We start from the raw sequence: 110,683 nt of genomic DNA on the forward strand, positions 1-110,683 counted from the left end.
TAAATTCAATAAATTTAGCTGTAAATTATATATAAAATTATATATATATACAGTATATAATCATTTATTTTATGCAAGAAAGATTTGTATTTGATTTGGAATACATTTTTAATCAGCCAGTAATGCATCACTATATTTTCAAGTTTTGGCAATGACATTTAGCCTAAATATTTTTAATTGTAAATTTCAGCATCATCAGTATCATCAGCATCAGTGCACAAAAACATGTAGGCTATTTTATGCCTGTACTTACAACTGCTAATGTTGTTGTTTAACAAAAAGACATACCATTCTGGCAGAATGTTCTCCCTTCTCATTTTTCAATTGCTCAACAACTTGATTTCTTATGGATTTGAGGAGCACAAATGGGATTTATAGCCAAATGATCCTGTAATCTAAGTCTGGTGTGGAGAAGAAGAGCAAAGCTGGTGTGGGAGGAGCAGTTTTAGATTGGCAGGAGACAAGGGATCCCAGAAGGCTTGAGGAAGATGCGAGCCAGCCAACAGTTTTTCATTCATGAAGATGCAATTCAGCTCTGACACTTGCTGTTTTTTTCGGGAGTAGCCCAGCTGACTGTGTGAATTCAACCAGTGTCACCGAGCGTTATGCACCCAACTATAGACACACTCATGAGTGCAAACTTGTGGGCTTGATCTGAACACAACAGGACACTGTTCAATTCAACTTTCCTAATGGGATTGGTCTGGGCGAGTATGAAGAGCGCTGTCAGAAGCTGGAAGCGGCGGTCAGTGTCTCGATAGGCGTTATAGAAGTGTTCATTCAGAAGGATGCTGGTGGGAAATGCCTGCAGACAGAGAGGATGAGATTTGTGGAAAGGCGCTGGAGCTTCTGTCTGACCTGTGCTCGAGAGGAGAGGTGCACAATGAAAACTGCTTGGAATTCACCTACTATTTTCGCGATCTCGGGAGACCGAGATATTCGGACTCTGGTAAGGACAGTGTTTAATTCTTGTTTGAAACATTTTGTTTTACCGTGCTGACGAGGTGTCGTGTGTCGTAACTAATCGAAACGCCGAAAATCACATTTAAACAGTCGCGTTCAGCTGCTTTTAAACTACATACGAATATTATACTGTCATGGTACTTAACAGTTACAGGTATTTTTTTCTGTCTCTTAAAAGTTATCAGGAAGATTTTCTGGCGACTTTTCGTGTTTAAAATATGCAATTTTTTGTTTAAATGTTCGGCTAATTAGCAGCTAGCATTGATGAAGTGTTTCTTGTCATTAAAGTAACCACACCCATTAGTTACATTAGGCTATATAAAGCAAACAGTAGCCTATTTATTAAGATTAAAAAGGCGTACTTTTGTTGTTGTCGTGCTCTTATTTACTAAGATTATTATTTGATTATTGTTATTTATGTCATTTTTGACTTATGCTTCGTTTAGTTTATTCAGTTTACTAGACTCTTTTTCTTAATATGTCTAACGTTACACTGGTTGTTAAAAACAGACAATGTATATAACTTATAACAAGGAATAAATGTTTTTTTATGCTTTGTTACTATATTTAATTACACACACACACACACACACACACACACATATATATACATATATATATATATATATATATATATATATATATATATATATATATATTATGTATGAATGTATGTATGCATGTATGTGTGTGTGTATATATATATATATATATATATATATATGTGTGTGTGTGTGTGTGTGTGTGTGTGTGTGTATGTGTATATATATGTATGTATAATATGTATATGTTCACTTTATGTATCTTTATATATGCATGTATGTATGTATATATATATATAGGCTATGTATGTAAACAACGTGTAAACATGTTTTTTTTCTAAAGTAAAGTTACATTTACATCATTATCTAATTACTGTACATAAGCTCATAAATGTATATAATTTTTGACAGGTTCTTTGATAAAATTACTAACATTTTTATGTTAACAATGGTATTTGGATTGTTTTTATACATTTTTTATTTAGACTACATTTTACATTATTCTTATTTATTTAGTTTTTGTTTGTTTGCTTTAGTTTTTATTCTCTATATTAATATATCTATTTTACTTCAAGACAACCACACACACACAGACACACACACAAAACAAGCCCTAATCATCAATCCCCACAGTCCAGCATTAATGACCTATTTCGAGCTGTCCTGTATTTTGCCATTTGGAAATGCAGCCTACATTCATTGAGATTTAATGCAGCAGCATGTCAGAGGCAGTGTAATTTTAGCAATAATATTCCTGCACGACCGACAGGAACATTAATACGTTTTTTTTGTTTTTTGTTTTGTATCTTTTTGCCATTCAGAAGTTAAATTAAGCACAACATTTTTACACAGGTATTCAGTGTTCCTGGAAGGCTTCACAGGAAACTTGTGAATCCACAAAACAACCTGTCATTGATGTCATAAATAGAGTTCTGCTTGATTCATTATATGGGCTAAACTAAACATTAGCTTCACTGAACCTTCATTCGTAGATCATGCTCTCCTCAGATCCTTTCGTCCTCATCCTCTGAGACAGAACGGTCGACGGGAAGCCATTAGGATTCCACCCCACCCTGCCACTCTGTACACTTTCTCCTTTGTGATACCCTGCATTGACATCCGTTAACACAAGGCCTTCAGACCCATGGGAGAATGATTCATACAAGTAATTTGGTCCCTCAAGATGGATTGTACAAGAATTTAATGAAAGGAAACATCTTGGTTCAGACATAGGAACCCAGTAAATTTACTCTTAGCCTGATGGGAGTTCACATGCTTCGCTGCAAAGTGCCTGTATGGTGGGAAGTCTTTTGTAATAGAACCCAAGGGAACCTGGCACTTTTGAGAGGTTAATAACACATCACTGTAATAGATGACTTATTGATGGCATGCAGTTCAGATGGCATGTTGTGGACGCATATTGACAGGTCTATGTGTAACTGACGGCCCAAACACAGGAAAGACAGTGTCTCATTCTTACACGGGAAAGTTTATAACACATCCATGAGCAATGCAACAATGATGGGCTATTGACTGTGAAGCTTGTGTACTATTATGTGAGTCATATTTATTCATAGCTACCCTCACCTATAGTTTCTACTACCGTTGACATCTGGACTGTCATAAAATTGTCTTCGATTGGTCAGCCTCTAAACACTTTTCTACCCTTGGGCAGAAAAAAACTTTGTATATTGCCGTTAAATTTGCGAACAGTCTCCCAGCTTCGATCTGATTGGCTAGTAGCTGCTAGCATCTGCACTCTGCCACCTGGATTCACAGAAGCAGAAATAAAAATAGACATTTGTGAGAGGTTGAGCTGGGTGAATATGGTCTTTCGAACTTACCTAAATGCCTTAGCATGCTTATCACGCGTATAAAGAATGATTAAATAGTGTTTTTGTGTTCATAAGTGAACAAATACCCAGATGTAAAAGGTGTCTGGATTTATGTTACACCTGCTAAAGCTCAAGCAGACACCTGCTTAAAAAGATGCATAACAACATGATCCCTGGGAATGTACTGTGTCTAGCTTATTAAAATGAACATGCAAATTTAGAGGCAGTTTTCGGGAAAATCTGGCTGTAATCAATTTTGACACCCTAAATCATGGTTTGCCTTCTCTAAGTGACCTGACCTTTTCTTGTAGACATTCAGGTGTGCTTACCTCAGCAGGTGGCTTCATGTTCCTCTGTTTCTTATGTAAAAGTGGGTTCATCTTTGCTCATAAGGACACAAAAAACTCGGAGGACGAAAAATGCAATCTCTTTTTTGTTTTTTTATTTTGTGGGAGCGGGAAAGTAATGGTAAACAAATTCGCTTTAAGCCTGTGTCATTAATCTTGTTTTGGATAAGTGAATAATGTGATGTCAGAGCTTAGAAATGAGTTTAGTGTCTTGTGGGATTGTGAAATCATTTTGAAACCATGAGACGCAATCTTTAGTTTCCATATTTGTAACCATTACAGATGCAACATGAAGATGTTTCCATAGAGATGCAGTGTTCTTTCTGAGTGCTTGTTGTTAGTGCCTTAAAATGAAGAAACATCCACAATGAGTCAACAACCTCAATTGTTTTTGATCTTTTTAAACTCCCTTTTATGGCAAGTCAGTTCACTCAGAGTCAGCGGCCATCTTGGAAACAAAACTTACAGTTATACAAGTATAGCTCACATTTGAATGGAGAAAGAGCGTAATCTATTAAAATGTTTGTCATTGCTACATTTAAACAGATATTTCACATTAGGAATGAATTGTGCTTTTTAGCTGAAATTACATAAAAAGGCTTGCATTTTTCAAGCTAGTCAGGCTAATGCACATACATGAATTGACAACGCTAATTGTTTTCATTTGTCTAACAAACATGTGATTGGCTGCTTTAACTGTTAGTCAGGGCATTGGCTGAGATCTTGAATGAATACTATGATTTCTTCAACTTTTTATGTTTTAAAGGTACACTATGTGACTTTGGCCCTCTAGCAGTTAAAAAACAAAACTGCATGCATTTTGTGGAAGAACATTGTTTTGGTTGTGCTTCGTCTTTGCGTGACTGTGTGGATGAATATTGTTATCCTACTGCTCATAAAACATTTACTACTAGGTTTAAGTGATATAACCAGTTTAGATGGAAAGGATCTCTAGCTGACTCACTTAAGACATTACTGTAGCTATACCCATTAATAAACACGGTACTTCCTTCAAAATAAATTCCAGCACAGCACTAAAACAACCGTAATGAAGTCAACTCAATGTTGCTTAGTCAATGTTGATTCGGGTTTTATTACGTGCTCTATCGTATCCCATTCTCTTTTTGACTCTCCTCTGTTCTGCGTTTTTTCAAAACCGGGTGATTCCAGGAGGTTTGAGATTTTGCATGCTCCATGTTTATCTTTCTTGCTCGTTGTGACAACTAACTTATGCCACTCACACACCATACACGCGGCGAACCTGGGCAATTTTTCTCTATTTACGGTTATGACGAGACATATATTCTCAATGAAAACCATCCCGCTATATCTAAAATGTCAACACTTATACTAAGCTTAAGCTTATACTGAGATTGTCTCTATAATCCTGTAAAGTAAAATAAATAAGAGGGATTCGGGCCGGAATTTTAGACTGGGCGTGACGTCATGCGCGTTCACGGCACGCTCACATAGCTATGTCTGGCAGGTTTGTGTATTCGCCGGCATTCTCCGTAGAAGATGGATTGTAAGAGACCTGCTTGTAGTTCATTTCAAACACCAACGCAAACTCCACGTAAGATAAAAAAAAAGAAAACTTTTGTCTAGTGAGCGTGCACATCTCTGGCTGCAGTTTCGTTTGCCGCCAGAGGTGGCATAGTTCTGCAAAAACTCAGAATCTTGCGCTATGCACCTTTAAACAGCATATAAATCAAAACTGCCTAATGTTACCGAATGAAATGTCAACCCAGGATGGATTCGATCTTGTCGAATGCATGAAACTGGAATAAAACAAAAAGTTTTTTTGTTTTGTTTAAAAGCAGAGGGTCTGTTCTTTCTTTTGATTTATTGCATGTTTAGATATTCATAAATCCATGAAACTTTTTTGAAAATGATCAAAAATGTTGCCTCTGGCTGGCAACTTTTTTCAAAAACGCTGGTGGGGAAAGAGTTAATTTTGAACAAAAAAAGTTACATAGTGCACCTTTAAATATTTTTAGTCATCTTCAGAATGGCGGTCACTACAAAAACATGTAATAATCAGTAACAAAATCTCACATTTGCTTCATTAGACAGGAGTCACTTCTTTGAGGCATCCCAGGATGTTTATGTTGTGAATTATATAAGTAAATTATATTATATTATAAGTAAATTTCAACAGCACTTTTTCACCGCATTACTTTTTCATCATCTCAGTATTTCTGTTTATTTGGATAAATCTGATTTGCTTAGATTTAGCATTGAAACATGCTCTGATATTTACAGTACACTTAGAAATCTACATTGCATGATCTTCATTTTCAGTTCAGATTTAAGCTTGGTGTCCTTTTTAGCTTACTTTTGGAGTCCCCCACTGAAACAATATGCATGAAATGTTATCGCACTGAATATGTGTCCCAGTGAGGCTGCTAGTCAGAGCATGTTCTCTGTTGCATCATTTATTCATAATGTGTGTCCATATCGTAACTAAGGACACGGTGACTGTAGAGAATGTTATTTTATTTTATATTTTAGCCAACATGCTCTCATGGAAATTCACAACCTGCTGTATTTTACGTTTTGCTGAATTGTTGGCTAATTCGAATAAATTATATATGATCAGAAACCCAGCCTTGGTGAGAAAAAGTGTCGCAAATGCAACGTAATGCATTACTGTTCATAAAAAAGTATTTTTTAGGGAGTAACGCAGTGTTGTAACGCATAACTTTTAAAAGGTAACACTTTATTCTACAGTGTCAGTGTTACATATGTTACATGCAACTAACCCTCAACCAAACCCTAATCTTATAGTAAGTACATGTAGTTGCTTATTATTACTCAGTACTTAAATATATAATTACACTGTAACAATGTCACAATGTTTCCAAATCAAAATGGCCCTCTAATTGTGACGTTTCATGCAGACAGGGATATTGTTGTATCGGAAGTGTGCTGGATGTCATGCACATGGTTTAGTCCACTGTTACGCAAATGAAGCCTGTGGTTAAAGGTCCCGTTGCATGCGATTCCATGTTTCAAACTTTAGTTAGTGTGTAATGTTGCTGTTAGAGCATAAATAATATCTGTAAAATTATAAAGCTCAAAGTTCAATGCCAAGCGAGATATTTTATTTAACAGAAGTTGACTACAAAAAACGGCTCGATTGGACTACACCCCTCTACATCCTGCATTAGTGACATCACCAGAACCGTTTCTTGACTAACCTCCGCCCACAGGAATGCTCCCTCAACTCTACTGGTTACTTGCGCACTTCTTATAACTTAGCCTACTGTGTTTACTCAGCTCTTACGGTGATTTTCTGAAGTAAAACTGACGCTTCATCTTTTGTGTGATGTACAATAAACTTTATTAAACTCATCAGTACATGTTTGATCATCATTCAGACAGCAGACTTGTAGGTTATTAATAAATAATGGATACATAGCCTACAAGCAGATGACAAATACGTTATAATGACCGTAATTAAACTACTAAACCATACCTGTTTCATCTCTATACAGCAATCTGACTCTGTAGGCATTATTGTCCGACTCGAAATGAACGCCGTTACTGAGAGTTTCTGATATTATCATCATTCCGTGAGATGAATTTTTCCTGACAGACTGAGCACGAGCTCATGAAGCTCCGCCCCCTGTGCCGTCCAGCAGCAGCTCATTTGCATTTAAAGGGGACACACTGAAACAGGTCGTTTTTCTGAGCCCCAAAAAATGTCAATTTAAACATGCTGTAAAAAATGATCTGTTGGGTATTTTGAGCTCAAACTTCACATACACACTCTGGGGACATCAGAGACTTATTTTACATCTTGTGAAAAGGGGCATAGAACGGGACCTTTAATTTACTGTGTCATTGGAATCCCACAGAGTCTATTAAAGTCTGTGGAACAGTGCTGAATGCTAATAATACTGATTACACCTTGACAGCATTACAAAAGGAAGAAATGATTAATCCATTCAATTTATGATTTCCCAGTATGAAGCCTGCAGGAGGATCTGTTTTGTCAAATGATATGTGCTCGCTTTTAATGAGCACTCATGAAATTTCAGAACAGCCAAATCAAGAAAATCAAATCAAAGTACTTGATATTTTAGCGCAATGCTATTTTCTCATGATTTATGGAAAGTGTAACTACTTATTATAAAAAAGGAATGACCAAAGATGTATTATATAAATTCTTCACTTTTATAAGCCTCAAATCATTAAAAAAAACTATTATTTTAAAAGTTCATAATACAACACTTGAGCTGTTGAAGTTTTAATGTAATTTTTTCCACAAAAAAAGAAGATTCTGCCATGATTTAAACACCTTCATGTTGTTCCAAACTTGTTTGATTTTCTGCAGAACACAAAAGATGTTTAGCAGAATGTTCACACTGATCTTTTCCATACAGTGAAAGTGAATGGTGGCTTTTATGGTACTTTTTTGTGTTTTTTTGCCATTTTTGGAGCCCTTGATCATTTAATTATATGCAAAAGCACCATTAATATCCTGCCTAACATCTCCTTTTGTGCTCTAGAAATGCATGTTTGGAATGACACGAGGGTGAGTAAATAATGACAGAATTACACCATTTTTGACATCAAGTGCAACCTAAGTCTTCCTGTCTCAGGTATGATAACCTATAAAAGTAGTCTGAACATATATATTTTTACCCCATACAGGGAGAAAAGATTGGAGTGGACAGAATAGTAAGCAGGAGGCAGGGTGGTCTGAAAGGGATTCATTCAGTCCACACTAAAAGCATCTCTGCCTGGGTGGCCTAATTCAGAGAAACCATCTCAAGAGAGAGAAAGAAAGAAAGAAAGAGATAGGGAAGGAGTTAGGAGTGGATCTTATATGTATCTATTACTGTGCAATCAGCAGTTAAGAGTTAAGGTTCAAGTCTAATCCAGATATTAGATGTCTTTTGCAAAATATCTCAATATCTGCATCACAGAAAAGGTTTTGTAAAGTTTTCAGCTTTTATTTTGAAGGTCTGTTTGGACACAAACCTGAATAACTTTAAAGCCTTTATAAAATACTTGAATTATTTGTGAAAATTCACTTTACTGTTCTAAGGATGCGTCATAAACAATTCAGCTCGCCTGTTGAGTCCATTTGTAATGCCTGATCAAACAAAAACATATAAGTTGCATAAATCATATAGTTGAAGGGTAAAGGCTAAGTTAGCAGGCTAATCAGCTAGCAGAACTAATCAAGTCATTTTGAAATTCTTAATTTCTCTTAATGATTCTGTTAATGAAATTTATGTTAATTAGCTTAAGACTATAGGCCCCTTCAAACTAAGAATGATAACTATATTAGCGTTCACACCACGTTCTGTTTATTATAAGAACGCACTGCAGTTTTGTCGCCTGCCGCTTTAAATGCTACAGCACTTCTGATTGGCTGTCGATGTTTTTATCGTTCATCAGCTGGAAAAAAAGTTTTGAACGTTTTTCTAGTGATAACGTTGTGTTTTCATTACAGTTGTGGTGTGGAATTTCCTTAGTCGCATAGAATTAGAATGATTATTAAAACTTTATAGTTATAGTTATCTTCAAGGTGGAGGATGACCAACTTTCTCTCTTGGTCTTTGCTCCAGATGTGTCTGTGAGCCTGTTGTCCCTTTTGGTGACCACATGTGGCCTGGCGCTGTTTGCCGTCTCCCTGTTCGTGTCATGGAAGTTGTTTTGGGTGCCGTACCGAGATCGCTTCTGGCCCGGCCTAAAGGACCAGCAGGGCGAGCAGAAGCCGGTCCTGGCCGAGGTGGAGGGCATGGAGCGGGAATACAGCGAGGACTTCGAGAAGGATCCCATCGGCCCAACGGTGCTCCCAGAGTCAGCCATGAAGATCAGCCACACGTCCCCGGACATCCAGCTGGAGACCCAGTCTAAGGCAAAGGAGCTCAACCACATCCATGTAGCTCGCGTACAGCGACAAGTCACCGAACCGACCTCATCTGTCAGGTGAGTCATGTGTTCCTGACTTCATCAGGCATAATCACTCAGCCACCATTGATATTCATTTAGCAATTCCCAGTTGGCATTTGTCAGACAGTGTGAGCCTCTGTGACCTTCAGCTTTAATTAAAGTTCTTTTCAGTCTCGTTATTTAGATGTCTAGCATAGTGGTGACCAACAGAAATCCGCCCCCCTTTTTCTCTCACTTCAGGCACAACTCCATCCGGAGACAGATGAACGTCTCCAATCACGATTTCAACATGGCCCAGTTCCAGAGACAGGAGTCCATAACAGGTCCGGGCTTGGGGAGCATCAAGCCTGAGCTCTACAAGCAGAGGTCAGTGGATGCGGATGACGTCAGGCGAGCGGACAGCTGCGGACGCCTGCACTTCATCATCAAATACGACTGCGACTTGGAGCAGCTCATCGTGAAGATCCACAAGGCCCAAGACCTACCTGCCAAGGACTTTACGGGAACGTCCGACCCGTACGTGAAGATCTACCTGTTGCCAGAACGCAAAACCAAGCATCAAACCAAGGTCCACCGCAAGACTCTGAACCCCATCTTCGACGAGGTTTTCCTGTTTCCTGTGGAGTACGCCGAGCTTCCAACGCGCAAGCTCCATTTCAGCGTCTACGACTTCGACCGTTTCTCGCGTCACGACGTCATTGGCCAAGTGGTGGTGGACAACTTCCTGGATCTACCTGACTTTCCACAGGAAACCAAGCTCTGCAGGGATATCCTTTATGTTAGTGCGGTAAGTCTTCCACACTGTATGCTATTTATGTCAATATTACTCCTGAATTTGCCCTTAAACATTGTGTGTTCGGTCCTCTCAAGTGATGTTCCTGTGGCAGAATCTCTAAATAGTGAGAAAAGTAACATTCATGAGAGGAAAGAAAGGCTGTTTCATCACCTGGCTTGTGTGAGGTGTTGGTTGAATTAGCTGGCGTATGCAGTGCTGCGACTCTGTGGAGGCTTCAAGTGTGTGACTCAACAAGGTTTTATCCAGGTACGGGAGGCTGCTATTGGAAATCTATGCTGGGAATTTGTACATTGATGATAGTGTCAGTTTAAATTAAACCAAACACAAGAACACTTTGTGTGCGTTTCCCTTGATTTCAGTAATTATAATCATTTTCTATATGTATATATTTTCTCTATATATTTTGTAGTTTATAATTAGTGAAATCAAGGAAAAAACGTTATATTAAAGTTTAGTTAGTAAGATTTAAAAAAAAAAAATACTTTTATTCAGCAAGGATGCATTTTTAAATTATTAAAGATTTTCTTTTTGAATATATGCTGTTCTATTGAACTTTCTATTCATCAAAGAATCCTTGGGGAAAAAACAGTTTCCACAATATATTCCACAAAAATAATGTGACACTGAAGAGTAATGGTGCTGAAAATTCAGCTTTGCATCACAGGAATAAATTACTTTTTATGAATTTGAATTATTAACAAATTGTTAAACAATATTAATGTTTTCACTATATTTTTTTAATAAAAAAAATCATCATTGAAGAGCATTAGAGAATTCTTTCAAAAACATTAAATCATCTCTCTCTCTCTCTCTCTCTCTCTCTATCTCTCTCTCTCTCTCTCTCTCTCTCTCTCTCTCTCTCCAGATTATATTAATGTAAAAAAAAATCCATTATTTATAAAATCAGATTAAGCGTCACACAAATGTGTTGCAATGTGCTAAAATCTCTGACAGATTTGAACACTACTGTACTTTTGGCAAGATTATATTGGTGTTAACAGTTCATTTTAACACCATGAAATATGAATGGAATTGGAAATGGTATTATTAGTCCATTTGTAACCGTTGTGAAGTAAATGCAGTTAATGGTCATACTGAAAGAACAAGTGAAAATATTTGAGGATAGTTTTCTCTCTCCTCCGATCACTTTCATGCTTCAGAGGGAGCAACATAAAAATATACTTTGAGAATTGTGAATATTTCATAAGCACACATGGCACACGTAGGGGTGACCTATATTTGAAATAGCTGGAGAGTTTGCTCTGACATGAATATACGGTGGTTTCAGGTTTATTGTTTTAATTTGAAGGAGCGCAGGATAGATGTCCGATGGGGTGAAATTGGTCCGTCTCATAAGTGGACCTGTGCCAGTTGTCTGGGAGAATTGCCCTCAGCCAATAAAGAAACACTGAGGTTTTTGTGTGCAGGCGGTATGACATACTGTACTTAAAGGAATAGTTCACTCTCTTATAATATTTTGAAACCTGTTTGGCGGATGACTCTCGCAAAAAAAAAAATCTTTTACAATTGGTTTTGAAGCCTTACCTGTAATTTTACATTTTAAATAATCAAAATATTCTCAGCTGTTTGGTGGTGCTGTGCTAAAATACAGGACAAACTGCATTCTGTAGGGATTTAATGTGGATCTCAATTCTGTTCCCTTAAATGAAGTATGGAATGGATTGTATTAAATGGGATGGTTGGATAATCATACTTTCTATTTGAATATTATCCATGCTATAAATGAGTATTCATCATTGTTGACATGTTTATTTTAGTCTAGCAGCAATTTCATGTATTTCACTGGATCTAGAGGTTAGTGTCTAAGGGATAGAGAGCATCACAGGCTGTTTCAGTGCATATAAGTGGGCCATACCTCTAGGGATCGCCTCTTGGTGGAACACAATCCACACGTGCCATCAATGCATGAATCATTTTTGGAGGCTTGATTGTATATCTAACATAACTTATGTAATACTATGGTGTAAGACTTTACATTTCGATAACGTTTGATAACTGTATGTTGATGACTTCAGTGCCACTTAAACAATTATACAGTTGTTTTCTGGTGTTTGGTCGTCATTTGCACACATTCATAAAGCAATTATTTTAAGACGAGTGAATTGCCATTGCAGCCCATTTTGCTTCTGTAATCTGACATATTTCTGATTGCAACAAGATATTTAATTGGAAAAAAAGAAAGAATCTTAACCAAGGATAGTTTCAATGGTGAAAAGTGGGTGTTAAACACAGTATTGGAGCAAATTTTAATGCGAGTTTGCTAAAACAATGGCTAAATAGTTTAGTTAAACAATAGCTAAGTCAATTCAGAGCAGCATTGCCAAGTCTGCGGTTTTCCCGCAATGTTGGGCTATTTTTACACTGTTGTTGTTTAGCCCGCAGTTTGAAGCGAACACCCCTGGGATACTAAATTTTACCCCCTGGAAAACGATTTTTTAGTTTTGGCCTTGATTGGCTGGGTTTTAAATAACAATCAGGCTGGTTTCGTTATGCAAACCTGGCAACCATGATTCAGAGGATTACATAAGCACAGTTCGTGTTTTGAGAAAGTAAATAGGGTCAATCTTTTTATTTTAAGTTGACTTTAAAAGTGGAAATCAGTCTTTTCCCCAACTAATAGAGCTGCAGGACTGACATCAAAACCCGGAAGATTAATTCACCAGTTCCCTCAAGATTTCCCTATTGGTTTTTATGATGGGGGTTAAAACACAAATTGACGATATTTGGATGTTTTGAAAACGTCCAAGTATCGTCAACATATGCTTACCACAGATCTTATTTTACACATAAATGTAAAAACCATTAGGAAAATCTCTGGCGAATTATTCTTTCGGGTTTTGACGTAGGCCTAATCTCTGCAGCACTCTATAAAGGTAAATCATGTTTACGCAAGCACTTGTTGATCTTATTGGATAAAGCCGTCTGTGATTAATAAAGGCAAAAATAAATAAATATATAAAAAAATATAAAATTTGTACCATTTATCTTACTGCTCTCTCTATCTGATTGAATCAGGTTAATTTCTATATAATTGGCATCGATCAGTGTAGCACAGATGTCAGAGTGCTCTCTACCTTCATGCTAACTCTGTATTACTTTAGGGATTCTGAGTAACTTGTTAAAAATGCATGAGAGTTCCAGCAGCACAGGCGGTCTTAGATTGAAATGAAATACAATCCACCATACACGATCATGACATGCGGATACAACTATCCGAATATCACCTCTGAAAAAAAGCAACTTTAACCTTTCAGTTTTTTTTTTTTTTTTTGCAAGCCATTTGCATTTCAATCTGAATGAATGATTATGTTTGCTCAGATCTATTCAAGGTGTAATTCGGCTCTGCCTATAAATAAAACACCAGCTAGTTAATGTACGAAAAGGCCAATCCATTCCACCCAGCTGGAGAGAGAAAGATTGACGCATCTCTAATCCGGAAGAGTAAATAGGTCGATCAGCAGGATTTAGTGCCATTGAATCTCCCGTCAGGATTCACCTCTAACCATGAGACATTTACCTCGGATTGCGACTGAAATGACACTTTTTGTAAACTTGAAACGAAGGCTTTAATCCAGCAGTTCTTGGCTTGGGAATGATTGTGACACGAGATAGTTGCTTGTTTCACATTAGTGTACTTGATGCCACATGGTTTTCAGCATCATTACTCCAGCCTTCAGTGTCACATGATCCTTCAGAAATCATTCTAATGTGCTGATTTGCTGCTCAGGAATCATGTCTTGTTATCATTGTTAAAAAAAGTAGTGCTACATAATATTTTTGTGGAAACAGTGCTATCGTTTCAGCATTCTTTGAATAGAAAGTTCAAAAGAACAGCATTTATTTAAAATAGAAATATTTTTGTTGTAAATTACTTTACTGTCACTTTGGATCAATTTAATGTGTCCCCAAACTTATTTATGATGAAAAGTAGCCTTTAAAGTTAATGTAATCTACAGGGTGGGCCATTTATATGGATACACCGTAATAACATGGGAATGGTTGGTGATATTAAAGTCCTGTTTGTGGCACATTAGTATATGTGAGGGGGCAAACTCCTCAAGATGGGTGGTGACCATGGTGGCCATTTAGAAGTCGGCCATCTTGGATACAACTTTTGTTTTTTCAATAGGAAGAGGGCCATGTGACACATCAAACTTATTGGTAATGTCACAAGAAAAACAATGGTGTGCTTGGTTTCAACGTAACTTTATTCGTTCATGAGTTATTTACAAGTTTCTGACCACTTGTGGTCACAAAATGTGTTCAATGTGCTGCCCATTGTGTTGGATTGTCAATGCAACCCTGTTCTCACACACTGAATGGCCCCCAAGGTCTCCCGATCTGACCCCCTTAGACTTTTATCTTTGGGGTCATCTGAAGGCAATTGTCTATGGTGTGAAGATACGAGATGTGCAGCACCTGAAACTACGGATACTGGATGCCTGTGCTGGCATTTCTCCTGCGGTGTTGCTATCAGTGTGTGAAGAGTGGGAGAACAGGGTTGCATTGACAATCCAACACAATGGGCAGCACATTGAACACATTTTATAAGTGGTCAGAAACTTGTAAATAACTCATGAACGAATAAAGTTACGTTGAAATCAAGCACACCATTGTTTTTCTTGTGACATTACCAATAAGTTTGATGTGTCACATGGTCCTCTTCCTATTGAAAAAACAAAAGTTGTATCCAAGATGGCCGACTTCTAAATTGCCACCATGGTCACCACCCATCTTGAGGAGTTTGCCCCCTCACATATACTAATGTGCCACAAACAGGACTTTAATATCACCAACCATTCCCATGTTATTACGGTGTATCCATATAAATGGCCCACCCTGTACATCATAATCCCATACCACCATTCTACAGCAAGCAATACAACAATCTGACTGAGGTGGAGAGGGTTGTAACAAAGCAAACCCTTATTTTCTTGTTTGTTTGTAAGCATAGACATGAAAGACAGGGGTATTTCAGCAGACATTTTGAAATAGTCGGCACTCGGCAGTCAATGAAGCCATTCACAGATAATATAAAGCTTTATGGCAGTTGAAAGAGAAAGACTACTGTAGGTCTGCATGTAGTAACAGACATCAGGAAAAATTGACAAATTTATGTGCGTTTTTAGGTTAGATACTTTGCTGACAACACTATATGTAACTGTATAAAGGCAATTGTGAGATACAGTTGTAAAAATGAAATTAAGGGACAACTGTGAGAAATAAAGTCGCAATTATGAAAATTAGTTGCAGCTGTTATTAAGATATAGAGACACAATTACAAGAAGTCTCAATTTTGAGATATGAAGGCACAATTGTGAGACATAAAGTTGCAATTAAGGGGAATAAAGTTGTCATTTTGAGACACAAATGAACAATTCTGAGATATAAAGATTCAATTAGGAAAATTAAAGTTGTAATATCTAGATGTAAAATTCACAAGCGTAAGACATACAGTTTACAAAGCTGTCATTTTGAGACAAAAGAACAATTTTGAGATATAAGGAGAAATAAATAATGATAATGAGAAATAAATAATGAAATAGCCCTCTCTGAGTTGAATTCATATGAAATTATAAGGTTTTGTGCCAGTGCTGAGTACAGATTTACTTTCTGCATGTGGTCTTGTCACAAAATGGAAAATCTGTGATTAAGCAAATGTTAACAAGCCTCTTCACTTTGCCCTGACTTTCATCAATGTGTTCATTACGTTCTTTCTTTGTAATGTGGCGAGCAGCCCTTGTTAATAAGCCTTTGAATGAGTGGGGGTGGGTGGGATTGGAGATGGAGAATCACACTAGATAGACTCTCTTCAAGCCATATTCAACCTCTTCGCAACTGCACTATAATTTCATTCACAGTTCGCAAGTGACCATAATTTTACCGCTGACTTGATTTAAGTGCTTATGAGAGCAGAGGCGTCTGTTATCCTATAGTCTACAGATGGAAGGGCGTAATTCAATTACCTCGCCGGAGAGGAATTGGTTTCACGAGGTCCAACCCTTATGTCTCTCACACACAAAAAGTGGGTGTGTTCTGAGCATTAATAGCCGGTTGTCCCACGCCCCTTTCCACCACATCCCGCCCACTTTACCATGACACGTCAGGGACAGAAACACTACAAACTTAAGTACAATAAAAGGGACAGTTAGATTAACCGTCTTATTTTGCTATTTTACTATGATATTTTTACTGTTTGGCTACAAGAAAATCAATTGCATTGCATTATTTACTCACCATCATGTTCTTTTAAAAAAAAAATGTTTAATATCCTTTATTTATTCACTTATTATTTATTTACTTTCCATTTAGAATATTTAAAAAATCCTTGAAGCAACACTGCAGAAGATATTACGAGCTGTTTTCAGAGAATATATTAAAAATATAGATAAATATTAGGAAATATATAAATTAGATTAATATGTATTAGTGTACATTGTGCTGCTTCTCAAGTAAATTTATTTAGTTTTAAGGATTTTTTGATTTTTTTTTCTTGTTTTCCAGTAAAAATCAAGACTTTTTTTATGCAGTGTATCTTAGTATAAATTTACATTTAAATTGTCATTAATTTTATCTCCGCTGTAGTGCTCCAAAACTCATTCACAAAAATGCATGTTCAAAGATGCGTCACACCAGGTTTGACATCATTGACACCATATTTCAATATGAGCATATGTTTATTTGAATACAAGCACAAATGACATTTGAAATCTACATTGGAGAGCAAGATTTTTCTATGGCTTCATATGTTTTTTTGTTTATCACTGTTTAATCTTGAAAAAATAGCAGCATAAACATTCTTTAAAATGTCTTCTTTTGTGTTTCACGGAAGAAACTAAGTCTTAGAGGTTTGGAACAACATGATGATGACTTTTTAGTGAACGAATCCTTTAAACACAAGCCTCTAGCATTTAATGTCTTAATTTTGTGAGCTGCTTGCTTTAAAGGACAAAGCATTTGTCTTTATAATGAAGCAACGAGGATTTGGCTTGATGAGGAGAATCCAATTTAGGATTTAATTTGCAACAAGAGTCAACCTCTCTTACCTCTCTCTTAATGAAGGCTGTGCATCGAATGGATGAGACGAAGGCAATAAGAAGAAACATTACCTTACTCCCTTACCCATACTCCCTTTCCTAGACACTAATTATTATGTGCAAAGAACAACAAACACAAACTGCCTACATTACATCAAACCCACAGGCCATCACATTTATTGATTTTTCTGCATACTTGGCTGTCACGAGGGATATCATCCAGTTTTATTTAAATAAAATTGCCAAAAAACAAAACAAAACAAAAACAGCACAGTTACAATACACAATTGTACACTTGAAAAAAATGAGCTGGAGTTACTGATTAATTGACTATAAAATATATGTTAACACTTTATTTTAGTGTCCTTGTGTTACATGTACTTAACATAGTAATAACAGTAGATTAAGCATAATTACATACAACTAACCCTCAAACAAATCCTAATCCTACCCTAACCCTATAGTAAGTACATGTAGTTGCTTAATATTACCCAGTACTTAAATATATAATTACACTGTAACAATGACACCTTAAAATAAAGTGTAACCAAATATATACACTACTGTTCAAAAGTGTAGGGTAAGTCTCTTATGCTCACCAAGGCTGCATTTATTTGATCGAAAATACAGTAAAAACTGTAATATTGTGAAATATTATTACAATTTAAAATAACTGTTTTCTATTTCAATATATTGTAAAATTACATTTATTTTTTTATGGAAAGGCTGAATTTTCAGTCTTCAGTGTCACATGATCCTTCAGAAATCATTCTGATTTGCTGCGCAAGAAACATTTCTTATTATTATCAATGTTGAAAACAGTCGTTCTGCTTCATATGTTTGTGGAAACTGGACACTTTTTTTTTCAGATCAATAGAAAGTTCGAAATTTGAAATAGAATTTTAACATGTAACATTATAATTATCTTTATCCTCACTTTTAAACAAAATATAATGCCTTCTTGCTAAATAAAATGAATGAACCAAAACTTTCAAATGGTAGATTTTATTTCTTCTGATGAATGCAAAACAATATATGTTCAAAAAAAACTTATTTGACAAAACAAAAAGTTATTTGGACCCAAGTAAAAACCTTCTTTTGTGTTCTGCAGAAGAAAGAAAGTCATCATACAGGTTTGGAACGACATGAGGGAGAGTAAATAAGAACGGAATTAAAATTCTTTAGGTGGACTGTCCATTTAAATAAGCCCACGTTGTTAGGAAAGGTTGTGCTTGCCACTTTTGGTGATAAAGACAGACTGACCTCAAGTCTGACGGTAACCTGATCCTTTACCAATGCTTGAATCCATGTTCCAAAGGCAATTAAAGGTGATAGAGTAGTAGTTTTGACTGTGGAACTGCTTTTGAGTCTGATCTCTGTGAGGCAGTAAAACACCATCCAGTTCCAGTTCATCCCTGTAGAGCATTAATGAACACGACTCTCATCGTAGCCGACAGGACCGGACGTAGTGCTGCGACCTGGCCAGATAATGAGCCAATCTCTGCCGCCTGCCTCCATGACCTTTCTGCTTCACCGTAATAGATGGAGCCTCCTACTGTGCGAGAAGCCCGAGGGCTGTGAACTGCTCCGAGTGGGACTGATCTATCTTAACAGACCCTCTGAGCTCCTCAAATACACACAATCACAGATGATTAGATTTGTCAGGAAGCCTTAGAAGCCCAATGAGGTGTGCTGACCACTCATGCAGTTTCCTTTACAGTGCCCAAAGTCACTTCCAGAAAGGCAGGAAGTCCATGACCAGCATGCACTAGGCATAAACCCATTAGCTAAATCAGTGGATAACATCCTTGAAATAAGTCTCCAGTGTTTAGAGTAGAGTCTAAGTCAAGTGTAAAGCCTTTTAGATGGGGTCTGTCAAATTTCAAGAATTTGAGGTTGAGTCTAAGTCAAGTCTCAGGTGTTTAGGGTAATTTAGTCCAAGTTAAGTATCTATCTCTCTTTTTTTTTTTTTTTACTTTACTTTTAAAAACCTTGTTGAAGAGCAATCCGTGTCATATTTGGAGTCCAAAGTCTAAAGTCAACTTATTTATCACAGTGTTTTCCCATGTGATTAATAAGACTTCATTTCAGATCATCTTGAATTAAGTTTATTTTTCTTACCCCACTGTTACTGTCTTTATTGATTTATAAAATTTGTTTTGAAACAGTGAAAAAATATATAGATTTGCCAACGTCAAAGATATATTCTATAAAGCAAGTCTTAAAATCTAAATTTACTGTTCAAAAGTGTAGGGTCGCTACAATTTTTTTAAATGTTTTTGAAAGAAGTCTCTTATGCTCACCAAGGATGTATTTATTTGATCAAAAATACAGTAAAAAACTGTAATATTGGTAAATATTATAATTTAAAATAACTGTATGTGATTTGTCATCACAGGAATGAATTACATTTTAAATTGTAAAGCTGAATGTTCAGACTTAAGTGTCACACGATCCTTCAGAAATCATTCTAATACGCTCTAAACATTTATTATTATTATCAATGTTGAAAACAGTTGTGCCGCTTAATATTTTTGTGGACACTGCAATACATTTAGATCAAGGATTCTTTGATGAATAGAAAGTTGAAAATGATAGCATTTATTTGATATATAAATATTTTGTAGCATTATAAAGGCTTTTACTGTCACTTCTGATCAACTTAATGCTTCCTTGCTGAAAAAAGTATTAATTTGTAGTGACCTGAAACGATATATATATATATTGCTAAGCAAAACAAAGTTTCTCTTCTAATGCCCACTGATGGGCCTCATGCAACTTTGAGATCATTCTCTTGAATCCTTTGAGGGTAGAAAGATATGAGAGACTAAGTAATGTTAAGAGTTCTTACATGCTCTCAGCAACATTACACACCCATCTGATCCCAGTGCAGAGCGTGTCCATTAACATAGATCAGTTAATAATTGACAGCACGTGAAAGTTCTGGTTGCTGTGGGATCCGCCAGTGCTTGGCTGCTGTGTGCATTAAAGGCCCATTTGGGTTCTGCACACTCTTTGATTCATTACTAATGTATGTCCGTCGTCTTCTCTTCCGTCCTGTTGTGTCATTGCATTAACGCGCTGAAATGAGCCACAGAGCTGCATGTATACATAGAACTACATTACCTAGATCACAGGTTATTTCACGATTGTGCTCTGGGGTAATGCATTTAACCCTAGTTTGCTCCGAGGGGTTTGTCCAAGCAGCTGGTTAGCGTACTCTATCAGTGTCCAGTGACCATTCACAAGTTTATTCTGATGAAATTCCTTTTTAAATAATATATACATTCATCAGCCACTTTATTAGGTACATCTGTTCAACTGCTCGTTAATGCAAATATCTAATCAGCCAATCACGTGGCAGCAGCTCGATGCACTTAGACATGGTAAAGATGATCTGCTGAAGTTCAAACTGAGCATCAGAATGTGTAAAGGTGATTTAAGTGACTTTGAACGTGGTATAGTTGTTGGTGCCAGACGTGCTGGTCTGAGTATTTCAGAAACTGATGATCTACTGGGATTTTCACGCACAAACAGCTACTGGTGGTGTAATGGTGTGTTTGATGTTTTCTTGGCACACTTTGGGCCCCTTAGTACCAATTGAGCATCGTTTAAACACCAAAACCTACCTGAGTATTGTTACTGACCATGTCTTTATGACCACAGTGTGCACATCTTCTGATGGATACTTATAGCAGGATAACTCACCATGTCACAAAGATCACATCATCTCAAACTGGTTTCTTGAACATGACAATGCGTTTACTAAACGCTAATGATCTCCACAGTCACCAGATTTCAATCCAATAGAGCACCTTTGGCATGTGGTGGGACGGGAGATTCTCATCATGGATGTGCAGACGACAAATCTGCAGCAACTGTGTGATGTTATCATGTTAATATGGACTAAAATCTCTGAGGAATGTCTCCAGCACCCTGTTCAATCTATACCACGAACAATTAAAGCAGTTCTGAAGGCACTAGCAAGGTTTAAATAATAAGTGTCTGGTGATCTATATTGTTGGCTCCCACTACACTGAGGCTTATTTTGATGAGATGTTTTTATGGATCGCATTTTTAGTTCATTATACGAACGACTCTAATTTTAAAAAAAGGTGCAAAATGTGTCTATTTTCAGATGTGATAATTAGGCAGCAGGTTTCTGCTCGCTGTTATGAGTGCATGGCAAAGTGGAAGAACAGGATTCCCGTGAGGTGAAATGCTTCTGTTCCCATACATATTTTACCAATTTATTGAGTCCTTACTGTATGTCAGACAAACGTAATAATGTGTTTTATTTCTTAAAGTGGTTATATTGTATGCAGTTTAATAGATTGTATGCTCATTTAATGATTCTTGCCCCAAAAACTGTTGTAATTTAGCTGTACTTGACAGTTTTCTACCCTCTTTCTGACCTTTTGAAATGAGCAGGCTGTCGTTGCATGTGTAATGAGTCGCAGTGTTTACTTGCAGGTTTGCTGTGGGGTCCAACACGACTGGCACTGCTTCATTCTTCAATAACTGCGTCTTTGCCAAGCATGAATTACATTGACACTTTCAACAAACAATATGTGCCTTTCAGCTTTGTGTTTGAAGAAACTCGCAATCCTAAATATTAAAGTGAGTTGTAAAGGCACGTTCACACCAAGGACGATAACTTAGCATGCACACCGAACGTTAACACTTGTTTATTGTAAGCTAGCGCTGCAGGTTTGACGTCTGCCGCTTTAAAAGCTTGAACTCTTTCAAGTCTGGTGGATTCTGATTGGCTATTAATGTTTTTATTGTTCGTCAGCTGAAAAAAAATGTATTCTGAAAGTGATTCCTACACAATATCGTTTCTCTGTGCCATTATCATTATAGTTGTGATGTGGACTCTGCTCTTCTTTAATATTTTGAAAGATTTTTAGAACTATATCTCTATCATTAGCCGTTATAGTTATCGTCCTTAGTGTTAACGGGCCTTAAAGGGATAGTTCACTTTGAAATTAATTTTTGATATGTTTTATGTTACCTCAAGGGCATCCAAGATGTAGGTGTCTTTGTTTCCGCAGTAGTTTCAATTTGGATATTTTTAGGTCAAACCGTTCTTGTCTGTCAGTCATATAATGCAGGTCGATGGTCACTGTCTCAAAACACAAGCACAGAGTCCAAATTAAAACAATTCCCCATCGTCCAAATTAAACAATTCCCCATCGTAAGTACACATGGCCTAAGACACGAAACGAGCGGTTTGTGTGAGAAAACGAACAGTATTTATATCGTTGTTATCTCTTGAAAACAGCACACGTCCAAATGATCTGACGGCGCGGGCGGGTATAGATATATAAATAGATGTCGCCTTGGCTACGGTTTCGTTCCAATAAACTGCAGTAGCCAAGGCGACATCTATGTACATATCTATACCCGCCCGCGCCGTCAGATCATTTGGAGATCAGATCATAAATACTGTTCGTTTTCTCACACAAACCGCTCGTTTCGTGTCTTAGGCCATCAATGTGTACTTACGATGGGGAATTGTTTAATTTGGACGATGGGGAATTGTTTTAATTTGGACTTTGTGCATGCTCTTTGAGACAGTGACCGTAGACCTGCATGAAATGACTGACAGACAAGAACGGTTTGACCTAAAAATATCCAAATTGAAACTACTGCGGAAAAAAAGACACCTACATCTTGGATGCCCTTGAGGTAAGCTAAAACATACCAAAATTTATTTTCAAAGTGAACTATCCCTTTAACTCCACAAATAAACTTCAAATCATGCTGGTTGTTGAGAAAAGGTGTGCTATTGCTTTTCTAAGCAAGGAAAGAAACATGTTTTCCATGGTATGATCCCTAAGTGTGTTTAAAAAGCAATTTCTGTCCATGTTGTGTCCAAGAAAGAGTTATATATAACACTGTACACTGCTATGGAATGACAGTTACAATGACCAGAAGCTTTGTAAATGTAGTTTGATTTGCACTAAATCAGATCATATGATTCTTTCCGTTAATGTATGCTGTTTCTTTATTGCTGTGTCTCTTCTAGGATAATGTGGATCTGGGAGATCTGATGTTTTCTCTTTGTTACTTGCCAACTGCCGGCCGATTGACAATAACGATAATTAAAGCCAGAAATCTTAAAGCCATGGACATCACAGGAGCGTCTGGTAGGCTCCTCAACATCCTCGCCTCTACATGACTAATTGTCTCTGCTGTAATGATTTTTTGGTGCCATCATGACATGTTAAAACAAAGCCGTCCTGGGCTCTCTAAAAGAGCATTGATTTAATCGACTAAACACTTGAGAATGTGGCAGGAGATTTTACATACACAAGTAGTGCTAAGTGGGGTTGGGCAAAATCCAGAATTTCTTTTGTGTTCACTTATGTATGTATGTTTGTATGTATGTATATGTATTTATATATGGAAGCTTGTTTCCGCCACAACTTAAAAGATAATTGCAACTTTTTTTCTCACTTTTTTACATTTTGACTTGTTTTCTCAGAATTGTGAAATATAAACTCATAATTGCAAGTTATAAAGTCCAATTCTGAGGAAAATAAAGACTGTATATATATATATATATATATATATATATATATATATATATATGAGTTATATATCTCGCAATTCCAACTTTATAACTATCAATTGTGCGTTTAAATCTTGCAATTCTGACTTTATAACTCGTAATTGCAAGTTTATAACACATAATTCTGACTTTATAACTCGCATTTGCAACTTTATATCATGAAAATCTGACTTTATAACTCGCAATTGCAAGTTTATATCACAATTCTGACTTTATATCACGAGAGATGTAAACTCGCAATTACCTGTGTGTGTGTGTGCACAAATCATTTTAATTTACTTTCCTAAATTTGAATTGCAATGTCTCAGTCCTGTTTGAACCCCAGTTTAAATAAATTTGAATAATAATTCAAAAAACAACAGGCATTTTTTATTCAAATGAATAAGTGCTGAGCAACTTTTTATGTTCTTTTTCTCTTGTCTTTTTAAGATCCTTACGTAAAGGTTTCTATTATGTGTGACGGCCGGAGGCTGAAGAAAAGGAAAACTTCAACAAAACGGAACACACTCAATCCAGTCTACAATGAAGCCATTGTTTTTGATGTTCCACCTGAGAACATTGACCAAATAAGTCTTTTAATAGCAGTCATGGACTATGACCGGTAAGGTATTAATGTGTCATATTAGCATTATCTTAAAACTAGTGACTAGTATTACATCACTGTTTTACGTCACTGTCACATTTACAGCAGAGCGAACTAAAGCAATAACACATCAGAATGTGTCGCATTGGGAAGTCTAATTCATTTTAGCGAATTGGCCTGTTCAAACGATTCATTTATGTGAACGGATTCACTGATTCATTGGAGTTCTTGCACAGTATTTTACTGATTCTGCAGTTCATCACTATGTTTTTGACCCATTTATATAAATTAGGATGTTTTCGAGTTTTTCATTGTATTTTTAGTTGTAGTTGTATGTCTGTAAATATACTTTTTAACCCCTTACATAGCTTCAATATACCTTTTGTCATTATCTTGTACTACTATTTCTTGTACTACTGTAGCTTAACTGTAGTTCAGCCTGTTGAAAAGACCAACATATGCAAGCAGCAAACGTTCAAACCATCATAAACCAGTCTGGTCTGGTTAGAAAAAACAGTCCTGTCAAAGTCGCTTCCCCAACACTTTTGTTAGTCCTTCAGTTTTAGCAGAGCTAATCTAAAGGTACAGCTAGCAGCGCGGTGGGAGCTAGAGAGCATTCAGTGTCAAATTTGAACTGAAAAGGAGTATCATTTAAATTAAATATGCTTTTAATTTTTGACAAGCGCAGTGCTTAGAGACTATAGAAGTTTATTCTTAGTGCTGGTGGGTGATCTGAGGAACAGCCTGAGCTGTATATTCCCAATGCAGCGAGAGGTTCATATCAGATTTAGATCACTGTCCTGTTTGAGAAGTACGAACCGCAGCATTTCAGTGTCTCATCGCTGCTGCAAAAATAACAGAATAGAGAATGTATTGGATTGAGACTAAGAGTTCATATGTCTTTGTGATGCACACAGAGTGAAAGATATATAAAATATTTTAAGATATATATAAATATTTTGCAAAAATCATCATATTTTTTGCTGAAGGGGTAGATTTGGCACTTTAAAGTTGGAAAAGACGCATTGTTTTTTGGCATCCTGGTTTAGCTGTCACATTTTAAGCATGGATATACTCTTCTCATTCACAGCGTAGGTCACAATGAGGTTATTGGTGTGTGCCATGTGGGAAACAGAGCTCAGAGTTTGGGACGCGATCACTGGAATGAGATGCTCACATACCCACGCAAACCCATCGCCCGCTGGCATCCGCTTGTTGAGGTAATGTTGAGCTTACGACTATCACTTTATTTGAATTTCAACAGCTCCATTTGTTTTTTGAGAAGTGTTTGAACACCTAGATCTATCCATCTATCATTCTATCTATCCATCCATCCATCTAAGCCCTTTGAAGTCATGTAAGCTTCAATTCTATTTTTTTATCTATCTATCTGAAACATGCTAGCAATGCGATATGTACTAGCAACCGCATAGCAGCACCCTAACAACCACCCAGAATACCCTTGCAACCGCATAGCAACACCCTAGCAACCACCCCAAGTACCCTTGAAACCACACAACAGACCCCATTCAGAGTATCCTAGCAGCCACATAGAAACACCTTAGCAACCACTTAGAATACCCTAGCAATTTCATACCAAACAATTTTTCTGAAAGACTTTAAACCTTCAAACTTTGAGCTGAAAACTGATTCAAATTTAAAACTACTTCAATCCTTTGAACTTCAAGCTTTTAAAACTGCTTCAAAATGAAAACCTTCAAACTTCAATCTTTTTAAACTCTTTTTAAAGTCTCTCTCTCTCTCTCTCCCTCTCTCTCTCTCTCTCTCTCTCCCTCTCTCTCTCTCTGTGAAACTGTTTCACACCTCAAGCTTTTACAATTACTTCAATCTTTCAGGCTAGGCTTTCTCAAGCCAACACCAAAGTTTGTGCACAAACTTTATTCATCTAGTTTGTATTACACACTTACATTTTAAATATACATTTTTTTTCATAGTTACATAAAATACATGCACTTTGCCACATTTTAATCTTATTGTTTTTTCTTTTGGGGCTTAGGAATAATAGCATCCTACTTCCTCCTTATTCTCTCACTGTGATGGTGGGCCATAAGTGTCTAAACACCAAATAAGTGTTGTTGGCGTGTAAATGATCATGGTCATATGTTATTTTTTACATTAAATGTTCATATTTATGCATTTGGTGGCAGATGTTTTTATCCAAAATGACCTGCATTGCATTGAAGGTCTACTTCATTAAATGTGGCCATGCATTCCCTTAAAATCAAACCCATGATTTTGCTAATGCCATGTTCTACTGTTTTCTACTATGCAGAGATTTTGGTATTCAGAATTTGAGTTCAGTAGATGATTTTGTTTTCCTTTTAGAAGTGGGAAGCAACTGTTTAGCTCTTAAAGTTACAGTATATTTACTTTTCATAGTACAAAGACTTGATTTCTCATCATATGGTGCCCTTAAAGGGATAGTTCACTTTGAAATTAAATTTTGGTATGTTTTAGCTTACCTCAGATTTACCTGAGATTTTTGTCAAACTGTTCTTGTCTGTCAGTCATATCATGCAGGTCTATGGTCACTTTCTCCAAGAGCATGCACAGAGTCCAAATTAAAACAATTCCCCATCGTCCAAATTAAACAATTCTTCATCGTAAGTACACATTGATGGCCTAAGACACGAAACGAGCGGTTTGTGTGAGAAAACGAACAGTATTTATATCGTTTTTACCTCTTATACACAGCCACGTCCAAGTGATCTGAGTCCAAGTGATCCGTTTTCTCACACAAGTGATCCGTTTTCTCGTGTCTTAGGCCATCAATGTGTACTTACGATAGGGAATTGTTTCATTTGGACGATGGGGAATTGTTTTAATTTGGACTCTGTGCATGCTCTTTGAGACAGTGACCATAGACCTGCATTATACGACTGACAGACAAGAACGGTTTGACCTAAAAATATCAAAATTTAAACTACTGCGGAAAAAAAGACACCTACATCTTGGATGCCCTTGAGGTAAGCTAAAACATACCAAAATTTAATTTCAAAGTGAACTATCCCTTTAATTACATCATGCAAAACTGCAGCGCAGATGTTATTGGAGTCAACTGAACCCACAAAATATGCTGGGGAAAAGTGAAAAGTTATTAAGGGTGATAATATTTTGGCAGAAACCCCAGCTAAAGTCCAGTGTAATGGCTCGTTTGTGTGAATTCCATAAAGACTTTTAAGGCTTTTCTCACATTACGGCACTGAAATCATGTTTGCAAATCTATGACCTCTCAGGAGCCCAGACTACACATCTTTAATAATTCACAATCCCTGTCCTCCTCAACCACGTTATGCTCCCCGAGTCACCGTAATATCAAACAAAAGGGAAAACATCTCATATAGCCTTGGCATAACCAAATCCAAAAATCACATCTCGGAAGACGGAGGACAACATAACGTCAGGCAAAAAATAGTCGTTTTAGGGAAATCTGAGGTCGATGAAAGGGTATCATGAGCTGATTTTTGCAGCCGCGGCACAATCGCAATTGATTTGAAGGCAAGAATGAGCCGTTAAGGCGCTAAGAGGACCATTGTGACAATATGTGCAGCGCTTCAGCCCTTCAGTGTCAGGGAATTGGATTTCGTCTCTTCCCACGATGTGTATTATGTCTGAGCTTTAAATATGATTTTCAGCATCTGATCTGATTTGAGTTCTCCTCAGCTAACCTTAATTTTTCACTCTGGCAGTGGGTCGTTCAGACCACGACGGGCGGTAGCCAAGACTCCTGTAATTCCCTGAGGACACCTCCTTCCCCGTAATGGACGCCGTGAAATTTCAGCCTTGGAGAAACCCGGCAAAGTCCAGTTCACAACTTTAATGAAAAGGAAACCGCGAGAGAGAGGAGAAAAAAAAATATCTCTCGGTTCTGTTAAAGGTCACTTTAAATGTGTGCACACACTCAATGCAGTAAACACGCAGGACACCTTAGACGTAAGATTTCCTGGATAGAAGAAGAGTGTCAAGTCCACTGCATGTGAAGTGACCGTGTGTGAGCAGTATTTGGTTTTAAATCAAGCCTTGAACATTGTTCTGCTTTTGTTGAAAACTTTAGTTGAGAGCCAAGTATTTTTGACATTGTCATGTTTTATGTATCTGTATAACACATTGTAATACACTAATATTGTTTGAAGTGTAGTGCATGGGGTCTATTTTGTGGTATTTTATTGTAAAAACTTACTGTATAAAAATATATAAGAAATGCATTACAGGCTCGAGTCATGATTTCTGGCAAAAGCAAATACTGCCAATAACTTTGAATCGTTTCAAAAAAGTTTGGTCTCTTCTGCTCACCAAAGCTCAACTCACCATCAAAAATACAGTAACAACATATTGTGTAAGATTATTACAATTTAAAATAACTGTTTTCGATTTTAATAGATTTTAAGGTTTAAGGTTTAGTGTCGAACCTCATTTGGTGTTGGAACGCATCAATAAAAATAACTCAAAAATGTATTTACATCCGGTGTTTGCTAACAAGCCGTAAACTGCACTTTAGGAGTGTTATTTTGTGATATTTCTGTCTGTGAATATGAAGTTAAATTTCAGTCAGGCTGCTGCTTTAGAAGGTTTAAGGTTTTTTTGTTGTATGTACAAAGGCAAAAACTGTTTTGCTTTTTTTTTCCTGAATGAGCAGAGCAATGAGAGAGATCAAAGATGAAGGCTGAGCTTTCGCTGTAATTTTCGCTCAAATGATTCCCCTTCTTGCCCTCACTCTTTTTAGTTTCATCGGGCCCGACCACACTTGACTGATGCTCGTCTACTCTGAAATCAGTCGAGGGTAAAAGATCCTATACAGAGCTCCCTGACAAAAGTGAGAAAAATTGCAATCTGCAAGAAAAGATGATTGATGGATCTTTAATCAGTGTCCTGCTGCACTGAGGCTTCCTGACGTGTGGAGCGACCTGGGTTCACATCTGTGCGAGGGGTCTAAACTTTTTAAATGATACTTGTCATGCTGTGCTTTTTACCGGAGTCAGTGGACGAGGACTGATGATAGAAAAGATGCTCCTGCCAGTTATCAGGTGGAGATCACAATTACTGACAGCTGGGAGTGAGAGCTGATTGCTGAAGACACACATAGAGTCAGGAAGATTCAAGAGATGAGAGGCATCTAAGGTTAAGATCTGGAATGCAGCGCTGCATTGGACACATTTATGCCATTTATTTAAAACGCAATTAAAAAAATGATTTTAATAAAGAGGTAATTACCTCTCCTCAACAGCATGCCTGTTACATGTTGTCACTTGGGGCCTCCAAGTTAATATGTCCCTAATTAACGATCCCTGATGGCTGTGGACAATATAAATGACAATGTAAATTTGGGATTTTTTTTTATCATCCACCAGGTAAAAAAAAAAAAAAAAGTCTAATTGTTGGGTTGTCACAATCAGAATTTCAGTAATTGATACTGATACAACTGAAATTCCACAATTCTTAATATTATTTTTTGGTAGTACAGCACACTTTTAAACACACTTATATTTTAAAAAGTTACATTAATATTTATATAAATATAAAAAATTATATTTGGCCTCCTCAATTAAGCAAACAGCTTCATTGTTAAACATTTACATTCATATTTATGACTATTAACAAATTAAATTGTTTTTGGTCTTCAAGCATGTCAATTAAGCAAACAGCTTAATTTTTTATATTTATATTAATAATTATATTTGGCATTCAAGTATGTCAATTAAGGAAACACTTTTTTTTATATTTATTCTAATACCAAATTAAGTTGTATAGCCTTTAAGTATTTGTCAATTAAGCAATCAACTTCATTTTCTTTTTAATATTTATATTAATATTACCAAATTTATTTAACCCTCAAGTATTTATCAATTAAGCAAAAAGGATTAATTTTCCAAAAAATACATGAGTTACTTGCTAAGTTTAATAAAGTTGGGGATTCGATTTGAACAAACCCCTAACCCTAATAAAGTATGAGCAAGAGTAATATTAGCATATTAGCTTAGCAAGCACCGCTAATAGCATCTTTGGGCTCTCATGGTCACATCATAACCACAGAACTGTCTATATTATAGTGTAGCTTATGTTAAAAAAACTTTTCTTCTAAGAGGTGAAACAAATGTTGCTAATAACAGCTTGCAGACTATAGCCGGCTTTGTTTATCATAACAGGAACGTTCTAGTTTTTTTGCATTAGCTACTCACTCTTATCGGCGACAGGGTGTTTCGGATGTTATTAGAAGCATTAGTTTTGTAAATTGACCGCCGTTAGACCTCCTGTTGCCGTTAGACCCATCAATGTTTACCTAATCTAATGCAACCTGAAATTTTATGACGGCAAGATGTGCTAATGGCTCACATTGCTAATCAAGGAGCTGGCACTCAGGGGTAGAGGAACTGTCAAGGGTGAAGAGGGAAGTGTTTCCAGTAACTGCTGTGTTCTGTGGGCCCCACCGCTTCCTAATTACTGCCAGCATTATGAATTATTTAACAGCGTGATCTCTGTGATGTGCAAAACTGAGGCAAACTCTGTGCTCTCAGATCATTCCACGAGGCCGATCTGTCACTAGACGGTAGGGCGCTTTAGTAGCGCAGGCATCGTGGGGATTTCAGTCCTGTCCAGTGCATTTCGCATCTCGATGCACCTTTTCTCTTAATTCTCGCGCAAGTCTTTAAATCGACTTATGCATTATACATGTAGAAAAAAGTGGTACTTTTAGTGAATACCACCGTTAATTTATCAACAGAGCAAGAACTTAGGTTAGACAATCACATATAATCTACACAAGCATTAATCAAACTGAGAAAAGTTTTCGCTGTGGTGATTCACCCTGTTCTTAGCCTCTGTTGCTAAGTGGTAAATCGGTTAAATTAGCATCTATAATATACCAATGAACTATACCGAACAATATTGAGTGGGGAGAGACACATTGATATTTTCTGATTATTCTCCACCTACACACCTGATCAAATACAATTTGGGAAGTCATTCTATATTTGCTTTCATCTGCCATTGGTTGCATTCAGAGCAGTGTTATATAACGCCAGTGTGCTTAGTTGCTAATGACTTTTCTTTAGCAGCTACATCTGTTACAGGATCTGGAAGCTTATACAAATGTAAAAAGATGATTATTTTAATTTAAATGTGACCATTTTATGATGTGATACACCAATCAAATCATTTTTGCTTCATATCCCTATTGTGTGATTTAAACACGTTCATTAGATCTTCAATGAAATGGATTTAAATGTCAAAAGTGATCTGTAGAAATAGTTGTACTTGGCTTAGTCTTCCTAAAATCCCTGGTCAGTTTTGTCTGATCATGTTAACAGCCTGTTAGCTTCATCATGGGGCTTTTTGAGCGTAAAGTTGGGAATTTCGAAGAGGCTAGCAATAGCAAGCTAGTTTTGAAATCATGATCCCACCCTCCCTTCAGAGTGCTCTCATAAGAGATATAAGCAATGAACCAAACCTACCAGCTACGAGGTGAATCGCACCATTACAAACCTTAATTTGGGGCAAAAAAGGTACAAGAATGTCTAACTACAATCCCATTTGCAGCCATAGCACAACATATTTTCAGTAGTAGCAGTCAGTTACAGAGACAGTTCTCCCCACTACACTATTACTATACATCCCCCCACACACCTGCTCAGACAGCAAGCTGGATGACATATCTGTGGATGATTCAGTTCATTACCTCAATTCTTCTCCTTTTGCACCTTTTAATTAAACTTGAGAGTGTGCTAACAAGGGCTGCATCCACATAAGCCAGAATATGATATGGCAGCGTGTGATTTTTGCTGCTAATATATGCATACTAAAGAGAACACTTTCTGAAGTGCTTTCTAAATCAGATTATAGGTTAGACAAACATATGCTGTGTGTGCTCAAATGGCACACTAGTTAATGGGTTTTGCCATTGAAACATCAGTGACATCAGGTGCATGTTACCGTGGTCCACTGGAACTATTATTGATGGTTCATTTAGCCAAGAAAAACCAAGTGCAGAGCACTTTTGTGGCTACAAGCTTATTTTGATGCAAAATAGTAACCATGATATTCTTAACTACAAGCCTGGGATTTTATTTTTTCTCTATCATCCTTATTATAATCATCACAAGGTACATCTCCTCTCATTTAAGTTCAAAGGTGATAGCAGCCCATGTGCCTCCAGCCTTAAATGGAAGCCAGTTAGGTGAGCAGTGCTATGGTTATGGTCTCTGATTTACAACCCAGGGGAATTCAGGAAAATTAGGGTTTCACAGTTAGCACGCATCGCTTATTTGAAAAGCCCTGTGAATGATTGAACATCCATCTAGATTAATCATCAAGGGGATTCCATGCTCTCACAAATACCCAATAACAGTTTGTTACTGGCTACTAATCGCGCGATTCACACGCGGAACAATTAAGGCTCCAACCTACAGCTAAATCGTTGTCTAAACAATATGTTACTCATGATAACTCTTTATTGTACACACAAACATTTATGCATGTATTATATACTTTAATGCACATATTAAACAGCTAATTCTGTTGTTAAAAATGCAATTATGAAATTTTATATAGGAACATGTAATAAATGCCTTAATATGTTTAATAATAATAATAACAATCAAAGTGCTTTACGAAGGGTGGAATCTTCTCGACCACCAATGTGCAGAATCCACCATGATGCGACGGCAGCCATATTGCACCAGATCGCCCCCCATGCACCAGTTAATGGTTGGCTAGATGGAGTGATGAAGCCAATCAGTATATATATATATATATATGGAAGATTCAGAGGATGATGGACAGAGGCTAATGGGCAGATTTGGCCAGGATGTTGGGGTTATACCCCTACTCTTTTTCCAGGGAAATCCTGGGATTTTAAATAACCACAAAGAGTCAGGACCTTGGTTTAACATCTCATCCGAAGAATGGTTTAAGATGGGATCGAGAATTACTACTGTACTACACAACTGAACCCTAATGAGATGTGATTACAATTCGTTCTTTAGTATTTACGTCAAGTGCAATGTTTTTACCAGTGGTTTTCAGTTTGTGGACCTCGACTCAAAAATGGGTCTCAGATTCATTCTGATGATTAAATTAATGCTAAATGCAAGCAATAAAGTGCAACTAACCGTATAATCGTCCATAGTTAAGACAGAGAAGTGAATAAGCTTATCAACCTTTAAATGCAATGGGAAAACTTCAAATATTGTGTTGATTGCAAGTAAAAAGTTGTGTGAAATCATATCTACGATATTTTGGAGCAGATTCACCTAGAAGTTGCATGAACTGTTTAAGGTAAAAGTAAATACTGTATGATACAGATTTTTGTTTACTTATATGCAACAAATACTTATAAATAAAGTGTTGAGTTGCATCCTGATGTCCAATGTAAAATCTGGATCCTAACCTGAACTTATTGTTAAAATTGCAAGGGAAGACCTTATAAAACAATTAAAATAACAAGATAATGTTATTAATAAGAATATGTCAAAATTTGCATAAGTAGCCTGGGTGTGTGTTCTTTTTTCGTCCTGTCAGATTCCTGTAAGGGTGTCACTATCTATCAAATCTGCGTAACATGGATCAGGTTTCAGCAAGACCACCGAAGCACTTAGAATATGTGATGGTGCATAATATATCAGCATGGGAATGTCACCAGATGTCAAGATGATTCAACTCAGTAAGATAAGATACATGGGGGTCCAAAAGTCTGAAACCACAAGTAAGAATACTTTTTTTCTTTTTGACTAGAGTCAAAATAAATGTCTTTAAAGGTTCTAAATTAACAGTAACTGTCTGTTTATTTCCAGATTTTGATTGTGGTATGAGGCTTTCCCAGTGTATTTTCCCCTAATACAGTATATGTACGCAACACATGTTAGTAGACAGCATGAATATTCAAGTCCTTGTATACATTAAAGAGGAATAAATAGCTTGCTTTGCTTTCCCACTGAGTCCCAAGGTGCAAGACGGGAGGTTTCAATGGTGATTAATTTTCTTCCGCGCAAGCTCAGAAGAAAGACATTCAGGTCTCGGTTCTCAAAGCATGTTTAATAAATGCTGCAAGGTTAGGCAAGTGCAATCGCCAAAACAAAGACTTCCACAACTAGTCAAAGAAAACATCAAAAAGAAGACATTAGTGACAAGGTCAGTAAATATAACCAACTCTTGTTTCAGACAAAGCAAATAGTTAAATGAGTCATAACAATAGCCTAATCAAAAAGCAACTGGGTGAATCATTAAACAATTAGTGCCACGCAATATTCTGCATAAGAGATCAAAGCCAAGTTTATAATAACATGTTCAGTCTCAGACTGGGCAGTAGCTGCGCGTGTCCAGAAATCTAAATAACTCGTAACATGAGTTTTAGCATTTCAAATATCAAAGAGTTGCTCTGATAACATTCCCAGAAGGCTGCAAGGCAATAAAGTCTGAATAAAACCAGTCCAAGAATAGAGCCTTGAGGGATCACTAATGTTATAGTTGTTCCAGCTAAGGTTTCTTCTCAAAGTTGGCAAGACCCTGTATCTGTGTAACTTCCAATGAAAATCCAAACATCTACAGTACTTACAGAGAACTGTTATATCTTCACACATTGCTTGATTTCATAGATTTTATTTGGTAATCCATGTTTAATGTGAAGTTGGTAATTTCGAAGGCTCTAGCGACACTATATAATTGTTTTCTAACATTTTTCGGAAAACTAGACACTGGCTGCATCCATTACCGCATACTTCCCTACTATAGTATGAAAAAAAAAAAAAAAACAGTGTGACAAAAGAAGTATGTCCGAAATCACAGTACTCAAAAAGTACCCAGATGACCTATTTCCTCTGGCGAGATTCTGAATTCTGTGCATACGATGGACACTTTACTATCCCATGAGGCCACGGGAGACAATTTATAAATGGCAGTGAAGTGACGTAACTGGCACTGGTAGGTCACATGATAATGACAACATGGCGAATGTAGTAGGCTACGTCCAGATTATATTCATACTACACACATTTATACTACACAGAACATAGTTTTTTAGCGGTCGTGAAGTAATTACTTATTCAAAATAAGTACCTACTCAAGAGAGTATGTGATTTCAGACGCCTATATGAGGGTCCCTTAATTGTCCAAACACTCCCCATGACTGTGATTGGTTGGAGAGACAGGTAGTCCCGCCCCCCAAACTCACACCATCGGACTAGCGTTCTGGTTGGGATTCTCAAATAAGAAGCACATTTTTGATAGTGCAAAACACTTTACGGGAAAATTAAAGTAGTTTAAATGACATATGCAATGCTATATAAGCCTATTTGAAGGCCTTGTCACGATCGCTAGCGGAGAAATGGGTGGATCCAAATGCAGCAACACAGTACTCAGGGCAGTCCAAATCATCGTCATCCATGCAAGCGTCTAAGTTATAATAATCAGAATCGTAGTCGTCCATGCCAGTGTCGAAAACCATTTAATCCGTCAGAATAACAATAAAACAAAACAAGCAAGAACAAAAACGAGAACAGACTAGAAACAGACCTTAGTGTAGACGTGTGACATACAATAATGACTCCGTACATGAACTAACACAAACAGGGTATATATGTACAGACACTAACAACATAATTGGGAACAGCAGGGAATAATCACCAGTGATGGGACCAACCAGGATTATGGGAAATGTGGTTCCAGGATGAATGGAAACAGGAAGGAAGGGACCCCTAGTGGACACCCAGTGGAAACACAACAGACACTGTGACATAACCCCCTCCTTACGGAGCGGCTACCAGACGCTCCATAATAGCAAACAAAACTCAACAAAAAGTCCAGGAGGGAGGTGGAACTGTGGGGGATCAGGGGGAGGGACGGAGGGCCAGGACCATGGGAGGGAATGAACACTGGGGGTGACAGTTCATCGGGCGGCCTGGGCGGAGACGACCCTTCAGGCGGCCAGGGCGGAACAGATAGTCCATCAGGCGGTCTGGGCGGAGATGACCCTTCAGGTGGCCACGGCGGAGACGACCCTTCAGGAGGCCACGGCGGAGACTCTCCCTCGGGCGGCCAGGGCGGAGTAGATCGTGCAGGCAGCCAGGGCTGAGACGACCCCTCGGGCGGCCATGGCGGAGACGACCCCTCAGGTGGCCATGGCGGAGACGACCCCTCGGGCGGCCAGGGCGGAGACGACCCTTCGGGTGGCCACGAAACAGGCACCGGCTCAGGAACAGACACCACCGGCTCAGGAACAGAGAACACCGGCTCAGACACCACCGGCTCAGGAACAGATACCACCGACTCAGAAACAGACACCACCGGCTCAGGAACTGGAACAGACACCACTGGCTCAGACACCACTGGCTCAGGAACTGGAACAGACACCACTGGCTCAGGAACAGAAACCACCGGCTCAGGAACTGGCACCACCGACTCAGGCACTGGAACTGGCACCACCGACTCAGGCACTGGAACTGGCACCACCGGAACTGGCACTGGAACTGGCACCACCGGAACTGGCACTGGAACTGGCACCACCGGAACTGGCACTGGAACTGGCACCACCGGCTCAGGCTCAGGAACAGACACCACCGGCTCAGGAACAGACACCACCGGCTCAGGAACAGGAACAGACACCACCGGCTCAGGCTCAGGAACAGACACCTCAGGCTCAGGCTCAGGAACAGACACCACCGGCTCAGGAACAGACACCACCGGCTCAGGAACAGACACCACCGGCTCAGGAACAGACACCACCGGCTCAGGCTCAGGAACAGACACCACCGGCTCAGGCTCAGGAACAGGAACAGACACCACCGGCTCAGGCTCAGGAACAGACACCACCGGCTCAGGCTCAGGAACAGACACCACCGGCTCAGGCTCAGGAACAGACACCACCGGCTCAGGCTCAGGAACAGACACAGGCTCGACGGCGGCCATCTTGTCAAGGGACACAGGCTCGGCAGGCGTGACATGAACAGGCTCGGCGGCGGCCATCTTGTCCGAAGACACAGGCTCGGCAGGCATGACGTGAACAGGCTCGGCGGCGGCCATCTTGTCCGAAGACACAGGCTCGGCAGGCGTGACGTGAACAGGCTCGGCGGCAGCCATCTTGTCCGAAGACACAGGCTCGGCAGGCGTGACGTGAACAGGCTCGGCGGCGGCCATCTTGTCCGAAGACACAGGCTCGGCAGGCATGACGTGAACAGGCTCGGCGGCGGCCATCTTGTCCGAAGACACAGGCTCGGCAGACGTGACGTGAACACTCTCGGCGGCGACCATCTTGTCCGAAGACCCAGGCTCGGTAGGCGTGCTGTGCTTCCTCCACGCATGCAGTACCGCCACTGCATAGAAGAGGAAGACCGCTCTCTTGGTCGTGGCAGGACTGATGGTGGGCGGCTCCGAGACGATCTCAGGGATGACAGCGAGCTGCTCGGAGGGGGCGGCCTCCGGGACCACCGGAACTGGGACCACCGGACTCGGGACCACCGGAACAGGGACCACCAGAACAGGGACCACCAGAACAGGGACCACCAGAACAGGGACCACCAGAACAGGGACCACCGGACAGGTCATTGAGGAGGCCTTTCTCTTCCTCCTCCGTCTCCGGACCACCGGAACTGGGACCACCGGAACGGGAACCACCGGAACTGGGACCACCGGAACTGGGACCACCGGAACTGGGACCACCGGACTCGGGACCACCAGAACTGGGACCACCGGAACTGTCACGGAGGAAGTCTTCCTCCTCCTCCGTCGTCCCTTCTGGCAAGGTGCAGGTTCAGGACGGGACAGGACCCGCGGCGAAGGGTGTTCTGGGCCGCGTATCACTGAACCATGGTCGAAGGAAGACTGAAGTAGAGGCTGGGTCCGGGGCTCACCTCTAGTACTTCCTCCTCTGCGAGCTCCACGGGTCCCCGAAAATCGGGCCAACCGCTCTCCTCTAAAAGACTCTCTGTCGTCGAACGAAAGGTCTTTAGGAACCCTGAGCGTCATGGCCTCCTCCCTTTGACGGACCACAAATGCAAAAGCCTGCAAAATGTTCATGCTGCTGGATCCATTTTGTGACGGAGTCATTCTGTCACGATCGCTAGCGGAGAAATGGGTGGATCCAAATGCAGCAACACAGTACTCAGGGCAGTCCAAATCATCGTCATCCATGCAAGCGTCTAAGTTATAATAATCAGAATCGTAGTCGTCCATGCCAGTGTCGAAAACCATTTAATCCGTCAGAATAACAATAAAACAAAACAAGCAAGAACAAAAACGAGAACAGACTAGAAACAGACCTTAGTGTAGACGTGTGACATACAATAATGACTCCGTACATGAACTAACACAAACAGGGTATATATGTACAGACACTAACAACATAATTGGGAACAGCAGGGAATAATCACCAGTGATGGGACCAACCAGGATTATGGGAAATGTGGTTCCAGGATGAATGGAAACAGGAAGGAAGGGACCCCTAGTGGACACCCAGTGGAAACACAACAGACACTGTGACAGGCCTAGTCTTTTTAGCGCAATTTTCCACTGGGCAAATTGCGATTGTTAACTCATGATTTCTGTTCTGTGCGCACCAATCTTGCACTTCTATCTACTCCTCAACCAGACCACCTAGACTTCGGGTTTTCGGCATTATGTTAAGGAAGGTCTAATCTCGGGAACGCACAAAAAAAATCCAGGAAAAGATTTACTATCTCTTAGTGTTGTGATCCCATGAGGTGAGAAAATTGCGCTAAAACACTCACCGAGTTTTTATTACTTGTTTATATATCTACTCCTGCTTAGGATGCAAATCTATCAGGAATCAGCTTTGAAGTTTCCTGACAAAGTCATGAATGTGTTGTTGTGTATGTTGTTCTAAACAGCAGGGAGCTGGTTGGGCTAAAACCCTTAAAAAAAAGATGAGAGGGAATTATGGAAGTGTGTCAGAGGGTTGGCTTAGTTGTGGATACTGTTTGGGGACCATGCATGCCCTCATTTGGTGGTAAAAGGGATGTTTGGGTCTGTGTGATGTTTCCGAACATATGTAACATTTCATGCTTATTCAATTGTGTATAAAAGTTCAACTGTAGAGATAAACACATTAATTTCTAGTCATTTACCTGTTGAATTTTAGGACTGTTGTTTTATGTGCAGTCTTTTGTGTAAATAACCATAACCATTAGCATTAGTTGCAACTCTCCAGAGCAGAGATGTTATAAGCCCCCCAAAAATATTAATATCAGACATACACATTAGAAAGCTTTTATGGGCTTGAGACAGGGACATGAAGTCACTGAAGATGGGATGTTGTTAAACTCATTCAGCATTGGAAGAGACACTGTTCCACTAATGGAGCTTTTGATGATGGGTTTGTGTCGCTGCGCTAGGTTAGAGTTCGGTCACCAGCCACTTAAACAATGTTATTAATGGAAGGAGGACTACTTTGGGACAATGTGTGTTGAAATAGTTTTAAAATGTTTTTAATTTCTTCTTGTAAATAGAAAAATAGGGTAAATAATAAATATAGCTCTTGTTCAATAGAAGTTTTTGTTGTTGTGTTTGCTTAACTTTAGTAAATCAAGTCCTTGGATTTGCAGAGTTGTGATTGAATTAGGCCACAAAAGTTTCCACATCAAATGTTTCTACATCATTTGAGCCTGTCGCTTCCTTGTGCAGTGTTTTCTTTGACAACAAGTCCAGTCAAATGAAAAATGAAAAAAGTAGGCTACAGTAAAAGGCTATACAGTAAAAAGCAAATGAATGAGGCAAATATAAAAAAGATATGATCTGATACCCTAGTTAATGCAGAAGGCTTGTTTTGTGATTTCTATTTAAAATGAGGCATCATTTTGAATGATGCCATTATATAACAGCCTAAATAATTGACTAGCGGAATTTGGGCCAGTGGTGTCAGAAGCACAAAAACGTCTAAAGGGAGTTATCCAAGTTAAAATGCTGAATTTCGGATAGTCACTGATAAACCAGAGATGTTGGAAACGGATATATTTTTAATCCATGTAAACAAACTCTCATTGTCTTAGCAAACAAAATCAACAGTGGACTCATGTGAGTCCCGTTCCCAGAGTTCACATTGTTGTTGGTATCAAGGCGCCCTCTGATGGACAAACAGAATCACCACAGTTTATCTGGGAGTCGCAAATGTAAAAAGAAAGTTAAAGGATATTAGCAATAATGTTATGCTAAATCGGTGCATAATCTTTTTTTTTTTTTTTAAGAAGTGCAGTTCTCAAACAACTTCTTCCAGGAAAAAGGTAATTATCTTCCCCCCATGTCACTTGGTAGGAAAGTGTCTGTTTGTGGGCCAAAAATGACGGTTACGTCGGCCAGCCAGACTGAAGCTCCTGAAGGTGTCCTGATGTGTTTCCTACTCTCAAATTACCAACTTGAACTCTTAAAAGGCTAATCGACTCGACAAACTGAAGGGGGGTGAGGCAAATATGGTGTACATTATACTGTAAATATGCAGTAATTTGAATCGTATTATCTGCAGATTTGATTTATCGAGTGAAAGCGTGTCAGGACATCTGGAGATTATTAATACTAAAAACACAGCTTGTGAAGACCTGCCTTCTCAGCATCTTCGATCTTCCTTCGAATACAGTTCCAGAATTTGAATAACAAACATCCAGATGCTTCTGGAACTCCGCCTGGCTCCATTTTAGCAGACAGACATTAGATAAGAAAGGGAGTTTTCTTGGTTTTATTATATGACACAAACTAAACAAGAGGGAAAGATATTAGAGGTGAAATATACATCATGCTTTTGCCATTGATAACTATATTTCTTTTGCTTGGAACTGCACAAACTCAAAGGACAACTGATTTAATGATGGACTATTTTCAGAGACAACTTCAGCAGCTGGAGGTAAGATTTTTTTTCCTAAGATAACTTATTTGTGGCCAAATATGTTAACTTTAACAGTAACCAATAAAATATTTTAATGCATTGTACATTAGGCACTTTTAGGACAATTAAAGCTTTCTATTAGCTATATGTTCAGGTATAACTCTTCCTAAAGTAGCCTACTCTTTTTGTATACTGTGATTTTGTTAAGTATGTGTTCCTGGATCTGGATTGTTGGTTCTTTTTCCATTTCTCTACAATGTGACTGATAATTTGAAATGTTGCTCCTTGATTAACAAGGATGTTGATCCTTGTCCTACTTGGCCAAATCAGGGGGTCAAGGTTTAGCTGGTTATGTGTTCAGACTGAATTAAATTTCAAGCAAAACACATATAAATTGCTAACATTTAAATATAGTAGATGTTTTACCAGTTGCCATTCTATTAATTTTAGTTTTATTATTGAGTTTTAATATAGTGTGATCAGTCACATGGTATTTTTGTGCATTCACCTGAACAGGGACGACTGATCAAATGTGAGCAGGACTTCCAGCACTTCAGTCAAAGGATGTATGAAATGTCCAAGGAGATACACGGGCAAACAAGCAAGATGAACGTGTTGAAATCAGAGGTCAAAGGTCACATTGATACCTTTGCTATGCGCATGGATCGGGTGGAGAGAGATGTGGAATACCTGCAGAATAAGATCTCTGACACCGCTCTGGTTGACATTGAAGACTCGCTGCTCGAGCACCAGATGAAGGAAGCCAAGCTAAAAAAGACATCTGTAATCCCTAAGGGCAAAGGTAAATAAGAAGTTTAGGCATCTATCATTTTGGAATTAAGCCCTACAAATTTTAATTTTCAGGACTTTTTTTGGCATGTTTATAAAAGCTACTAAGTCCTAATTGAACTAAGGTCTAATCCTGGCTTTATCTAAGCCCTGTCTGTGAAACCGGGCCTTAGTTACCAATAAATTGTGCATTCCTCTAAATAATATATGGTAAATAAAGGATGTAATCTACATTACTATATATAAATATAATAATTATATAATAACTTATATTGCTAAAGCTGCATAAAGTAGATTTTTTATATTGATTCTTCCAGACTGCAGTTCGGAGCTTGTGGGTATCAAGTCCCTCAAAATCGTCAAGAAGGCAGGCGACGTCAATGGATCCTGGATGAAGGATCCGACCAAGGGTTCTGCTAAGATTTACTTTTTTAGCGGCACTCGAAACAGTACAATATTAGCATATTCTTCTCTGAAGACTTTCACCGACGCAAACTCCACCAAAAAGACGGAAGTTATCCGTCTTCCTTTTCCCTGGCATGGAACCGGCCATGTAGTCAACAACGGCTTTGTGTACTACCACAACGCAGACACCAACAATGAGATCCTGAAGGTCCACCTCAGCAACCGCACAGTGGCTGATCGCTTGCTGCTTCCTGGAGCCGGTCGAATGCCGGCTTATTCCCTCAGCCCTCACACCTTGCTGGATCTCGCCCTAGACGAAATGGGGCTCTGGTCGATCCACGCGGACCCAGACTTTGGCGGCAACTTGGTGATATCCAAGCTGGACCACAGTAGTCTGGCTGTGGAGCACACTTGGGATACCAGTTGCAATAGCCGTGATGCAGAGGCAGCTTTCATAATCTGTGGCACTTTATATGTGGTTTACAACACCGACTATGGTGGAAGGTCCAGCATCCGATGCTTGTTTGACATCCACGACACCATCTACCCCGAGAGCATCCCTGTGCTTTTCTTCCCAAAACGTTACACCAGCCACTCCGGTTTGCATTTCCACCCCAAGGATAAGCATCTGTATGCTTGGGATGATGGTTATCAGACCATCTATAAGTTAGATATCAAGAAGATATAAGATAGGTCAGTTCTACATAGAATCAAAAGGGCAGTTACAATAAGGTCATTTTAACCAGCAGTGCTTTATTCTTCTTCCCAATCACATCTGATCTGCTTGTAATTTAATGGAAAGCACTTTGTAGTGCACTTTGTTGTTGTGCCAGACTGTAATTTCCTGAAAAACAAAGAACTCTTTGGCTTCCTCGGGTCAGTCAGAGGACCGCTAGTATCGTATCTGCACTCTTTCTATGATTGATTTGAGACATTAAAGTTGTTTATAATTTTTTTTTGTCCAACAGCAGTACACTAGAAATAAAGAGCATTATACAACAAAAAAAAGATCTCCAATGAATATGTCTCTCAAAGAAAATATTTTGCATAGAATTTGTTACCATTTCAAATTCACAGTATTTCTGAGGTGGATCATGCATTGAAATATTATAATGTGCATTGTGCACCATACAAGCACCTCTAAAGTAATTATGCTTTTGAGTACAAAGTCTTCAAAGTCTATTCATTAAATAATTGTTTATTACTATTTTGCTCACCTCTCTAGGTCTTTAAATCATGATTTTAAAATATTTCCAGGTTTATTTTCATTAGTCAAATACTTTCGTCTCTTTACATTTTGTTTTTAGCTTGCATTCGTGTACCTGCGCTGATAACCGTTAGCGCATGCGCACTTGTACGTTATCTGTAATGAACGGCCTGAACAATAGATGGCGCTGCTATCTCCCCACAGATTTCCAGCACCACCTGAACATGCGGTCACTAGTTGTAACCATAGACTGTGGTTGTTGTAACGGAACATATTTGAAGACAAAGGCGACACTACAAACAACGTTATTGAAATGATTATTTTATGAGTTTATTTCATACTGTGACAAAACATTTAAAACTAAATAAATTTGTTTTCACCGCTCTTGAGCTTCTTAAAATATTACCTCCTCGTTACCTATACCAAATTAAAATTGTTCCAATATACTATGACCGCATTATTATTACTAAAGTGTTACTTTAATTTATTTATTTAAATTGTAATATGGAAATCATGTGGCGATAAGACCCGCCCCTTACAGAACATGACAGGTGATTGGCCAGATGAAATGTACCTCAAATGGCTTTATTATATTGGAGGAACGCAGTTCGATGATGACAGAGGAGCGGGATGCCAGCTGACAACAAGAGGATTTAAAATCGGCCAGGATCGGGAATTACTTACAATACAGGTACGTTGAAAAACATCCTGCCAACATCCCTTTCTTGGCTACAGAACAACTTTTTCGTCATTTTAAGCAGTTTTAAATAGTCTTTCGCATGTGTAATGTCAGAAATTATCAAGAAAGTTTAGGTGCTGTAACGGTTCCTCGTCATAAATTTAATTTAAATTAAATCACATTGATTGATCATTTCTGCCATTTTATTATTATTATTGATAAATTTGTGAGTTGTAGCTACTATATGGGATCAGAATTGTCTTGATATTTTGCATAACATGCAAAAAATAAAAATGCATCAGCATATAGCCTGTTTGTGAAGTTTAATACCGAATGCAAATAAGTAGGCTATATATGAAACTTTAAATTCTAGTGAATGTAATTATTTACATTTATACATTAGTACACCAATAAGCTGTAATGGTGACCATGTGAATTATATTATCTAATGAAAATAAGTATTTAATGAAAACATAAAAACGTCAAATGTGAGTAAATATAAATCACTCCCATTTAAAATCTTCTTGTATTACATTATATAGTAGTAGTACACATATAAGCTATACTATGATGATGACCAAAGAGGAATAATCACTGACCAGAAACTTAAACTCAAACGTGATTGGTCTGTCAAATCCTGAAGGATCTAGGTAGATAACTGGGTCATACAGTGCAGGATGAACGGTCTCAGATTAGCCATTATCTGAACGAATATTCACAAAACATTCGGCACTGAAGCCTATTACAGTTCTTGTCTCTGCCTGTTACCATTCATTGTCCACGTTTGTTGTACTGCCAGTTTTTATTATAGTGCATAAAGCCTCTTCCTTCAGTACTGACCCCAGTGGGCTCAGTGAGCAGCCACACTCTGTGCTGCAATGGAGATTTCACTTGGTAATGACTGTGGGGTTCAACAAAGCTGTCTGTGAAGATCATGTGCTTAGAGAAAAGGATAAAGGCTTTTTTATTTGTCCACTTCCCCTGGCGTTCTGAAAACAGCACACAATTGCATTGCTCTTTGATGACACTACCGTTTGTTTGCTAAATTAAAGCATTTAGAAATAAATAGTTGAATAACTTGTGGATGAACATTTTAGTAATTACAGTACAGTTTTTGTTTAAATAACCATGTGGTAATGTGTAGTCTTGAAGTAACTTAACATTTCAGAGATTACAGTCTTCATAACCTTTCACTTCTTTCTTTGACCCTCACCTTTCTGTATTCAGAGAAAGAGATTTTGAAATCTAGCTTAGCCGTTCTTAGCATCTTAGCAGTTTCTTGTCAGAGCAAATTAAAAGCAAGACATTGATTTCTGATTGATTTTTTGTTGTGGTAGCAAAGTTGAACATGCGTTTAATGGTTTCTGATAACAGGTGAAGGATAGCGTTCATATAGGCTAGTTGTTTTGAACAGACATATAGCCCTCAGGCTCTTTTACTGTGTGATTACCGTGCCCATATTTCCATAGAGGTGCACACACATGTCCTGATAGACCAGTTTTACCACAACCGTTTCATTCCCAGAACGATAATTTGGAAATTGTAGTGATTCTCTCACTGATATCAAGTAGTTAGCCTAGTTCAAGAGATAGTTCACACAAAAATAAAAAGTCTGTCATTATTTACTCACCTTCATGTCATGCCAAAATATATTTTGAAGAATATTTTGCCTGTACACTCTCAGAAAAATGGTACAAAAAGCGGTCACTGGGATGGTACCCTTTAAAAAGGCTCTAATGTACCATTTAGGTACTAAAATGTACACGTTTGGCACCAATAAGAACCTTTGAGGTAATAATATGCACTCCTCGGGTACAAATATGTACCTTTTGAAAGGGTACCGCCCCAGCGACAGCTTTATACTGAAAGTTAATGGTGACCAAAACAACTCATTAATTATGACTGACAACTAAATAAAATAAAACTAACTGTTTACTGAAGTTTTGTGCAGTATTGTATAGGGATTCAATCATTTCTCCAGCGCACACTTTGAAATAGTCTTAGGCTGCTGACTTGTTGCCTCGCTGGCTTATCAGGCCAGGACTTTGCAGGCAGCGTTTGCGCACGAAGGCACCTCATATAATTGATTTGGGACAGACTTCTGAGGCAGCGTAAGAGTTTAATGATCTACAGCAAAATAGAATGAGGTTTGGTGATAGCTAAGCGAATATTTAATGACTACACTAGTAATTTCTCGCTAGAAATGACATAAAAAGTAGGAAACGTTGGTCAAAAACGTACATTTAAACACAAACTGACCACCAACTGCAACTTTTAGACGCCAGCTTTATTTTTTAGCGCAATTGTCACAGAATGGAAAGCACAGGATTGTGGGATATCAAAGGCAGTGAAGGATAGGCTACATCTATGCTGCCTTCAGAAATCGATCTGATCTCAGGAGACAGGAAGTGAAGCTAACATTGGATTCGGATGTGCCTTGATGCCTTCCTACCTTGGAACGCGTCATCCGAAGACAGCGTTTTTAAGCTTTCGGATGCAGTAATTGGATCATTCACTCAGTTCTCTTCCTCACAGGGCTCTCTCTAAAGCATTATGGGAAATGTATTCTTAAAGCTGAACAGCATTATCAAGGCAGTTTAAACTGTTTCTTTTATTATTATTCAAACCTATTAAACATTCATAACTAGTATTATATTCAGATCTTTCTAAAAAATATCTTCTTTTGTATTCCACAGAATAAAGAAAGTCATACAGGTTGTGAACAACATGAGGGTGAATAAATAATGACATTTTTAATATTTAAGCAAACTGTCCCACTGCAATGTAACCTTTAGTGCGCTTTTGTTTTCTGAGGCTTTTGAAGGCTTGTAATGCAGTTTAATGAGCATCTAAAAGAGTCCATCACTCACTTCAGCTGCCACACTTGGAGCCTTTTACATGAATGATTTTCTCACTCTTTGATTTAGATACCATCCACTAGGCTTAGGAATCGAGATCCAATTCCCAGTTGCATTTTGCACTGAATACTGTAACCTAGAGGAGGAACTAACTTGAACGTCTACAGTTGGCATCTGACTTTCTGTGAACCCCGTACTGAGGACTGAGGTAGACAGCTGTGGAGATCCCATGCAATATGCATTGGGCAGTATTGATGTCAGGGACCTGTAGGACAGAGCCGTGACGTTTTGCCCCGTGAGCAGGGTTTTCCTGTGCCGAGTGGCTCACTGACATTTTCACGGGCCTTGGCACCACAGTCGAATGCACCTGCTCAGGGCTGACATTTCTCTTGTTACTGTGGAGGAGTGCAGCATTCGCCCCATCTGCCAGAACGCATCCGCTCCGGTGAGTACAGCTCAGGATCGAGCCCGAATCGAACTTACAAACGCCTACACCGAGTCATGAATCATTCCGCGTACAGATGTGCGAGTGTGTAACATCAGAGCTGTTTTGATCTCTTGGACATTCTGACGTTAATATGTGTGGAAGTGTTATGCGAAACGTCTTTATTAATACGAAGAAGCGTCCTCTCTGTCTTCCGCTTGTTGATCACGCTACTCCGCCTGTGGTGTATAGTCATAAGGCTCTGCAACTCTATCCCCTTGTTATTTGAACCAGGTTTGTTGTGGATGACTTAACGTGTTTGAAAAGTAACCTGTATTGAGAAGGTAGCTTGTGGCAGAGCATAAACCAGCTTGTAAAATCACACAAAACATCCAGATCCCACAGCAATGAGGCCTTGTCACATTGTGAACTGCGCTTCAGGTCACCTTTCTAACATTATAGTGCGATATGTCACTCCGTCAGCTGCTTACTGAACACACACACACACATCGGGATGGTTTAATGCAGAGTGCTGAGTGGGGACGGTTAAGCTGTTTGAGGACTGCTGTCTTTGATGTTCTCATATTAAGCTGTGTTGACGTGCTGAGTTTATTGGTCTGACACCTAATGCTGATGCCACTTCCTCCCCCTGCAGTATTTCTGCCCAAGGCTGTTTACAGTATGTGTCATTTTTTTGGTTTTACTGTACATACATAGTGGGGATTGCTAACAACATGGATGGAAAATATGTATATGGAGTGGCTTACAGGCAAATTAATAACAATTAAAAATTATAATTAACATGGTTTTAGGTTTCGAATAATACCATAGTTGGCACAGTGGATTTATTAACATAATATTTAATAGTAGCCTATATTTTTATATACACTACTGTTCAAAAAATATGGGGTCTGTAAGATTTAATGTTTTTGAAATAAGTACAAAAATACTGTAAAAAAAAGAACAATATTGTGAAGTATTACTGTTTTCTATTTGAATATATTTTATAATGTAATTTATTTATGTGATGCAAAGCTGAATTTTCAGCATCATTACTCCAGTCTTCAGTGTCACATGATCCTTCAGAAATTATTCTAATATGCTGATTTGGAAATGGAAATCTTTTGTAACATTAAAAAATGTCTTTACTGTCACTTTTGATTTAATACGTCCTTACTGAATAAAATAATTTATTTCATTTAAATAAAACATTTTACGGACCCCAAAATCTTTGAACAGTAGTGTGCATTTATGGGAACTGTTTTAAAAGAAAAGCTTTTACATACAAGTACATTTTAATATACTGTATTTATATCATGTTTAGATCATATTTCTTATTAGTATGTAATTTATATAATAATATCATATTTTATACACATTTTATATATATTAGCCTAATATTTTAACAAAGTATGGGAACTGTTTTCAAAAGAGGGGAACTGCCATTTAGCCTCACTAATAGCCTCAGTAATAATTTTTAAATTCACAATAAGTGAGGAAAAAGTTCATTAAAAACTGCTTAACATACTGTACAACAAATTTTGAGTTAAATAAGTTCCTTAAGTGATACTAGATTTAGGTTTAAAGCCTATTCACACCAAGAATAATAACTATAACGATAACTATATTAGTGTCCACACAGCGGACGATATCGCTCTGTTTATTCTAAGAGCGCGCTGCAGTTTTGTCATCTTTCGCTTTAAATGCTGTTCGGATGGATTCTGATTGGCTCTCAATGTTTTTATCGTTTATAAGCTGGAAAAAATAATTCTGAAAGTGATATGTGTCATCATATGTATATACACTCTCAGAAAATAAAGTACGCAATTGTACCGTTAGGGGTACAATGGCTTGTCACTGGGGCTGTACCCTCAAGGGTACAATATTGTACCTTAACCTTTTAAAAGAAACGGTACATATATGTACCTTTTAATGCTTTTTGACCCTCACAGATATGTACCTTGAGGTCCAATAATAAGCCCTATGGGGTACGTTAGTGTAGATTGTACCTTGGGGGACAGAAATGGACTCCTACTGTACCCCTATTTCTGACAGTGTAGTTGTGGACTATTCTTTTATTTTTAGATATATAAAATTTAGTATTAACTATATCGTTATTGTTCTTGGTGTGAACAGGCTTTTACTAATGTTTACTCAGACTCATTAGTGCATCTGCTCCAAAGTCCAAATATTTCATGGTCACAATTTTCCTGTATTTTAGTTAAGAACAACCTTGATTGAGCCTGTTTATCATTAACTGTAATGTAGCTCAAAAATACAGGGACTTCCCGCAGGAGTTTCTGTTTTCCTCTCCTAAACATCCTGGAGTAAATTAAGGAGAACGGTTATTCTAACACCACATTTTGCTTTTTGACACCAAACGCTGCATGGCACACACTCTCGGGCAGTTTTTGAATCACATGATAAATAGCAGTAGCTTGTTAAAACCAAAGAATTAGTTTGCTTGTTTGGTTTCACAATATTTCAAAGGGTTTTGGATCCAAAATATCTATAGATTCTTGAGTGTCTGCTTGTGAGTGATATCTAGAGCAAAGCAAACACTTAAGTATTGTCAAAACTTGTCACATGTCAAAGTAAAGCAAACAATACTAGACTAATGTGTCTCACGAGGTGAAAACATGTCCAGGTCACATTTCACTCCAACTCAAAAAAATATTTTATTTATATTTTGCATGAATTAAAAAAAAAAAAAAAATTCTTTTTTTCTGCCATTTGGCATTGTTTTCATACCAAAAAAATAAATAAAAATACAGTGTTGGGTGTAATGCATTACTAAGTAATTAATTACTGTAATTTAAAGGATTACTCTTAATTCTTCTGTAATTTAATTATAGTTACTTGACTGATTTCATTGCATTAAATGCTGAATAGACTATAGTTCAATTTTATTTAAAACAATAGTGGATTTAACATCAAAATAATAAATGTTGATGTTTTTAATGTTACCTTCTCCCTTTAAATACTTTGGTCAGTTGAAGAATAATTTATGCACTTTTATATTATTTATTTGAAAGAGCAGTTTCATGTCTACCCTTGTATTGTTCAACTGGTCGTGGTTGATATGGGATTTAGAAAGTAATTATTAATAATGCAATACAAGAGAGTAATTAGTACAGTAATCTAATTACACTGTTGAAGATGTAATTAGTAGTTAGATATATATAGATATAGATATATTTAATAGTCTTTAATAAAATACTGTAATGATGGTTGAAACAAGATTTTTACATTTTCTGAAGTAAATGTAGGTGGTGCTTACAAGAGTCGAGAAAAGGTCACCTCCAAAAGGCAGATTGCTATGGTATTCAGGGTAAAGTCTAAATAGCCCAGTAATTTCTCTATGATATCCTGGTCTCTAAATATGACTCTTGTCCCTCCTTCAATGTAAGTCTTGATATTCTAAATTAGCAAAGTAAGGGATACTGTAGTTGGGGATACTGAAGTTCAACACTTCATTGAAATCAGTTTCCCCTCTCAAACCTCATGAATAACCTGTGGTTTGGGATGGCCTTGCAATCTCTGAGAAACAGTGTGAACGGAAATATTCAGAATGCAGTTGTTGGGTTTGGGCGGAAAGAGTGATTTGTTTTGTAATTCAAGGTCCAGCTGTTTCCAGGTTTCGCTGTTTGTGTTGGCTTATCAGGGTTTTGTAAACACAGAGGATCTAAGCAGCCGAGGACTTGAATACTGTCCGGCATGTGATGTGTGTGTCGGCTCGGTCACACTCTTGAGTATCAGGAACACTGAGGGCAGGGGCTTCTATTGGAATGTGTCAACACTGATAGAAGCAGCACTGACTTACTGTGAGTTGTATTACTTTTCCGCTAAACAAACGTTTGAAATATTTGTGTGCGAAACTTAATAAGTTAGATCTATGGAAGCTTGTTTCCGCCACAAAATAAAACATTTTAAAAGATAATTGCGACTTTTTATCTCACAATTGCGAATTTACATCTCGCAATTCTGACTTTATTTTTCAGAATTGCGGGATATAAAGTCAGAATTGCGTGAAAGAAAGTCGCAATTGCGTGTTATAAAGTCAGAATTGCGAGATATAAAGTCAGAATTGCGTGTTATAAAGTCGCAATTGCGTGTTATAAAGTCAGAATTGCGAGATATAAAGTCAGAATTGTGTGAAATAAAGTCAGAATTGCGAGATATAAAGTCAGAATTGTGTGAAATAAAGTCAGAATTGCGTGTTATAAAGTCAGAATTGCGAGATATAAAGTCAGAATTGTGTGAAATAAAGTCGCAATTGCGTGTTATAAAGTCAGAATTGAGAGATATAAAGTCAGAATTGCGTGAAATAAAGTCGCAATTGCATGTTATAAAGTCAGAATTGCGAGATATAAAGTCAGAATTGCATGAAATAAAGTCACAATTGCAAGATATAAAGTCAGAATTGCATGAAATAAAGTCGCAATTGCGTGTTATAAAGTCAGAATTGCGTGATATAAAGTCAGAATTGCGTGTTATAAAGTCAGAATTCTGACTTTTTTTCTCGCAATTGCGACTTTATATCATGCAATTCTGACTTTATATCTCGCAATTGCGACTTTATTTCTCAGAATTGCGACTTTATTTCTCACAATTCTGACTTCATATCTCGCAATTGTGAGAAAAAAAGTCAGAATTCTGAGATAAAAAGTCGCAATTATTATTATTTATTTATTTATTATTCAGTGGTGGAAACAAGCTTCTATATAGATCCATATGCATTTATAGTACTGATTATTTTACTATAAGTAATGTAAAATAATCAGTCATTTTCGATAAACAGAAATTCCAATTACAAACTCTACACACATTTCCTTGTTGTGTGTGTTTTGTTGCTGTTTTTGTTATATTGTGCCAATAATTAATAAAATATGACAAATTTTGCTTTTAATATTATACTAATTATTAACATAGTAGTAATATAATGCTATATATACAGTATATACACACTAAATTTTTATATTATTGATTGTTATTATATTAATCATATTTATCATATTGAATTAATAATATATATTTCATATATATTGCTGTATTAACTACTGTGTGTGTGTATATATATATATATATATATATATATATATATTAGGGCTGTCAATCGATTAAAATTTTTAATCGCGATTAATCGCATGATTGTCATGAGTTAACTCGCGATTAATCGCATTTAATCGCACGTTTTTTTATTTGTTCTAAATGTTCCTTAAATTAATACTTTTCAAGTTTGTAATTCTCTAATCAACGTGGGCATGGATAAATAGATGCTTTATGCAAATGTATGTTTATTATTGAAACCATAGTCAATATAGAGCATAAGGAGGAGACATGTTTCAAAGGTCATAGATGTTTTTCAAAGAACTTGTTCATGTCTATTAGACATGTAGAAAGAACAAAAAAATGCCAGGTTACCATTACTTCTCTTTCTTTGCACTGAGCAATTTACTAACACAAACGTGTTTAGATTTTTGCATGACAGGGGCAGCTCTTCTAAAAATGCTAAAGGCTACATTAATTATTTATTATTACATTGTAGTTTGTCTCTCTCTGTGCCCATTTTGATGAAGCAAAATTCTCAATAAAAATGTTTTCATTGGTATATTTTACTGTTTCTGTTGTCAACGGAATGGATTTGAAAAGGTGACTGAAACGCGACCCATTAAGACATAACCAGCTCTTCCTTCTAAGATGTTAAGTTAATCTGCACAAAAATTCTGATAATCGAGCCGTCGTCTGGTGAAATCAAATACACATAAGATAAAGACAATATCTGTGCTCTGATTTCGGCTATACTTGTAAAATTAGAGAAGCAACATAATATCTGTGAATTAAAGAGCTGCTCCTCCGCGCGAGACGCAGAGAGAGAGAGAGAGAGAGAGAGAGAGAGAGAGAGAGAGAGAGAGAGAGAGAGAGAGAGAGAGAGAGAGAGAGAGAGAGAGAGAGAGAGAGAGAGAGAGAGAGAGAGAGAGAGAGAGAGAGAGAGAGAGAGAGAGAGAGAGAGAGAGAGAGAGAGAGAGAGAGAGAGAGAGAGAGAGAGAGAGAGAGAGAGAGAGAGAGAGAGAGAGAGAGAGAGAGAGAGAGAGAGAGAGAGAGAGAGAGAGAGAGAGAGAGAGAGAGAGAGAGAGAGAGAGAGAGAGAGAGAGAGAGAGAGCTGGGAGAGCAGTACCGGCGGTACCGGGAGATTCTCAGAAACTAAATAAGGTTTGGGCGCTTTGTTGAAGGGAAAAAAAAAAAAAAAAAATCGCTAAAGGGGTCTGCAATGTCGCTAAGTTAGCAACACTGTGTATCTCCATTTCTCCAACTAGGGGTTGGGCCACGGGTCAAACAGAAAAGACGCGCTGCGTTAATCGCGCGTTAAAAAAATTAGTGCCGTTAATATGATTTTGCGTTAACGCGTTATTAACGCGCTAACTTTGACAGCCCTAATATATATATATATATATATATATACTGTATATAATATATATAATTGTTTTATATTAATAATACGAGTTATGAATAATTGTAACGAGGACGCTGAGGCTGAGTGGGAATCCATGTGCAGAAGTTTATTAAAGAAAGTTTCCACAGACAAATACGATGAGGCAGGCAGAGGGTCAAAACCAAGGTAGCAGTCAGATCTTTCAACGTACAAAGGGGAATTCCAAAAGGCAAGAGTGAGTAGGCAGGCAATAGGTCCAAGCAAAAACATCAGTCCGATCAGGCAACCAAAACAAAGGGGATAATCCAGAAAATCGATAAACAGAGGACCAGGCAGAATCATACACAGTAGACAGGCAGGATAAACAGGAAAACAACGCTCGGTAAGGCAGATAACTGGCAATACTTCGCAATGAGTACAAGAATGGTCTCTGGTTAAATAGCAGTCAAACAGGAAATGAGTGCAGAAGAAGCAGAGGGAGTGGAACACAGTCAGTACTCAGGCGAGGGCTCCCTCTGCTGGTTTGGCATTACAGAACCCCCTCCTCTAGGAGCGACTCCTGGAGCTCGACGTGGGCGTCCCCGTGGTCGTGGCGCTGGTCGGTCGGGTCTGGCTCGATGAAATTCCTCGATGAGAGATGGATCCAAAATGTCCCGGGCAGCTACCCACGATCTCTCCTCAGGTCCATAGCCCTCCCAGTCCACCAGATATTGGAGCTGACCCTCTCTTCGTCGTGAGTCTAGTAACTCATTCACTTGATAAGCAGGAGTTCCATCAATGTCCAATGGAGGTGGTGGTTCTGGGGTCTCATGGCCAGGGTCAGCATTCAGGTGGACCGGTTTGAGGAGGGAGACATGGAAGGAGGGAGAGATTCGGTAGTTATCAGGAAGCTCCAATTGGTAAGTGACCTCATTTATTCTCTTAAGAATCTTAAAAGGGCCAACATACCTTGGACTGAGCTTCCTGCTTGGCAGCCGTAACTTGATGTTCTTTGTCGAGAGCCAGACCCGTTGTCCTGGTTGGTAGGGAGGATGTGGGCGACGTCGTCTGTTGGCCTGGAACTCCTGTGTTCTCACGGCCCGCTGGAGACGGACGTGTGCACTGTCCCACACCCTCTCGCTACGTTGAATCCAGTCGTCCACCGCTGGGACTGAGGAAGGTTCGCCAGACCACGGGAACAAGGGAGGTTGGAACCCCAGGACGCACTGAAAGGGGGTCAGGCCAGTGGATGTGTGTGTGAGAGAGTTCTGAGCATATTCTGCCCAAGGTAGAAACTCAGACCATCGGTGTTGCTCTCGACTGCAGTAGGTTCGTAGGTATCTGCCGATTTCTTGATTGAGGCGTTCAACTTGGCCGTTGGCTTGAGGATGATATCCTGACGTGAGACTAACGTTAATATCCAGTTGTTTGCAGAAAGCTCTCCAGACCTGGGAAGTGAATTGTGTGCCCCGATCGCTGACAATATCTTCTGGGAGACCATATACTCTGAAGACATGGTGGAACAGGGCTTGGGCTGTTTCCATGGCGGTAGGTAGTCCCTTTAATGGGATTAGGCGACAGGATTTTGAGAAACGGTCTATAATGACTAGGATAGTGGTACAATTGTCGGAGGGAGGTAGATCAGTGACAAAGTCTATGGATAGGTGGGACCAGGGGCGTTGTGGGATGGGTAGTGGTTGTAGGAGACCGGAGGGTAATTCTTTAGGGGTTTTAGACTGGGCACAGACTTGACAAGACTTTACATAAGCGGTGACCTCTTTGGCCATTGCAGGCCACCAAAATGAATTTTGTAGCAGATGAATAGTACGAGAAATACCGGGGTGGCCTGCACTAATGGAAGTATGAATCCATTGCATGATGCGTTGACGTAGACATAGTGGTACGTACTGTTTGTCATGAGGGCAGTGAGCAGGTGGTGGTTCACGTTGTTGCTCTTCTTGTAATTCCTCCATGATGTCCCAGGAAACTGGAGCGAGGATGACAGAGTAAGGAAGGATGGGTTCTGGAGTGAGATGTTTTGTGGGAAGGTCGTATCGTCTGGAGAGGGCATCTGCTTTACAGTTCTTACTGCCGGGCCGATAGGTTACTGTAAACTGGAAGCGAGTGAAGAATAGAGCCCAACGAGCTTGACGTGGGTTAAGACGTTTTGCGCTTTTGATATACTCCAAATTTTTGTGATCTGTGATGATTTGAAATGGGTGGACCGCTCCCTCCAACCAATGTCGCCACTCCTCCATGGCTGCCTTCATGGATAGCAGTTCCTTGTTCCCCACATCATAATTCCGTTCAGCGGCAGTTAGTTTCCTTGAAAAGAACGCGCATGGATGTAGTTTGCCTGGTTGACCATGTCTCTGTGAGAGTACTGCCCCGATACCACAGTCAGAGGCATCCACTTCTACTATAAAAGGTAAACTGGGGTCTGGGTGTTTCAGAATGGGGGCAGACGTGAATCTTTCCTTCAGGGTGATAAAGGCATTGGTGGCTTCATTATTCCAGCTGAGTTTTGTGGGTTTACCTTTTAGAAGTGATGTTAGGGGGGACGCTATGGTGCTGTAGTTGCGGATGAAGCGTCTGTAGAAGTTTGCGAAGCCTAAGAATCTTTGTAATTCCTTGACTGTTGTGGGTTGGGGCCATTCGGTGACTGCTTGAACCTTTAAATCATCCATCTTTACTCCATGGTGACTTATGTGGTAGCCTAGAAACGAGGTTTGATTAACATGGAATTCACATTTTTCTGCTTTGACGTAGAGTTGATTTTCGAGTAGTCGAGAGAGGACTACTTTAACATGGTTGATATGCTCTGCCTCAGACTTAGAGTAGATGAGAATGTCATCAATATAGGCTACCACAAACTGGTTGAGAAGGTCCTTGAAGATTTCATTGATGAATGATTGGAAGATGGCAGGTGAGTTGGCCATCCCATATGGCATAACTTGGTACTCATAGTGCCCCCTGGTGGTCAGAAAAGCAGTTTTCCACTCATCACCTTCCTTTATTCTAATTAAGTTGTAGGCACTTCTTAAGTCCAGTTTAGTGAAAATGGTGGCTTCCCGCAGCTGTTCTAGGGCAGAGGGTACTAAAGGAAGGGGATAACGAAATTTGACAGTCACATTATTTAGTCCTCTGTAATCGATGCAGGGTCTTAGTCCTCCATCCTTCTTTTCAACAAAGAAGAATCCTGCAGCTGCTGGTGATGTAGATGGACGAATAAAACCTGAGTTCAGAGCCTCTTCAATATACTCCTCCATTGCTTGACTTTCGGTTTGGGAGAGAGGATAAACTTTACTCTTGGGAGGCATGGCATTGGGAAGCAGATCGATAGCACAGTCCCAGGGTCGGTGTGGTGGTAGCTGTGCGGCCTTGGTTTTGCTAAAGACTTCAGAAAGATTGTAGTAATAGGCGGGGATGTTCACAGTCTTGAGGGTATCTGGACTTTCAATGCTGGTTGTGAGACATGGTTGGGGTTTAGTGGGAAGGCAGTGATCTAGACAAAATGTGGACCAATGAGTCAACTCACCATGATACCAGGAAATGTCAGGGTCGTGAATAGATAGCCAGGGATGTCCCAGGATGATCTCGAATTTGGGAGAGTCAACAATATACAGTGTGATAGACTCTTGATGCAGCAAACCGACATTAAGTGTGAGAGTTTTTGTTTGATGAGTGATCCCCTCTCCAATAAGTGTGTCATCGATGGCCTTGATTTTGATAGGTGGGGTGCATGGTTGAATGGGGATGTTATACTTTGTGACAATGTCCTTATTAATCAGGTTCAGAGCGGCTCCAGAGTCAATCATCGCTGTTAATTCAAGAGACAATGTGTCAATCCTGAGAGTAATAGGTAAAGTAAATGATTTGTTACTGAGTAAGGAGAAATGTTCAATATTTACCCTGGGAACAGCTTGGGATTTGTGTGGACATCCTAGACTGCGATGGCCTGCTTCACCACAGTAAAAGCATAACTGATGTTGTCGACGCCTCTCCCTTTCCCCTTCAGAAAGTCGGGAGACGTTGAGTTGCATAGGTTCGTCGTGAGGGCGTGCATCGATCGTGACTGGAATCTGTGAACTGCTCTGATTTCCCCTGTTGCCCTTACGTTTCGGAGCCTGTCTCATGAGGTTATCAATTTTAATGGCAAGAGTGACAAATTCAGAAAAGGAGGAATTCTCTCCTTTACAAGCTAGTTCAGTTTGCAGTTCAGTGTTGAGACTACGTTGAAACATGGCTTTTAAAGCGATATCATTCCAACCACTCTGTGCAGCAAGTGTTCTGAATTCAATAGCATATTCAGCAGCGGTGCGGTTACCTTGTGTGATGTTAATGATTTGTGTAGACACATCTTTGCCTCCGGCGGGGTATTCAAACACTTCACGGAGTTGCTGGATGAAATAATCCACTGAATATCTGAACCGTGAATCAGAGTCCCAAACTGCTGCAGCCCAGTCGATAGCTCTCCCCGTTAACAGCGTCATTAAGAACGCACATTTCTTTTCCTCTGACTCAAATTTATCCCCTTGATGATCAAAGTACAGTCTGATCTGACGAACGAAGCCTTTACATTGTTCAGCAGTACCATCAAACTTTTCAGGAAGGGCAAAGCTTACCGTTCTTGGCGTGGGTTGTGGAAGTGATTGGATGTAGTGCGTTAGATGTTCGTTGACTGATTGGAGCTTGGTTAATTGTTCCTGGTATTCCTTTAACATATTGCTTTGATAAGCGAATGCTGCTTGCAGGTTCGAAACTTCTGCTGGATTCAGGGGAGGCGAAGTATTCTGTAACGAGGACGCTGAGGCTGAGTGGGAATCCATGTGCAGAAGTTTATTAAAGAAAGTTTCCACAGACAAATACGATGAGGCAGGCAGAGGGTCAAAACCAAGGTAGCAGTCAGATCTTTCAACGTACAAAGGGGAATTCCAAAAGGCAAGAGTGAGTAGGCAGGCAATAGGTCCAAGCAAAAACATCAGTCCGATCAGGCAACCAAAACAAAGGGGATAATCCAGAAAATCGATAAACAGAGGACCAGGCAGAATCATACACAGTAGACAGGCAGGATAAACAGGAAAACAACGCTCGGTAAGGCAGATAACTGGCAATACTTCGCAATGAGTACAAGAATGGTCTCTGGTTAAATAGCAGTCAAACAGGAAATGAGTGCAGAAGAAGCAGAGGGAGTGGAACACAGTCAGTACTCAGGCGAGGGCTCCCTCTGCTGGTTTGGCATTACAATAATACATTACATTATATTAATTATCTCTAAATTCTGACTCCATGAGACTACTCACTAGTATGATCTAAAGGCCAGAAGAATTTGGAATATGGTTTGTATGGTTTATATGGTAACTTTGATATTTGCATCACATATTGTTTCTGTAATGTGCTTTAACTGTAGTTGACTGGCATTGAGCTCAGGTGAAACACACCATACAATACATGGAGAAAACTATACACAGGTGGAGCGTTTGAATGGGGAACTGTCCACAGTGAGAAATAAAAAACCTAAACAACCGAAGAATCTCTTGAAGTGATTTGTCAGGTTAACATTATCTTTGTCAGATTGATTTAATTGCCTACACTGAAATTGCTGAGTTTGTGGGTCAGATAATAGCACTGATGTTCTGTAGTGGGTCAGGAATCTAAAAATGGTTGTGATTTCTCATAAATGGCAGGAGAACATTAAGGAATTGGATGTTTGTAAGCACAGAATTGAACAAACCTGCAGATTATTGGACGTGAGACGAGAAAGAGAATGGTGAAACTTGATTTGATAAGCAACAGCCCACCTTATAATAAGTAAAGAGAGACGAAAAAGCCTCATCGGCTTGATCAAATAAGACGTGACTCCTTTTTAGGGCAGATAGCACATGACAGAAAGCCTACACACCCTTATCTGCTCGAACAACTGGGGTGTGTGCGCAATGCTTGAGGTTGTACTGGATTTTCCATTTTTGCTTGCATTAAAAAGCATGCTATCTATTAATGAACAGCACCAGGCTGCGCTCATCTCTTCTTGTCATTTAACTGAAGGCTTGTATTCACATTCTTATCAGGGCCGTGATTACAGCGCTGTTGTGTGTTTCAGAAGTGAAAGATCCCACCGCCCCGAATAGAGTCAACTCTCTTTTGTCGTGTGAGGCTAAATTAAGCTAAACATAATGAACAGCATTGTGGGCCGTGCACCCTTTCAGCACGGTGACAGTTGCACTTTGTGACCCTCCACCCGACTGGCATGTGTCCCGGCTGCCCAAGATTACAAGTAGGTTAAATGTTCTGTTCATGATGTGGCCTAACATTTATCCAAATTTAATATCCAGTGCTCGAAGTTGGCCGGCACTTCTGTATTTTAATCTGTGGCGTAACCTCATTCTTGCATACCGGCACTTTTCACATGTTCCTGGTTGTGGATTCCTATTGAAATGACTTGTCCGAGCAACGGTAAATGTGACCGGACCTTTACTCTGGGACAGAAACGGGCTTCCATAATTTAGAGATGCCTCTTTGTGTTTGCTTATGTGTGTGAGGCTAAATATATGATGTATGAATGTGCGTATATTACACACGCCACAAGGCATGACAATAGGGTGAAACTTGACCCTGACAAGCGTAATCATACTCAAATTTCCCTCCATCACTGAGGTCCCACAGGGAGAAAGTCAACCTGCCTCGGGATACGTCAAAGCAGAGAGTCAGGGGTTAACGCTTGGGAAAATACCAGCTCTTAATATGGAGACCATTTTATATTATAGCTTCAGAAAGCATGCACTCAAACACATACAGCTTTGCAAGTGGCATTTTTTATATAAACAGACTTGTCAGAGTGGACAGTATGATTTGTATTTACATGTTGTTGTATACCACATTTGCTCAAGGGAATTTATGTAATGTCAAGTTAGATTGGCATCATTGTACATTACGGTCAGGAAAGCTGCAGTCTTAGACACGCCAAGCTGCTACTTGTGTCAGCTGAGATTCATGGTATTAGTTCACACACGAGATTAATGTTTTTACTCCACCCTTAATTTCGAAACACACTTTCCCAGCAACTGTAATTGTGACTTGTATTCATAATGTTGCATAATTGTATGACACATTTTTGCAGGTCGCTGAGAAGCAAACCAGCAGATGCAGTAGACGGCTGGCGCCATGGCCTCAGATGCGAGTCACATGTTAGAAGCAGCCTTGGAACAAATGGATGATATTATTGCTGGTAAGACTTTAATTTAGCTTCAAGTCAATTTGAAATCCTCCTGATGAACTCAATTACAGAATAACAAACAGGATATTTCAAAATAGCAATTTTAGCCTCCCACAAAAATGGGTCGGGTAAAGGTAATCTTGCGGTCTGCTCCTGATTGGTTGTTTTTCAGGAAGCGATCAGATAAGGGTCTGCTCCTATACAATGTTTTTTTCTGCATATCTCTTGATCTATGCATGCTAATTGGATTCCCTCAACACTACATGTGTGAAGCTTTTTGAAAGGATTACATGGTGTTGGATATTTTGAAAGAAAAGTACTTGCCAAACAAAGGTAAAGCTAAATGAAAAGCCTTGACAATTTGATATGTTAATTTAGTTAATTATATTAAAATGATGCATTCGAAAACTAATTCATTTAAAGGGTTAGTTCACCCAAAATTATGTCATTAATGACTCACCCTCATGTCGTTCCAAGCCCGTAAGACCTCCGTTCATCTTCGGAACACAGTTTAAGATATTTTAGATTTAGTCCGAGAGCTTTCTGTTCCTCCATTGAAAGTCAATGGACGGCATACTGTCCATGTCCAGAAAGGCAGTACAGACATCATCAAAGTAGTCCATGTGACATCAGTGGCTCAATCTTAAGTTTATCAAGCGACGAGAATACTTTTTGTGCGCAAAAAGTAAACAAAAATAACGACTTTATTCCACTATTCATTTCCTTCTCTCTGGGCCTTATATATATATAAACTCTACCAACTAGCATTTAATGCTTTTTATTTATTAATATATATATATATATATATATATATATATATATATATATATATATTTTAATTAATTAATGTATTGATTTTTATTAATTATTTTGTGTTAATTATATATGCATATCATTATTTTTAAATATACATACATATATATATATATATATATATACACACACATATATATATATATACACATATACATATATATTATTTTTTATATATAACATATACATTTATATGTGTATATATATAATTATATATATATATATATTAGGGCTGACTTCTAATAGTCGAGGATTCGACGATTCGATTCGGAGAGGTCTGATTCGACTATGAACCTCATAGTCGAATACATGGGCGTCAGTTTGGTTTGAAATGTGCTGGGGACAGAGACGCATTCGCATTTTCAGAAGGGCTGGGTACCATTTTTATTTTATTTTTTCAGGTCATGTTTTGAAAGACGATGTCCTGTAGCTTACTAATGTAAATAGATAAAAATGTATTCAAAAATCTACTTCACATTTTCAGCAGGGCTGCGGAGCGGCTGTGAGTTGACTCCACACGGTTCTCATGTGCTTTAAAAGCTTTACATGGTTTAATGTACCTAAACAATGATTACCAAATTCCCCTCTCATGTTGCTCCACATAACCACTTAAAATGATAAAAAAAATCGAACCCAGAGTCCAATTATTATGGACGTTATCTGATATTAAGCGTTTCGGCTTCACATTTTCAGCAGGGCTGCGGAGCGGCTGTGAGTTGACTCCACACGGTTCTCATGTGCGTTAAAAAGCTGACTCCACACGGTTCTCATGTGCGTTAAAAAGTTGACTCCACACGGTTCTCATGTGCGTTAAAAAGTTGACTCCACACGGTTCTCATGTGCGTTAAAAATCTTTACGTTGTTTAATGTACCTTAACAACGATTACCAAATTTCCCTCTCATATTGCTCCTCATAACCACTGAAAATGGTCAAAAAATCGAACCCAGAGTCCAGTTATTATGGACGTTATCTGATATTAAGCGTTTCTGCTTCACATTTTCAGCAGGGCAGCGGAGCGGCTGTGAGTTGACTCCACGCGGTTCTCATGGGCGTGAAAAAGCTTTACGTGGTTTAATGTACCTAAACAACCATCACCAAATTTCTCTCTCATATTGCTCCTCATGTTTATGAAATGTTATGATATATGTGTGATATATGTGTTTTTTAGCTCTTTTGTTTGAAATGGAAAAAATCGAGCTGCTATCTAAAAAAAAAAAGAAAAAAAAAAAGGTTCGACTATCAGTCGACTACGGCAAAATCTAACGAATCAGATTCGACTATGAAAATCCTTAGTCGAAAACAGCCCTAATATATATATATATATATATATGGACCAGTTTGGACCAACATATGGACCAGTTATTTTAAAACGTAATAATGATTTACAAATATAATTAAATGTATATAATATATATATACATAAGTAGCCTGTATAATATAAGTATATAATTGATTTTATATATAGATCAGCAGCTCTATAGCATGTAACAGTAGATTAAGATATATGTTAAAACATATTGTACCCATGTTAAGTTACATAATGAGTAGCATTGTAGGGTGTGCATCTTTACAGCACAACATTTTATAACAAAGCAGAGTAATTGGCTGCCAGTTTCAGAGGGAAAACTCTTAACAGGGCTGGGTAGGGAGAGGATGTGGGGGCCGTGAAGCCCCTCAAGCATTCTCAGCGATTGCCAACATGATTTAACTAATAGAGGATAAATGTTTAATGTGGGCAGTCAACAAATGAAGACTGGGGGAGGAACGGAGCGGAGCATGCAGTTTGCTGTCTGTGAGACAGAGAGGTACAATGCAGTGGACTCAGCTAGTCTGGACTGTGACAGAATCCGTGATAAACACTGTTTATTTCAGTTTCATAACCTAAGGTCATACTACCATTAACATTTAGGCAAAACAATGTTGGCTTATTTACTTTTAATGTGAGATAAAAAGAGCAACATAGTGATCTAAAGACCAATGGCTCCTATTTTTGACAGGCATCACATCATATAATTTTTTTAATTTAGCAAGGAAGCTGATCAAAATTGACAGTAAAGACGTATGTAATAAATGAGTTCCACAAAAATATCAAGCCACAAAACTGTTTTCAACATTGATAATAATAATAAATGTTTTTTTTGAGCAGCAAATCAGCATATCAGAATAATTTCTGAAGGATCATGTGACACTGAAGATGCAGTAATGATGCTGAAAATTCAGCTTTGCATCACATGAATAAATTAATTTTTTTAACATACTTAAATATAAACCAGTTGTTTTAAAACGTAATAATGTTTTACAATATTACAGTTTTTACTGTATTTTTGATCAAATAAATAAAGCAACAACATTTTTAAAAAAAATCATTAAAACCCTCAACTAAATATTATTAGAAAATGAGTGTTTATTGTGTTAAATAATCTGTTTTTAACTACACTAAAGTATTTCTATTGATTCTTTTCGCTATTGAATACAATACAACTATATTGTCATATTTTATAAGTCAGTGTTGGATTTTGTTGTTTTACTGAGCTGGGACTTGATAAGGAAATACTACATATTTATTTATTTATTTAATATTTAAACCATTTTTATTGAATTATCTCAATATCATGAGGTATATGTTAGCATATATGTAAAATTATTCATACCGTGATATAAGAAATGGATTGCATACCACGCAGTCTATTAGCTGAGTAGTCCTGCATGACATGAGTTATAATTGTACAGAATGAAGGCAACATGTGCCAAATATTACAGATGCAGGACTTCAAATAGCACAGGCTTATAAATCAATTGCTTAGGAATTTAAATCATTTGAAACCATTAATGTTTAGTAATCAAATGTCATACAGTGAGGCTAATCCTGGATCTAGACTTTAAATGAGTGTCTGTCTGAGTGTGTTAAGAATAGGAGGGTGTGATGAGATTTGACCACAGGCATGTTTTTTTTTGTTTGACTTTATTGTCTGTTCAGATTTACTGGACAGAAATTCATAACACTGGCATAAAAAAACAGATACATCAGGACAACACTGTACAATCACATGGGGCATACATGATTAAAACAAAACAATATGTCGCGTCTCTTCAGGTCTGCTGAGTGAACTGACTCGTGACAATGAAGGACTGTTGTTGTTCTAAGAGTTTCTCATGGTTCTTGAAATGTCTCCTCCTGCTGGTGGATCTCAATTACAATAAAGATGATCCAACATCTGGCATTATAGCCTTATTTGAATAAAAGAGTTTTTTCATAGAATTTCCGATTCCAATTTCTTAATTTTATTTTAGATTATTTGTATTTTGTATTTAGTTTTATTATTTAAGCCAATTTTATATTTAATTTTAGGTTATTTTAGGGGATTTTGCATTTCATTTTTTATTTAAGATGATTTTATTTTTATTTTATTTGATTTCAAAACCTAAGGGATATTTGTGAGCATGAGTAGCAGAGAGGGTCACGACATCCCCCACCCCTTCATTAAAGAAACCGATGAGGTCATTTCATGCTCTCAGCCAAGCAAAACACTTGCGCCTGAATGCACAAATTACGCATTTATATAAACAGTTATGCACATTTTGTTCACATTCTTTGCATGCATACTAGCAGAAGACATATGGAAACGATACAAATCCTACGTTAACGAGACCTGATTTTATTCCACTTAAACTAACGGAAAATTGTACATAAAAATTGACACAGAGGCCATTATCCAGTTGTCAGCTGTGTCTCTCTTTGTTCTTATTGGTGATTCTGCTGTTAAAAATGGAGCGATCATCATAGACTTTTAAAGTGTTATAGAATCCTGATGGTTTCCAGATGTTCTGGTGCTTCCTGTATATTTGTTACGTCTCATTCCATAGTATCCAGATGGGGACAGTTGGAAGTGTTGTTGTGCGAGTTGATGGATCCGACACGTGGCTGCAGCGGTGTGCTGCTGTGGGTGATGGGTAATATGATGTGATGATGTATGACATGGCGTGATGGTGAATCTCTCCTGGACTTTTTGCCTCTCAAGTCACTTTTTGCCCTGTTTGTATCTTTTTTCACATACACTGTAAAAATGATGTAAACAATGATTACTGGAGTACACTTTACAAGGAAATACTATTTAGTATTATTTTAGTTTTATTAATATTTTTAGTTATTGTTTTTATATTATTAGTTTTCATGGCAATTAAAGGTATAGCGGAGGATCTTTCCAAATTTTAGATAAGACCCGCCCTCTCCACTTTTTGAAAAGTTTGATTGATTCACCAGAATGATTGACAATTAGGAGGACCAATAGTTTACACTACCCACCAGGAAGTAAAACATCCTCCGCTATACCTTTAATTTTAGTAAAAATTTTAGTAATTTTATTTCATTTCTTTTAAAATATTGCTATTTAGGTTTAATTTATTTTTATTTCAGTTTTACTTTTAGCTAGTTTTTATTTATGTACAGTTAATACTTTTTGTGCTTCTAATTTAACTTACTGTTTCAGTTTATTGCCAAGGCATCATTTCTAATTTTCTCTTGGTTTAAGTTTTTCAACATATACATATATATATATATATATATATATATATATATACACATATATAAAAGCTGAAAATTTTAAAAATAAAATAATAATATATATATATCTTTTTTTGAGCTTTTTTTCGAACAATTTGGTGGATTCGAACTTGTATCGCCGATATGAGCGTATGACCACTAAGACAAGGGTCTAACCTCTTTTACTTCTTATTTAGTGTACCTTATGTTTCTGCCGGCAGGTTCCAAGGCTGCGGTGGAGTTCAGTAACGGGCTCTATGACCTGGGCTCTCCTGTGAGTGTCGGGCCCCTGCAGGTTCTCCAGCTGGCTGAGGAGCTGAGACTGACACTGGAGCTGCAGGTCGGGGACGAGGACCGCAAGTCACTGCGCTCCCAGCTGCCCTGCACCACCGCACAGAGCCTCATGGAGTGGCTGGAGAAAGGATCGGTGAGTTAAAGCCTAGAAAATTAATGTGGATTTAATGTTGGAATAGTAATAAGTTCTGTCATGAAACTCGAGATGGCACAGGCTGAAAGATCCTTAACTCAATCTGCCTGCAGTCGCATCATTCGCTATTGGGCACAGCTGATTGGTTCCTGCTGTACAAGTAGCCAATGAGCTCACTACTCAATCTTCAAATACTTGGTCAGCATTTGCTGGAGCAGTCGCTGCGCACTTTCATAAACCCTCCACCTTCCCCAGCTCCACCTGTATAGATCTGCTATGGGTAATTCATGTACGCTTTATTGTTCACAGCAGCGTGTCAGTGTATGTATTGGCAGTAGCAAGTCCCGTACTTGCTCTGAAGCAGCAGCACAGCAGATCTATTCCGCCAAGACCAGTTATTTAAGAACCATGGGCAGTTTTCATACAGGTTGATTTAAGCCTTCGTAATTCACTTAACAAGTGTCCTTCTACCTCAAGTCAGTTCATTCACCCTTAACTCATAAACAACCATTAAATTTGCAGATTTGATGTTTCCTGAGCTTCTCTGCTTAGTCTCATCATGCTCAAGTTTTTGGGATAGTGTTTTCTACTTTATATAAATATTTATACAAAGTGCAGTGATACAGATGTTTTTCAGATGACAAGTTAACATTTTTCAACATTTGTCATGTTTTAGAAACAAAAACCTTTTTAATGTAAATGTGATTATAAATGGCAAAAGACCATGAAAGTGTTAGGACAATTCAATAGGCAGCTATACTGAGTCTTAAAGGGACAGTTGATTCATTAATGAAAATTCTGTCATTATTTTCTCACCCTTATGTTGTTCTAAACCTGTATGACGTGGAACACACAAGTATCATTTAAAATATATATATACACATACAACAGCAGCTCATAGTGACCATGATTTTCAATAGCAAAGAAAAAGAAAAAGAAAAACAATCAAAGTTTTATGAAAATAGTCCATACAGTGTTATTTTAGTATTATTTATATATTTATTCATATTTTATTCAAATTTAATAAATTGTATATTATATTATTATATTAGTTTTCAGTTTTCATTTTAATTCTATTTTCAATTTTAGTCATTCTATTATGTGATTTTTAAATATTTCTACATAGATTTAATTTATTTTAATTTCCGTTTTATTTTTAGTAATTTTGGTAATTTTTTTTTCAGTTAGTTGCCAAGTTAAGATGTATAATTTTCACTTCATTTTACATTTTTCCATCTAATTTTTCCACAAGTTTTCCATCTAATATTTATATTTTATTTCAACTTAATTACTGAAAATAAATATATTTTTTTACTTTTCCAAAGCATTAACAAGGAGCTCCATGAAACTACAAAATGTAAAGTTTCCCCCATCATATTAACCCTTTTTGACCAAAATGAATAATTAAATTACACAGAGAAATATTATTGATGATAATATTTTTAAAAAAGTTAAAAAAATAATAATAGATAAATAAGTTGAACATAAATGCACATATTAAAAATAATCATATCCATATAAAAGAAAAAAATATGCTCAAAAAAATGTAATAAAAACCTGAGTCCATACGCATTGTGCACTATATTCCTAGTCCTCAGCAGTTATTTGATCACTTTGTGTGAAGAACAAATTTACAAACTCACTGACCCAAACGTGGTGAGCAGTGAGCACAAGTCTTAAAAGCTTATTTTTAAGCGGATCTGTCATTGTATTAAAAAAAAGAGCAGCTTGAACAATCTTAAAAGTGTTCCTTCTCTGTTCCGATGAAAAAGTAACAGCCCACAGGGTCGAAACAACATGCATAAATAATGATAATTATGATCATTTTCATTGTTGAGGGAACGATCCCTTTAAGCGCAAACTTCTGTCTGTTACAGGGTCTTTTCTCACGTGTCCCAGAGGCAGTTTCTGGCCCAGCATTTGCGTGCGTATGCGTGTATGTTGCTTGGATGTTTTTAAAAGAGTTCGGATCCCCTCTGAGACATTGATAGGGCTGCGCTTCCTGCCTCTCTCCCTCTCTTCCCTTCATATTCCTCTCTCCACACAGTCATTCTCTCCTTTCTGTTCTCTAACTCTTTTGCCCTGCTTTAAAATCTTTTCAGTCACCTTTAACTCGGCTTCATCTCCTTTAGGGTAAGTCTTCAACTGACATCTCTGCTCATGCAACTAGATTAGTCTGTTGATGTGTAACCTGGCAATGCTTGCATACTTGCTTTCTCAGAATAGTGTTTTTCTTGTTATGCTGGTATTTGTTATTGGCAAAAACAGTCACAAGATTCATTATACTGTTATTTGTGTATCCCAATGGAAAATGCTGGCACATGATTCTCATCAGTAGCCTGTGGTGATTTCTTGATCAAATAACATAGAAAATCTCTATGTAAAGTGCATAAGCAACCTGTTGGCGGAGCTCGGAGATCAGTCAAGGGCCGTGTTTTTGCAGGGATCACATTTGTCAAATTTTCAAGGCCGAAGTCCAGTCATTTCAATAGGAGTCCACACGATAGAAAATTCTCAAGATTACCCTACGCAGATTTCGCAACGGTTTCAAGTTGGTCGCGTGGATTCGCCATGCTTACCAACAGAAAGCTGTTCAAAGTCCCTTTCAAGGAAAGTCTGTTCACTCGGCTACCATATTTGCAACGCCTCCGGGCAGCTATTTCGGGCAACCAAGACCAAGTCTATCTACTTGAATGGGGGAATCTTAAAACCTGCTTGCCACACTAACAAAACATTTTAAATCAACAACCAAATCTGACATAAACTGTCCCATAAATACTGTTTCTTATGGCTCATTTTTTCATTTAAAAAAGCTTATATTTTAGGCTAGACCAGCCAATGCGCATGTGCAGTCCTAAGGCCAATATTCACCCTTTGCCGATTGAACATTTATCAGGTCTTGGAATGTCGGAGAAGTGACTTACTGTAATTCAGTGATTGTCCTCATTGGTGGCGTCTGTCGTGCAGGGTGAATTGGCCTCTAAGGGCGCGTCTCACAACACTAACTGTTAAAGCCTATATAGAGGGGTGCAGGTATGACGTCACTTTGTAGACCAACTGGCAGTTAGCATCACATTGGTTCTCCAAAAAAAAACAATAGGATTTTTCCATAGGCTTTTGAATTATAGGAAAAAAACAAAGCTCTGTGATCAACAAAAGTTTATGACGTTTTGTCCATCAAGATCATTTTAACAGATGAACAACTTTTATGTGCTTTCCACCCTCATATCCCCCTGAGAGGAGAGATTTAAGTATTTTTTGTCTGGAAAAAATCCTCCGATGACATCGGAGGATTTTCTGGCCAGAGGCTAAAGACTACAGCCAGTAGTAGGCGCTGTTCCGCATGTTTTCAGCCCGCCCATAGAGGGTGGGATCTCACTCACAGAATGTACACACAGTCAGCCATCTTTCTTTGGAAGCTAAGCTAGCAGGCTCTTGTTCTGTGAAGAAAGCTGAGTAGTAGGAGAAAGCTGAGTAGTAGGGGTTACCATCCTCCTTTTCCCAGACTTGTCCGGCGGGCGAGATCGTTCAAAATGTCTGGGATTCAGCTTTTGCTTTCTGCGGTCGCCATTCATTGTTTACATGCACACCTCTTGTTTCAATCTAACTGAATTCATTCCGATTGGTGAATCTGAATGTAGTTTTTACATGAACGCTAAACAAGTGATCGGTTGATGTGCGTTTTAACATTGCTAAGAAAATTCCCGCTCCTCTGTGAGAGATGCGAGACCCGGCGCGTCTCAGTAATGACGCCACCGGCCTCGCGCCGTTCTCCCGCGGCCGTCAGCCTCGTCCTGCTCGCCACAGTAAACATGATAAATGGCGACTGTAGAACGCAAAAGCCGAATCCCGGACATTTTGGGCGATCTCGAAATCCCAGGCAGACTCGTCACGGAGACTCACTGGTAGCCTAACCTTGTTGTTTTCCACTGCGCTCTCTAACCGGTAGGCGTGGCCTCCCAGGGCAGCGAAGCAAGTGCATTCTGGGAGTTGTTGTCTTTCATCCACATAAGCCAAAAATAAATTTTCTGGCTTTTCTCAGTCTAGAAAGCTCCAAATTAAAAAATTTCTTCACAATTCTTCTACATAAATGACCTATTTTAAATACACATTCATCTTTCCAGAGGTCAAGTATCCCTTTAACCAAAATCCCATTCACAAAACCCTTTGACTTTGGGACGATGGAACCGGAAGTGCTTAAATGCTAACTCGTTTCCGCATTTTGGCCTACAAAGTGATGTCGTACCTGCACCACTCTATTGGTCGGCAGCTGCAGTGACTTTACCAATCGGCTCTTTTATTCAGGAGGGACTTATTCCGCCATATTGCGTGTTGCACTTTCTCCGTAGACCGTTTTTTAATATCTGAAGTCTTTGGCTTCATACATCGCTACAATATTGATGATAGACAATGAACCTTTTTGCCTACAACATTCTTTCCTTAAAGTTCAAGTATAGTCAAATGCATAGCCTTTCACAAGTGCTTGACATATACACACTAGAAAGATTCATGCTTGTCCACTGTCTAAGCTATTTTTCTCCTAATGTTAAAACGTTAGTGATAAAAAAATATCTTTGTACTCATTTAAACTGGAGTTGTGAATATCTCTTGATCTCCTCAGACAAACTCGTCAACATGGTTCGTTTCCATCTAGTTTGTTTTTCTTGTTCTCCGTTTATCCGCAAGTGTTGCCACCTTGTGGCCAAACTAATTAGTGCTAAAAAAAAAATCAAAGCGCATAAGCGAGTTGGAAAAATCTGGCTGGGTGTTCGTTCAGTTTGTGGATACTGTGCTGATGATGAAATTCACATCAAGCACACAGTAGTACGCATGCCCTAGCGTAAATGTCAAATCTGAAGTGTACTTTGGGCTTTAGTCCATGTGGTCCTTCTACAACTCAACAGTCCTCTGAACTGTGTCTCTAAGTGGGATCAAGTACACATGCTCCCTAATTACAGCTGGTGAAAACAGTGCAGGAAATGCGATCAAGTCCTGATAGCGAGACGTTCGCATTAGAGGGACCGCATTACGCTTTGTTCTTACACGCCGTATCTGGCCCGTGTTTACATGCACATGAGGAATGTGTGTGGCAGCTGCAGAAAAGAGATAAGAGAGGTCGTTCTTCTCATAACCTGATCTGAGACCTGTCTGAGCCGCTGTAGGTAAAGCGTGTCTGTTTGATAGTATTAAAATATGTCTACTCTTGTTTATGTATGCATGCGCACATGTGTCTGGTGTGTCTCCAGCTCCGCAGCTGTCAGGATCAGAGACTTTGCCAGGTGCAGCTGAACTCGCAAAGCTCTGGATAAGTTGTGTGTTACACTAATAAAGACCCAATCGTCTCTGCTTGATCTCAGGGTGGAACTTCTAATAATTCTTGATTGCTGACATAATCACAGCCTCCCTCCCTCAAGAATATGTAGTTGTTTTTGTCTTAGAATGGAAAAAGTTCACCGTAAAGCACCAAAAAAACAATGCAAAATACAGTGTTTATCTGCGTAAAATGGCCAAAGTGTCATTTGTTGACTCCAGCTGTATTTATTTAATATTTTTTACCAGAGTCCCATGCGGTGACTGTATCCCCACTCTTGCACAACACCCCATGACGCAAACAGGAAACGCTCCGAGCGAGACGATACTAGAAGGTTTAATGGCCATCACCATGCCCATACTAAATGTTTCAGCATTTTGTGTTATTGTTTGTACTTATTTGATAGTTATGACTTTTTGATAGTTTTGATATTTGATAGTTTTGACTTATGTGGATAGTTAACCATTTACTCACCCTTGTGTCATTCCAAACCTGTATGAATGTGTGGAGCACAAAAAAGAATATCATGAGCCAGTGGTTTTAATGGGACTGTCAAGTTCCAAAACAACTTAAATATAATAACAGAGAAATGCTCTATGACTTGTGCACTATATTTTCAGCTTTGTGTCAAGCAGGCTCAAATGTAACTCTTTACTATTACAGAAAAGTCTTTCCTAGCTCTTCATGGCACGTTTATAAGAGAGGTAAAAAAAAAAATTTTTTTTTTTTAATGAATCAGTCGAACCATTTTCCTAAATCTGCCTGAATTATTCATTCATGAATTGGTCTGAATCTTGACTACAGCTCACTAGAGCGGGACGTTTTAGTGAATAATGACTTAAATTTCAGTCTTTTGCTCACACAAAGCTATCATATGACTTAAGAAAGCTTGGAATATAGTGTATTTGCCTTGCCATATAGACCAATTCACTGTAAAAAAGAAACAAAATCCAGTTATTTAAAAAAAAAAGGCAGCTGTTTCAAGTATTGCAGTTTGGCATATTGATGCCTGCATACTTTACAACTTATAACCATATATTTCTATATAATGATATAATGACACTAAAATAATGCATTAAATATTACATTAATAACATATTGTAAAAAAATAAACACCCAAATTTACAAATACAATTAATATACTGATAACAAAGCTGAGATTAAATTTTTTTTTATATAAAATATAGTCATATATGATGTCACACTGTGATTTCTGAAAATGTAATTTTACTGTTGTTCACTATAAATTATACCGTAGTTCAGTTTTACTTGTAAAGACCATAAATTTGACAGTAAAATTACATATGATGTTAAACCACAGTTTTTCACCGTATATTGTACGGTACATTTTTACACTTTTTTTACTGTGTTACTTTTACAATGCTTTTTGTAGTTTTAAAACTTCGCTCTTCATTTATCGTAATTGTATCGAAAGAGTAACCAGCACATTTATAAAATTGTCTTCTGTTTTTGGTGCCTCATACATTACTTCACTTTGGACAATGGACATTTTTTTTGCTAAATGACATTTTGCTACACCTTAAATGATGACAGAACTTTCCTTTTTTAGCTCTTTAGAAAGTTAATTATATAATAGTTTACAGCAGTGTACATATGGGCATGTTAAGCTAAAGGCCTGATCAGATCACAAGGTTATTATGTTGTTATCTAGTACTAAACAGGCTAGTTTGTGCTAGTCATTCCCTTCAGTCTTTTCCTCAGCTGTGTTTGTCTATGAAGGAGACAACTGGACAGCAGGGTTGCTTGTAAAGTTAAAAAGACACAGAAATGGATGGATGTCTTCCACAGGAAACAGGGTCTTTGGGTTGTAGCCTTGAGTAAAAACAGATGGGAGATCACTGGAAGGCAGTGTGCCTTTAAATGCTCCCCCAACCCTCCCTCTCTCTCTCTCGCTTTGTTTCTTGTGCTTAAACAGAGACACTGGCTTGTTTCGATTCAGACTTGCATTGGACTTAATTAAAGCCACTGTCTCACAGAGAAAAGAAAAAGGCTGAAAGAAAGGGAGGGAAAGATTACAAATATGTAGACTTTCATATGTGAACAAGAAAGTTAGTGTGTTGTAGTATGTAACATCAGGGAGTGGAAGTTGTGGATTGATGTTTTGCATCTGATACACACACACACACACACACACACACACACACACACACTGAACACACTGAAGTGTCTGGCTGGACATCAGACGCAGGGGGTCTCGGGCAGACGTCTGGCATTAGAAGTGAGGTTTGTGCAGTTGCTTCAGCATGTTAGGAACTCCTGTCTTCAGCAGCCAATATAAGGAGGAGGAGGAGGAGGCGACTCTGTAAAACAGGCGCACAGATTCACTGAAACCCAAAGCTCAGATCTCATTCTGCCGCTGCAGTCGCTCACTTACTATAACGGGTCGAGATGGGCCTTCAGCATGGAAGAGAAAATTGACTTTTATAAGCATTTCACTTGGCTTAAAAAGGTAGGTTGAAATGTCTGCTTTTCTACTGGAAGTAATCCATTTTTATGGATATTTCCATTCAGCTTTCCTTTTTTGAGCAGGATATACTATGAAAGGGATTATGGACAGTCAAGAGGTCATTATTGCAATATATATATATATATATATTATGAAATATTGATTTGAGTTTTAATATTTGATAATCTTACCTGTATATTATCTTAAAGCTTCCACTAAGAAAAAAATAGTCCATTAAAATGTACAAAACAATAAGCAAGACAAACACAATGACAATATCACAGTAATATTAGTGATTTTGAAGTCACAATCGCTAAGTGTGATACAAGATGAACAAAGTTATTTTAGTATCATTGAGATACTAGTTTTTATTAATATTTATTCATTTTTATATTAAAAATGTTGCTTTGGAAATTAGATTAAATAAAATATGTTGAATTATTTGTAATATTTTATTTTATTTCAGTTTAACGTTTATTTTAGTTTTAGTTAACATTATATCCCTAATATCTCTATTTTATATGAAATACAAACCAGATACAAGGTTTCTGTTGCACTTGCACTTTTTTGTCTTGGATGAGCATGTCTTTTATAGAGTGGTTGGATTTGTGTAGATCCGTTTGTTGTTGTTCAAAACGTCAGGCTGCTTTGTGCTGGTGTGGATGTGTGCCGGGAGCTTGTGATTTCCAATAGTACAAAAGCGCTTTTTATCCTGTCCAGCTTCAATGATTCTGAGCTCATGCCCTTGAACACAAACAAAAATGCATTCACTGACACAACACTTGATTCTTAGTGGTCGTAATTCATGCAGTAAAATTCAGTTTAAAGGTGAAGGTATGAACACCAGCATGCACACCTGTTCTTGAAGTGCAAGAGGCCTTGAAACGCTTGCTTGCCATGATTGATGTGGTTTACAAGGTATTGCGGTAAGCCAGGTATGTGTAACATTGCAGGAAAGCACACAATGTAAAACTTAACCAACCATTACATTTCAAAGTAAGAAAGAAATTACAGTAATTATCCCCCACGAGAAAAAAACTGTAAAAACATGCCGGTTTAGAAGAGGAATGGAGTGCATTACACTTACAGGGAGGGGGTGTATCGTAAAACTCTCAATATTGTCATACATTCTTGGACAGTGGAGTAATAATGATCACTGTAGTCTCTTTTTGAGCTCCTCTGAAGTCATTTTAGGACTTTACAGCTCTGTTAACAGGCAGTGGGACGTGAAAAAGGGGAAATTCCGGAGCTTTTGGGTTGTCTTGCTTATAAACATCCCTCTGGTGAGGTAATAAATTGAATCAGTGCTCTAGAGAGCATCATGAATCTCTGTGTGTGAACTCAGCTCTAAAGGTTAAATTAACTGTAGATCATTCGTGTTGTGGACTTCTTAAAAAAATGAGGCAAAGTTGCTTTCTCTGGGTTTGGGTTTTTTAGTTAAATGTAAATTCTTGTTCTTTTTCAATGTTTACGATTATGGTTTCCAGGTTTAAAGCTAAAGCAGGGTTCTCAAGTCTCACGCATTGGCCGTGAGGCACACGCAATTCAACCAGTTCACACGCTCACACGCCACACCGTGTATTTCTCACGCTGAAAAGGCAACCAAGTTGTCCTGCAAGCTTTATATATAACGTTGTATACGAGGCGCGGGCACACAAAGGGAAGTTTCCTGCCGCCAGCACGTATCTCGGCCAGATTGCGTTCGTTACTAGAAAACATAGATGCGCGAACATACGGAAGTTGACGGAACATTCTCGGCCACCGTACGTTCGTTACTAGGTAACCAACAACATCGCGCGAACACACGTCGTGATGGAGAAGGTAAGTTGGAAAAAAGCTCGTCTAACAATTTTAGGCTAGAATATTTAATATACAGCACATCGTTACATTATTATTGATGCAGTCAAAAACTCTACAACTACTTTGCAACCAGGCCAGAAGCTTTGGCTCAGTTTGGCTAGCTTACGTTATCTGAAACTAAGGGAAATGTTAGTGGGTATGGGAAGGAATGAATATGTATTTCTTCATTTTATTTTAAATTATATATTATACTATATTAATAGTCTTTCTAGTTACATTAAGGAGCCACAGTGCTTCAAGTGGGAGCCACCTACCCCTGTTATCAAGGCATCAAAATGTGCAACAAACACACCACATGTCCCACCACACAATAAATCATTATACCATTTCGACTAGACACATTCAAAACGCAAAAAGATTTGTATTTCCAAACTGTTTGGAGCAATTTGTTATATTTTTGTAATTTTTGTATATTTGTAATTTTGAAATATAACATTAAAGAGTATATTTGATGTGATGAATTGCTCTGTCATTTATCAGATATACCAATTGTTATAATTTCAGTTTGTGCTGGTTAATTATGAACAATGGGTAAAATTGGGGGGCGGGGCTCCATTAGGGCTCCTCCCCTAACCACATTTTTGATCTCACTCCAAGCTTTTGATAGAACTTGAGAACCCTGGCTAAAGTGTGATTTATGAACGACTAGTGCCACTGAACGGCAACAGTCGGGTTATGGAAGTAAAATCCCCTTAATTTTCCAACCAATCACCGACAAGGAGAGGGTGTTGTGAGGTTTTGAGCCAGCTTTTTCTTCAGCTCTGACTTCGCGTGCAGCCGTGCACGAGCACAAAACCTCACAACACCCTCCCCCTGTCGGTGATTGGTTGGAACACTATTTGTTTTGGTTTTGAGTGTTTGGCTAAACCATTTTATTTTGTGTGCAGATCTCAGAGCCTAGGCTGCCTACAGAGACGCGTTTTTTTGACGGCATGCTTATGGGGTGGGCAGCTAGCGGATCGTTAGGAAAGATTAGATGAATGTGATAAAAATATTTTTGGGCCTGAAATCACTGATACCACCTTTAATGGCCAATTCGCATGGGATAAGATATCTCAGTAAAACTTGCAGAAGTGGGAGGAGTAACTCGATTTGCGCATCGCAGTCAACCTCCTGTTGTCATGTGTGTATTACGTTGTTTCCTGAATCCTGATATCACGTGCGCAAACACATATAACCTATATTTAACATAAAAAAGTTATGTCCGGTCGAACGATGTATTAATTAACTTCAGATTGGATTGTGTTGGTAATAGGCACTAACGCTAAAAGATGTTTCGTGCCTCTAACAAGTGCTTTCAATCTTCTTTCTGATCTGAATGGTATGTTGAAAACACTTGAGTTTTGCCACAGACTTGTCCCAGCGTCTAGAACGCAACTGAATGCTATTTCAAGTGTCTCCATACTTGAAAAACCGCAGAAAACTACTTTTAAACACGAAATATTTAAATATTTACGTACGTATTTACAGCGGGTCTATTCGCACGGGTTTAGTACTACCTGCGGCAATTTTTCCGGACCTTTTTACTGAAGGTAAAAGTCGCCGTAAACTTTACTGACATTGTCCGTAATGATTACTGATATGGCACATTCGGACGGGACTAAAATCACAGAGAAGCTCTGGTAATTATTACTTTACCCCACCTCTCCATGTTAAACTAGTCCCGTCCGAATAGGGCTTATGTCCTTCCCATGACGGCGCTAAAACAACTTCCTTGTTCCCGCTCACCCATAAAGACAATCTTTGTCACCATCTAATGGCGTAATAATGTAACTTTCACTGAAGTCCATTTCACGATCCTTTACCAAATACGGCATATTATTTATGTAGAATAATATTTATTGAACGACAATTTTTAAATTAACAACAGTAGCCATTATAAAAGACAATAGGAATAAACACAAGCAAACAATTCATTCAAACGTACAAGCAGCACTTTAGTACAGGATTCAAGTGAAATATAGTTATGAAACTTAATTTTTCCCTTAACCAAAATCGATTTGCTCTGGAACAACAAGTAATAGATTAATTAGACCAAAGATCGCCCGTTTGATATACCACAAATGAAGTATAGACTATCTCATGAAGTATAGACTATCTCATGTTTAACCACTGTCTACACTTAGCCTGGGTTTCCCTATGCTGCCTTGCGCGCAGCGCAATTTTATTCACGCTGCTAGGCAGCCTGGACACCATGGACCAGATTTTCCCCTCAAAAAAGGAACCAATCACAAAACGTGGAGGGAGCAGCAAGACGATGACGACGTCTATGCGACACACCGAAGCAGTTTGTTTATATCTATGGATCCAACATGGCAGCAGACGCGAAGTTACCTTTCGATGCAGCCTTAGATAGTGTTCTAAGTAGTTTATAACGCAAGTTTATTTCGTCTTCTTCCTCGTCGAATTTCTGTCGCTCTACATACGTCATCTGGTATAATTGAAACGATTGGCTATGAGCTACGTGCAGGCGCATTTGATAGACATTCGTAGCGCCCAATAAACGGCTCTGGGCATTCGTAAACCACGCCTCAAATACGAGAAAATGAACATGTGGTTCCCAGACCACGTCTCGATGAGACAAGACGTTAGCCAGGCTAGTCTACATTAAGGGCAGCGGCAAATTCCCGAAGGACTGGCCGAGATGATGATATTCTCTGCGTGCACATGAACGCTGAACGGCCGCTGACGGCCTGAAGCTTGCATTTGCGAAAGCGTCTCAACATATCGTAAAATAGGCACTAAGATTATATATTAGTCACATATTCGAAGTCTAAAGAACTACATTCTCTCCTAAAAAACTCTTGAAACTACATTTTGTGACAACTAGATTAGTATTTATTAAAGATATGGTAGATTTGCTCGACCGCCATGACAGTCGCCGCAAGCGGAGTGATACAAACGGTGAAACGGAGTGGAAACGGCTGGAAAAGGCTCTCAGCCAATCAGATTCGAGAACCAGAAAGAACCTTTGTATAAACATAAATATCAAATGATATCACATAAAACTCTTATCTTCTTTTTCTACCTGTTTCCCAAGAATTAAATAAACATTCGGTTTAAATTTGCTGTGAACTGCAATTACTATGCAGTGAAAGCCTCATGTGTGAAGACTGAGCACTGCCTTTAGCTAGGCTTAACCCTGTTACTCCGCCAGGCAGCCGGCCCTGTAAACTCTGAGTAGACAGCTTTATTGTGCCGCTCAGAAGGAATTGACAGCCCTGGACACAGCAGAAGCTTTTAAAAGAGAGAGATTATCTGTGTGGCAAGTGCTAGCTTAGCGCTGACAAGTGACAGTGTCCTATCTTGCATGCTGTGTATTTATTTACTGGCATGTTTTCTGCTGATATAGTCTGAAGACTGGACAGAAGATTTATTTAATCTTTTTTTTATTTATTTTTTTTTTTTTTTTTTTTTAGTTTATGAGAATTTATTATGCTAAATTGGTATCATCCATCCATTTATCCATCCATAACAACCCTGGGGCACATTAACATGTTTCATTTTCCATTTTAATTGTGACCATTAAACTTTATGCAAATGTCCTCATTCATCTGCAGTGAGCTCCTTTATTGCGTTTGCATTGAAGGGACGTCAAACCTGTCAGTTCATTTTGGCGCCAACATGTCATTTAACACCTTTACAACTCTCAAATGTATTTGGCTCACTTGTATACTACTCTTTGTTGAAGAAGTTTATTCTGTCATAGGCGGTGAGCAATTCATTCTCAAAAAACTGGATAAGCAGGTTAGCTCCTCCTCTTGCACACCTCTCTGTTGACTTTCAGTTTCTGTGTGTGCGTGTGTGGTTCAGGTTTTGCTTTTTGAGCTGAATGTCCCCACAAAGCAAGTATAACTTGAAACAACCTACATTAAGGGGACATTTGGGAGGCCCTCATGAGAAAAAAACAGCCACTTAAAGTGATAAAATGACATATCTGGTGTAAAACTACATATGCACGTGTGTGTCTCCACAGGTCAACCTCCAGTCCTCAAGCAACAATGAGACCTATCAAGAACGGCTGGCGAGATTAGAAGGGGACAAAGAGTCTCTGGTTCTCCAGGTGAGATATTTCACTAAGGCCTCCAAGGCATTTCAGCATAATAGTCACAATGTCAACACAATGAGAAGACAACTAGCCAACATGCTTGTAAAACCTCACAGGGTCAAACCAGGGGACTGTGGTGTCTCTGTGAACGAACAGACATGTGACACTGCCGCGCTCCAGCCCAGGGTGACACAACTCCCTGTCTAATACACAATGGGTTGGTCATTGATCACATAGCTATGGGACAATCTGGTGAAAGGTTAGAGGGTTGGTGTTACTCAACATGCTACTAAGTAGCCACCACAGAGTAAGTTTAGCCATTATCAGCTTAAACCTGTTCTTTATGGTAATGTTAAACACTAAACTAGCAAGCTTGTGTTCAGTTAACAGACTATTCAAAAGTAGAAAAAGTCCAATTACTTAGAAAATACTATCAAACCTCTCCTCAGAATGATTTGATCATCCATTCCAAGTTGCTGGTCAAACAAACATAGCAATGTTTTGAAACCACCACAGAGCCACAAGTCAACCTATAAATAACTTGTAGTTGTCTCTGCACATTAAACAGGGGTAGAAGAATATATTTTTCCATTATATAATGACACACTTCACCTTTAAGAAGTTAGGTTGTCTAACTCTGCAACAAGTGTCAAAAGTTGTCAATCTCTATATGCCCGCCCTTCTTGCTCTCTGATTGGTGGATTGTCTTGAGCTCTAAAACACTGATGAACATGATTGGCTCCTAATGCCCTCAAGGTGTTGTTCTTCTCCTTTTACCTGTCCTGCTGGTTGGCAGTCCTTCAGTTGGTGTTGAACAAAAGGACACTTTCAAAACAATTGAAACTTAAGCAGGCTCACATGTTAGCATGGCTGTGTGTCAAGGCTAAGCAATGGTCGTTTTTAACCCAGATATACACATTTGAAGGATTACATTCCTCTGCTGTTTAGACTTTGGAGTTCCCTGTGTGTTGCAATCGTCATTAGCATACCTGTAGGAGGGGCCGACAGAGACGCACTGGCCAGGTTTCAAGGTTAGCCTGAGTGAACGTTGTCTGCTGTCTGTTGGTTTTAGGTGAGTGTCCTCACTGACCAGGTTGAAGCTCAAGGAGAAAAGATCAGAGATCTGGAAAGTTCCCTGGAAGAACACCACCACAAACTCATTTCCACTGAGGAAATGCTCCAGCAGGTAAGACTACACACTTTCTAATATAAATATATTCTAGATAAATATAAGGAAGGGAATCTTGAATCTTCTACCTCCTGGTTTTGCTTGACAAACTGTTTTGGAGTGTTGAGTTTTTACCACCTGGAATTTGGGCAATTAGTGGTTTTGCAACAGTTTCAGTTGTAATTGTGTAGACCTGACTCAGATTAAATGGTCAGACTTTTCAGCGTGTTTGATTTATGCATGTGGTTTACTCAGTCCTGGCATAATGACACCTTCAGACCTTCCTATCCAAGAGTGTCTCCGTACAGTGTGATTTACATGTTTTACTGTGTGCTGTATGATTAACTGGCTTAAACCGGTGGGTTTGTAATCATACTTGTTTAGCCATTGTGTTTAGTAGCTGCTGTTTGCTGGCAACTGTTCCTCTGATTTGTGTAGTTTAATTTCCATAGTACTGTTTTTGAAACGGCTATGTTCCTTTAGAATTGCCAAGTGGGACCACAAAAATAAACGCTTATTTGTGAGTTTCCGTTGTAGGATTTTATTAAAAAAAATTAATCCGACAGAGCTGATTTGAGTCATTGTTACAATGTTTACAAAAGGTTAAATGATTAATGTGTGCAGTTTCTTTGCACTTCAGACACTTTTTTTACTTGGAATTCTGCCTGTCAATTATTTATTAATTCATTAAATATTTTAAGTTATTATAAATGATTTACATTATAATGTAATAATAATTATATATTTAATATAATTTTTTGTAGCTATTGTTGTTTTAATGCATAAAGAAAAATAAAAGAAATTTAGAAATGTTATCATCTTAACATATTTTGAATTACAACCAGTTTAATGTTATATTAGTGAGAATTGCCCTCTTTCCTTCGTTAAGGATTCCATAACAGGAATGCTTTGCTAACAATCATATCAAGATGGAATGTCAGAGATGGAGAGATGAAGACATCCCTCATGTTTTTCTTGCTTGATAGTGCAAGTAAACTCACAGTTTAGACATGACTGTTTTCTTTAATACCATAATTCTTTGGTGGCTTCTTGGTTCAATTTGAAGTTGAGATATACAGAATTTGTAATGTTCTTCCCAACTGTGTGTATACGTATAGAGATGTTTTTTAGTCTATTTGTTGTTATTATATATAGTTTAGGCTAGGGTTTCCCCAACGGAGGTTTGCGAACCCCAATTTGTGAAGGACATACAGGAGATTTAAAGGGGTCATATAATGGTACATGCACTTTTACAAGTTGATTGCACTGAAATGTCTGTTGGCAGTGCCTGTACACAACCATCCTATCATGATAAAAATCCATCCAGTGGTTTTGTTTTAATCTCCTTATATGTTTGACCATCTCTGAAATCAAGCCGTCCGATATTGTGACGTCATAAGATCGTACGCCCCTCCCGCGATTGTGATTGACAGCCGTGTTTCAACACAAGACCCGCCCTGAGCAAGCTGTGACAGCCGTCGTCATAGTAGTCCGCCAGTGTTGATATGCTGGAGTAGAATGGCGTCTAAGCGATTGTGGTGTTCTGTTCTTAGATGTAATAAGGAACACAGCAGTCATTTGGATGTTCCTAAATCCGAGCCGTTGAAGAAGCAGTGGCTGAGTTTTGTTTTTGAAGCGATATGCCCAAAGGATTGACGCGGGGATTCCCTCACGGGGATTCCCCACGATCGTCTGTGCTTTCATGTTTGCGCGAATCATTTCACACCAGACAGCTTCACAAACGAGAAAAAACGGATCGGTACCAACGTGTTCCTGCTGAACCTCCAGAAGATGTGAGTGTAATGTTTTATTAACCTTTATATTAGTATTTATATTAATCTTTGCGAAATTTGCAAACCTTGCTGCAGGCTTCACGATGAATGCATCTAAGGTTTACACTCAGGGTACATTACGGCATGTTTTCTATGTACGACGTTCTCAATATAATTCATAATCCCACGTTTATAACGAATAACACGTGGTTATTGTGTTAGATACGGTCAGAGAATGTCTAATACGGTGTACCCACAGAACAGAGGGGTGGGGTGAGCAAAGCTCATTATCATTTAAAGACACATGCACTGAAACGGCGTGCTGAAAACAGAGCTGTTTTTGACCAGGTAAAATTAGTGTTTTCTTACAATACTAATGAGAATTTTTAATTAAAGTATATTACAAACTTTTAATTTAGACCCTAAAGAATCATATTAGCTTGTACAAAAATGGCATTATATGACCCCTTTAAGGAAATGCCAATGCTTTATTTAATTTAAGCCCTCATGTTTTTTTTTGTTTTTTTATTTTAGATTTTTTTAATAATTAAAATATTAATATATTTTATTAAAATGTGTAATATTTAAAAATAAATGTAAAAAAAAACAAACATGACAGCTTAAATTAAATAAACATTACTTGGAAGTATATTTTAAATAATGATTTATAGTAGATAGTAGGAGACAGGGATTCAGCTGACAACCCCTTGGTTGAGACAGCTTAGACAGCCGAAAGATGAACAATAATTTTTGAAGAACCAGGGTACCCACTGTCTTGAAAAACATAGATAAGTGAGTTAGGATATATAAAAGAGATTTTTTTTTTTTTTTAAGGCGTAAAAAAATTATGTAAATTTATAAAATCGTATAACTCCGTGGATGGTTTTAAACATTATAAATATAGATTTTTGAAATTGAGTAAAAAAAAAAAAAAAAAAAGTTGTAAATCAAACACAACTGGAAAAGTCGAGACAAAGGCCATATTGTATATTGTTGTGGACAGTGAGGGGCCTCGGAGTCAAAAGGTTTGAATAATGGAAAAATAGCATGTGATCTAAAGGTCCTATATCACACAATTTTTTAAAACTTTTAAAACTGTTTTTTGGAGTTTTTGTCTGCTGAAAGTTTTTTTTTTTCATCAGCTAAACAATCAGTACAGTATGTTGCAAACAACAGTACAATCCATTGAATGCACTGTATTCTATCCCTCACAGTCTTGTTGTCATTTCTGTCAAAAGGTAAATATGGCACTACCCTGATTAAGGTCTATTGCATTATAGTGTGTGTGTTGCTGGTGGGTAATTGTGACTCATGTCCACTGTATTTCACAGAACTAAGAGATAATTAATATACCAGGGATGTTTGTGTTGCGTTCAGTGGTTTTCATCCATCATCACTTTGCTTGGGACTCGCTTGCCATTCACACTTCTATTAGATTAAACTAATTAAGAGAATATGGATTTCAGAAATATAGATTTCGAGACATGAGCACACCATCTGTGGTCGATTGTAACTGTCCGAGCTTTCTGATAGTTAGAATAACATGAAATGTTGCATTCTGCTTCATAAACTAGAAAGGAGAAGTTGTACCGAGTCTGTGAAAGAGGAAGCGATGGTGCGTTTTTTTTTTTTTTTTAAAGTTAGTGTTTAAGGGTAATTCTGGTTAAAGTGTGAGGCACAACATAGACCAGACAAAATCTGCTGACTTAAATATCTTTTTTTGGGGGGGGGGTTTGGCCAAACTATTTAATAAACAAACATTGGCGGACAATATATATATATATATATATATATATATATATATATATACACATACACATACGTACGTACATACGTACGTACGTACATACATACATACATACACATACATACATACATACATACATACATTTTTTTTACATATATGAATATTGTAATCATTCTGTTTATATTATAGTACCATGAGATTTCCATCTGATACCATCATTGTATCTCCACAATACTTTTTTTATGAGGGCTATTATGTGCACATATTTTGTGACCTTTTTGGCTTGTAAAACACTGGTTAGCAAAGGTTCTCAGAGCCCTGCTGAATTTAGCCCATAGTATCAGGAATGCTGAGAAACCAAGTTTCCCTCTTTTGGCCCTCCTGACTTTCTCACATACAGGCACCAGAGAGGGTGAGGAAGTAAAAATAGCGTTCATTGCTTGAGTATATTTAGCGGCGCTTAGCTTTGACCCAAGCGTTTCTGTGAAAGAACTTGGCCAGTGGAGCAGCGAGGAGCCGACTGTGTGCCGTGGGATTGTTACTGTATACAGTACAACTGTGTGGGTGTGTTTGTGTGTCACCATGTGTTCGCTAACGTGTGTGCGTGTGCTCTAGGAGCTCTTCAGTCGGACCTCACTGGAGACGCAGAAACTGGAACTGGTGGATGAAGTTTCCTATCTGAAACTCAAGCTTGTCGGCATGGAGGAGGAACACAACCACATAGATGAGGAGAACAAACATCATAAAGCCGAGGTACTGTATCAGACTGTCAGCTCACACGGGGCAACGGGTTCATCCATTATAGGATGTTACTTGAATAATATCATTTTAACGGTGTTCTTTAAACTACGGTTTAATCCTATAGTTGTTTGCTTCCTCTATTTTTATGGTCTGTCTTGTAGGGATGTCACAATATATTGTATGCAGTAATTTCACAATTCTCAATATCAGTTTTATTTTCAAAGCAAAAACTAATGGACTCTCATTATATTTATTATTATTATAGTATTTATTAATATTTAGATTTAGCACTAATTTTTATATTTCTTAGTTTATTTGAATTTTTGTACATTTATTTTAATTTGTTGTTTTGTACTTTTTAATGTTATTAAAAGCATTTGTCATTTTTATTAGCTTTTTTTAGCTTAAATTTGAGGTTTTAGTTTGAGAATTTTTTTTATTCAACTTAAACTGTTTTCAGTTAGTTGGCAAGGAAAGCATTTTTAAGTTTTTATATAATAATTATATTTTGTTTTACTTCATCTTGTAGTATGAACGTTAAAAACTGAATATTGTTATAAGTTGTGTGTATTTTTATAAATATACACACACACACACACACACACATTTGTGAGTCAACATTTAAACAAGTGAAATACTGGTTTAGATGTCCTGATTGAGAGATTGTTATATTCGTCTTTTTCATTGTGCCTGTGTCTTTTTTGTCCACCTGTTGGCTCTAATTCAATTGAAACCACACACACAGAAATCAGCCATGTCAGTATATGCGTGGTTTAATACTTTTAGAAATATATTAATTGAAAAGTGTGTTGTTTGACAGAAGAGAATCTGATTTCAGACATGATATTGTGGTTACGAAGAGCGCCATCTTGAAATACAAGAACAGTAAACATGCTCAAAATATGAGCTGATATATAATCTGTTGTTTCCATATGGCACATGGAAACATAACTAGAGGACAGGGAAGTCATGGTGGCATGTTTATGTTGTAGTGTGTGTGTATATGTGGATCCTGTAGATTTATCACCTCTTAACACCTAATTACTTATAGGACTCCCAGAGTTACACACTGTGTATAGACAACAGACTAAACAGAGACTTAGAAAAACACCATAACACTTTAAAAGAGCATCTGTCCTGAGCTTAATTTTTCTTGAACAGGCTAAATCTCTGGCTTGCTGACTAAAAATTGGAAGGTTCCTTTTTCAAAGCATTTTCTCATACGCCAAGTGGACAGGTTTCCCACAGCCATGGGAAAACATGGAAAATTTAGGGGAAATTACAATTGTGATTTCCAAGCCTGTAAAAATCATGGTAATTAATAGAAACTTAAAGTCATGGGAACTTTCATAGTGAATATACATTTGTCTTGGTATCCTCATCTCAAGATATTTAGCTCTTTATGAGTGCTGTCTATGTAGTGCAAGTCATTAGAAAAACTGGCTTTTCTTTTTCTCAGTTAGTATGTGAACATTTCCCTGGTGTTATAGTTCAGGTAGGTACAGTATACCAAGGACTCAGAGAGACAAAAAAATGGGAAGGATTGTGAGCCCAATAGTCTCTTTGTTATGTCTTCATCAATCGTTTGAGCCGGGCTATCACACAGACTCAGCCTTTCCACACTGACAGTGTGCTTACAGAAACATGATTTAACGATATGTACACACATGCACAGACAATTACACATACACACTCAAAACCTATGTCCCACAAATGCTCCCAGTGCCAAAAAGGCAATGCGCTGACAAAGGAAGATGTTAATCGTTAGAGACACAAAAGCATGCGGTGGGCCTAAATGGGAGACAGTGACAGGCAGTTTGATGAACGTGAAATGACAGACGCCAGAAGTGCTCAGTGCTTGTCTTGATGAGAATTCAGCACACACACGGTTTTAACACGTATCTGCAATGGGTGTCATTCACCTTTAGAAATGAAGTGAAATGCAAAGAAAAGGCTGCTAATGGCCGATCATTGAAATGCATGTAGTATTTCCAGTTTATAGGGCACCGTACGTACATTTTACATTTAATATTTATACGTTTTGAAATTGGGATGTATAAACCTGCAACACTTGTGGCAAAAGTTAACAAAACATGAAAAATATGCATACGATGTACAAAAAAAAATCTTTGTTTCAATGTTTTGGAAATTTCAATGTTTTTTGGGTAATGACTCAATCTTGTAAACCATTCTTTTTTACATCTTTTTTTTTTAAGCGTCACCTCACACTCTTAGTGTTGGGGTAACTGAGCTCTCCTTGCATTTGTTGCATCAACAAACACTGGCCTCAAGGGTGACAGCTGCAAGGCTCCATTCAAGGGGACGGAATGGCTGAAATTCACTTTGAACATACCACAGTCACAAACACTTTCACCACAGACATCTCCCCCACTCACAAACCTTTAGCATGGAGCTAAATATAGGCGTGGAACGTGTGTCTTATCATCAGCTTTAGCATCAATGGGAAATATCATATGAAACTTCCTCTGGCAGACTGCATTTAGACTGACTGTTCACAAGTGAAAAACAAACCGAACATTAAAACGCTCGTTGCTAAAGTCAGATCTCGTAATCAGTGCAGAGCACTGTTGTACATCTCAGTTTTGATTAAGTATTACAGATTTACTCCCCATGTTGTCTCAAAAACAATTTGAATTACATGCATCTGCATTTTATCCTTTGAAATACAGTAGCTTGGTCCCAAGAAAAGCTTGCCCTCATATAAACCCTTCTGTAAAATTAGTTGGTCAATAACTTATTTACTCTGGCAAAGAGAAGGTCCCATCATCACCTTTACTATTTATACAAAAGAGCATTGTTTCAAGCATAAAACATAAAAAGTAAATATAATGCTGGCAACATGGAAGGGTGTTCACGTTTTTGTATTTTTATGTTCCATGGGTTCAGTGGGGAAATATTTGGTCATGCTTTAAGTATTTTTTATTTTTTTTAATGCCATTTTAATTATTTTTTTACCATTTTCATATTACAGTGCTATTAAATACATTGCTTGAGGTGTGATGGAAATAACACTTTTAAGTTTAGTTTCAGAAAAATAAAATGACACGTTTATTGTGGTGTAAATGTATATACACTGTAGGACTTTGTTAGTGGACTAATTAAATAAGTGGCAGTTTGAACATTTTGTTTTAAGATTTTAAATTAACTTGTAAAAAAAAAATATATATATATTCTAAAAGTCCACAAGGCCAAAAGTTCAAGAAACCTGGAAATACTTTTCTGGTGAGGACATGTGACTTATTAGAAACTAAAACTGGCTTCAATTCCACAAAGCCAAAGAATGAATATGCCTTTTTAAAGAATCCAGATTAATCACAAAATCATCTGTCTCTTCATAATTGTTTCCAAATCTGATCAACATTTTCCTTTTTCTGGCTTTCTTGTTTTTGCTCTCTCAGAGTGTGGTTAATCTAATTAGTGAACTACAGGAGCAGATGTGTAAATTCCAGGAGGAAATCAGCAATCGCATTCAGGAGCAGCGGGCCCTGGAGAGCATGGGGGACAGTAGCACACGCGAGGCTCTCGACCAGAGCCCCGATGTGGGTCTTGGTGCCTCGGACGCTGAGGAATGCAGCTGCCGCTGTAGAAGCGGAGGAGAGAATGTAGGCAGATCCTCCATTACATGGTGGATTTACTTCAAGACCCTCTTTTACCTCTTTGCTCTACCCTAAAACATAACCATTCCCCCATCTCACTTTTGGACACTCCGACAGGAATTACTACTAACTGCCTCTTCCTACAGTGTCCAATGTGTCTGCGGGCTCCACTGTGGGAATCTCATGGTTACTGGTGTTTGCATTGTGTTCTGATGAAAGAATGTAATTTATTTTGGGTGTAAACCTGCATGATGGATGCTGACTAACGCTTACGGTTGCTGAGTAGTTCCAGAGAGCTTCCAGAAGGGTTGTGGGCTTAGTGGTGACCCTATTAGATGTTTCCTCCTTGATCAGTTCTGTCAGTTTTTGAGGAGCCAAGGCATCTTTTTAAGAAGTTTTCCCATGAATCTCCAGAGCTTTCTTGTATGTAACCGCACGGTGTGTGGGTTTCATGGGTCAATCCAAACCCTCTCCTCTGAATTTTCTTTGTATTAATATGAATGATCTTAGTGCAGAGCCCCTAAAGTGAAATTCGTATTGGGAAAAGCCCCTGGAACTTTCGAGTGTGCGTAAGAAGAATTTTCCACATGCACAAGTGAATCTTGGGGGTTTATTTTTTCTACAAAGTCAATTTAGGGGCTCCGTACCTTAGATAGCGGTTGCCAAAGGGGTAGGATATTTGCCACCAAAAGGTAACATGTAATTTTTCTTCTTTGCTTTTGTTCATTCTTTAGGCATTGCTACAAGAGCTTCGCCTTTTTAAGAGCAAAGTTGAAGAACTGGAGGGAGAGAAATCACAATACGAGAGGAAGCTCAAAGCCACAAAGGTAATGTACTGTATATTAAATCTGACTCCTGTTAGCCTTCAGTCTACTAGTTGGTGCTCTTGCGGTTTTGATTGGTTCATTATGAACTTCAACTACCACATCAGCATTTACTAACAGTATCTTTAGCCATATTGGCTTAAACCCAAATGCAAACTCTCAATGCAACTTCTTTCTTTGATCTTGTAACTATTCTATACATACTAATTGGACTCTTTATTCAATAGTTCATTGCACTCACAAATTCCTAAGCTCTCAGCATAATGAACATCCCTCTGGCTTTCTCTTCCTTCAGCTTTCTATCACCTATTCTCTCCATGTCTGTTACCAGTCGCTCATGACCAAACTTTCTACCCTGAAGCTCACGGTCGAGCACACTCAGGTAGAACGACAGCATTGGGAGGAGCGCTGTCGGACAGCTCAGGTGCTTAACCCTACTCCTTATCCCTTGCCATCCTCCCTGAGGAGTATGACACAAAGGAGAGGGTGATGATGGTCCTGTCCAAAAATGGCACCATCAGTACTTGCGTCCACAGTTTAATGTAGTGTTGCTGGATAACACCACTATAGAGATTGTTATAGAGTCCTTCAAGGTCCATTGAAGACACATGGGGAGTACCCTCTTGAATCATAAAATGGGACACCATAATGTCTCGTGGACCACAGGGAAACAAAAAAATTAAGAAGTGCCATTTTGGACAGGGTCGATTTCATTACATTTCCACCTCTGCTCAGGACTTGGAGGTCTACGTTTTCAACCGAGATTTTTCAAAGTTCCTTGAAAATATCCACTCCTTTGGTTGTTATGCCTCTCTGAGCTCCCAGTCTGAACCCCATTCTCTGTGTGTCTCTTGAACCCTCTTCCACCTATATTTGTTTTATTTCAGGGATGTTCAATCTGGGCCACCATCCTGCAGAGTTTAGCTACAACCTCAATTAAACACACCTGAACCAGCTAATCTATGTCTTCAGGATCTTCAGGAACTTTCAGGCCGGTGTGTTGGAGCTAAAATTTGCAGGAAGGTGGCCCTCCAGGAGCAAGATTGGACGCCCCTGGGTTATGTAATTGATTTACTCGGTCAGTTGTTGACAAGCTTTTTACATGCACGGTGTAGTTTTGTGCAATAATCTTGCAGCTTCATGATCCCCAGTTCTTGTCTTGATGCTGACCTTTTTAGACTGCTCACAATTACTCTCAAGAGCGAGCATCAGATGGTCCAGTGGCAATCTTTTAAACCATGTTATGTGTGGAAGCAAGCAATATAGAGAAACCGTACGAGTGGATGGGCTACTAGAGATCATCCATCTGTGTTTGCCTCGTGCTCATTGATGGAAGAAGCATGTGCATGTTTGTGTTAGTATTTGCGTATTAGTTCAGGAATGCGTTACTGCATCCTCCAGCAGATTGTAGGAATAAGGGTTGAGCAATTTAACATGGAGATATAAACAGATACGCACACCGTATTCGTATATACATCCTTTCTGTAGACTTCATTATGTCTGGTTGTCCCAAGTTTAGTTATATTTGCCTTTTACTACCCACTCAAGCTTCTCTCATGTTTGACTAAACAACGGTTGATGGGGGGATGTTTATTTGTCGTGCCATTGGTGGCACAGAAATGATAGAAGGGTCATGTGTGATGCTATGTGCTAACATTTGAGCATTTACAAGGTTAGTATGCTCTAAGTATGCTGCCATAGAATTTTTAGCTAATCACAAACTTCTGATGTGATGGGGCTGACGTACATGTAATCTCTTCAAGCTTATCTAAATCGAGTAGAAAATCTGTTATCTTGATTTTAGCTCGCTAGGATGTTTATTAAGCTCAAAAGAAATATATTTTTTTTCAACTATGTAGCCTACTGTAGATCAGCATAGCTAGTTGAATGTGTTTTCTGGGAAATCATATCAGAGAGTTCTGCTAGCATTTTGGTGGTGGTACTTTAATGGTTGAAATATGCCACGAAGACAGAAAGTGTTTGCCTGTCGGTGGTATCGCAACTTTTCTTCCTGTTTTGTGAAGATTTAGTGAGTGTTATGTGTGAAAGTGCCGTTGGTCGCCCCCAAAACGGTGAAGGTCGTTTTATCCTTATTTAACCTTGTTGTGCCTGACTGTCACATTTGTGTTGTCAATGTTAGATTCTTCTGTTCTCCCAAAAAGCACTAATGTGATAGTCCATTTTGTATATCCACCATGATGTTGTGTAAAATGTGTGCCTTGTTGTCTTTCTTACATGAAAATTAATAAAAATCGTGGTTTAAGCTGAAGATATTTGAATGAGACATTTTATATATATATATATATATATATATATATATTTGAATACATCAAATGAAAGGTGCTAATCTGCTGAAGTGTTTCGTTTTTGTTAGACTGAGATTGCCAAACTCCAGCAGCTGCTTTCTACGAAAGATGCAGAAATCGAGTGTCTACAGAGTCAGCTTCTGTCCCGAGGAACCATCAACAATGACATCACAGAGAGAGGTACATCTAAGAAGATGAAATCCTAACGGTTGTTGAAGTGCTACAACATACTAACAAGGCCTTAACCCAGAATAATTTAGCATTACATTACTAAAAGGCACTTTCCATGAATAGGCAACAAAAACAGGCCTGAAATTTAAGCCCTGATTTGTTTGAATTATTGTTGCTTTATACAATACAAATGAAATGGTTAGTTCACTTAAAAATGTTCCCTGTTTGTGGAAATTACCAAATACTAGCTGCATGGGAGTGACGGTGTGTGTTGGAAAATGTACATGTGAGTGTTGAAATTACTAACATGTGGCTTTTTTTGGTAATCACTGTGGCCTCTGGTCTTCAACGCTCCCTGTTGTAGAGGAAGTGTATAAGAAACAGCTGAGAGACAAACGTAAGCGCACATTTCAGATCAACATCTCAGATCCTCCCATGCTGTACCCCAGCTTGATTCAACTGCCCTTCAGCGTGTCTCTGTCAATCTGGCTAATGTACACTGGCATCCTGTCAAGCCTGTCGCACACATCCCCTCAGTGGCTACCTGTGTGTGTGTGTGTGTGTGTGTGTGTGTGCGCGGAGGGGTTGTTAAGTGTCTGATGCATGCTTGTCGTCACACCCTGCAGCCACTCATTGCTTTCCCATGGGTCTGTGAGCTAAAACTCATTATTTACTATTAAAGAAGGGCAAGGGCAATGGCCAGTTCAGAGAAAAGAAATAGATGAATCAACTAATCGCCTCACATCTACTCTATGTTGCTGAACTTCATTCTTCATTGTGGCACTAAGCAGCTAATCTTATGATTTTTGCATTATTAACAGCTCAGTAGTAAATTTATTTTATTGACTCAAGTATTACTCAGTCATAATAAATACTTGACCTTATACTGAATGTAATACTTTTTATGTGCTGTTATATATATATATATATATATATATATATATATATATATATATATATATATATATATATATATATCTCAATTCGATAGAATCAGACTTTGATTCACGAGAATTAACCAAATCTTCCTGAGCTACAGTAAAAAGAAAAAAATAATATATATATGTCAGTTTAGATATCATTGTTTGTTTGTTCAAAAACTCGAAAAATGTGTCTCTGATTAAATTGTGAATTATATCATCTATATATTCATATATCTAGAAAGATATCTATTTAAGTTTCTACAGTATAGCTTGCTTCTAGTTTAACTATAGTACACTGAATGCTGTAATGCTAATCATAATTTAAAGTTTACCATAATGATGTAATGGTGCATATGAACTGAGTTTAGCTCTTTATGTTCCAGATCAAGAGTTACAGCGGTTAAAAACTGGAATGGAGACGCTGATAGCTGCCAATAATGAAAAGGTAAGTCGGTGCACTTGGCATTGGTTAACAAAATCTGCAGGAAGCAACATGCATCTTGTGACATTTCGAGTGGTTTGCTGATGGACTGAACATCTACTCCATTTTGTTTCTGTAGGATCGCCACATAGATGAACTCAATGTTCTTTTGGGCCAGTACAGAAAATTGAAGGATGGCTTGGCCCTTTCTCAAGGTACGTGGTTATTTGTTGGACAACCTTTGCCTAAAACGCCATCTTGCTTCTTCAATGTTTTAGTCACCTTTGCTCGATGAATTTAACCCAGAACAAAGCTGAAGCTGATTCTGTTTCTCTCTCCCTTCAGTGACCAACGATACGTTGCTGTCTGGCAGCAGTGAAGAGGATCTTTCTGGCAACCGAAAAATAAGAGCCCTGACCCATAGAGTGTACTCGGACATCATCAGATCAGAACTACAGGTAATGTTTCAAAAGGGTCATATCATGAAAAACTGTATATTCTTGCTTCCCTTTCTAGTACAATTAGGCCATTTATGGAAAAACAGTTTAGAATGTCATAAGATTGTCTGTGTTTTCATATCAATTGAGTTTGTAGTTTTTACATGAAGAAATTAAGCAATAGTAGTTTTATGTAGAAGTCTTACTCTGTTGTTCAAAAGTTTGGGGTCAGTGAGATTTTTAAAAGTTTATGGAAGAAGTCTCTTATTCTTACCAAGGCTGCATTATTGCTGCATATTTGATCAAAAATACAGTTATATTGTGAAATATTATTATAATTTTGTGCAATGTATTTATTCCTGTGATGGTAAAGCTTAATTTTCAGAAGTCGTTATTACTCCAGTGACATGATCCTTCAGAAATCATTCTAATGTGCTGATTTGCTACTACTAAACATTTCGTATTATCAATGTTGAAAACATTTGTACTGTAGAAACCATGATACATTATTTTTCTAGTATTCTTTAATAAATAGTTCAAAAGAGCAGCATTTATTTAAAGTAGAAATCTTTTGTAACATTATATCTTTACTGTGACTTTTGATTAATTTAATGCATCCTTACTGAATAAAAGCATTAATTTCTTTCAAAAACTAAAATCGTACTGACCCAAAAATGTTAGTGTATGTGTAGTAGAAACAGTCAGTTTAATTTGTCATTGATTGTAAAGTAAAATGATTGTGGAAAAACTAAATTATGTTTGTTTTTGGTATTAATATTCTAAGTGGACTTCAGGGGAAACATAGAATGCAAAAGCAAAGATTATATCCCATTTGGTCCATATTTCTATTCAACTTTAGTTAGGTTTTATGTTCCTGCTGTTCCCAATGACAATTTCTATTTATTTTCCTCTGCATAGATGTCTTCCCGAGGCCCGTCGCCACTCCTGGTCTCTCCTCCATGTCTTCAGAGGGAACTGGACTCCAGGTGAGCGAGAGGTTGATTTATTAACAGTACACTGATGATAGCAGAGTCTCAGAGGTCTCAGTGGGACGCTTTACTTAAAGGCATCTATGGGAGAAGGACCCTTTTGCTGCAATCTCGCTGTCCTACTCGTTCAGCCAAGCTAATGTGATTTTGTCACCTCTATCTCTCTTCCTTGCACTCCATCCCATTCTATCCTTCTCCGGCCCAGCTGTCGCAGTATACAGCCCTCCATGGAGACCTCGATGGTATCCATTGGCGATTTGGGCTTTTACAGCAGACAATGGCAAGTGCAGTGTGTGTGCTTGTGCGTGTTTAAGAGGCTTTCTAATGTAGCAGTGGCTTTTTGTTGTCATTGCCATACGCCACACACACGATGTTCACACGCATCGATCTAGGCTAGGATGACTGAGGATTCTGATTGGACCCTCTGGTGTATGTAATTATATCAAGACATTATGCACCCTTTTTTCCTCCCAAAAACAGTCAGTTTCTAGATGTATTGTTTTTTGCAGTATTTTAGTAACTAGAAAAATTAAATAAAATTTAAAGTTCAAAAGAACAGCATTTAAAATGGAAATCTTTTGTAACTAACATTATAAATATCTTTAATGTGACTTTTGATTAATTTAAAGCATCCCTACCGATTTAAAAAAAAAATCGTACTGACCAAAAATTTGTGAAAGAAAAAAATGATTAAAAAAATGGAATTGAAAAATGTTAATATGCGGTAAAAGCTTTGTAAAAACTGCAATTGTGGGGTTTTTTTTGTGTGTGTGTGTGGGGGGGTTTTTTCACATAATTTAATAATGCAGTCTTGCCTTGAGATTTCAAATGTCAAATCATTAATTGCATTTGAAATTTATATTTGACTGGAAAGATGTCATTGTCACCTTGAAAATTTTTATATATATATATATATATATATATATATATATATATATATATATATATATATATATATATATATATATATATATATATATATATATATATATATATGGGAAGGTTTTAGGCTACATATAAAGCTAGTTCATAATGTTTTTGGTTCTTGACCTTGTAATTTCAGTCGTCTTTTGTTTTTTTAATATTGTGTACTGTGCTTCCAGTGTAGACATTTGTTAGTCCATGATAACCTGAACCAATGAGATGCTCTTAGTCCGCAATAACATAAGCATAGCTTGTTTAATATAATTGTTCATGGTTTTATTTTCAGGTCAATGCAGCGAATGCTGTCCAGCAGCTTGGAAGAGCTCCAAAGTGGAAGCTTACAGATGGTACAAAAACCTGAATCATTTTGTTCTAAATAAACGTGACTCTTGCCAACTAACTCATCTCATTAACAAAATGCTTTTAATATGAATGTCTCAGCTCAACTCAAATCTCTTTAATACTAGATTTACATTAACAATTGTGCTTTGTTGTATGTTTTAACAAATGACGTGACTCACCTAATTGAGTGTATGTTTGTGTGTTTATACTGTTGGTTTTTCTTAAGCATGTAGTGGGCCAACCAGTAGAGGCTGTTTTAGAGGTACTACAAGCTAACATGAACCACAACAATAGCCTTTGCTGTATGCATATGCATTAATTAACATCACTTATGCTTTTCTTTTTGTTTGCATGGCTTATTTAATAAAAATGCTTATTAACGAGAAAACACTTGATAGTAGTGTTCGTTATAGTCATTCTAATATAATGTGTATGTATCATTTTTCATTAAATTCTAAAGCTGTTTGTAATTATTGTAAATTTATATGGTTAATATAATTAATATACTCATACTGTAGCAACATAAAAATTTTATGATAAATATTTAATCGCTAAGATAAATAAATTTCTTCTGCAGAACCGATATACTCCAGAAAATAACAAATACCAGACGCTCCCGGGCAAGTTTAGTCGTCCAGAGCAGAATGGCGTGAGACTTCTGCCGTCTTCCCCTCTACAGCTGTCTCCTGATGAAAGTGAAGACAGTGAATTCAACCTAAGTAAGTAATCGTCTCACAGCACCCAGAATTCCTTGTCAAAATCATTTTTCACATGGGCTGTGTCTGAAAGCAAATATAAGTGAGCAAGCATAGATTTAGTGTGTATGTTTATTTCTGGTTAGAAATTGAGTCATTAATATATTAAATTCTATTTCATGTTTTATAGACAGTATGTGTGTGTGTGTGTGCGTGTGTATAAATATATAAATGTATAAATATATATATAAATGTGTGTATGTATGTATAAAAATTAATAAATTCATACATTTACTATTTAGGTATATTAATACATTTATCTTTCGGACACACCCATAATTTCTGTTTTATACCATGACCTTTGACCTTCTTAACACTGTGTATCCTCATTCGTTGTTTGCTTTTCCATTTTCTGAGCTCAACATACTGTATTCTTACTACTTTTGTGCTCTAAGCTTTAACTGCTTTTTTAACACTACGGTGTCTTTGCATGGGCTTCTGTGTATCTTCCCTTTACTCTTTCTCTCAAACTAATCCATCTCTCGGGCTGTGTGGCTGTCTCCGCACACGTTTCCCCCTCTCTCACTCCGTGCGAAGATCGCTGCCGAAGCGCCAGCGCTCCAGCTTTAGGTATTGTCCTCTCAATCTCACGTTAGCATGCGACCACAGAGCACACTCTTGCTGTGTCATATTGGATTTAACCTAAGCTCTCCTATCCTGATTCTTTAAAGCTGAAAGCAGAGAGTTTTTTTCTCTCTCTCACACTCACACTCTCTCCCTCTCCTCTCAGAGATTAGACTTCGTTAATGTGAGCCTTGCTGCTTTACTTTGAGTTTAAACTGGTGCCATGTGATGAAAATATAATGTACTGTATATGGAAAAAAGGAGAAGTCTAATAAAATCCATACAGAAGTCTAATGTTAAAATCCATACAGAAGTCTAATGTTAAAATCCAGTTTACTATGCTTTGGTTTGGTTATTATTCTTAGTCTTGATTTATCATAATTTATATCATATTATATTATTAATAAATATATATATAATATGTGACCGTGGATCACAAAACCAGTCACAAGTCGCACGGGTATATTTGTGGCAATAGCCAACAATACATTGTATTGGTAAAAATTATCGATTTTTCTTTCATGCCAAAAATCATTAGGATATTAAGTAAAGATCATGTTCTATGAAGATATTTTGTAAATTTCCTACCGTAAATATATAAAACATTTATTTTTGTGAGTGAATGCAGCATAATCGCAAAAATAAACTTTTAAGACAACTTTTAAGGCGATTTTCTCAATGTTTTGATTTTTTATGCACACTCAGATTCCAGATTTTCAAATAGTTGTATCTCAGCCAAATATTGTCCTATCATAACAAACTATACATAATCTTATTTATTCAGCTTTCAGATGATGTATAAATCTCAATTTCGTTTTTGTGGTCCAGGGTCACAGAATATTAATACATTTAAAGTATATCTAATCTAATCATTGAATTGAATTATTATTCAGTTATTATATCATTGAATTGAATAATCCATTATTAAATAAATTATATTATAAAAGGTTAAACAATAATTTTGATTCTTTTCTTGAAATGTCTAAGGAGTTCAAATAAGTACCAGTGGCATGGATTATTATTAGTAGTAGTAGTAGTATTGTATACACTCATATACCCATATATTGGATTGACCTGCTTTAAATTATATTAGACTTTTCTCTTTCCTGAGAAAATATTTTCTTATTTTCTATTTAATCAGCAGCAAAGGCTATTTTTAGAGAGTATTATTCTACATTTTTGGAATATATGAGCTTAAAAGCATATCTAAAACAGCATTGTGATGTTAGTTTTTCCTTTTTTTCCTTCTGCTCTCTTGCATGGCTAATATTTGGCGCAGGGCCGCGGAGAAAGCATGATCAGTTTGTGGTTGGTGGGTACAGACAGAATGTGTATTCAGTCCAATAGTGAACCTATAAAAACATAGAAACACATAAACCTATCAGAACAAGTGGATTACTTCCTGTTCACAGGAAAGACAGAGAAGACCGATGACTCAACCTTGTCTGACCTTTCGCCAATGTCATCTGGAGTAGAATCAGGTCAACAGTCCCCTGTTTCACCAGAGCACAAGAAGAACCAGAAAGGCATCCGAAAACTGTGGGGAAAGTGAGTTGGTTGTTGACAGACAGCATTCGATAAGCATTTATGTTTCATATTGTGATATATTTTCATATTCATATTTTAAATGAGCATAGGACAAAAGTTGATTTCATCCATCAGGATACTTGATTGGATCATGAAAAGTGTGCTGTTACTATTGCTTCACAGGATCAGGAGAACCCAGTCTGGCAGTCTTCCAGCTGACGCTTCCGATTCGGATTTTAAGAGAGGGGGTTTCAGAGCCACGGCCGGCCCACGACTCGCCTGCCTGGGCATCGGTTCTTCAGCGCGGTATCTAAATCACATACAATGAGATCTGTTCTGAAACATATGTAAGCACCTTCATTCCTGTTTCTCATATTCTACATTTGTGTTCTGCAGTGACACGAACGCCCCCTTCTCGAAATGGTCATGTGATCAGGTGTGCACATGGATGGAGGACTCTGGCATGGGTCAGTACGTGCATATGGCCAGACAGTGGGTGACCAGCGGTCAGACTCTACTCTCTGCCTCCTCGCAGGACGTAGAGAAGGTGAGAGATACTTCCTACAAGATATCAGCACATGTTTGAAAGACTTTGGGATAAAGAACATACGCAGACCTGTGGTTTCAGGTTGTAACACTCTGATATCCTCATGCAACACCTGGCGGTTCCTGTAAAATGATTTGGCCATGCCTCTCGCCTCAGGTCGTTGTGGTGCCACTCAAATTCTGGTTTGGTTCTACCTGCCAGGGCAGCTTTAACCTCTGTTCCACGCCAGTAATGCTGCGCGACTTACTCATTTGTTCTGCCTTCAAACTCACTCAATTAAATATTCGACTTTACACTTCCTTAATTGAGCTCTTAAAAAATGTTATTCCTTGATATTGATAGATTCCATTACCAAAGAAATAATATGCTGTCACAACCATCTTGATATTTGAATTGATTTTCACATTTAGGATCTGGGAATTAAACATCCACTACACAAGAAGAAACTCCAGCTGGCTCTGCGCTCCTTCAGCACCAAAATCACAGAGAAATCCTCTGAACTCGACCACATCTGGGTCACACGTATGTACTCTTTTTTTTTTGTTTTGTTTGTGGCACATATGGAGGATTTGGAGTGCTGCTTAAAAATAAAATGAAGAAATCAATGAACGGTAATAATTAACAAAAATAATGTAAATAAATCTAGCCCCTTTTAAAGTAAAAAAAAAAAAAAAAAAGTAAATACTACATTTGAATTTAATTTTATAAAGCATTTACAACTGGCTTTATTAACTACATTTTAGGTGACCCTCCTAGTGCTCTATACATAGATATTTTAGAAAATATAAATAAGGAATTACTGTTACACTCTATATCAAGAAACCATGTTATTTCTACACAGGATGGCTGGATGATATCGGATTACCGCAGTACAAAGACCAGTTTCATGATGGACGTGTGGACGGTAGAATGCTGCAGTACTTGACAGTGGTAAATCTCTTTGTTAACCTTTAGTGCCTTGCCAATCAAATTAAAGGTCTGGAATTAATGTACAGTATCAACTGAGATTAATATTGGTACTATGTCTCATTTTCAGAATGATCTGCTGTTCATGAAAGTCACCAGTCAACTTCATCATCTCAGCATCAAGTGTGCTATCCACGTCCTACATGTAAACAAGTTCAACCCCAACTGCCTCAAAAGAAGACCTGGAGATGAGGTGTGGATGAGATAAACAGAAAACAAAGAGAGGGCAATCTACTTCTGCACGTCCAGGACTAATAATGCACATTATGGATATGCTAATTCATGTTGTTTTGACAGAATAAGACATCCCCTTCTGAGGTCGTCCAGTGGTCCAATCACCGTGTGATGGAGTGGCTCAGATCAGTTGACCTGGCAGAATACGCCCCCAACCTGAGAGGCAGCGGAGTGCATGGAGGACTTATAGTGAGTAACTCAAATCAAACTTACTGATACTAATTTAAGGTGAATAAATAGTTTCTGCGACACTAGTGGCACTTAGCGGAATTACAAAAATAAAGCATTTTTGCAAACGCCTCTTTTGCGCGTTGTGCCTCCCCCAACTCAAACATCACAAACACGGGTGCTTGTGAAGACATGTATTTCAATAACAGTACATATTAGGAATACTTTTAGCTGTGCTATGTGTCACGAGTAAGCAATTGAGTTGGCTAACACTCTGTCTAGAGCAAATGTGAGCATCTCGCTTATGTTTTGTAACGCATTGCATCGCAATTCCCCGTTCACTTTGATGTGTTCATTGCACTTCTGTACCCAAACTTGCACTATTGGTTGGGCTAGAAAGAGATTGACAGGTCTGAGCGGACAGCTCTCAGTGTTTTGATGGTGCCTGGGAGGCTCAACATGTTAAGTTTTGGAGGAGATAAACCCATTAATGACATATTAATGATGAAAAATAAACTGGGTTGAGAGAATGTATTTTACCATAAAAAAAAAAAAAATCTTACTTCACCTTTAATGAAAGGTTGTGGGCTCTTTTCACTTGGGCTGGTAAACAGCTAGCAAACCGGCAAACTTAGTCACCCTATAGCAACGCCCAACAACACATTAGCAACCATGCAGAACATCCAAGCAAATGCATATGAACACATAAAATACACTGGGAGCACCTAAGCAATCTCTTAGCATCCTAGCAACCACCCGAAACTCCCTAGTAACCTTATACAAAACACTAACAAATGCACATCAACACCCTAAATCCTGGTCAGAATGCCATACAAAATGCATTGCCACCTGCTATAAATCACTCAGAACACCTTAGCAACCCCATAGCAACGCCCCAAGCAACACCTTAGCAAAACCCACTCAGAACTTCATAACATAACTTTATAGAAACTCCCTAGAAACTATCACGAAATGCCCTAGCAATCATCTAGATTCTAGAACACCCTAGAAAAGGCATTGCAACAAGCTAAAAACCACTCAAAACACCTTAGCAACCCCATAGCAACACCCTAGCTAAAACCACTCAGAACTTCATTACATAACATTGAAACTCCCTAGAAACTATCGTGAAATGCCCTAGCATTCATCTATCGCATGATTGCATCGCAACAAGCTACAAACACCTTCAGCAACCCCATAGCAACGCCCCAAGCAACACCTTAGCAAAACCCACTCAGAACTTCATAACATAACTTTATAGAAACTTTATAGAAACTCCCTAGAAACTATCACGAAATGCCCTAGCAATCATCTAGATTCTAGAACACCCTAGAAAAGGCATTGCAACAAGCTAAAAACCACTCAAAACACCTTAGCAACTCCATAGCAACACCCTAGCTAAAACCACTCAGAACTTCATTACATAACATAGAAACTCCCTAGAAACTATCGTGAAATGCCCTAGCATTCATCTATCGCATGATTGCATCGCAACAAGCTACAAACACCTTCAGCAACCCCATAGCAACGCCCCAAGCAACACCTTAGCAAAACCCACTCAGAACTTCATAACATAACTTTATAGAAACTTTATAGAAACTCCCTAGAAACTATCACGAAATGCCCTAGCAATCATCTAGATTCTAGAACCCCCTAGAAAAGGCATTGCAACAAGCTAAAAAACACTCAAAACACCATAGCAACCCCATAGCAACACCCTAGCTAAAACCACTCAGAATCTCATTACATAACTTCATAGAAACTCCCTAGAAACTATCATGAAATGCCCTAGTAATCATCTAGAACACCCTAGAAAATGCATCACAACAAGCTACAAACACCTTAGCAACCCCATAGCAATGCCCCAAGCAACACCTTAGAAAAAAACTCGATTATGAATACAATTTCATAAAAACTCCCTAGAAACCATCAAAAAATGCCCTAGCAATAATCTAGAACATAATTTAGAACATGCTAAAAACCACTCAAAACACCTTAGCAACCCCAAAGCAAAAACCACTCAGAACACCCTAGCAAATTCATAGCAAAACCCTAAAAACTACTCAGAACTCCATATTTGGGATATTTGTTTAATGTATTTCTTGCTTCGGATTATGATTTATAAATTTTTTTGTCAGATCTTGGAACCTCGTTTTAACTCCGACACCCTTGCGATGCTCCTGAACATCCCCCCGCAGAAGACTCTGTTGAGGAGGCACCTGGCCACTAATTTCAACACGCTGGTGGGCTCTCAGGCTCAGCAAGAGAAACAGGAGTTCCTGGAATCATCGAGCTACACGCCGCTAACCACCACCGCAAAAGTCCGGGTAAGAAAAGCAGTTCACATATGCTGACCACATCTTTAAAAACACCTTAATCCCTGCCAACCGTACACCTCAGAATGAAGATGCAAGCCCTTACACATGTAAATACAGACTCCTGCTTCAGCAGCCTGATTCGTGTTTAAGCTCAGCTGATGCAGCACACGTGTTTTGACACTTAGATTTTGCTTAGGCCGTCTATACGGAATGTGCTGAGCGAATGGTCCTACAGTGTGTAACATACTTACTAAGCACAATGCAGCTTTAGACGAAACATTTAGTTCACCTTCGTCTTTAGCCAACCATTCATTTTCCATGATAAGAGAAAGAATGTGTGTGTTTTTTTTTTTAGATAAGTTATTTCCGGTAAGGATGACGTGACATTAAAGGGTCTCTTATTGTTGTTCTTTTGCCTCACCTTATACTATTTTGAGTCTTTTACAAAAAAAAATTCAACTGATCCTGGAGATTCATGGACTGGATTTGTCTCAATATTTGGCAATATATCAATATCATTATCTCAATATCCTATAATATTTGCTGATATCCAGGCCAATTCATGAATTGATTGAATTTGGTATACAAATATTTATTATTATTACTTTTATTATTATTTTTATTTTTATTAATAAGATAGTTGCCGATACCCAGCCCAATTCAATTAATTAATTAATTATGGAATTTAATGAATGAATGAATTCAAGTTGGTGGTACAAATTTTATTATTATTATTATTTTGATTAGTAATAAAACTATCTTTTCCACCAAACATGTAGACACGTATGTTGGAAACATCATTTAACAACAAAAATGTGCAATATATATTTTTACAGCATTTATTAACTTTTATTCATTATTTAACTTGTCTTAACTTTTGTTAATTCACTGTGAACTAACATGAATATTTCTATTAACTAAAACTTATGATTGTAATAAATGTTAATGATTAACAAGATTAATAAATGCTGTAGTAGTTTTCAGAATCTTCCCACAAACTTTATATTATATTGTATTATAAGAGTATATTACTTTTATACTCTTTTTGTCTAAATAGAAAAATAAAACAAACTAAAAAAACAAAATCAAACATTTTACATGATACAAGTGAATTCTGGGCATCATAACAGTATGAAAATTAATATTAAATGAGTGTTTTTAAAGATTAACCTTAAGTGAGCATTAGATGGCCGAATTAAAAAGTAAAAATAAAGGAATTGTGTATGCATGGTTAAATATGAAATATCGGCCGATATAATGACATTAGAAAAAGATCTTCTGATATTGGCAGATAGGTACTGATTGGCTGTTTGCTGCCCTGAGTCAAACAAGACCACCCTCATGTTTCCATGACAATTCAGTCCGGAGATATTCCTTTGATCTCTTTCATTGGAAGTCTATGGAACTTGTTGCTAAGGTGCTCTAAATGGTTGCTAGGGTATTTTGGGTGGTTATTAGAGCGTTTCTAGATGGTTCCTAGGGTGTTCAGGGCGGTTGCTAAGGTATTTTTGGTGGTTGCTATGGTGTTACTAGGTGGATGGTAGTTGTCACAGATGGTTACTATGGAGTTTTTATAGAGTTCTCAAAAATCTTTAGTAATGAGTGCCTTTAATACGGTAAATTCATGCTGCGTATTTCTGTTCCTCAGCCACGTAAAATAGGCTTCTCCAGTTTCGGCCACCGTAAGAAGCGCGCTGACGACTCCACGGACTACATCTGCCCTCTGGATGCATCTCAAGCCCAGGACCTGCTCAACGGGGCCAACCGGCCCTACAGCGGCTTCAGGGGCCTGAGCCCCATCTTCGACAGGGACCCGGAGAGGCGGGAGCAGGTGGGAGCTCTACAGATCTGACGCTTGCACCCATATCCCACAAAACCACGGCAACCTCCCCAGCGACACCCTGCTTCTGTTCAGTGCCATTTTCTAACACCCCCAGCATCCTCCATTGACGGACACTAGACCGCAGTACGGACACTGCGCAGAAAGACTTGGATCCAAGGGTTTAGTACATCATCTCACAAGGGAAACGGGGTTTAGTAGAACGCTTTTCCCAGAATAGTGCCACTTCACCTGTGATGATACTATATCATTTTTTGTGAATCGTTAAAAAAATGTATTGAGATTTAAAAGTATTCCATTTTTGTAACCCAACACCTACTGTTTCTAAAGACAGTGTGTACTATCTTGTGCAATATTTGCATATTTTAGAGTTATTTAATGGTATATTTATGGTGAATTTTTAAGAGGCACACAGACTACTACTTACATGCTCAGCAGCAGCAGCACATTTTGACTAATCTGATGGTTATTTTCATACAATGAAATGCACAAGAGTATTTTTATAGGTAGATATATTGCCTCTTCAGTTGAAGATAGACTAATGATATATAACGCAAAATATTGTTACATAAACAATAAACCTCCTCGATCACAGTGATATTGTGTGTTTTTTCCAGCACATAGAGGGATGTTTTCTTTTTAAAAAATGTTTTCTTGGCTGTATGTAATTTCAAAACTTAATCATCTTTCAATATGATTTTAATAACAAACTTTGCACACACACACACACACACACACACACACACACACACACACACACACACACACAAAAAAAAACATTGGCATGCATGATTTACAAGCATTACGCATTAACCTGCTGTCATCCATGCATCTGGCCACCAACAAATGGTCATTTTCACAATGTGGAGAAGTGCATGCTGGGAAAGGATTTTCATGCACTTGTGCAGGTACATTCTAATATACATTTCTCTATATTCACATTATTTGCACTTCATTACCACCCATTGCTTCTGCTTAATATTCCATCTATTAATACAAATATATTTATTTGTACTTGCGTACAATGATGAATATTAACTTATATTATTTAGGTTGATATATTTGATGGATATCTTGACATTTCAGATTCTGTGCGCTAAAGGATCAGGGATGCAGATCGAGGCCTTATCCAGGGGAATTAACAACCTCACAGTAAGGTGTTTTTTTTAACTCTGCAGGATCTATTAACCAATTAATGTTCTTACAGATAGGTTTAAGCTATATATATATAAGCTTTTGATGCTTGTATTTTTGATTTACATGTACCAATATTTATTTACATGTACCAATATTACAATTCATAGTAAAGAAAGAAATCAGTATTTATCTACATATTTTTAACACTCGTGAGACAAGAATTTGCGAAACTAAACTACTAATACACTTAATGACCAAATAAAAGTCACATTAAAACACAATTTTAATATTCACGTTTAACTCTTTCCCCGCCATTGACTGAATTTTCCAGCAATTTTCATTGTTATATGGTAGGGGGCGCTGTTACGCATCTTAAAGAGTACAGAATCTCCAGATCAAAACATTGCTTATGCACATGTAAAATAATGTGATCATCAAACATTAAACATCATATCAAAACTGCCTAACATTAGTGATCTACTCGATCAATAAATCGAGCATCGTTCTGAATCCGTTTAGATTTTTCTCAGCTTTTTGTTCAAAATGTTCTTTTGATATATTGTATGTTCATATATTCATACAATAAAATATTCTGGGGGCCATGTAAGTTTTGTGAAAATGATAAAAAAAAAATATTTTTCAACTTTTTTTTTTCTTTTTCTTTGGCAGGGATAGAGTTAATATTATTTTGCTAAATCCTAGAAGTGAATTTTAGCCCTAGTGTCACATATTGCAAACGGTTACTGACAAGTTTAGGTTTAACTCTGCTAAACTAGTTTAACTTGTGGAGCGCTTCGCACTAATCCTGGCACCATCCCCTCCTCTCACTTCCAGTACTTACTGAGCCGAGACGAGCTCCTGAGAGGAATGAGACGCAGCCACACCGCAATAGTGTGAGCCACATTAACTGCCAAGAACCTAACCCACCTCACCCTCAAACCTTCAGGACTTCAGCTGTGCAACACCTGTGCACCGTCCAGCTCAAGACTTGTGTCACTGTATTCCTGTTTTTGATTTGAGAGTTTATAATGCACTATATGAAAATGATTTTAAAACTTTTTGTGTAATATGCAAACAGCCCTTACTTTATATCTACCTCTACCTTTGTGTTTTTCATGTTATTGTGTTCTTGTAGCCAATGGAACTGGATATGAGTAAATCTTTGTTTGCCCAGCAGTTTAGCATTTTCTTGGGCTTGATCTTTTTTCAAATCTATATAATATGTTAAAAGCAGTTTGTTTTTTTCAAGCAGAAATGGTTGTTTGCTTGCTATAGCTCTGTTAAATCCATCTTAAGGGTTGAAATGGGTTTGTTGTTATAAGGGGCTTTGTGATGTCTTGTCCAACCTGTCCCGTGTCCCAAATGGCAAACATTATATTTGGGAGGTCCTTATCTGATGGTACAGCCTTAAATGCGCACACTTATTTTAATAGGACACCAGACAAGAGAAGATAGATCCGACTGCAGGTTCACTCTCACCCAATACTAAGGAAAGAATATTATTGGTGAGTTATTTTATCTAATGACATTTTACGTTAGTGTCCATTAACGGCAATTCTCACTATTAGCTAGTTGCTTATTAGCATGCGTATTACTAGGATATTGACTGTTTATTAGTACTTATGAATGCCTAATTCTGAATGACCATATTCTACATCCCTTAAAGGGATAACGTTAGTTCGGCCAAAAATGATATTAAACCGTATTAAACCCATGATTTACTCACCCTCAAGCCGTTCAAGATGCATATGTCAATCATTTTTCAGACGAACACATTTTCAGTTATTTTAGAAAATGTCTTAGATCTTTCAGTGGTTAAAATGTCAAGTCCCAAAAATGTACATGCATCAGGCTCTAGGGGGATAAGCAAAGGCCTTCTGAGGGTAATTCGTGCGGTTTTGTCGTAAAAATATACATATTTAAAACTTTATAAATGAAAATAACTGGCTTCCGGCAACGGTCGACGCGCGTTCACGGGAGATGGATGCTGGCGTATTACCTTACTAACTAACAATAAGCAGTAATTAGGGAGTTTACTGAGGCAAAAGTCATAGTTAATAGTGAGAATTGGACCCTAATCTAAAGTGTGACCACATTAACAACTATTTTTAATCATATAAATATTTATTTTTGTCTAGAAATGTTAATTTGTAATAACTGAACTTAATAAATATTTTTTCTGTTAAATTTCAGTCATTATCTATCAGATTTTTGGTTGTCCTTAAATAAATGGTAAATGGAAAATGCAATAAAATTATGTAAATATTTCCAGTGTATAAGGGAAACAACACTTTGAACTGGACCAGCTGGAATGAATCAAAAATATCTCCAGTATGAAGCCAAAATCAGCATTTTCAGAACCTTATGGGCTAAACCCAACAAAACCTCCTCGGCAGACCACATCCACCTCTTTAGCGACTGCATCCGGGCGGCTTCATCCAGAACAAAGGAGTATCTGCTCTTCAGGGACCCGGAGAACAAGTTCAACCCAAGTCCTTCAACCCTAAGCGAGATCTTTCTGATGACCTACATCCAGCACAGCCGCCTGTTGAATCTCAGCGGCACGTTCAACTGCACGGCCATGACCCAAGAACAGAGGATACTGTTGGGAGCCCACTGGGTCTGGGCCGTGCTGGATCAGCCAGGCAAGAACCCCCGGGTCCAGATCGCGGTCCAGGTTTTTCACCTGCCAGAAAGAACGGAAGAGAACGTGGATGAACTGTCCTTGGATATCTACAGCGACATCATGCGCATGGCCGGGATGGATGTGGTGGAGAAAACCCAAGCTGAGAGGATGGTGGAGTTCTGCTCTTCCATCGGCAGAGACTGTTTCGCGCTTTTTCTCTTCTTCGGTCGACAAAACGATGAGGGAAACATTTACGGGCTACTAAGCAACAACTTGCAAGCAGCTGTGGGGAAGTGTGTGAGGATTGATCAGGGTTTTATTGATCACTTCTTCAAAGGTGCGAAATGCTTTGCCACTTCAAGTGGGATGATGCAAGCACTGGTTGGTAAGGAGAGTGACGATCCCCTGACCATGCTTGTTAAGTTCACCTAACAGCTGTTTGTTTGGGGTTTATTCTAATGAGCAGCTCACTGCTTGGTAACAGATGCTTGATATTTTCGAGATGGTCCTCAATGCAGTACAAAAGATCCGGGGGGAGGAGTCGGATCCAGATCCAACTCCTCCCACCTTACATACCTAAACCTACCCAACTCCACCCCCTGATCCCTAGACCCACCCCTAAACCTACCAATCTCCACCCCTTATATGAGATCCGACTCCTCCCCCGGATCTTTTGTACTGCATTGAGGTGCTACTGATATTTTCCCTAGACTTTCC

General features: G+C 38.1%; 4 protein-coding genes across 30 annotated transcripts; all 4 read left to right on the forward strand.

The window, feature by feature from the left end:
• Positions 1 to 687: 687 nt before the first annotated feature.
• syt9b (synaptotagmin IXb) lies at positions 688 to 28,723 on the forward strand. Its single transcript, XM_081355924.1, has 7 exons — positions 688 to 949; positions 9,270 to 9,633; positions 9,838 to 10,384; positions 23,483 to 23,603; positions 24,458 to 24,629; positions 25,702 to 25,831; positions 28,322 to 28,723. The coding sequence occupies exons 1-7, from the start codon at positions 802 to 804 to the stop codon at positions 28,391 to 28,393; spliced, it is 1,554 nt and encodes a 517-aa protein (XP_081212050.1). The 5' UTR covers positions 688 to 801; the 3' UTR covers positions 28,394 to 28,723.
• Positions 28,724 to 41,225: 12,502 nt separating this feature from the next.
• olfml1 (olfactomedin-like 1) lies at positions 41,226 to 43,650 on the forward strand. The gene is made up of 3 exons (XM_081355978.1): positions 41,226 to 41,466; positions 41,965 to 42,250; positions 42,555 to 43,650. Exons 1-3 carry the CDS (start codon positions 41,359 to 41,361, stop codon positions 43,328 to 43,330), a joined length of 1,170 nt encoding a protein of 389 aa, XP_081212104.1. The 5' UTR covers positions 41,226 to 41,358; the 3' UTR covers positions 43,331 to 43,650.
• A 771-nt stretch (positions 43,651 to 44,421) lies between these two features.
• Positions 44,422 to 108,517, forward strand: ppfibp2b (PPFIA binding protein 2b). 27 transcript variants are annotated; one of them, XM_081356519.1, is made up of 29 exons: positions 44,445 to 44,540; positions 61,340 to 61,447; positions 67,011 to 67,216; positions 80,831 to 80,917; positions 81,975 to 82,088; positions 86,205 to 86,342; positions 89,750 to 89,953; positions 90,682 to 90,774; positions 93,146 to 93,257; positions 93,613 to 93,645; positions 94,555 to 94,616; positions 94,732 to 94,807; positions 94,938 to 95,050; positions 95,948 to 96,015; positions 96,224 to 96,298; positions 97,229 to 97,289; positions 97,511 to 97,546; positions 97,862 to 98,003; positions 100,016 to 100,151; positions 100,314 to 100,436; positions 100,527 to 100,677; positions 101,088 to 101,199; positions 101,519 to 101,607; positions 101,714 to 101,836; positions 101,941 to 102,066; positions 104,184 to 104,372; positions 106,012 to 106,194; positions 107,290 to 107,355; positions 108,175 to 108,367. In XM_081356519.1, the coding sequence occupies exons 2-29, from the start codon at positions 61,384 to 61,386 to the stop codon at positions 108,235 to 108,237; spliced, it is 3,045 nt and encodes a 1,014-aa protein (XP_081212645.1). In that variant the 5' UTR covers positions 44,445 to 44,540; positions 61,340 to 61,383; the 3' UTR covers positions 108,238 to 108,367. The 27 variants fall into 27 exon arrangements, with proteins under 27 accessions (XP_081212654.1, XP_081212645.1, XP_081212656.1 ...); XM_081356530.1 differs by lacking the exon at positions 97,511 to 97,546; XM_081356539.1 differs by lacking the exons at positions 96,224 to 96,298; positions 97,511 to 97,546.
• A 229-nt stretch (positions 108,518 to 108,746) lies between these two features.
• rep15 (RAB15 effector protein) lies at positions 108,747 to 110,481 on the forward strand. The gene is made up of 2 exons (XM_081356548.1): positions 108,747 to 108,845; positions 109,613 to 110,481. The coding sequence occupies exon 2, from the start codon at positions 109,652 to 109,654 to the stop codon at positions 110,396 to 110,398; it is 747 nt and encodes a 248-aa protein (XP_081212674.1). The 5' UTR covers positions 108,747 to 108,845; positions 109,613 to 109,651; the 3' UTR covers positions 110,399 to 110,481.
• The last annotated feature ends 202 nt before the right edge of the window (positions 110,482 to 110,683 follow it).

This window comes from Scardinius erythrophthalmus (genome assembly GCF_964197995.2).
Source record: "Scardinius erythrophthalmus genome assembly, chromosome: 24".
In the NCBI taxonomy this organism is placed as follows: Eukaryota; Metazoa; Chordata; class Actinopteri; order Cypriniformes; family Leuciscidae; genus Scardinius; species Scardinius erythrophthalmus.

Bases quoted from the DNA above. Each gene is read 5' to 3' on its own strand.
- syt9b (XM_081355924.1), top strand. From the start codon at position 802: ATGCCTGCAGACAGAGAGGATGAGATTTGTGGAAAGGCGCTGGAGCTT. The intron at 9,634-9,837 runs GTGAGTCATGTG...CTCTCACTTCAG, and splicing joins GAACCGACCTCATCTGTCAG to GCACAACTCCATCCGGAGAC. The intron at 10,385-23,482 runs GTAAGTCTTCCA...TGTCTCTTCTAG, and splicing joins ATATCCTTTATGTTAGTGCG to GATAATGTGGATCTGGGAGA.
- olfml1 (XM_081355978.1), top strand. From the start codon at position 41,359: ATGCTTTTGCCATTGATAACTATATTTCTTTTGCTTGGAACTGCACAA. The intron at 41,467-41,964 runs GTAAGATTTTTT...TCACCTGAACAG, and splicing joins GACAACTTCAGCAGCTGGAG to GGACGACTGATCAAATGTGA. The intron at 42,251-42,554 runs GTAAATAAGAAG...TGATTCTTCCAG, and splicing joins TGTAATCCCTAAGGGCAAAG to ACTGCAGTTCGGAGCTTGTG.
- ppfibp2b (XM_081356519.1), top strand. From the start codon at position 61,384: ATGGCCTCAGATGCGAGTCACATGTTAGAAGCAGCCTTGGAACAAATG. The intron at 94,808-94,937 runs GTACGTGGTTAT...CTCTCCCTTCAG, and splicing joins TGGCTTGGCCCTTTCTCAAG to TGACCAACGATACGTTGCTG. The intron at 95,051-95,947 runs GTAATGTTTCAA...TCCTCTGCATAG, and splicing joins TCATCAGATCAGAACTACAG to ATGTCTTCCCGAGGCCCGTC.
- rep15 (XM_081356548.1), top strand. From the start codon at position 109,652: ATGAATCAAAAATATCTCCAGTATGAAGCCAAAATCAGCATTTTCAGA.